The 140,000-nt window shown below is 49.2% G+C and overlaps 3 protein-coding genes across 7 annotated transcripts in view; all 3 read left to right on the forward strand.

The window, feature by feature from the left end:
- The first annotated feature begins 13,058 nt into the window (after nt 1-13,058).
- On the forward strand, nt 13,059-68,711 carry LOC144507745 (ras GTPase-activating protein nGAP-like). The gene is made up of 16 exons (XM_078235012.1): nt 13,059-13,244; nt 30,320-30,408; nt 34,441-34,514; nt 36,115-36,268; nt 38,131-38,229; nt 39,708-40,256; nt 42,010-42,154; nt 47,363-47,507; nt 49,676-49,912; nt 52,305-52,506; nt 53,364-53,464; nt 55,570-55,939; nt 60,048-60,179; nt 61,903-62,075; nt 64,270-64,354; nt 65,725-68,711. The coding sequence occupies exons 1-16, from the start codon at nt 13,205-13,207 to the stop codon at nt 65,947-65,949; spliced, it is 2,820 nt and encodes a 939-aa protein (XP_078091138.1). The 5' UTR covers nt 13,059-13,204; the 3' UTR covers nt 65,950-68,711.
- Nucleotides 68,712-74,387: 5,676 nt separating this feature from the next.
- Nucleotides 74,388-108,765, forward strand: LOC144507529 (uncharacterized). Of its 3 annotated transcripts, XM_078234660.1 has the most exons (11): nt 74,388-74,596; nt 84,126-84,251; nt 86,080-86,151; nt 87,771-87,845; nt 88,329-88,418; nt 90,192-90,248; nt 94,420-94,476; nt 96,286-96,342; nt 97,847-97,903; nt 99,078-99,134; nt 106,143-108,765. In XM_078234660.1, exons 1-11 carry the CDS (start codon nt 74,464-74,466, stop codon nt 106,166-106,168), a joined length of 807 nt encoding a protein of 268 aa, XP_078090786.1. In that variant the 5' UTR covers nt 74,388-74,463; the 3' UTR covers nt 106,169-108,765. The 3 variants fall into 3 exon arrangements, with proteins under 3 accessions (XP_078090786.1, XP_078090789.1, XP_078090788.1); XM_078234663.1 differs by lacking the exons at nt 96,286-96,342; nt 97,847-97,903 and having other exon boundaries at nt 74,422-74,596; nt 106,143-106,578; XM_078234662.1 differs by lacking the exons at nt 94,420-94,476; nt 97,847-97,903 and having other exon boundaries at nt 74,422-74,596; nt 106,143-106,578.
- A 28,572-nt stretch (nt 108,766-137,337) lies between these two features.
- Nucleotides 137,338-140,000, forward strand: part of vav1 (vav guanine nucleotide exchange factor 1) — a 134,931-nt gene continuing 132,268 nt past the window's right edge. For 2 of the 3 annotated variants that reach the window (XM_078235029.1, XM_078235030.1), the window contains exon 1: nt 137,338-137,771. In XM_078235029.1, the coding sequence (XP_078091155.1) occupies nt 137,568-137,771 (204 nt within the window). In that variant the 5' untranslated portion in view covers nt 137,338-137,567. The remainder of the gene's footprint in view (nt 137,772-140,000) is intronic. The other variant, XR_013500139.1, reaches the window with a different exon arrangement.

A 140,000-nucleotide genomic window follows, 5' to 3' on the forward strand; every position in this document is an offset into this window, starting at 1 on the left:
GAGTATTTAACTAGCATGTGACCCATCGCCCTATGGGGTGGGTGCTGTTGTATCGCATTGTTATGGTTACTGGGGAGGAGCGGCCAGCAGCCTCCATAACACAAACTTTAATAAGCGTGAAACAAAATAATGGACAGTTTGAGAACGAGGCACTCAGCATCATATTTGCCATGAAACAACTTCACCAGTTCCTGTTTGGCGGACGATTTACTTTGTTAACCGACCACGGACCATGCAAAGACCTGTTGACATTGGGTGGGATTTTCTGATCTTGGGGCGAGCGTGGTCAGAAAATCCCACCCGTGAACTCTGTATCTTACCAAACCGCAATCGACATCCACCTAAAAAGACTCTTGTATTAATTGTATATAATACAATATGTGTGCCTGTGTGTATACATGTCTGTATGTGTATCTGTTTGTCTGTGTATATGTGTCTGTATGTGTATCTGTGTGTTTTTGTATCTGTGTCTGTACGTGTGTGTGTTTTTATGTGTGTGAGTGCGTGCATGCACATGTGTGTGAGTGTGTGTGTCAGTGTGTGTGTGAGTGTGACTGTGTGAGTGTGTGTCAGTGTGTGTGCGTGTGTGAACGTGTGTGTGAGTGTGTGTCAGTGTGTGTGTGTGTGTCAGTGAGTGTGTGTCAGTGTGTGTGTGTGAGTGAGTTTGTGCATGAGTGAGTGTGTGAGTGTGTGTGAGTGAGTGTGTGTGTGTGTGAGTGTGTGTTTGTGAATGTGTGTGTTTGAGTGTGAGTGTGTGCGTGGGTGAGTGAGTGTGTGTGTGAGTGTCAGTGTGTGTGTGAGTGAGTGTGTGCGTGGGTGAGTGAGTGTGTGTGTGTGTGAGTGTGTGTGTGGGTGAGTGTCAGTGTGTGTGTGAGTGAGTGTGTGCGTGGGTGAGTGAGTGTGTGTGTATGTGTGAGAGTATGTGAGTGTGTGTGTGTGAGTGTGCGTGCGTGTGTGAGTATGTGTGTGTGAGTGTGTGCGTGTGTGTGAGTGAGTGTGTGTGTGAGTGTGTGTGTGTGCGTGTGTGTGAGTGAGTGTGAGTGTGTGTGTGAGTGTGTGTGTGTGCGTGTGTGTGTGAGTGTGTGTGTGTGTGAGTGTGTGTGTGTGTGAGTGTGTGTGAGTGTGTGTGTGTGAGTGTGTGTGAGTGAGTGTGAGTGTGTGTGTGAGTGTGTGTGTGAGTGAGTGTGAGTGTGTGTGTGTGTGTGTGTGTGAGTGTGTGTGTGTGCGTGTGTGTGAGTGAGTGTGAGTGTGTGTGTGAGTGTGTGTGTGTGTGTGAGTGAGTGTGAGTGGTGTGTGAGTGTGTGTGTGTGAGTGTGTGTGTGAGTGTGTGTGAGTGAGTGTGAGTGTGTGTGTGAGTGTGTGTGTGACTGTGTGTGTGAGTGAGTGTGATGTGTGTGTGAGTGAGTGTGAGTGTGATGTGAGTGTGTGTGTGAGTGTGTGTGTGAGTGAGTGTGAGTGTGTGTGTGAGTGTGTGTGTGTGAGTGTGTGTGTGAGTGTGTGTGAGTGAGTGTGAGTGTGTGTGTGAGTGTGTGTGTGACTGTGTGTGTGAGTGAGTGTGAGTGTGTGTGTGAGTGTGTGTGTGAGTGTGTGTGTGAGTGAGTGTGAGTGTGTGTGTGAGTGAGTGTGAGTGTGTGTGTGTGTGAAAATGCTGCTTCTAGCTTGAGTGCCTCGGGCTGGGTGTATTGTCTCTGTCTTGATGCTGGCACTCTATAATGACTTCAATCAGGCCATTGAGGTTGGCCTATTGGAATATGAGCTCCCTGATTAAGGATCCAATTGATGGGCCAATCAGGGAGTCTTTTCCTTGTATTTAACCGGGAGTGTCAGTTCCCTCTGGCGCTCCTGAAGTTAGACTGCTGACTGCGAGCACTCTGTGTACAGCTGTCGGAATTGTAAATAAAGGGATTCTGGTGAAGGGACTTCTGCCTCCGAGGACTTATTACAGGAGGTGTGGACCATTCTGTGAGCACCATTGATTTGGGTGCAATGTATTTCTCAGTTTCTTCAAAAATTAAAGGCAGATGTGAATAAATTGATGACGAAAGAGCAGAGTGTAGACTAAGCATCATTTTCAGGGCCAGAATGTTAGTCACCAACTCTTTAACACATTTGTGTAGCATTCCATCACTATTTAGCAGAAGCATTGAAGACAAGGACTGTGGTACTCATTCTTAGTTTGATTTGATCTTGCTGTGCTGTACTCTGTGTCCTGCGCTGCACTGGGACCTTTGATGACTCAAAGCAGCTTTGGTGGATTGGAAACTCTCTGTGGGTCAGAGTTCACTCATCACAACTTCTACTGGTGTCAGACTTAGCTCAGTAGACTAGGCCCCTCAGCCTTTAACCCGAAACATTGCTGCCCCGACAGTTACCGAGGGAGCAATTTTCCCACTCCACCCGAATTGTAGCGTGGCGGGACAGGAACATGCAAAGGTCCATTGACCTCGGGAGGGGTTTTCCGGTCTTGGGGTGAGCGTGGCTGGAAAATCCTGCCCTCATGAAGCTGTTATAGTCACAGCAAGGGCAAGAGGGCATCTGAGATTAACAGCAACCGACAGCGTATCTCCCTAACAAATCAGATTTTAAGGATTGGGAACAGTACGCGATTAAGGAATTAAAGGTGGGCGAATATGATGTCAGATTAGGTTCGGAACAAGGAATTAAGAGAGAGAAGGAAAGGTTGGATTTTTAAAATTCTCTTTTTATTCATTTGTGGGACATGGGTGTCGCTGGCTGGGCCAGTATTTATTGCCCATCCCTAGATGTCCTTGGAGGGCAGTTGAGAGTCAACCACATTGCTGTGACTCTGGAGTCACATGTAGGCCAGATCATAGAGACCATTCCTCTCATCAAGTCTGCACCAACCACAATTCTACCCATAACTCCATGCATTTATCCTAGCTGGTCCCCCGACACTAGGGGGCAATTTAGCATGGCCAATCCACCTAACCCACACATCTTTGGACTGTGGGAGGAAACCGGAGCAAACCCACACAGACATGGGGAGAACGTGCAAACACCACACAGACAGTGACCCAAGCCGGGAATCGAACCCAGGTCCCTGGCGCTGTGAGGCAACAGTGCTAACCACTGTGCTACCGTGCCGCCCATTGGGTAAGGACGGCAGATTTCCTTCCCTAAAGGACATTGGTGAACCAGATGGGTTTTTTTCCAACAATCAACAATGGTTTCAGGGTCATCAGTAGATTCTTAATTCCAGATATTTTTAATTGAATTCAAATTCCACCAGCTGCCATGGCGGGATTCGAACCCGGGTCCCCAGAACATTCGCTGAGTTTTCTGGATTAATAGCCTAGCGATAATACCACTAGGCCATCGCCTCCCCCATAATAGAAATAGAAAGAAATAAAAGACACAAAAAGGAAGAGTAAGAAAACTAATTAAACTTAAAATTTTCACCTCGTTAAAATCCCCCTCCTCCCCCAAGCCCAAAAAGCAAAATTCTCGGAGTTGAAGACATGAGACTCCACACTTGCATTAGTTAATTTTCAGGGCCAGAGAGGTTGCTTGGTAGGAATTAACAATCATCACGTGGTTAGAAGGTTTGCAATGAGAAGACTTAACTTTCTGTGGTGTGGTAAGTGGGCAAATTCCTCGGAGACGGGGGGGGGGGGGGGGGGGGGCGGGGGGAGGGGGGGTGACGGGAAGGATGCCATGTTCAGGAAGCTAGCGAAGATACAACTCAACGTTTGGACATTGTTGTCTGCACCGCAACCCCCCCCCCCCCCCCACCCCCCACCCCACCCCCTCCTGAGGCTGTTGTACCGTTCATGTGTGAGTAGCGGTGAACATGGTTAGCCTCATGGCTAACTTTGACACCATGTTCTTTCCCAATGTCATTAATCCCATCGGCATGAGTTTAAACAACTGAGCAGTTCTGTGAGAATAAACACTGCACTGAAGTTTTCAGTGACCTCTTTCAAGACGTCTGGCGTCGGAACTGAGTCAGGCTGGAAGTATAACAAGCATCCACTTTGAACTTTGACCTGTGTAGAGATGACAACATCATTGCCCACAATGCTATGTTTAGAGGATGTCAAGGCCCTGGAGAGGGTGCAGAGAAGCTGTTGGCCTTCATAGTGAGAGGATTTGAATACAGGGATAGGGATGCTTTGCTGCAATTGTATAGGGCGTCGGTGAGGCCACACCTGGAGTATTGTGTGCAATTTTGGTGACCTTATCCAAGAAGGAAGTCCTCAGGTCGAGAGCTTCAAGTTTTTCGGTGTTCAGATCACCAACAACCTGTCCTGATCCCCCCCATGCCGACACTATAGTTAAGAAAGGCCCCACCAACGCCTCTACTTTCTCAGATGCCAAGGAAATTTGGCATGTCAGCTACGACTCTCATCAACTTTTCCAGATGCACCATAGAAAGCATTCTTTCTGGTCGTATCACAGCTTGGTATGGGCTCCTGCTCTGCCCAAGACCGCAAGAAACTACTAAAGGTCGTGAATATAGCCCAATCCATCATGCAAACCAGCCTCCCATCCATTGACTCTGTCTACACTTCCCGCTGCCTCGGCAAAGCAGCCAGCATAATGAAGGACGCCACGCACCCCGGACATTCTCTCTCCCACCTTCTTCCATCGGGAAAAAGATACACATACCAACCGACTCAAGAACAGCTTCTTCCCTGCTGCTGTCAGACTTTTGAATGGACCTACCTCGCATTAAGTTGATCATTCCCTACACCCTAACTATGACTGTAACACTACATTCTGCACTCTCTCCTTTCCTTCTCTATGAACGGTATGCTTTGTCTGTACAGCGCGCAAGAAACAATACTTTTCACTGGAATGATTCTATGATTCTATGAACTCTGGGCTCAACCCCTGGTACAATTGCACTGAAGGCAGTTGAGTTCCTTTTTGTGATCCTAATGACCTATCAACATTCCTGTACTCGGATTGGCCTGAGGTTGACAACAACAGCAAATTCAAATCTGATAGGTTCCCATTCGCTAAGTGTCCTCTTGAAACCCATAGGCTAACCAAATGCAAAACCTGCAGAGCCAGTTACTAAGGCAACCCTGATGCTTTTGGTCTCTGAGACAAATGTTGCAATCTGTATACTCTGTGTATACCTGCAATTTAAACCTTCCAGCATTGAACACAAAACCAGCTTTTAAATGGACCACGCACTGTTTTTTTCCCCTCCAACAGTTTTTTTTTACATCTTTATAAACACCCTTTACATCCTTCTAAACTCAACTCCACAACGCTCTGCACAGTCGCCCAAGGCGGAATTGAACCCAGGCACTGTGAGGCAACAGTGCTAACCACTGTGTCACTGTTCCACCCTAAGAGGGATAGTCTGACTGTGCTACAACACTGGGATTGCAGTTAACCGGTTGCCCAGCAGGTGGTGGATTCTGTTGTGGCAATTCATGGAGCATCTGCCCCTGAGACCCAAGGCAGACACTTCCTCTGATGGAGGCGCCAAGAGATAATTCTAATTTCCCCCCACTTCACGGGGGAAACATGAGACAAGTGTGAGGGGTGGACTGATGGAGGTCTTTGAGATACTCACCGTAGGAACATGCTGCATGTAAGTGGTGTTTAAGTAATGTCTTCAAGAAGTGAGTAATTGCTTAGTGTAGCCATTTGATGCCAATTTCAGTGATTTAGACAATAATGAAATAAAACAGGAAATTCAGAGATAGTGGTTACGTGTAACTTAAATACGAATGCGTGCCAACAGATTATCTTAATGTGGTTAACTTTTGTGAGTTCCCCTCTAAGATACTCACCATCCTGACTTGGAAATGAATCACAGTTCCTTCACTGTCGCTGAGTCATAATTCTGGAAAACTCCCCTCCCTAACAGCACTGTGGGTGTACCTACACCACAGGGACTGCAGCATGTCTGCATGGGCTTCTTCTGGGTGCTCTGGTTTCCTCCCACAATCCAAAGATTTTTATTTATTTATGTTTTAAATTCATTCGTGGGACATGGGCGTCGCTGACTGGGCCAGCATTTATTGCCCATCCCTAGTTGCCCTTGGAGGGCAGTTGAGAGTCAACCACATTGCTGTGGCTCTGGAGTCACATGTAGGCCAGACCGGGTAAGGACGGCAGATTTCCTTCCCTAAAGGAACATCAGTGAACCAGATGAGCTTTTCCAACAATCGACTATGGTTTCATGGTCATCAGTAGATTCTTAATTCCAGATATTTTTTTATTGAATTCAAAATTTCACCATCTGCCGTGGCGGGATTCGAACCCGGGTCCCCAGAACATTCGCTGAGTTTCTGGATTAATCGTCTAGCGATAATACCACTAGGCCATCACCTCCCATGTATGTGCAGGTTAGATGGATTGGCCGTGCTAAATTGCCCCTTAGTGTCAGGGGGACTAGCTAGGGTAAATGATGGCGCTTGGGTGGGATTGTGATTGGTGCAGACCCGATGGGCCGAATGGCCTCCTTCTGCACTGTAGTGATTCTATGATTCTAAGAAAAGATCCAAAAAAGATCCACTTATCCCGGCTTTCTGTAGGTTAGCCAGTCCCCAATCCAAGCTAATAAATGACCCCTAATCCCATGTGAACCAACCTTGTGTATTAACCTTTTGTGCGGCACCTTATCAAATGCCTTCTGGAAGTCCAGATACATTACGTCTACAGGAACCCCATTATCCACCTTGTTTGTTGGATCTTTGAAGAACTCTAACAAATTAGTCAAACAGGATTAACCCTTTATAAAACCATGCTGACTCTGATGGGTTGCATTTTGACTTTCTAAATGTCCTATTATTGCTTCCTTAATCGTGGATTCTAACAATTCCACAATGTCAGATAAATGGCTTGTAGTTTCCAACGTTTTGCCTCCCTCCCTTTCTGAATAAGGGCATTATATTTTCAACAATTACAAGAATCTAACCAAATGAGAGGTTAATATCAACAGAAAACACTGGAAGTACACAGTCTGGAGGTTTGGGGCAGGGGTGAGAGGGTGGGGTGGGTCTACGCAGCATCATGATGACACATTCACTGCCCTTGAACCCAAATTCAACACTCCCCCCCCGCAAGAAGTATCTCAGTATCTCACAGCAGTATCTCACCTCTCCACTCCTCTCAAAAGTAACTGTGGGGGTTTGGGGGGGGGGGGGGGGCGGTAGGGGAGAGGGGGGCTTACCTCTGAGAACCACGGCAGCTGAGACTCCCTCCCCATGACTGTGGAGAGTATCTGGGAATTCTGGGATTGGCCATCTTGTCAGCTATCTATAAAAGGCAGGTAGAAACGCAACTTTCCCTTTTACTCTCGGTCGCTCAGCTAGAGAAACTATTTTGCGAATTCTCTCAAAAGCCTCTACAGACCACCCCTCTCCCCACCCCCCCCCCCCCACCCCACTCTTAGGGGTTCCCTGGAGTCTAGGTTCAGGACCATTGTGGTAAAAGGGGCGACACAGTGGCACAGTGGTTAGCACTGCGGCCTCACAGCGCCAGGGACCTGGGTTCGATTCCTGGCTTGGGTCACTATCTGTGCGGAGTTTGCACATTCTCCCCGTGTCTGTGTGGGTTTCCTCCGGGTGCTCCGGTTTCCTCCCACACTCCAAAGGTGTGCGGGTTAGGTGGATTGGCTGTGCTAAATTGACCCTAGTGCCAGGGGGATTAGCAGGGTAAATATGTGGGGTTATGGGGATAGGGCCTTGGTGGGATTGTGGTTGGTGCAGACTCGATGGGCTGAATGGCCTCCTTTTGCAGTGTAGGGATCCTATAAATAATACTTCCATTTGAAAAACATTTTTTTCTCAGAGACACAAAGACCCTAAGCACATCTCCTTGCTTACTCCAAAAACCAACTCCAATCGAATATAATTCATGGTCCCTACAAGAGATATACATACTAGCTCCAAGCTGACAAGAGCGGGCGTTACAGCGGATCTCAAGCTTGATCTTAGCCATTCTGCTGACATGACCAGAACCTGGGGGGGGCTGGGGGAGGGCCGTCAATATGAGACGGTCATTCTTAAATCCAACCGGGAGTTCAGCACAAACATTTCTAGTCAGAGAGTGGGGGGAATGCGGCACTCGCTCCCACCGAGAGTGGTTGAGGTGAGTAGTTGAAGGGGGAAATATTGAAGTGGGAAACAGGAGGGAGAAAGCGATGGTAGGGATACACTGAGAGGGAGAAAGGTTGGAGAAGGTTGGTGTGGAGCATAAAGACTGGCAGGTGGGCCGAATGGCCTGCTTCTGGACAGTAGGTGTTATGTAAAGCTTGGTAACGTTAGCTTCACGACTGATCTTATTGAAAGTAACCCGTAACCGTTGGAAGTGGTGAACAATGTCTTTGGGCAAGGCAGAATCGGAGAATGGCACCAGGGGGGGTGTTTCCTTTGCCCACACGCCATCACTATGGATGGGCTTGTGTTTGGTGCCAACGTGATCATGACTGTCGTCCGACTTCCAAACAGCCAATTAGCAAAACTGTGGCTGGCAGCCTTGGCAGGCAGGAAATGACTAATGCTTTATCGAAAAAGAGATAGGCAAGGAAGAGGTTCAAATCAATGAACAATCTCTTCATATCTGGGGCAAATCTGAGTGAACTTCAATTAGGATTGAAGTTGACAGCTCCTTCTCGATGGGCCGAATGGCCTCCTTCTGTACTGTAGGGATTCTATTCTATGATTCTCCTGCACATCCCACAGTGCAACCTAACTCATAGAATCATAGAATCCCTACAGTGCAGAAAGAGGCCATTCGGCCCATCGAGTCTGCACCGACCACAATCCAACCCAGGCCCGATTCCCCGTAACCCCACACATTTACCCTGCTAATTCCCCCTGACACTAAGGGGCAATTTAGCATGGCCAATCCACCTAACCCGCACATCTTTGGAGCGTGGGAGGAAACCGGAGCACCCGGAGGAAACCCACGCAGACACGGGGAGAAGGTGCAGACACGGTAGCACAGTGGTTAGCGCTGATGCTTCACAGCTCCAGGGACCTGGGTTCGATTCCTGGCTTGGGTCACTGTCTGTGTGGAGTTTGCACGTTCTCCTCGTGTCTGCGTGGGTTTCCTCCGGGTGCTTCAGTTTCCTCCCACAGTCCAAAGATGTGCGGGTTAGGTTGATTGGCCATGCTAAAATTGCCCCTTAATGTCCTGGAATGCTTAGGTTAGAGGGATTAGTGGGTAAATATGGGACGCTAAGGGGCAATTTAGCATGGCCAATGCACGTAACCTACACATCTTTGGACACTAAGGGACAATTTAGCATGGCCAATCCACCTAACCTGCACCTCTTTGGACACTGAGGGACAATTTAGCATGGTCAATCCACCTAGCTTTCACATCTTTGGACACTAAGGGCCAATTTAACATGGCCAATCCATAGAGGGATATGGGGGTAGGGCCTGGGTGGGATTGTGGTCGGTGCAGACTCGATGGGCCGAATGGCCTCTTTCTGTGCTGTAGGGATTCTAAGATAATCAATTCCACACAGACAGTGACCCGAGGCTGGAATTGAATCCGGGTCCCTGGCGCTGTGAGGCAGCAATGCTAACCACTGTGCCATCATGCTGCCCACTCCTCCAAAGGATCTATATATATATATATATAGTGCTTGCTGCTCTGATGTAACATTCAGCTGACATAATGACGGGTTTCGGAGATGCCTATGATTGTGCAACTTCTCAGTTACTCGATACAGGCACTGCATATTCTGGTTATGCAATCCAGAAACTACTTCAGCTCAAATCTCGCTGTATATTAGTTACACAAGTACATCTGTGAACTGGAGCGATGACAATAATCTCTCCCTCAACGTCAACAAAACGAAGGAGATTGTCATCGATTTCAGGAAGCATAACAGAGAACATGCCCCTGTCTACATCAGTGGGGACAAAGTAGAAAGGGTTGAGAGCTTCGAGGTGTCCAGATCACCAACAACCTGTCCTGGTCCCCCCCATGCCAACACTATAGTTAAAAAAGTCCACCAATGCCTCTACTTTCTCAGAAGGCTAATGAAATTTGACATGTCCATTACAATTCTCATCAACTTTTACAGATGCACCGTAGTATGTATCTGGTTGTATCACAGCTTGGTATGGCTCCTGCTCTGCCCAAGACCGCAAGGAACTACAAAAGGTCGTGAATGAAGCCCAATCCATCAGGCAAACCAGCCTCCCATCCACTGACTCTGTCTACACTTCCCGCTGTCTTGGAAAAGCAGCCAGCATAATCAAGGATCCCACGCGCTCCGGACATTCTCTCTTTCACCTTCTTCCATCGGGAGAAATATGCAAAAGTCTGCGGTCACGTACCAACTGACTCAAGAACAGCTTCTTCCCTGCTGCCGTCAGACTTCTGAATGGACTTACCTTGCATTAAGTTGATCTTTCTCTACACCCTAGCTATGACTGTAACACTACATTCTGCACTCTCTCCTTTCCTTCTCTATGAATGGTATGCTTTGTCTGTACAGCGCGCAAGAAACAATACTTTTCACTGTATACTAATATATGTGACAATAATCAAATCAAAAACATTCGTATTAGCTGCAGGAGTAGGCCATTCGGCCCCTCAAACCTGCTCCACCATTCGCTAAGATCACAGCCGATCTGATTGAAACCATCCGCCTACACCCCCTCTAACCTTTCACCCTCCCCTCTTGTTAATCAAGAATCTACCTGCCTTAAAAACATTCAAAGATTCTGCTTCCACTGTCTTTTGAGGAAGGTACTTCCAAAGACTCACAACCCTCTGAGAGAAGAGAATTCTCCCCATCTCTGTCTTAAAGGTGCAACCCCTTATTTTTAAACAGTTGGCTCTGGGCAACAGTTGGGTCTCCACAGGTGGTCACAGGCAGAGTTTAATCGGTAAGAGGTGAAGAGAGAGGTGAAATCAGACGAACTACAGTTCTCATGGAATCATAGGATTCCTACAGTGCAGAAGAGGCCATTCAGCCCATCAAGCCTGCGCTGACGCTATGAGCATCCCACCCCACCCTCACCCCCTACATATCTCAAACACAAAGGGGCAATTTAGCATGGCCAATCCCCGTAATCTGCACGTCTTTGGACACTAAGGGGCAATTTAGAATGGCCAATCCACCTAACCTACACGTCTTTGGACACTAAGGGACAATTTAGCATGGCTAATCCACCTAACCTACACATCTTTGGACACGAAGGGGCAATTTAGCACGGCCAATCCACCTAACCTACACATCTTTGGACACGAAGGGGCAATTTAGCATGGCCAATCCGCCTAATTTACACATTTTGGGACGCTAAGGGGCAATTTAGCATGGCCAATGCACGTAACCTACACATCTTTGGACACTAAGGGACAATTTAGCATGGCCAATCCACCTAACCTGCACCTCTTTGGACACTGAGGGACAATTTAGCATGGTCAATCCACCTAGCTTTCACATCTTTGGACACTAAGGGCCAATTTAACATGGCCAATCCACACAACCTACACATCTTTGGACACTAAGGGGTAACTTAGCATGGCCAATCCACCTAACCCGCACATTTTTGGAGTGTGGGAGGAAACTGGAGCACCCGGAGGAAACCCACGCAGACACGGGGAGAACGTGCAAACTCCACACAGACAGTGACCCGAGACCGGAATCGAACCTGGGTCCCTGGCGCTGTGAGGCAGCAGTGCCAACCACTGTGCTGCCCTCTGTAGGAAGACTACAGGAACTGACATTTTGTCTCCTTAGAACAGAGGGATCTTAAGGAGAGAGAAGTGTTGAAGATGATAAAGGGTTTTGATGGAGTAAGCAAAGAGAAACTGGTTTCAGTGGCAGGAGCATCGATAAGCAGAGGGCCCAGATTTAGAATAAAAATCCAGAGGGGGAGATGAGGAGTATTTTCTATGCAGTGAGTTGTTATGATCTATGATGTGAAAGGGTGGAGGAATTGAGGCCGACTCAATGGTCTCTTTCAAAAGGGAATTGGATAAACATTTGGAAATGAAAGATTTGGGTGAGAGAGTGGGGCTGAGGGGGTTGGTGGGTGGCACGGTGGCACAGTGGTTAGCACCGCGGCATCACAGTGCCAGGGACCCGGGTTCGATTCCTGGCTTGGCTCACTGTCTGTGTGGAGTCTGCACATTCTCCCCCGTGTCTGCGTGGGTTTCCTCCCGGTGCTCCGGTTTCCTCCCACAGTCCGAAAGACGTGCTGGTTAAAGTTAATTTATTAGTCATAAGTAAGGCTTACATTAACACTGCAATGAAGTTACTGGGAAGATCCCCTAGTCGCCACACTTCGGCGCCTGTTTGGGTACACTGAGGGAGAGTTTAGCGCGGCCAATGCACCCTAACCAGCACGTCTTTCAGAATGTGGGAGGAAACCGGAGCACCCGGAGGAAACCCACACAGAAACGGGGAGAATGGTGCAGACTCCACACAGACAGTGACCCAAGCCGGGAATCAAACCCGGGTCCCTGTCGCTGTGAGGCAGCAGTGCTAACCACTGTGTCACCCTGTAGGTGCATTGGCCATGCTACGTTCTCCCTCAATGTACCCAAACAGGCGCCGGAGTGTGGCGACTAGGTGATTTTCACAGTAACTTCATTGCAGTGTTAATGTAAGCCTTGTAACACTAATAAATAAACTTTATGACAAAAAAACTAATTGGAGAATCCTTTCAAAGAGGTGGCACTTGGGGCATGGGCTGAATGGCCTCCTTCTGTGCTGTTCCATTCTATCCCTTCCTGTAGCTACTGGGAAACGTTTGCAAACCTTACTGTGAATCAAGAGTACCCTGGTTGTGAATCTGAGGAAATTCGACAGACTGTGAGATATATTGTTGCAAGCAGGAAGTCAGGAAGGTAGAAAAAGGACAAGGTTTGGGGCTGAGCATTTCCTCTGAATCAGACCGATGCGGTCACGTGACCGGCAACTTGGTTTGGCAGTTGCAATCAAACCGATCTTGCTTTGCGCTGTGGGAGGCAGCGCTTTGCAGGGAAGGCTCGCAGTCCATTTGTTAACGGGCTTGAAGAGGTGGGCGGGGGGGGGCAAAGTCTTCAAGAGGAGCCCACAGTGAGGGGGTTGGAGGGTCGAAGTACGTTGGGGGCAGGTAGAGTGCTCTGCTAAAGGCAATACTGCTATTGGGAAAGGTTCTGTAAGACGGCAGGGGGCGTGACAAAGGCAGCCACAGCCTGAAGACTCTCGGAACGTAGCGCTGAACACTGAACGATAGTAGAGACCTAAGAGCCACGGGTCAAGATGGGTTTGAAGCGATGGTTGGCCTGTGGGGTACAGCAAGGTGAGTGACTACTCTGTGCTGCTGTGAGAATGTTAGCTTGCACGGTTTAGCAAGTTATCCAGTAGCCTTCTAAAGTTTATTGATTAGTCACAAGTAGGCTTACATTAACACTGCAATGAAGTTACTGTGGAAATCCCCTTGTTGCCACACTCTGGTGCCTGTTTGGGTACACTGAGGGAGAATTTAGCGCGGCCAATCCACCTAACCTGCACATCTTTGGAGCGTGGGAGGAAACCGGAGCACCCGGAGGAAACCCACACAGACACGGGGGAGAATGTGCAGACTCCACACAGACAGTGACCCAAGCCGGGAATCGAATCCGGGTCCCTGGCGCTGTGAGGCAGCAGTGCTAACCCACTGTGCCACTGTGCTGCTTCTAGGATCTCTCCTTCCCTTTGTGTTAGGTGTTTTCCCACAAATTAAGTCACATTTCAGAGAGAGGGAATGCATAAAGTGCATTTTCCTTCCCTCAAATCTGTAACTTTCTTTGACCCTCCCCCCCCACTGAAATATTTATTGAGATAAAGCCCTCATCATCCAGTAGAAAAAAACCAGCCCCTACTACTGAGAATTACTTTAGAGCTTCACGCAGAAACGTGGGGAAATTCCGCTCCTCTTAATGAGCCGCAGACGGTGCTTGTTAATGGGGACACTTTCAGTCCGTGGAACTCCTCTCCAGGGAAATATCCCAAGAAATTGAGAATCTTCCAATAGATCAAAAATCAGTCAAACACCACGGATGCTGGAGATCTGCCGACTAAAGAAAAATCAGGAGATGCTGGAAAAACTCACCTGGAGAGAGAATCTTTCGACAAGTAGAAGGAGATTTAAAAAACATCTTCTCTCTGCGGATGCTGCCTGACCTGCTGAGATTTTCCAGCATGTTCTGTTTCTATCACAGATCTCCAATGGGATTTTCCGGATGGGATGATCTGACGAACCGGATACCATTCATTTCATCCCCAGCATTCCAATTAACAGACCCAAGAAAACATCCTTCACAGAAATCATAGAAATCATAGAATCCCTCCGTTCGGCCCATCGAGTCTGCACCGACCACAATCCCACCCAGGCCCTATCCCCGTAACCCCATATATTTACCCTGTTAATCCCTCCTTTGTTGTGTCCAAGGGAGTTAGTGGATGTTCTATGAAGGGCGGCACGGTGGCACAGTGGGTTAGCACGGCTGCCTCACGGTGCCAGGGACCCGGGTTCAATTCCCGGCTTGGGTCACTGTCTGTGTGGAGTCTGCACGTTCTCCCCCGTGTCTGCGTGGGTTTCCTCCGGGTGCTCCGGATTCCCCCCACAGTCCAAAGGTTAGGTTGATTGGCCGTGCTAAATTAACCCTTAGTGTGCAAAGATGTGTAGGTTAGGTGAATTGGCCATGCCAAATTGCCCCTTAATGTCCAGGGGGGATTAGCAGGGTAAATACGTGGGGCTATGGGGATAATGCCAGGATGGGATTGTTGTCAGCGCAGACTCGATGGACCGAATGGCCTCCATCTGCATTGTCATGATCCTATATTGGTCCTATGTTGATGAAATATTTGAAGATTCCTGGATATTAATATTCTATTGTTTTCAAAGGAAGAAATACTTTTGATTTGATCGAAAGCTTCCACTAGTCTTTTCAAGCCCATTGGTGGAGTGGTAATGTCACTGGACTGGTAATCCAGAGGCTCAGGCTAATGCCCTGGGGTCATGGGTTCAAATCCCACCATGGCAGCTGATGGAATTAGAATTCAATTGCAAACTAGTCTCAGTAATTATGACCATGAATCGGCTGTCGGAAAAACCCATTTGATTCACTAATGTCCGTTCGGGAAGGAAATCTGCTGTCCTTACCCAGTCTGGCCTACACGTGACTCCAGACCCACAGCAATGTGGTTGACTCTCAACTGAAACTGCCCTCTGAAAGGGCCTAGCAATCCATTCGGTTCAAGGGCAATTGGGGATGGGCAACTAACTTTGGCTTTGGCAGCGATGTTCACATCCCACGGAATGATACTTTATAAAACATCCTTTGCCCTTGCTGTATTTTTCTGATAATTATTGACTTGTTACTCTCTCATGCACCCCACTAACCACCTGCTAAGCAAATCCACTCCTTTCTTTTGGAATAAAATGCTGCAGATGCTGGAAATGTGAAATAAAGTTAGGCGATGCCCAGTGACCGTGGCGGGGGAGGGGGGAGAAACAGAGTTAATCACCGGAATTCTACCGCCCTGCCCGCCATGGAATCGGAGCGGGAGAGGGGCGGACAACGGAAATGTCCGTTGATCTCCGGCGGGAATTTCCACTCTCCCTCGAGCCGGGGCAGCAAAATCCCGCCCAATGTTTCAGGTTGATCAGTTTCCATGAAAGAGTTTAGAGATTTAGCAGAATACGGCCAGCCAATAAATAGGAGGAGTAGGCAAACGAGAAAGTCTGCGATAGTTATTCATTTTGAGGAGTGTGGCGTCGCTGGCTGGGCCCAGCACTTAGTCCCCATCCCTCAATATCAGAGGGCAGTTGAGAGTCAACCGCATTGTGTACAGTTCTGCTCACCCTATTATAGAAAGGATATTATTGAACTAGAAAGAGTGCAGAAGAGATTTACTCGGATGCTACCGGTACTTGATGGTTTGAGTTATAAGGAGAGGCTGGATAGACTGGGACTTTTTTCCCTGGAGCGTAGGAGGCTGAGGGGTGATCTTATAGAGGTCTATAAAATAATGAGGAGCATATTTCAGCTAGATACCTTTTCCCAAAGGTAGGGGAGTCTAAAACTAGAGGGCATAGGTTTAAGGTGAGAGGGGAGAGATACAAAAGGGCCCAGAGGAGCAATTTTTTCACACAGCGGGTGGTGAGTGTCTGGAACGAGCTGCCAGAGGCAGTAGTAGAGGCGGGTACAATTTTGTCATTTAAAAAGCATTTAGACAGTTACATGGGTAAGATGGGTATAGAGGGATATGGGTCAAATGCGGGGCAATTGGGATTAGCTTAGTGGTTAAAAAAAGGGCAGCATGGACAAGTTGGGCTGAAGGGCCTGTTCCCATGTTGTAAACCTCTATGACTCTATGACATTGCTGTGGCTCTGGAGTCACATGTAGACCAGACCAGGTAAGGATGGCAGATTTCCTTCCCTAAAGGACGTTAGTGAACCAGATGGGTTTTTCCTGACAAACGACAATGTTTTCCTGGTCATCAGTAGATTCTTAATTCCAGTTGTTTATTGAATTCAAATTTGACCACCTGCAGGGATGGGATTCGAACCCAGAACATTACCATGGATCTCTGGATTACTAGTCCAGTGACAATACCACTACGCCACCGTCTCCCCAATTGCGGAGGGGAGAGTGATTAAATGATGATTACTCCACTGCTGTCATTTGGGCGTTCTCCAAGCCCATTATTGCATCTCTTCTTGTCCTACTACCATCACTTTTACCCTTGCCCCATCATCCCTTCTGTCGTTCAATCTTTCCTGCCTTCCACCTCGTTAATACATCTTCCCCTTTTACTCTTTCCTTCCCCTCTTCCGCCTTCTGCATTTTGTTAAAGGCGGATTAATCTCTAACTTTTATTTCAGTGCTGACAAAATGTCATCGACCTGAAACGTCAACTCTGTTTTTCTCTCTCTCGACGGACGCTGCCAGACCCACTGAGTACTTCCAGGACTTTCCATTTGCAGTTCAGATTTCCAGCAACTGCAGTTTTTTACTTTTAACAAAAGCCACTAGCAGCCGTTCGAGATTATTTATTTTGGCCAAGGCGAGATCTTAGCTTCCTCAATGTTTAAGGGCAGGGCATGACTCACTACCTAAGTGTGAGAGTGTTGTTTATTTTCGAGTTTCCTCATTTTCACACATATTCAGCCATCCTCTGCGATGCCCAGGACACGGCGTGAAAGAAAGACTTACATTTATATTTAGTTATTTTTTTTGTTATTCATTCATGTGGATTGGGATGGCTGGAGCAACATTTACAGCCTGTCCCTCAGAACCAAGATAGAACTTGCATTAACAAAGAGAGACCTTGGAGTGTGTTGTCCATTGATCCTTGACAGGAGGACAAGATGGTTAGAGAGCATATGGAATGACTTCCTCTTTTATTCTTTTTAAGTGTCACAAATAGGCTTACGTTAATACTGCAATGAAGTTACTGTGAAAATCCCCTAGTCGCCTGTTCGGGTTACACTGAGGGAGAATTTAGCACGGCCAATGCACCCTAACCAGCACGTCTTCTGGACTGCGGGAGGAAACCGGAGCACCCGGAGGAAACCCACGCAGACACAGGGGAGAAGGTGCACAGACATTGACCCAAGCCGGGACTCGAACTTGGGTCTCTGGCGCTGTGAGGCAGTAGTGCTAACCACTGTGCCGCCATTGGGTGCAGTGCTGAATACAAAAGGACGTAATGATGGAAATGTATAAAATGCTGGTGAGGCCACAGCTGGAATTCTGTGTACGGTTCTGGTCACCGCATTACAGGAAGGACATAATTGCTCTGGAGGGAGTGCAGGGGAGATTTACAAGAATGTTGCCAGGACTTGAAAATTGCAGCCTTGTGGAGAGATTTGATAGGTTGGGGTTGTTTTCCTTAGCGCAGAGGGGTAACCTAATTGAGGTCTACAACACCATGAGGGGCCTAGCTGGGGTACATGGGAAAGACCCTTAGCTGAGGGGTCGATTACCTGGGGGTAGATTTAAGATGATTGGCAGAAGGGTTAGAGGGGATACGGGGAAAACTGTTTTCATCCGGAGGGCGTGGAATTCACTGCCTGAGTTGGTGATTGAGACTGAAACACACAACTTATTTAAAATGTACCTGGATCCGTATCTGAAGAGCTGGACCTGCTAGGCCACAGACCAGGTGCTGGAAAATGGGATTGAAATAAAGTTAACTAGGTTTATTTTTCTCCTTTGTTTGGCCGGTGTAGACATGATGGGCTGAATGGCCTCTTTCTGCACCTTAACTTTACTCTGGCTCTGTTAAGAACATAAGGACATAAGAACTAGGAGCAGGAATAGGCCATCTGGCCCCTCGAGCCTGCTCCGCCATTCAATAAGATCATGGCTGATCTTTTCATGGACTCAGCTCCACTTACCCGCCCGCTCACCATAACCCTTTACTGTTCAAAAATTCATCTATCCTTGCCTTAAAAACTCAATGAGGTAGTCTCAACTGCTCCACTGGGCAGGGAATTCCACAGATTCACAACCCTTTGTGTGAAGAAGTTCCTCCTCAACTCAGTCCTAAATCTGCTCCCCCTTATTTTGAGGCAATGCCCCCTAGTTCTAGTTTCACCCGCCAGTGGAAACAACTTCCCTGCTTCTATCTTATTTATTCCCTTCATAATCTTATATATTTCTATGAGATATGCCTCTAAATTCCAATGAGTATAGCCCCAGTCCTCTCAGTCTCTCCTCATAAGCCTCATAAGCTCTCAGCTCCGGAATCAAAGAGATTTTTACAACCAGTGAAGTACTTTGTGTGGTCACTATTGCAATGTAGGCAACAGAGCACAGCAAGATCTCATTAACAACAACATGATAATGACCAGATAATCTGTTTTTTTTTGTGATGTTGACTGAGGGGTAAATATTGGTCAGGCCACCTAACTCTGTTGCTTTTACTTGAAATAGTGTCACGGGGGCGTCTTGTGTCAATCTGAGAGATCTGGGCTTGATATCTTTATTAGTGTTACAAGTAGGCTTACATTAACACTGCAATGAAGTTACTGTGAAAATCCCCTAGTTGCCACACTCCGGCGCCTGTTCGGGTACACTGAAGGAGAATTTAGCACGGCCAATGCACCCTAACCAGCACGTCTTTTGGACTGTGGGAGGAAACTGGAGCGCCCGGAGGAAACCCACGCAGACATGGGGAGAATGTACAAACTCCACACAGATGGTGACCCAAGCCGGGAATCGAACCCGGATCCCTGGCGCTGTGAGGCAGCAGTGCTAACCACTCTGCCACCCATGTATCTCATCCGTTACACTCACCAGCATCTCATCAGCACTCCCTCAGCACTGCATTGGAATGGCATGCAAGGGTGTGTGTGCTGAAATCTCTGGTGTCAGACTCGAACTGACTCAGAGATGAGAATGTTAGCCAGTGAGCCACAGTCGGTTGGTTAGCTCAGTGGGCTGGACGGCTGGTTAGTGATGCAGAGCGACGCCAACAGCGTGGGTTCAATTCCCGTACCGGCTGAGGCCCCACTGTAATAACTCCACGGAGGCGAAAGTCCCGTCACCAAGTTACTTTATTTACACCATACACCTGTACACAGCCAGCTCTCCAGTTGCTCCCTGCTGAAAGCAGACTGGGAGTCTGACACACCTGCTTTAAATAGGGAGCATGAGGCTCCCTGATTTAATCATCAGTTAAGATTCATCAGGTAGTTCATCCTCTAGCAAGCCAACCTCATTAGCCTGGCTGAAGTCATCACACTTGCCTTCTCAACCTTGCCCCTCACCTGAAGTTGGTGATCCTCAGGTTAAATCATCACCAGTCAGTTCTCCCCACACCCTCAAAGGGGAGAGTGGGACTATGGCGACTTTGACATTTATCCCTTGGCCAACAGAATATCTGATCCTTATCACACCGCTGTTCGTAGAACTTACTGTGCACGAATTGGCTCCCTGCAGCGACATCACTCCAAAAACACCTCATCGGCTGCAAAGCATCTTAGGGCATCTTGAGATTGTGGAAGGCACCACCTTTCTGTTATAGTCTTGATCTGTAGCTCTATCCTTTGATGTGTTTAGGGTTCCAACCTCCGACAACATTTCTTCAGTGGAGCAGCCTTCTGGGTCTGGAAGGGGGGGACGATTTATGTAGAGTTTGTCTTCAATGTCCATTATTGTTGACTGAATCCCAGAGCCCCTTGGTGGGGAGGGGGAAACCTGGAATCAGATGAAGTTCGATTCCCCCACCCCTGATTAAACAAACTTAATTTCAACATTTCAAGGGGAGGCGATGGCCTAGTGGTATTATTGCTAGACTATCAATCCAAAAATGTTCTGGAGACGTGGGTTCGAATCCCGCCACGGCAGCTGGTGGAATTTGAATTCAATTTTTTTAAAATCTGGAATTAAGAATCTACTGATGACCGTGAAACCATTGTCGGAAAAACCCATCTGGTTCACTAATGTCCTTTAGGGATGATATACAAGATGATAAAAGGTTATGGATAAAGTAGACGTGGAGCGGATGCTTCCTCTTGTGGAACATTCTAGGACGAGAGGTCATAGTCTTAGGATAAGGGGCAGCAAATTTAAAACAGAGTTGAGGAGAAACTATTTCTCCCAAAGGGTTGTGAATCTGTGGAATTCGCTGCCCCAAAGTGCGATGGATGCTGGGACAGTGAGTAAATTTAAGGAGGAGTTAGACAGATTTTTAATTGGTGATGGGTTGCAAGGTTATGGGGAGAAGGCAGGAAAATGGGGATGAGGAGCATATCAGCCATGATCGAATGGCAGAGCGGACTGGATGGGCCGAGTGGCCTAATTCTGCTCCCATGAACTTATGAAATCTGCCGTCCTTACCCGGTCTGGCCTACATGTGACTCCAGAGCCACAGCAATGTGGTTGACTCTTAACTGTCCACGGGCAACTAGGGATGGGTAAGAAATGTTGGCCCAGCCAGTGACGCCCATGTCCCACGAATGAATAATAAAAAAAATTAGTTTGTCGCTGAAACCTCTTCCTGTGGAGTAATGAGAAACTTTGCAGCTTCATTTCCGATTGAAGTTCTCCGTTTGATGAGCCTGGCTGTTGTAACATTGCCGATGAGTAATACTGTCTCAAACACATAGCGTGGGGTTTGATGAAGAATTGGCCCTATGATGACGCATGTAGGTTAGGCTGGTGGGGGTGGGGTGTTGTAGCTGAGTTAAAGAGTGTGAGACAGAGGTGGAATGCATGCTCCTGAGATGAAGGGCTTTTCAGGTTTGTCTGTGTACATCTAGGAGGTGATATGTCTGCCGTTAATCCACTTTTATTTCCAAACTGGGGAGTGTACTGCGCGATTAACGCACTACCCTCGCCATTGCAAAGTAGGCGATGACACCTTTAATCAGCCAATTAGCGGCAATCAGATAGGACTGAAGGTGGGGGGGGGGGGGGGGGACCTCCCATACACACCAGTCTTACCACAACCGAGGCACAGAGGAGATTTACCGGAGCGGTTCCAGGGGATTTCAGCTCTGAGTTGGAGAAGCTGGGGTCGCTATCCTTGGGGCAAAGGACATCGAGAGGGCGTTTGATCAATCTTGGATCAATAAGGGCATCGAGGGTTATGGGGAGGAGGTGGGAGAACGGGGATGAGAATCATATCAGCCATGATAGAATGGCGGAGCAGACTCGATGGGCCGAGTGGCCTAATTCTGCTCCTATATCTCATGGTCTTATGGTCATTTGATGGAGATGTGCATTATTGATGGTTTACAGACCGCAGATTTAAGGTTTTGGGAGGAGATCCGGAGGTGTTGTGAAGAAGGATTGTTTTCACACCTTCAAGGGGAGTGGAAGCAAAGACAATCAATGATTTCAGAAGGAAATTGGCTGGGTACTTGTGGCCCAGGAGGGAAAGAAACAGCAAAACGTGGAAATAAGAATACAGGTCCAAACTGGTCTTGTATACTTTAAAATGGAACACCAGTAAAACAGGAAAATATAGTATATTGGTCTCAACTGCACCTGTATACTTTAAAGTTTAGTTTAGTTTATTTATTAGTGCCACAACTAAGGCTTACATTAACACTGCAATGAAGTTACTGTGAAAATCCCCTCGTTGCCACACTCCGGTGCCTGTTTGGGTACATGGGCAGCACGGTGGCACAGTGGTTAGCACTGTTGCCTCACAGCGCCGATTCCTGGCTTGGGGTCACTGTCTGTGTGGAGTCTGCGCGTTCTCCCCGTGTCTGCATGGGTTTCCTCCGCGTGCTCCGGTTTCCTCCCACAGTCTGAAAGACGTGCTGGTTAGGGTGCGTTGACCCGAACAGGCACCGAAGTGTGGTGACTCGGGGAATTTCACAGTAACTTCATTGCAGTTTTAATGTAAGCCTTACTTGTGACAAATAAATAAACTTTACTTTAGAAGCTACACTCTGGCGCCTGTTCGGGTTACACTGAGGGGGAATTTAGCACGGCCAATGCACCCTAACCAGCACATCTTTTGGACTGTGGGAAGAAACCGGAGCACCCGGAGGAAACCCACGTAGACACGGGGAGAATGTGCGGACTCCACACAGACAGTGACCCAAGGCCGGGAATTGAACCCGGGTCCCTGGCGCTGTGAGGTAGCAATGGGAAAATAAGAATACTGGTCCAAACTGTTTTTTCCTTCTGGGGGCAAATAAACTTATATAGGGCTATAGCAGTTAAATAGAACTGATTGGATTTCTCTGCAGAGAGCTAGCACCAACTCAATGGGCTGCATGACCTCCTTCAATCCTGTAATTCCTCTCTGACTGTAAACAGAGTGTCTCCAAGGTACAAACTGATCTCATAATCTAAATGACAGCACAGTCTCCCGATTAAAGCAAGATTATTTCTTCAGCAAAATACAATGAGTGAAGAATAGCAACACAAACAATTTGATTTGATTTATTATTGTCACATGTATTAGTGAAAAGTATTGTTTCTTGCACGCTATACCGACAAAGCATACCGTTCATAGAGAAGGAAGGGAGAGAGTGCAGAATGTAGTTACAGTCATAGCTAGGGTATAGAGAAAGCTCAACTTAATGCAAGGTAGGTCCATTCAAAAGTCTGACGGCAGCAGGGAAGAAGCTGTTCTTGAGTCGGTTGGTACGTGACCTCAGACTTTTGTATCTTTTTCCCGATGGAAGAAGGTGGAAGAGAGAATGTCCGGGGTGCGTGGGGTCCTTAATTCTGCTGGCTGCTTTGCCGAGGCAGCGGGAAGTGTAGACAGAGTCAATGGATGGGAGGCTGGTTTGCGTGATGGATTGGGCTACATTCACGACCTTTTGTAGTTTCTTGTGGTCTTAGGCAGATATAGTGCGTAAAATCAATTTCAGTCACAAACGGCAGTGCAGACCCCAGGAGGGGAATTATCCAATCATCCACCAGCACCCGTTATGCTCTAGAAAGCCAATTATTGAAGAATGGAACTGGACGCAATCTTTACAACTTTTATAACTATTTATTGACAAGATTACACATTACAAGCATGCATCTCCTAACCCAACATCTAGCTTGTGTCTATTTATAGGTACACAATCAATCCCTCCCCCCCTCCACCCCCCAGGTCAATGTTCACCATTTGCATGCAACTAAACACAACTAATATACAATTAACAGCTCTCCTACCTTAGAACCAGAAGGTTGTGGGTTCAAGACCCGCTCTAGGCCTTGGGTACAAAAATCTAGGTTGACACGGTGGCACAGTAGTTAGCACTGCTGCCTCACAGAACCAGTGGCCTGAGTTCGATTCTGGCCTCGGGTCACTGTCTGTGCGGAGACTGCACATTCTCCCTGTGTCTGCGTGTGGGCTTCCTCCGGGTGCTCCTCCCACAGTCCGAAAGATGTGCTGATTAGGTTGATTGGCCGTGCTGAATTGCCCCTTAGTGTCAGGGGGATTAGCAGGGTAAATATGTGGGGTTATGGGAATAGGGCCTGGGTGGGATTGTTGTCGGTGCAGGCTCAATGGGCCGAATGGCCTCCTTCTGCACTGTAGGGATTCCACGATTCTATGACATTCCAGCGCACTGCTGAAGGAGTGCGGCACTGTTGGATGTGGTGTCTTTCGAATGGGAATGAAACTAAGGCCCTTTCTGTTCTCTTATAAATGATTCTATTGTGTTATCTCGAAGAAGAATGAGGAAGTTCCTCTGCTCTCCCCGCCCTGCCCAGTGCCCTGGCCAGTATTTATCTATCAACATCAATAAAATCATTCTATTTAATCACAATCGCATTGTTGTTTGTATCAGCTTGCTGTGTGTGGATTGGATTTCCAACATTACAACAGTGATTCCATTGTACTTCATTGGTTGTAAGATGCTTTGGGATGCCCTGAGCTCTTGGGAGGTGCTACAGGAATGCAAACCTTCCTGACTGGAGTTATTGGTCTGACTGTATGAACAGGGAGGGAGGGAATAGAGGGATACGGACCGAGTAAGGGCAGAAATTTTTTTTTTAGTTGAGTTAGGGCATCATGATCAGCACGGGCTTGGAGGGCCGAAGGGTCTGTTCCTGTGCTGTGCTTTTCTTGGTTCTTTGCATATGTAGCCTCACTTATATCCAAAGACCAATCATAGAATAGAACCAGAAGGTCCCTCCAGTGTAGAAGAGGCCATTCGGCCCATCATGCCTGCACTGGCTCTCTGACCCAGTATCTTAGCCAGTCCCTCTTCTCTGCCCTATCCCTGTAACCCCACACATTTAGCATGGCCAATCCACCTAACTACACATCTTTGGAGTGTGGGAGGAAACCGGAGCACCTGGAGGAAACCTGAGCACCCGGAGGAAACTCATGCAGACACGGGGAGAACGTGCAAACTCAACACAGACAGTAACCCAAGCCGGGAATCGAACCTGGGTCCCTGGCGCCGTGAGGCAGCAGTGCTGACCACTGTGCCACCGTGCCGCCCAATGGACAGCAGGAATGAGCTCCTTGCAGTTTACGGTAGTGAAAACGGCTTCTTTCTCCCAACAGTGCAAGCGCAGACTCCCCAGTTTCTGGGTTCCACAATCTTCCTTGGGATCAGTGAGCTGGGATTCTCTACACTGTATCGCACAGGAAGCATTGGTGCCCAATGACCCTCCATCAGCTACACTCACACACAGCTTTAACACTGAGTATAGTACGTATGGGAAAGGAGATTGAGGGAGAAATGCATGTTGCAAATGCCTCTTACAACCTGCAGACATAGCAAAGTGCTTTACGACTGTTAAAGTGCTTCATTTTTCTCAGTGTCGTCACTGTTATGATGGAAGGCAACTTGCAGACTCCAAGGTTCCATAAACAGCAATGAGTTCATTGAATGGTTAATCTGTCTTTTTAGGCATGTTGAATCTTTTTCATTATTCATTCATGGGACATGGGTGTCGCTGGCTGGGCCAGCATTTATTGCCCATCCCTAGTTGCCCCTTGAGAAGGTGGTGGTGAGCTGCCTTCTTGAATCGCTGTAGGCTATGTGCTGTGGGTTGACCCACAATGCCGTGAGGGAGGGAATTCCAGGATTTTGACCCAGCGACTGCGAAGGAACGGCCGATGTATTTCCAAGTCAGGATGGTGAGTGTCTTGGAGGGGAACTTGCAGGTGGTGGTGTTCCCCATGTATCTGCTGCCCTTGTCCTTCTAGATGGAAGTGGTCGTGGGTTTGGAAGGTGCTGTCTAAGGATCTCTGGTGAATTTCTGCGGTGTATCTTTGTGGGATAAATAATGGTGAGGGTGACCAGGAGAACTCTTCTTGAAATAGTGCATTTTTTCACATCCACCTTGGGGGAGCAGACAGAGTCTCAGTTTAGCGTCTTGTTTGGAAGGTGGCACCCCCCCAACGGTGTGGCATTCCTCCCCCACCGCCTCCTGGGAGTGCCAGCTCGGGTTATGAACCCGTCTCCTGGAGAGAGACACGGACCCAACCACCTCCTGAGGCAAGGAATCTTCGCACCCTAGCCAGTGCTGAGTTCTCTGGGGCGGGGATGAAGATTCTGTCAGCAATGGTTTCATGAGATGGTAATGGTGGGAGTATTTTGATTGCTTGGTGTGCGATTGGCACTGAGTTGGTGCCTCCCCCATTTCAATAGTTACTGGCAGTTCATTCTGTCAGTTAATTCACTTACTATCCCCTCAGCACTTTACCTACTCTTCAGCTGGCTCTGTGATAGTATCTACAGGACGTGACAGGCTGTATCTCAGTGATATGCAGATGCAGCATTCTCTGGTAAACATGCTGAGGTTTTTCTGCCGCTAGTTGATAAAATCTTTGCTGAGCTGTTTTCTGGTTAATCGTAGGACTGGGATGGGAAGTTCGCCCACCTCAGTGTCCAGCTCACGTTATCAATCCCAATACCTTGAATTATACCAACTCTCGAGCAGAGGAAATGGCCATTCAGCCAAGTAGACCATGCCCACTCCAACTGATCCATGCCTACTCCAACTGATCCATGCCCACTCCAACTGATCCATGCCCACTCCAACTGACCCATGCCCACTCCAACTGATCCATGCCCACTCCAACTGACCCATGCCCACTCCAACTGATCCATGCCCACTCCAACTGACCCATGCCCACTCCAACTGATCCATGCCTACTCCAACTGACCCATGCCCACTCCAACTGACCCATGCCCACTTCAACTGACCCATGCCCACTTCAACTGATCGATGCCCACTTCAACTGATCCATGCCCACTCCAACTGAACCATGCCCACTCCAACTGATCGATGCCCACTTCAACTGACCCATGCCCACTCCAACTGAACCATGCCCACTCCAACTGATCGATGCCCACTTCAACTGACCCACGCCCACTCCAACTGACCCATGCCCACTCCAACTGACCCATGCCCACTCCAACTGACCCATGCCCACTTCAACTGATTCATGCCCACTCCAACTGATCCATGCCAACTGCAGCTAACCAATATCAGCTCCAACTGACCCATGCCACTCCAACTGACCCATGCCCATTCCAACTGACCCATGCCCATTCCAACTGACCCATGCCACTCCAACTGACCCATGCCCATTCCAACTGACCCATGCCCACTCCAACTGACCCGTGCCCCCATTCCAATTGACCCATGCCTCCATTCCAATTGACCCATGCTCGTTCCAACTGACCCATGCCCATTCCAACTGACCCATGCCACTCCAACTGACCCATGCTCATTCCAACTGACCCATGCCCACTCCAACTGACCCATGCCCCCATTCCAATCGACCCATGTTCATTCCAACTGACCCATGCTACTCCAACTGACCCATGCCCACTCCAACTGACCCATGCCCATTCCAACTGACCCATGCTCATTCCAACTGACCCATGCTACTCCAACTGACCCATGCCCATTCCAACTGACCCATGCCCCCATTCCAATTGACCCATGCCCCCATTCCAATTGACCCATGCTCATTCCAACTGACCCATGCTACTCCAACTGACCCATGCCCATTCCAACTGACCCATGCCCATTCCAACTGATCCATGCCCTCATTCCAACTGACCCATGCCCACTCCAACTGACCCATGCCCCCATTCCAACTGACCCATGCCCCCATTCCAACTGACCCATGCCCACTCCAACTGACCCATGCCCCCATTCCAACTGACCCATGCCCCCATTCCAACTGGCCCATGCCCATTCCAACTGACCCAAGCCCCCATTCCAACTGGCCCATGCCCACTCCAACTCAGCCATGCCCACTCCAACTGACCACCAAGTTGAAATTTCACACGAGCCTCCACTCAGCCTACCTCACTCGAGCAAACACGTTGTAAAATAATGGGGCAATTTTTCACACCGATAGAAGGTTGCACATTGACCTTTCACCTCCCTGCTGCTGTCTACCAGTCAGTGGTCGCACCACGTGTTATTATGTTGCTGTGACCTCGCTGAGAAGCTCTGCCGGAAAGCAGATTCAACGGTAACCTTCGAGATGGGTTTGGATAAAAATATTCCGAGAAGGTGGAATTTGCAGGGCTGGGGGAGTGGGGAGAATTGGATGGCCCTTTCAAAGAGTCAACACAGGCATGATGGGCTGAATGGCCACCTTCTGTGCCATGTGGAACATTGTGCATGAGGCGTCTCTAAGGAGAACATCAGCATCAACAGCTTTCCACACATTTCTCTCCTCATGCTCGCAACCTTTCGCCCTCAGTCTCTCTGGTATCGTTGGAGAACTTGTAGGATTGGCACGTTAGTTGGCATTTGAAGCCCCAGAAGGTGGTATATTAACCAGTCCCTCAGGGTCAAAGCTGCTGTTGGCACTGGACACACTCTGGGAGGGAGGGAGGGAAAATGTTCCCGCTTTTTAGAATCTATGATATAAAGCTGCCTCAGTTCAGTTGATGATGGAACCATCAGCTATGTCAATGCTGCCACTAGCCCTGGCTGGTGTCCCAGTTTCCTCCCTCTGTAAACATCTGACATTCTGCTGCTATGTCCAACCTCGCTACCAGTCGCCTATCTCCCTGGTAGTGACAGGGATAAGCTACATTGGCTCACAGTTAAGCAATCCCTCAATTTGAAATTTCTTGTTTTCCAATCCCTTCATGCCCCCCTTCCTATCTCTGTAAACTCCTCCAGTCCCTCCATGATGTCCCCACTCCTCTAACTCTGACCTCTGCACGGTGGCACAGTGGTTAGCACTGCTGCTTTACAGCGCCAGGGACCCGAGTTCGATTCTCAGCCTCGGGTCACTGTCTGTGCGGAGTCTGCACGTTCTCCCCGTGTCCGCGTAGGTATCCTCTGGGTGCTCCGGTTTCCTCCCACAGTCTGAAAGACGTGCTGGTTAAGGTACATTGGCTATGCTAAATTCTCCCTCAGTGTATCTGAACAGGCGCCGGAGTTTGGGGACTGGGGGATTTTCACAGTAACTTCATTGCGGTGTTAATTTAAGCCTACTTGGGACACTAATAAATAAACTTTAAAACTCTTGCATATCTCTGATTTTTATCAACCTGCCATTGGATCTGCCCTTAGCTGGTATGACTCTAAGCTCTAGAATTCCCTCCCTACACTCCACCTTCTCTCCCTCTAAAACACCCTAATCAAAGAATCATGGAATCCCTACAGTGCAGAAGAGGCCATTCGACCCATTGAGTCTGCACCAACTCTCCGAAACAGCATCCTACCTAGGCTCAATCCCCCGCCCTAACCCTATAACCCCAGGCATTGTTCATGGCCAGTCCACCTAACCTGTACATCTTTGGACACTAGGGCAATTTAGCACGGCCAATCCACCTAACCCGCACAGCTTTCGTACTGTGGGAGAAAACCGGAGCACCCGGACGAAACCCATGCAGTCACGGGGAGAACGTGCAGACTCCACACAGACAGTGTCCCGAGCCGGGAGTGGAACCTGGGTCCCTGGCGCTGTGAGGCAGCAGTGCTAACCCACTGTGCCACCGTGCTGCCCCACCTAAAGTTTCCTAATGTGGCCCAGCACCTACTTTGCTATTGTAGTGCCTCTGCGAAGCGCGGCGGGATGTTTCATTACACTGGAGGCGCTATGTAAATTCAACTTGCTGCCGTTGTAGATTTGATCTGGTACAGAAAAGCATTGAAAAACATCTTTGGCTTTTACTCACCAACCCCTGCAGCACATTGGGGACAGGAAACGGGTAACCGCACCTCAGACTGCAATACTCAAAGCACTCCAGCTCCTACAGGTCCCTTGTGGCAGACAATGTACAGATCTCAAAGGGCTGTACACCTTCCATTGAATGATGAGTTCCAGATCTCCATGTTGGTGGATCTGCACCCGTTCAGCACCCTTAAGATTCCCAAACATCTTCTCAAGACCCATGTGTCTTGCCTCTCCCCATCTCTGTCATCTCCAGTCCCTGCGCTCCTCCAATCCTGGCCTCTTTAGCCCCCTCCTCCCCCACCCCCCAGATTTTACTATCCTTACGATTGGTGGCCATTCCTTCAAATGCCTTGGCCACAAAGCTCCGTAATCCCCTCCCTAAACCCCTTCCCACTCTTCTCTTTCTCCTTGAAGACGTTTCTCAAAACCTACCTCTCTGACCGAGATTTGCGGGGGGTGTGTTGGAAACCGGGGATGTGCGAGGGGCCAGAGTGTTGATGTCTCGGCCGGGCTGGAAGAGGTTACAGAGACGGGGGGGGGGGGGGGGGGGAGGCGGAGTAAGGCCACGAGCAAGGATGGAGAACAAGGAGGGAAAATATTTGGATAAGTGAGGTATCGCCGGACCGAGGGTTCAACGTGGGCAAGTGAGCGCAGCGGTGAGGGGTGAGCAGAACTTTGGTGTAAGTTTGTGTCTGCGGTCTGGAGACTTTGAAGGGATTTCAAGCCAGATAGAGTTCAAATCGGAGCACGTTATTGGCAATGGTGGCAATCTGACCTCTCTTTACCCAATCTTTCTATTTCCTCAGAGCCTGTCGCTGGTAAAAGGAGTCCCTCCAGCTTGAAAAAACTGGAAAGAAGTGGAGGAAGCGGTGAAGGTCCAGTGAACAATGTGAAGGTAAAAATTCACTACTATTCAACCATTCCACATTCTAACAGTACAATGCAGTCTTGCCTGATCTCCGCTTGTCTTGAGTCCATCTTTAGCTGATTTTGGCTGTTTATCACCATAGAAACCAACAGAGGCACTCATTTCTCTGTACTGCCTCTTTCAAAGAGTTTTCCAATTGGTCCCACTCTCCCGGTCTTTCCCCATATCCCTGCAAATGTTCTCCCTTCGAGCATTCAACCAACTTCCTTCTGAAAGTCCCCATCAACTCTGCTTCCACTGCCCTTTCATGCAATGCCTTCTAGTGACCCACTGGATAAATAAACCCTCCCCATCATCTTCAGTGGTGGCACAGTGGTTAGCACTGCTGCCTCACAGCGCCAGGGACCCGGGTTCAATTCCCGGCTTGGGTCACTGTCTGTGTGGAGTTTGCACGTTCTCCCCATGTCTGCATGGGTTTTCTCCGGGTGCTCCGGTTTCCTCCTTCAGTCCAAAACGTTTGCAGGTTAGGGGCATTGGCCATGCTAAATTGCCCCTTAGTGTCCAAAGATGTGCAGGTTAGGTGGATTGGCCATGCTAAATTGCCCTTTAGTGTCCAAAGATGTTATGTTAGGTGGATTGGCCGTGCTAAATTGCTCCTTAGTGTCCAAAGATGTTCAGGTCAGGTGGATTGCCCATGCTAAATTGCCCCTTAGAGTCCAAAGATGTTAGGTTAGATGCACTGGCCATGCTGAATTGCCCCTTAGTGTCCCAAGATGTGCAGGTTAGGGGGATTGGCCATGCTAAATTGCCCCTTAGTGTCCAAAGATGTGCAGGTTAGGGGGATTGGCCATGCTAAATTGCCCCTTAGTGCCAGGAGGACTAGCAGGATAAATACGTGGGGTTATGGGGATAAGACCTGGGTGGGATCGTTGTCGGTGCAGGCTCGATGGGCCGAATGGCCTCCTGCACTGTAGGAATTCTATGATTCTATGATAATCTCTTAGATTTACTTAATCTCTGAACATGTATACATACATTCACAATGCATTTATGTATTTCATGTGTTTCCCCTCAGATATTTAAAAACCATCATTCTAGTGTTCTCAGTTTGTGAGCTAGCCATGACTGTAATGTGTTCCCCCGCAATGAGAAGTTTTTTTGTGGTCACCAAGTGTTGTTTTCAGTTGAGTCGAGCTGTTTGTACAGGAAGCCATTGCGACACTTCCGGTTTTATTTGTCCTGAGTAATGGATTTCAGTTGAAAACCCATCATCAGACTCAGAAACCAAGGAATGGATGTGTGTGGAGTTTGTTTATTTATTAGTGTCACAAGTAGGCTTTTATTAACACTGCAATGAAGTTACTGTGAAAATCCCCTAATCGCCACACTCTGGTGGCTGTTCGGGTTACACTGAGGGAGAATTTAGCATGGCCGATGCACCTAACCAGCACGTCTTTCAGACTGGGAGGAAACCAGAGCACCCGGAGGAAACCCACGCAGACACGGGGAGAACATACAAACTCCACACAGACAGCGACCCAAGCCGGGAATCGAACCCAGGTCCTTGGTGCTGTGAGGCAGCAGTGCTAACCACCGTGCCGCCGTGCCACCCAATGACAGGAATTTAAAGGCTTTACAAGGGGAACATTAAATCCATTGCCAACTCAATGTGCCCACCTCATTCAGCCGCATTTAGTGGCTGGATGAAAGTGGGAGTGTGCAACGTGTTTCTATAAACGGGATAGAGTTCAAAAGATCATTGATGCATAGAGGAATGGTTGGGATTAACCCAGAGTGTTAGAAACGATCCTAATCTTTCCTCCACTACACCAGAAGCTTTTTAGTCGGGGGGGGGGGGGGGGGGGTGGTTTTGCCAATCACCCTGCCTCCCCTATCCCCCTCGCCCCCAGAGATTTCCTGCAAATATCTGCACCCTCCTGGGACCCCCAACAATCATCAACATACATTATCTTTCCTTCCTTTCTCTCTGTCTTTCTCACGCTTCTCCCGCTCTTCCTCTCTCCCTTTCTACTCTCACTCTTTCCCTTTCACTCTCCCCCTCTCCCTGATTCCCGATCTTTCCCTCTTGCTCTCCCCCTCTCTTTGCACACCAACGAGGAGCGCGAATAGGCCATTCGGCCCCTCTAGCCTGTTCTGTCACTGAATCAGATCGTAGCTGATCTGATTGTGGCCCCAATGCCACTGTCCTGTCTGTCCCCGATATCCTTTCACCCGCTTTGTTCATCAAATATCTATCCAACTCTGCCTTAACAATACCCAGGAATGTGTTAGGGAATGCTGCAGACTCTCAAACCTCTGCAAAAAAACTATCTCTTCGCATCTCCATATTAAATGGGAGTGTCTCACACTCTCTCTCTCACACGTACGCACGCATGCACGCACACACACACACATGCATGCACACACACACACACTCTCTCTCACATGCACACACACACACAAACATGCATACTCTCTCTCTCACACACACACTCTCTCTCTCTCTCACACACACACACACAGGCACACACACTCTCTTTCTCACACACACTCTCTCTCTCTCTCTCACACACACACACACATTCTCTCTCTCACACACTCTCTCACACACACACACACTCTCTCTCTCTCACACACATACACACAGACACACACTCTCTTTCTCACACACACACACTCTCTCTCTCTCTCTCTCTCATACACACACACACACAGACACACACATACTCTCTCAGACACACACACACACTCTCTCACACGCACACACACACACACTCTCTCTCTCTCTCACACACACACACAGACACACACACACACTCTCTCTCACAAGAACACACACACGCACACCCAGGTATGGTAGCAGGGTGGTTAGCACTGCTGCCTCTCAGCACCAGGGACCCAGGTTCAAATCCAGCCTCGGGTCACTGTCTGCGTGGAGTCTGCATGTTCTCCCCGTGTCTGTGTGGGTTTCTTCTGGGCGCTCCGCTTTCCTCCAAAGATATGCAGATGAAATCATAGAATCCTTACACTGCAGAAGCAGGCTATTCAGCCCATCGAGTCTGCACCGACTCTCTGAAGGATCTTCCCAACCAGATTCTATCCCTGTAACCCCACGTATTAACTCAGCTAATCCCCCTCATTTATACACGTTGGGACACTAAGGGGCAATTTAGCATGGCAAATCAACCTAACTAGCACGTCTTTGGATTGTGGGAAGAAACCAGAGCACCCGGAGGAAACCCACGCAGACACGGGGAGAATGTGCAAACTCCACACAGCCAGTGACCCAAGCCGGAATTGAACCCAGGTCCCTGGTGCTGTGAGGCAGCAGTGCAGGTGGATTGGCCGTGCTAAGTTGACCCTTAGGGTGGGATTTTCCAGCCGCGCTCGCTCCGAAACTGGAAAATCCCACCCAAGGTCAATGAACTTTCCATGGTCCGCCCCTCACCCGCTACAATTCCCGTGTCGGGCGGGACGGGAAAATTTGCCCTTTAGTCATAAAGTCATAGAGGTTTACAGCATGGAAACAGGCCCTTTGGCCCAACCTGTCCATGCCGCCCAGTTTTAAACCCCTAAGCTAGTCCCAATTGTCCGCGTTTGGCCCGTATCCCTCTATACCCATCTTACCCGTGTAACTGTCTAAACGCTTTTTAAAAGACAAAATTGTACCCGCCTCTACTACTATCCCTGGCAGCTCGTTCCAGACACTCACCACCCTCTGTGTGAAAAAATTGCCCCTCTGGACCCTTTTATATTTCTCCCTTCTCCTGTGTCCAAAGATGTGTAGGTTCAGGGTATTAGCCGTGGGAAATCCGCAGGGGATAGGGGGGTGGTCTGGGCAAGATACTCTTTTGGTGAACCAGTGCAGTCCTGATGGGCCGAATGGCCTCCTTCTGCACTGTAGGGACTCTATGGCTCTGAAGAAAGTCTAAACCCTGGAATTGGGCACCAAAATGTTCACCAATGCATTCCCATTGGCGCAGTTTGGCAAGCGTCAGTACCGCGGACAGCTCTAAACCTTCCGACGCCCTGCGATTAACCCTTTCTCTCCTGTTCTAGAATCTGATCTTCAAAAAGTTGAAGAGGAAGAGTCAGACAGAGGCACTACAATCCCCAAACGACAAAAGCATCAGGTAGGCAACAACCGCAGAGTTTTTGTCAATATCCAGGTTTGATCCTGTCAACTACGTCGGTGAGGTGGAGAGAAACCAGGGAGGGGAGTTAATGGTCTTTGAGCACATATAACTAAGGAACGCCATCTTAATCTTGGATTAAGGTGATTCACGGGCTGCCAGGTCGCATGCCCTTTCTGCGGACAAGGGGAGTCTGTATTCCACGATTACCTGAGGGTAAACAGCCCCCCCGTTTCGAGCGACCTGAAGGGGGCAGCTCCTCAATGTTTACACTTCAGCCCCACGCTCCAAATCTCTGGTCACCCGGTGCGGAGGGGGTGTTATAATTCAGGTCAGAAGGCTTTTTATGAAACCAAAAGAGAAAACGCTGGAAAATCTCAGCAGGTCTGGCAGCATCTGTAAGGAGAGAAAAGAGCTGACGTTTCGAGTCTAGGTGTCTCTTTTTTATGAAGTCAGCCTACTCCATAATTTTTGCACTTTTAAATTTGGCGTGGGTGAGCATTTGATGTTTCACTCCAGGTATGATTCAAGTGACCCACTAGGGAGCTTTTACCAAACAATGTTTATTTAAGTATAATTAACAAAGAAAATTAGTAATAACTTTTACCAATTAGAAACAAGAAAAAAAAAACAAGATATTGTATAAACCTTAACAGTTCAATGTACTGTTCCAACCAAACAAACCCCCTTACAAACTTACACCCATCCTCACTTTAGCAGAGAAAATAAGTATGCTCACATGAGATGCTGGATTTTGCAGCTATCCAACCACCTCTGTGGCTTCCTCCTTTGGATGTTGAGTTGAAAGTGCCTTCCAGCCCTGGAACTTTCAGCACACTTTGAGAGATGGAAGCACTCCTTGCCTCGAGCTACTAGCCAGCCACCAAGAGCTAAGTTTCCAATACCAGGAAGAGAGACACAAACGCTGTTTTCAGTCTGGATTCCAAACAGCTTCTAATCAGCCAAACTGAAAGTAAAGAGATCTGGATATTCTCCAAAGTATTACCTGACCTTGACCTGTTAATCAACCTTCCCCATACAATTCAAAAGGGTCATAAAACTCCAGGACATTGCACTAGGCCCAAATTAAAAAGTAAACAAAAGGCCCACTAAACACCTTTTAGCAGCAATAAAAGGACAGACAGCTCAGTGCCTGTTTATAACCGCAGAGAATATGCTTAAAATAAATTTATTAAAGACACAATAGTGTCACGGGGGCGTGGGTGGGAGGGCGAGGAGTGAGGAGGAACCTCCACGTGAGGCTGATCCTGAGCCAGGCCGAGGTGGCCATTAGCAGCTTCGGGCAGTGGGCGGATCAAGGGGGTGTTCCAGCCCAACCCTCTGCCCCTACATCGCGGCTACACCCGTGGCTGGGTGGCCTTGGAGAGGGAGTATGTAGTGTCCGATGGCAGGCTTCAGGCCTTCCGCGACTGGTGGGCACTGTGGGGGGGTGGGGTGGGGACGGTGGGAGGGAGGACTTGTGGGGGGGGGGAGATGGGTTCGGTTGCACTGTCGATACTGGCCAGCGATTTTCAAACTGATTGTTAACAGCATTCGACCACACTCAGATTCTAACCTGCTCCTTCTCATTGCTCTCCAGGCATGTCAGTATACACAGGTTGAGTAAAACTGTGTCCTACGAGTCCCTGACGGGCTCTTTGAACCCAATAGAAACACTGGATCTGACCAACGAGACGAATGTTATCATCAGACCACTTCACAGCAGCATTCTGGGAGAGAGATATTGCTTCGAGGTAAAGGGTGTTGATGTTTGCGTGTCTGGAAGAACAACAAGGGAATGGGGCCTGACCCCTTTTCATGGCTGAATCTGAGGAAGGTGTTCGCTGGATGGGCGGTGGGATATTTGTATTACTGCAGCAATGTAAAAGGGTTGTGTATATGCACATACTTACAGAGTGTACATCACACACACTGTATTCACTGCCCGACACTAACAGTATACATCACGCACACACTGGGGATGATCTTACCAAAACAATTCTAAGTCCTGAACGAGCGTGAAAATGGGAGAGTTTCAGATCCGTTCTTTTTCGGCAAGGCTACACAAGTCCAATCTTGTGCCACACCGTGAAAAAAAAATCTGTTTTCCGCCAGAAGGGGGCGGAGTTGGTGCCTAAGCGTGCCAGAAAGCCGGCTGCTCACAGTGGAGGGTAAAATCGCGCATGTGCAGATCTCTTTGTTCTGTGCAACTGTGTCACTGTCTCTCCCTTCCAACCCCCCCCTCCCCACCCCCCCAACCGGCTATCACTGGACTCCGTGGCTGACCAACCCCCACCTCCCCGGGGGCACTGTCCAATACAAACAGTGTACATCACACACACTGTGTTCACTGTCCAAATACCTGCATAAATACACCAAACAAACACTTTACACAAACAATGCAATAATAATCTGAGTCTTCCAGTATATAAATGGGCGGCACAGTGGTTAGCACTGCTGTCTCACAGCGCCAGGGACCCAGGTTCGATTCCTGGCCTTGGGCAACTGCCTGCTTGGAGTCTGCACGTTCTCCCCGTGTCTGCATGGGTTTCCTCCAGGTGCTCCGGTTTCCTCCCACACTCCGAAGATGTGTGGGTTAGATTGATTGGCCTTGCTAAATTGACCCTTAGTGTCAGGGGGATTGGCAGGGTAAAGACATGGGGTCGTAGGGATAGGATGGGATTGTTGTCGGTGCAGGCTTGATGGGCCGAATGGCCTGTAGGGATTCTATGATTCAATGAAATGAAGCTCAGACTGTTACTAAGAGAGTATGTTCTCAAATAGAACATCAATTCTATTGCTGAAGGAATTGATATCACAACAACAGCACTGATATCACCATTGTCCCAAGGTGGATCGGGAAGAACTGCTCAGGGAAGAGGTGCACAGAGTGACTCCCTGAGGCGGTTTTCTCCTCACGTGGTTAGAACTCATCCTTATTGTTCTTTACTGGGACTGAAACTGATTTCATAAAGGAATCCCTTCCCTGTTCCACTGTTCTTTCAGGCAGGTCCACTGTTCCACCTTTCACCTTAAGAACATAAGAACTAGGAGCAGGAATAGGCCACCTGGCCCCTCGAGCCTGCTCCGCCATTCAATAAGATCATGGCTGATCTTTTTGTGGACTCAGCTCCACTTACCCGCCCGCTCACCGTAACCCTTAATTCCTTTACTGTTCAAAAAATTACCGATCCTTGCCTTAAAAACATTCAATGAGGTAGCCTCAACCGCTTCACTGGGCAGGGAATTCCACACATTCACAATCTTTTGGGTGAAGAAGTTCCTCCTCAACTCAGTCCTAAATCTGCTCCCTCTTATTTTGAGGCCATGCCCTCTCGTTCTGGTTTCACCCGCCAGTGGAAACAACCTCCCTGCTTCTATCTTATCTATTCCCTTCATAATCTTATGTGTTTCTAAAAGACCTCCCTTCATTCTTCTGAATTCCAATGAGTATAGCCCCAGTCTACTCAGTCTCTCCTCATAAGCCAACCATCTCAAGTCCGGGATCAACCTAGTGAATCTCCTCTGCACCCCCTCCAGTGCCAGTCCATCCTTTCTCAAGTAAGGAGAACAAAGCTGCACGTGGTAACCCTTGCTCGATCTCTTTGTATTCCAGGTAATAAATTCCCGAGGAAGCCGTTGCTTTGGTTGTACATCTGCTGCAGAGAGAGACAAATGGATGGAGAACCTTCTGCGAACCGTCCAGCCAAACAAGGTGGGGGGGGCAGGGGCGAGGGAGGGCAGGATAATGGAGCAGCTCAGCATTCTGGGTATAAGATGCACAGGGTGTCAATCATAACTGTCGACATTGACCATCGCAAAATCAGCGCTAGAACTAGGGGCCATAGTTTAATAAATAAACCCCATTGAAGATGGAGATGAGGAGAATTTCTTTGTCAGATGGTTGTTAGTCTTTACAACTCTCTTCCCTGGAAAGAGGTGAAGGCACGTCCATTGAGTATTGTAGGGAGAGGTGGATAGATTCTTGACTAACAGTGGTGGGGAGTGTAGCTAAAGGACATGGAGGGTAGGTGGGAATTGTGGAGATGTAGCCAGAGTCAGATACAGTGATGAACCTAGTGAATCACAGAACAGGCTCGAAGGGCCTACTGACCTTGGCAACATAGAAACTAGAAGCAGGAGGAGGCCGTTCGGCCCTTCGAGCCTGCTCCGCCATTCATTTTGATTATGGCTGATCATCAAATGCAATATCCTTATCACGCCTTCCCCCCATATCCCTTGATCCCTTCAGCCCCAAGAACTATATCTGGGGCGGCACGGTGGCGCAGTGGTTAGCACTGCTGCCTCACAGCGCCAGGGACCCGGGTTCGATTCCCGGCCTCGGGTCACTGTCTGTGTGGAGTCTGCACGTTCTCCCCGTGTCTGCGTGGGTTTCCTCCGGGCGCTCCAGTTTCCTTCCACAGTCCGAAAGACGTGCTGGTTAGGGTGCATTGGCCGTGCTAAATTCTCCCTCAGTGTTACCCGAACAGGCGCCGGAGTGTGGCGACGAGGGGATTTTCACAGAAACTTCATTGCAGTGTTAATGTAAGCCTACTTGTGACACTCATAATAAATAAACTTTTTAACCACTCAGTTCAAGGAATGGGTGACTAGGCCCATTTAGGGTTTGGGTTCCATTAAAGAATAAAAATGTGAGATTAAGTCATGCAGCGGGAGGTTTGTGTGAAGCATGGGCGGCACGGTGGTTAGCACTGCTGCCTCACAGGGTTCTGGGTTCGAATCCCAGCTCGGGTCAATGCCCGGCTCGGGTCACTGTCTGTGTGGAGTTTGCACATTCTCCCCGTGTCTGCGTGGGTTTCCTCCGGATGCTCTGGTTTCCTCCCACAGTCCAAAGATGTGCGGGTTGGGTGAATTTGGCCATGCTAAATTGTCCCTTGGTGTCGGGGGGGGTTAGCGCGGGTAAATGCATGGGGATAGGGCCTGGTTGGGATAGTGGACGATGCAGACGCGATGGGCCGAATGGCCTCCTCCTGCACTGTAGGTTGCTATGGTCTATGTTGGGTAAGGATGGGCTGACTATTTTTTCGATGCTGTACATTCTATAAACTTCCATATAGATGGAATTTAAAAAAATTACTTCATTGGTTATGTGCTTCTGGGTATCCTGAGGAAGGTGCTATAGCGATGCGAGCTTGACTAACTTGCACGTATGGGTGTTTCATTGTTTCGCAGGATAACTGTGAGAGGGTGGAGAACATGTTAAGCCTTTGGGTCAATGAAGCCAAGGACCTGACGCCCAAGAAGAAATACTTTGGCGAACTTCACCTCGATGGTTCACTCTACGCTCGCACGACAAGCAAGGTCAGCAACGAGGAGTTGTTCTGGGGTGAGCACTTTGAGTTCAACAACCTGCCCCCTACGAGGGAGGTCACCTTGCATCTCTTCAGGGATGAAGATAAGAAGAGGAAGGAGATGAACGCCCTCGGCTCCGTCACCATCGCTCTCGCTGAGGTCACGGGTCGACAATACGTGGAGAAGTGGTACAACGTCAACAGTCAGCCCGTAACGAAGGGGAAGGCGGCTTTGCCATCCATACGGATCAGCCTGCGTTACCAGAACATCAAGGTCCTACCGATGATACACTACAAGGAGTTTGCAGAGTACCTGATCTGTAACTATACCACCCTGTGCACTGTGCTGGAGCCAGCTCTGAAAGTGAAGGATAAGGAGGAAGTGGCCTCTGCATTGGTCCATGTCCTACAGAGTGTTGGAAAAGCCAAGGTAAAGCTTCCTTCTCTGACCCTATCACCCTTTGAGAGGAGCCGAGCGGTCATTGGCTGGGGTATCTCGGCGTAACTGCACCACATTCACGGGACAAAAAGAGAAAATGCTGGAAAATCTCAACAGGTCTGACAGCATCTGTGGGGGGAGAATAGAACCAATCTTTTGAGTCTGGATGACCCTTCATCAATTCTAACGAAGCGTCATCAAGACTCGAAACATTGGCCGGAACTCTGCCACCTTGCCCGCCACAGAATCGGAGTGGGCGAGGGTCCGTCAACAGAAATCTCCATTGACCTCAGGTGGAAAGTTCCAGTCTTGCCCGAGCATGGCCGTAAAATCCCACCCATTGCCTCTGTTCTCTCTCCAAAGAGCCTAACCAGCACGTCTTTCGGAATGTGGCAGGAAACCCACGCAGACACGGGGAGAACGTGCAGACTCCACACAGACAGGGACCCAAGCCGGTTATCGAACCCAGGTCCCATTGCTATTAAATCTCCCCATAGCCATCTTTGCCCTAAGGAGAACCTTAGTGCTAACCACTGTGCCACCATGCCACCTAAGGGGCAGAATGTAGCGTTACAGTCATAGCTAAGGTGTTGAGAAAGATCAACTTAGTGCACGGTAGGTCCATTCAAAAGTCTGACAGCAGCAGGGAAGAAGCTGTTCTTGAGTCGGTTGGTACATGACCTCAGACTTTTGTATCTTTTTCCCGATGGAAGAAGGTGGGAGAGAGAATGTCCGGGGTGCGTGGGGTCCTTAATTATGCCGGCTGCTTTTCCGAGGCAGCGGGAAGTGTAGACTGAGTCAGTGGACGGGAGGCTGGTTTACGTGATGGATTGGGCTACATTCACGACCCTTTGTAGTTCCTTGTGGTCTTGGACAGAGCAGGAGCCATACCAAGCTGTGATACAACCAGAAAGAATGCTTTCTTTGGTGCATCTGTAAACGATGGTGTGAGTCATAGCGGACATGCCAAATTTCCTTAGTCTGTGAACGCCAAACCTCCCTTCCGGTATGGTACCTCGAAGAGGGGGAGGCTGTGGGAAGAGCAGGAGAACGGGATTTAATTGGATAACTCTTTTATCTGCTAGATCCTGCCAGCAGGATGTGCTTGTCTCAAATATTAAGTCATGTATGTCTAAGATCACAAGGCCTTTGCAGTGAAACTGCGAATAGCTCATTACAACAGTTACCGTTCCCCTGATTGCCCCAACCGTTACTGGGATAACTGGTAATTCTGGAGCTAGTACATTCAAACAGGCGTGACCCATGTAGGGAAGCATGCAATTATCACGGATTCCAAAGATGTGGCCAAAGATGTGCAGGTTAGGTAAGATTGGCCATGCTAAATTTCCCCTTAGAGTCTCAAGATGTGTAGGTTAGGTAAGATTGGCCATGCTGAATTGCCCCTTAGTGTCCAAAGATGTGCAGGTTAGGTTGATTGGCCATTCTAAATTGCCCCTTAGTGTCCAAAGATGTGCAGGTTAGATTGATTGGCCATGCTAAATTGCCTCTTGTTGTCCCAAGATGTGGAGGTTAGGGGGATTAGCGGGATAAATGTGTGGGGGTTATAGGAATAGGGCCTGGGTGGGATGCTTTGTCAGAGAGTCATTGCAGTCTTGATGGGCCGAATGGTCTCTTCCTGCCCTGTGGGGATTCTATGATTTTATTATCTTAACTGAATCAAATTCTATTCCTTTCTGGAATGTGCTTGTGGATAAAACTCTTCTGTTCTTCCCATCGACTCCAGGACTTTCTGATTGAATTGGGAATGGCAGAGGTGGACCGTTGTGAGGAGAATCACTCAGTGCTCTTCAGAGAAAATACCTTGGCCACCAAGGCCATTGACGAATACATGAAGCTGGTTGGTCAGAAGTATCTGATAGAAACACTGGGTAAGATTTCAGGGGGAAACGGTCCTTCACCTCCTGGAGCTGGGATTAGTGTTGCCATCTCTAGCTCAATGTATTCAAAGAACAAAAAAATTACAGCACAGGAACAGGCCCTTCGGCCCTCCAAGCCTGTACCGACCATGCTGCCCGTCTGAACTAAAACCCCCTACCCTTCCGGGGACCATATCCCTCTATTCCCATCCTATTCATGTATTTGTCAAGACGCTCCTTAAAACTCACTACCGTATCTGCTTCCACTACCTCCCCCGGCAGCGAGTTTCAGGCACCCACTGCCCTCTGTGTAAATAACTTGCCTCGTACATCTCCTTTAAACCTTGCCCCTCGCACCTTAAACCTATGCCCCCTAATAATTGACTCTTCCACCCTGGGAAAAAGCTTCTGACTATCCACTCTGTCCATGCCTCTCATAATCTTGTAGACTTCTATCAGGTCGCCCCTCAACCTCCGTCGTTCCAGTGAGAACAAACCAAGTTTCTTCAACCTCTCCTCATAGCTAATGCCCTCCATACCAGGCAACATCCTGGTAAATCTTTTCTGTACCCTCTCCAAAGCCTCTACATCCTTCTGGTAGTGTGGCGATCAGAATTGAACACTATATTCCAAGTGCGGCCTAACTAAGGTTCTGTAAAGCTGCAACATGACTTGCCAATTTTTAAACTCAATGTCCCGGCTGATGAAGGCAAGCATCCCGTATGCCTTCTTGACTACCTTCTCCACCCACTTTCAGTGACCTGTGTACCTGTACACCCAGATCCCTCTGCCTATCAATACTCTTAAGGGTTCTGCCATTTACTGTATATTTCCCATCTGTATTAGACCTTCCAAAATGCATTACCTCACATTCCTGGGAGGGTTCATCACATGACCATCACCCGTGAACCACCCAACCTCCAGCCTATTGGTCCATCCTTTGGATGCTGCACTCTGGCACCCCATTCACCTAAAATATTCATTCCCTGGCACACAGTGGCAGCCGCGTGTACCAACTACAAGATGGACTGCAGCAACTGACAAAGGTTTCTTCAAATGCACCTCCCTAAAGGCCTAATCTCTACCATCTAGAACCACTGCAGTCCATAAGGTGTAGGTACACCCACATAGAATATAGAACAGTACAGCACAGGAACAGGCCCTTTGGCCCACAATGTTGTGCCAAACATGACGCAAAATTAAACTAATCCCTAGAAGGGTAAGGACAGCAGACACATGAGAACACCACCACCTGTAAGTTCCCCTCCAAGCCACTCACCACCCTGACTTGGAAATATATCGCCGTTCCTTCACTGTCGCTGGGTCAAAATCCTGGAACTCCCTCCCTAACAGCACTGAGAAGCATAGATAGGGCCGATAGTCAGAATCTTTTTCCCCAGAGTTGAAATGTCCAACACTAGGAGGCACGCACTGAAGGTGAGATGGGGAAAGTTCAAAGGAGATGTGAGGGGCAAGTTTTTTTACACAGAGCGTGGTAGATGCCTGGAATGCACTGCTAGGGTGGCACAGTGGCGCAGTGGTTAGCACTGCTGCTTCACAGCGCCAGGGACCCGGGTTCAATGGGAAGTGTTGAAGGAAAACCCGAATCAAGCCCCCAGTTTGAGTTAATATCTTTGAATGACTTTTCACCTCAGGGCATTGTGACCTGGGGGATTGGTCTCGAATTCCTGGGGTCTGCGTGGGGTGGGGAGGGGGGGGGGGGTGGTGGTGGAGGTTTCTAGTGGGTTTGGTGATTGTCCCTTTAAGGGCAACACAGCAGAAGAGGCTCACCTGGCTTGGGGGACCAATTGGAATTGAGAGTGATCACCCCATGGGGTGGGGTCCTCTCTCGGGCAGGAGACAGTCTGAAGACATGTCAGACATGTATGGACAGGGGCAGCCTGGGAGCTGCCAGCCCCTGGACAGCTTTGACTTGTTCATAAATATCTTTTGTGTTCTGGCATGGGGACGCAAGATCGTGGCTTTGTCAGGAATACAATATTTATTAATGAGGAGGAACTGTGCAGAGGCGGGCAGCTCCCCCTCAACTAACCTCCCACACACCGCTGCCCCAGTCCCTACATGTCTTCTACATGTCTTCTAGATGTCTTCTGCCTAAGGGGTGGAGCCCCATCTTAGGCAGAAGACATCGAGAAGACATGTAGATGTCCCAAGATGGTGGCATGGTGCTTGTGTCAACTGGAACACTTGGAATGCGCACATGGAATATAGTGTTCAATTCTGGTCGCCACACTACCAGGAGGATGTGGAGGCTTTGGAGAGGGTACAGAAAAGATTTACCAGGATGTTGCCTGGTACGGAGGGCATTAGCTATGAGGAGAGGTTGGAGAAACTTGGTTTGTTCTCACTGGAACGACGGAAGTTGAAGGGAGACCTGATAGAATTCAACAAGATTATGAGAGGCATGGACAGAGTGGACAGTCAGAAGCTTTTTCCCAGGGTGGAAGACTCAATTACTAGGGGGCACAGCTTTAAGGTGCGAGGGGCAAGGTTTAAAGGAGATGTACGAGGCAGATTTTTTACACAGAGAGTAGTGGGTGCCTGTAACTCGTTGCCGGGGGAGGTAGTGGAAGCGGATACGGTAGTGACTTTTAAGGGGCGTCTTGATAAGTACATGAATAGGATGGGAATAGAGGGATATCGTCCCCGGAAGGGTAGGGGGTTTTAGTTCAGTCGGGCAGCATGGTCGGTGCAGGCTTGGAGGGCCGAAGGGCCTGTTCCTGTGCTGTAATTTTCTTTGTTCTTTTGTTCTCTTTGTTCTTTGGACTTGTCAATCCAGAAGCCTAGGCTTCGAAGGGGTAATTTAGCATGGCCAATCCACTTAACCTGCACATCTTTGGTCACTAAGGGACAATTTAGCATGGCCAATCCACCTAACCCACACATCTTTGGACACTAAGGGGTAATTTAGCATGGCCAATCCACATCTTTGGTCACTAAGGGACAATTTAGCATGGCCAATCCACTAACCTGCACATCTTTGGACACTAAGGGGCAATTTAGCATGGCCAATCCACTTAACCTGCACATCTTTGGTCACTAAGGGGTAATTTAGCATGGCCAATCCACATCTTTGGTCACTAAGGGACAATTTAGCATGGCCAATCCACTAACCTGCACATCTTTGGACACTAAGGGGCAATTTGCCATGGTTGATCCAGCTAACTTACACATCTTTCGACCCTAAAGGGTAATTTAGAATGGCCAATCCACCTAACCTACACATCTTTGGATAGCAAGGGGCAATTTAACATGGCCAATCCTTCTAACCTGCACCTCTTTGGAGTGTGGGAGGAAACCAGGGCACCCGGAGGAAACCGACGCAGACACGGGGAGAACATGCAAACCCCACACAGACAGTGACCCAAGCCAGGAATCGAACCCGGGTCCCTGATGCTGTGAGGCAGCAGTGCTAACCACTGTGCCACCGTGCCACCATCCTGTCGTGGCAGATGTTGGAGCTCAGGTTGTTCCACAGCACCAAGGTGAGAGGGTTGGGGCTCAGATGGGCTGAAACTCAGCACCAGCCTGTTTGCTGCCGTGTCTATGGTCAGGACTGGGCTTTGCGATTCTGTGAAGCTGCCTCTGGTTGGAGCCCATGGCCCAAAAAGCGAGAGAGAGAGACGAGTAGTGACAGACAGCATGGTTTTGTAAGAGGGAGGTCGTGCCTTACAAATTTGGTGGAGTTTTTTGAGGAAGTGACAAAAACGGTTGATGAAGGAAGGGCCGTGGATGTCGTCTATATGGATTTCAGTAAGGCATTTGACAAAGTCCCACATGGCAGGTTGGTTAAGAAGGTTAAGGCTCATAGGATACAAGGAGAAGTGGCTAGATGGGTGGAGAACTGGCTTGGCCATAGGAGACAGAGGGTAGTGGTCGAAGGGTCTTTTTCCGGCTGGAGGTCTGTGACCAGTGGTGTTCCGCAGGGCTCTGTACTGGGACCTCTGCTATTTGTGATATATATAAATGATTTGGAAGAAGGTGTAACTGGTGTAATCAGCAAGTTTGCGGATGACACGAAGATGGCTGGACTTGCGGATAGCGAAGAGCATTGTCGGGCAATACAGCAGGATATAAATAGGCTGGAAAATTGGGCGGAGAGGTGGCAGATGGAGTTTAATCCGGATAAATGCGAAGTGATGCATTTTGGAAGAAATAATGTAGGGAGGAGTTATATAATAAATGGCAGAGTCATCAGGAGTATAGAAACACAGAGGGACCTAGATGTGCAAGTCCACAAATCCTTGAAGGTGGCAACACAGGTGGAGAAGGTGGTGAAGAAGGCATATGGTATGCTTGCCTTTATAGGACGAGGTATAGAGTATAAAAGCTGGAGTCTGATGATGCAGCTGTATAGAACGCTGGTTAGGCCACATTTGGAGTACTGCGTCCAGTTCTGGTCGCCGCACTACCAGAAGGACGTGGAGGCATTAGAGAGAGTGCAGAGAAGGTTTACCAGGATGTTGCCTGGTATGGAGGGTCTTAGCTATGAGGAGAGATTGGGTAGACTGGGGTTGTTCTCCTTGGAAAGACGGCGAATGAGGGGAGATCTAATAGAGGTGTACAAGATTATGAAGGGTATAGATAGGGTGAACAGTGGGAAGCTTTTTCCCAGGTCGGAGGTGACGATCACGAGGGGTCACGGGCTCAAGCTGAGAGGGGCGAAGTATAACTCAGATATCAGAGGGACGTTTTTTACACAGAGGGTGGTGAGGGCCTGGAATGCGCTGCCAAGTAGGGTGGTGGAGGCAGGCACGCTGACATCGTTTAAGACTTACCTGGATAGTCACATGAGCAGCCTGGGAATGGAGGGATACAAACGATTGGTCTAGTTGGACCAAGGAGCGGCACAGGCTTGGAGGGCCGAAGGGCCTGTTTCCTGTGCTGTACTGTTCTTTGTTCTTTGAGTATGAGCAGTGCTGGACAAGAGCCTTGGTAATGGAGTGAGGTGCAGTCTGAGAGGAAGAGGGAGGCTTCACCTCCACTCACCTCAAATTGAGCCATGACCCACCATTTGGTAACCCCCGCTCTGGGGTAACAGAGCATCAAATGGGGCATTTAGAAATAGGGGAGAAAGAAATGTGACAATGGCATATTCTTCTGAACCTTCCCACCTGGGAGGAGAGTGACCATGCAGGTAGCAGACAATCCATGTTGAGAGTTACTGCGATGCTCATCTTCCCTCAATGTCATTTCCAGGAGATTTTGTGACGAAACTTTACAATCTGGAGGAAAATTACGAAGTTGACCCCAACAAATGTTCAGCCAATGATGTGTCAGAGAATCAAGCCAATATGAAGGCCAGCTGTGAAGAGGCATTTAGGCAAATCACAGAATCCCATTGGTGAGTACAACTGAACTCGCCGTATAAACACTGTGGCTACAGGGACAGGTCAGATGCTGGGAACACTGCGGTGAGTAACTCACCTCCTGACTCCCCAAAGCCTGTCCATCATCTACAAGGCACAAGTCAGGAGTGTGATGGAATACTCCCCACTTGCCTGGATGGGTGCGGCTCCAACAACACGCAAGAAGCTCGACACCATCCAGGACAAAGCAGCCCCGCTTGATTGGCACCACATCCACAAACATCCACTCCCACCACCACCGAAAAGAGGTAGGTTTGGATTCTCCAGTCTTGTTCACCCTGCCATTGCTGCCGGCGAGAATGGAGAATTTGGCGCTCAGCCAAAATTCCATTCGCTGCAGCGGGACTGGAGAATCCCAGCCGCGGGCGGGGTCGGAGAATCCCAGCCGTGGGCGAGGTTGGAGAATCCCAGCTGCGGGCGGGGTCGGAGAATCCCAGCCGTGGGCGAGGTCGGAGAATCCCAACCACAGGGGTGAGGTCGGAGAATCCCGGGTGTAGTTACGCTAGAGATTTGTACAGAGGGGATTGATGTCGATGTTAGCAGGACTGGGAATGAGCAATGTTGGGGAAGGAATGGATAGACTGGCGTTGTTCTCCTTGGAGCAGGGGGGGGCTGTGGGGAGATGTGATTGAGATGTACAAAATTGTGAGGGGGCTGGATAGAGTGGATGGGGAGGGCCTATTAACCTGAGCAGCGAGGCCAGTGACCAGGGGTGAGATTTAAAGAGTTTGGTAGAAAGGTTGGAGGGGAGATGAGGAAATACCTTTTCACCCAGAGGGGTCTGGAACTCACTGCCTGAAGCGGCAGAAAGAGGCAGAAACCCCCAACACATTGAAAAGGAATCTGGATATTCGAATGTCCTAACTGGAAGGGCGATGGACTAAATGCTGGAAAGTGCCATGAGTCTGGTTGGCTGGTTTTTCTCAGTCATGACAGACAGGGATGGGCTGATTGGCTACTTCCCGTGCCATAAGCTGTCCATTATTCTAAATCTAGTCACTCAGCGTTCCCTCTGTCTTGGTTCCATAAAGGAATGTCAGTGTGTCCACACGCCGTGAACTAGAAAACACTAATGCTCTTGTCTAACCAAAACTATTATTCCAGCCTCAGGTCACTGTCTGTGCGCAGTCTGCATGTTCTCCCCGTGTCTGCGTGGGTTTCCTCCGGGTGCTCCAGTTTCCTCCCACAGTCCAAAGATGTGCTGGTTAGGTGGATTGGCCATGCTAAATTGTCCCTTAATGTCCAAAGATGTGCTGGTTAGATGGATTGACCATGCTAAATTGTCCCTTCGTGTCCAAAGATGTGTAGATTAGGTGGATTGGCCATGCAAAATTGTCCCTGAATGTCCAAAGATATGCCGGTTAGCTGGATTGGCCATGCTAAATTGTCCCTTAGTGTCCAAAGATGTGTAGATTAGGTGGATTGGCCATGCTAAATTGCCCCTTAATGTCCAAAGATGTGCTGGTTAGATGGATTGGCAATGCTAAATTGTCCCTTAGTGTCCAAAGATATGCGGGTTAGGTGGATTGGCCATGCTAAATTGTCCCTTAATGTCCAAAGATGTGCTGGTTAGATGGATTGACCATGCTAAATTGTCCCTAGTGTCCCAAGATGTGCTGGTTAGGTGGATTTGCCATGCTAAATTGTCCCTTCGTGTCCAAAGATGTGGAGATTAGGTGGATTGGCCATGCAAAATTGTCCCTGAATGTCCAAAGATGTGCCGGTTAGGTGGATTGGCCATGATAAATTGTCCCTTAGTGTCCAAAGATGTGCAGGTTAGGTGGATTGGCCATGCTAAATTGTCCCTTAGTGTCCAAAGATGTGCAAGTTAGGTGGATTGGCCATGCTAAATTGTCCTTTAGTGTTCAAAGATGTGTAGGTTAGGGGAATTAGCACGCTAAACGAGTGGGGTTACAGCCTGTGTAAAATGCTGTGTTAGAGAGTCGATGCAGACCCAACAGGCCAAATGGCCTCCTTCTGCACTGTGGGGATTCTATGATTCTATGGTATGATTATTGAGATGTGTGAGAATGAGTGAAGTTGACCCATCGACAATTTGGACATGCCAGTTTAGGTCAGGACTCGAATCCTGATCTGTACAAAGTGCGGTTTCTCTAAGCGGCCTGCCTTGTTGTTTGGACAGTATCTTTCCGGTTGAGCTGAGGGAGGTGTTTGCGGCCTGGCAGCACCAGTGTGTCAGTCGGGGGAAGGAGGAGATTGGCAAGCGGATGATCTGTGCTTCGCTCTTTCTGCGGTTCCTCTGCCCCGCTATAATGTCACCCAGCCTCTTCAGCCTGACCCAGGAATACCCCAACGACAGCACGGCCCGGACACTCACACTCATCGCCAAGGTCATTCAGAACCTGGCCAACTTTGCCACGTACGTACATCATTACACCCGCGGAGTTTAGCTCAAGTAACTGAAGCCATGTACAATCGAAGAATGAAGACTTTGGGTTTCTGTAGCGAAGAGGGTTACAGTAAAATGTGTGAAGAGCAGTCAATCTTGCAATTTAGGAAAATTGGGCAACAATTTTTGCACAGCAAGATTCCGTAAACTACATTGTCATAATGATCAGATCATTTCGTTTTCTGATGTTGAATGAAGGACGATTATTGACCAGGGCACCAAGGGAATGTCTGCGTCCCACTCTCCTTCGAAGAACTCCTCAGAGTAAAGCAGACAGCATCTCGGTTTAACATCTCAGTGTCACCTCCAACTGTACAGCACTCCCTCAGTACCGAGCCTCTGACAGTGCGGCACTCCCTCAGTACTGACCCTCTGACAGTGCGGCACTCCCTCAGCACTGACCCTCTGACAGTGCGGCATTCCCTCAGTACTGACCCTCTGACAGTGCGGCACTCCCTCAGCACTGACCCTCTGACAGTGCGGCATTCCTTCAGTACTGACCCTCTGACAGTGCGGCACTCCCTCAGTACTGACCCTCTGACAGTGCGGCACTCCCTCAGTACTGACCCTCTGACAGTGCGGCACTCCCTCAGTACTGACCCTCTGACAGTGCGGCACTCCCTCAGTACTGACCCTCTGACAGTGCAGCACTCCCTCAGTACTGACCCTCTGACAGTGCAGCACTCCCTCAGTACTGACCCTCTGACAGTGCAGCACTCCCTCAGTACTGACCCTCTGACAGTGCGGCACTCCCTCAGTACTGACCCTCTGACAGTGCGGCACTCCCTCAGTACTGACCCTCTGACAGTGCAGCACTCCCTCAGTACTGACCCTCTGACAGTGCAGCACTCTCTCAGCACTGACCTTCTGACAGTGCGGCACTCCCTCAGTACTGACCCTCTGACAGTGCGGCATTCCCTCAGTACTGACCCTCTGACAGTGCAGCACTCCCTCAGTACTGACCCTCTGACAGTGCGGCACTCCCTCAGTACTGACCCTCTGACAGTGCAGCATTCCCTCAGCACTGACCCTCTGACAGTGCGGCACTCAATCAGCACTGACCCTCTGACAGTGCGGCACTCCCTCAGTACTGACCCTCTGACAGTGCGGCACCCCCTCAGTACTGACCCTCTGACAGTGCGGCACTCAATCAGCACTGACCCTCTGACAGTGCGGCTCTCCCTCAGTACTGACCCTCTGACAGTGCGGCACTGCCTCAGTACTGACCGTCTGACAGTGCAGCATTCCCTCAGTACTGACCTTTTGACAGTGCAGCACTCCCTCAGTACTGACACTCTGACAGTGCGACATTCCCCCAGCACTGACCTTCGGACAGTGCGCCACTCCCTCAGTACTGACCTTTTGACAGAGCAGCACTCCCTCAGTACTGACCCTCTGACAGTGCAGCACTCCCTCAGTACTGACCCTCTGACAGTGCGGCACTCCCTCAGTACTGACCCCTCATACTGCAGCACTCCCTCAGTACTGACCCTCTGACATTGCAGCACTCCCTCAGTATTGACCTTTTGACAGTGCAGCACTCTCTCAGTACTCACCCCTCACACTGCAGCACTACCTCAGTACTGACCCTCTGACCGTGCGGCACTCCCTCAGCACTGACCCCCTGACAGTGCGGCACTCTCTCAGTACTGACCCTCTGACCATGCGGCACTCCCTCAGTACTGACCCTCTGACAGTGCGGCACTCCCTCAGTACTGACCCTCTGACAGTGCAGCACTCTCTCAGTACTGACCCTCTGACAGTGCGGCACTCCCTCAGTACTGACCCTCTGACAGTGCGGCGCTCCCTCAGGACTGACCCTCTGACAGTGCGGCACTGCCTCAGTACTGACCCTCTGACAGTGCGGCACTCCCTCAGCACTGACCCTCTGGCAGTGCGGCACTCCCTCAGCACTGACCCTCTGACGGTGCGGCACTCCCTCAGCACTGACCCTCTGACGGTGTGCCACTCCCTCAGTACTCCCTCTCCTTCAGGGGGATAACTGACTGTTGCATTTGGCCACGTGGAAACAGTCATTTCACTCCAGAAGCTAACTCATTTTGTGAAGAGCGTTGCGTCATATTGTGATGCTCGGATGCTTTAGAAATGAGAGTATTGTGCATTGGTTGAAGTGTTTCTCAGTGCAAGTTCCTTTATAATCAGGATTTGAGCTGCTTCACTCACAGTACTGGAAGAATGAGCAAAGTGTTAGTGATGATGAGTCACCAGGGTTTGTTTTACATCTGTCCCGAGCATCATCCTTGCCTCAGCCATCTGGAAGCTCTGCCCCTAAGGTGTTGACATCTGTTTTGTCAGGAGCTCCCTGAACCACACCTAATCTTTTTTTTCTGCGTCGCTGCAGCTTCGAAGACAAGGAGGGCTACATGGCCTTCATGGACAATTTCTTGGAGTCAAACTGGAACAATATGAGGTCCTTCCTGACCGACATTTCCAATCCGGAGCCCAACATCAACAGCTCGGAGTTTGAAGGTTGCATTGACCTTGGTCTGGAACTTTCCATCCTGCACTCTCTGCTCTGTGACATCATGTCTCGGTTGGAGCAGGTACGGCTACTCTTCCAGCCCGTTGCGTTGATCGAGTCTGATCGAGGGGCGGCATGGTGGCACAAGGGGTGGTACAGTGGCATGAGGGGGTGGCACGGTGGTTAGCACTGCTGCCTCACAGCTCCGGGGGCCCGGGTTCGATTCCCGGCTCGGGTCACTGTCTGTGTGGAGTTTGCACGTTCTCCCCGTGTCAGCGTGGGTTTCCTCCGGGTGCTCCGGTTTCCTTCCACAGTCCAAGGATGTGCGGGTTTGGTGGATTGGCCATGCTAAATTGTCCCTTAGTGTCAGGGGACTAGCTAGGGTAAATGCATGGGGTTATGGGGAACCCGGGTCTAACATAGTGCTAACCACTGTGCCACAGTGCCATGGGGATTAGACTAGAGGGCAAGGGAGGGATTAAGCCCTAAATCCTCCTCCCTCTCCCCATATAATGTTCTTAAACTTGATGAGCAGTAAATCCATGGTGGCACAGTGGTTGACAATGCTGCCTCACAGCGCCATGGACCCAGGTTCGATTCCTGGCTTGGGTCACTGTCTGTGTGGAGTTTGCACATTCTCCCCGTGTCTGCGTGGGTTTCCTCCGGGTGCTCCGGTTTCCTCCCACAGTCCGAAAGACGTGCTGGTTAGGGTGCATTGGCCGTGCTAAGTTCTCCCTCAGTGTATCCGAACAGGCGCCGGAGTGTGGCAACTCGGGGATTTTCACAGTAACTTCATTGCAGTGTTAATGTCAGCCTACTTGTGACTAATAAATAAACTTTAAAACGGAATAACTTCCTATGAATGTTCCTGTGTCTCTAATCTCGCTTCCCCTTTTTCAAACGCACCCTCCTGACTGCTACTATTCCGACAAACAACAGCGGGAGCTGAACAGACTGCGACCTCTCCCTGCCATTCTCAACGGAATCACCCACGCGCTGAAAATCCCAAACGCACCACTGATACATCACCAGGAGTTCAGGTAAGAATCCCTACGTGCCCACGGCTGAACCTGGGTAGATAAAACCTCAGTATTCCAGCAGCCCTGGTGATTTAGGAAGAACTATTTTAACAACCAGTCAAGGGTTTCCCCATGTAAAGATGATAGGAACATAGCACCAGGGCTCCTTGAGCATGTTCCATTGTTGAGTTAGATCAGGGCTGATGTGTGGCCGATCTCCGTCTACCTGCCTTCAGCCCACATCCCCTTAGACTTTAAGTTATGACAAAAATCTATCAATACCAGCTTTACATAACAATTCAGGGGTGGGTGATGGCCTAGTGGTATTATCGCTAGACTACTAATCCAGAAACTCAGCACGTGTTCTGGGGGACCCAGGTTCGAATCCCGCCACGGTAGATGGTGGAATTCAATAAAAAATATCAGGAATTAAGAATCTACTGATGACCATGAAACCATTGTCGGAAAAACCCATCTGGTTCACTGATGTCCTTTAGGGAAGGAAATCTGCCGTCATCACCCAGTCTGGCCTACATGTGACTCCAGGGCCACAGCAATGTGGTTGACTCTCAACTGCCCTCTGAGCAAGGGCAACCAGGGATAGGCCAGCGACGCCGAAGTCCCACGAATGCACAAAGAAAACTCTATCCAAACCTTTCAGTATTCTGTAAGTTTCGATGGTGTGATATTCCTGAATGTTATCCTTTGTGTACCAGGTGAATCGAGACAAAAATGCAAGAGATCTCCATCAGTAACTGATCATGGGTAAACTGGGAGGTAATAAAAATCAGACTAAACTGGTAAAAGAGCAATATTCGCACGGAACTGATGGTACCATCAGTTGATGGTACATAATAGTTGATTCAAAACCCATTCCTTTTCAGAAGTGAAGTTTGTTGACTTCAGATAAAGATTGGGGGTGATGTCCATCCGTATCTAAGATGAAGGGGAATGGCTAGGCTTGGGCGAGGTGGCGTGGGTAGCATGAGGGAAGGCATGAGTGAGGATTCGGAGATCTTTATACAGACCCAGCCCAGAATACTGAAAGGCTTGGATAGAATTTTCTTTGTGTATTTGTGGGACATGGGTGTCGTTGGCTGGGCCAGCATTTATTGCCCATCCCTAGTTGCCCTTGGAGGGCAGTTGAGAGTGAATAACATTGCTGTGGTTTTGGAGTCACATGTAGGCCAGACCGGGTAAGGACGGCAGATTTCCTTCCCTAAAGGGCATTAGTGAACCAGATGGGTTTTTCCAACAGTGGTTTCACGGTCATCAGTAGATTCTTAATTCCAGATTTTTTTTTATTGAATTCAAATCCCACCATCTGCCGTGGCGGGATTCGAACCCGGGTCTCCAGAACATTAACTGAGTTTCTGGATTAATAGTCTAGCGATAACATCACTAGGCCATTGCCTTGCCATTACTAAGGGTCATGGGTTTAAGGTAAAAGGGGGAAAGTTTAAAGGAGATATGAGAGGTAAGTTTTTTTACAGAGGGTGGTAAGTGCCTGGAATACACGGCCAGAAGAGGTGGTAGAAGCAGATACAATAGCAACGTTTAAGAGGCATCTTGACAGATACATGAATAGGCAGGGATTTGATTTATTGTCACATGTATTAATATACAGTGAAATGTATTGTTCCTGTGCGCTATACAGAGAAAGCATACCGTTCATAGAGAAGAAAAGGAGAGGGTGCAGAATGTAGTGTTACAGTCATAACTGGGGTGTAGAGAAAGATCAACTTAATATAAGGTCGGTCCATTCAAAAGTCTGACAGCAGCAGGAAAGAAACTGTTCTTGAGTCGGTTGGTACGTGACCTCAGACTTTTATATCTTTTTCCTGATGGAAGAAGGTGGAAGAGAGAATGTCCGGGGTGCGTGGGGTCCTTAATTATGCTGGCTGCTTTTCCGAGGCAGTGGGAAGTGTAGAGAGACCCTGATGATGTCAATAGAGACAAAAGGTCATTAGTTTAGAAAGGGGTCATGTGTCGGGCCAGGCTTGGTGGGCCGAAGGGCCTGTCCCTGTGCTGGACTGTTCTTGGTCCTCTGTTCTAAACAGCCGGCTGTTACACGGTGTAGCCGCAGTGAGCTGCACAATACTTACACGGAATGCCTTTCCTTCCAGCGATTACTGTCGCGTGGACAAGCCGACCTATGTAGCGCCCAAGGATGTCGAGCAGGTCAGTGCATCACTGCTGAGTCTGCACAAAGATTCACTGGATCAGCAGCACCTGAAGTCCAATGGGATTGGAAACAAGGGCATGGCAGGAGTGAAACGCACCCAGAGCGCGCCCGCTCGCAAAAGGCCCAACATCTCCCGGCAATACTCAATTCGGGAAGCTGATTCGGAACTGGCGGAACAAAACGAGGAAGACACCATCACAAAGCTGCCTGACAGACAATACAGCACCCTAACGAAGGCGCCCCTCTCCGTCACACAGTCACTGAAACTGGCTCACACTCGCCCACAAAGCAACCCACGCCTCAGAATGCAGGTAACTGTATATTCCTTAATGCACTTTACATCAATGCTTGTGTGTGTCTGTGTGTGTGTGTGAGAGAGAGTGTGTGAGAGTGTGTGTCTGTGTGTGTGTGTGAGAGAGAGTGTGTGAGAGTGTGTGTCTGTGTGTGTGTGAGAGAGTGTGTGTCTGTGTGTGTGAGAGAGTGTGTGTCTGTGTGTGTGAGAGAGAGTGTGTGAGAGTGTGTGTCTGTGTGTGTGAGAGAGTGTGTGAGAGTGTGTGTCTGTGTGTGTGAGAGAGTGTGTGAGAGTGTGTGTGTCTGTGTGTGTGAGAGAGAGTGTGTGAGAGTGTGTGTCTGTGTGTGTGAGAGAGTGTGTGAGAGTGTGTGTGTCTGTGTGTGTGTGAGAGAGAGTGTGTGAGAGTGTGTGTGTCTGTGTGTGTGAGAGAGAGTGTGTGAGAGTGTGTGTCTGTGTGTGTGAGAGAGAGTGTGTGAGTGTGTGTGTCTGTGTGTGTGAGAGAGAGTGTGTGAGAGTGTGTGTCTGTGTGTGTGAGAGAGTGTGTGAGAGTGTGTGTGTCTGTGTGTGTGTGAGAGAGAGTGTGTGAGAGTGTGTGTGTCTGTGTGTGTGAGAGAGAGTGTGTGTGAGAGTGTGTGTCTGTGTGTGTGTGAGAGAGAGTGTGTGAGAGTGTGTGTGTCTGTGTGTGTGAGAGAGTGTGTGGCTGTGTGTGTGAGAGAGAGTGTGTGAGAGTGTGTGAGAGTGTGTGTCTGTGTGTGTGAGAGAGAGTGTGAGAGTGTGTGTGTCTGTGTGTGTGTGAGAGAGAGTGTGTGAGAGTATGTGTGTGTGAGAGAGAGTGTGTGAGAGTGTGTGTGTGAGAGAGAGTGTGTGTGAGAGTGTGTGTCTGTGTGTGTGAGAGAGTGTGTGAGAGTGTGTGTGTCTGTGTGTGTGTGAGAGAGAGTGTGTGAGAGTGTGTGTGTCTGTGTGTGTGTGAGAGAGAGTGTGTGAGAGTGTGTGTCTGTGTGTGTGAGAGAGTGTGTGAGAGTGTGTGTGTGTGAGAGAGAGTGTGTGAGAGAGTGTGTGTCTGTGTGTGTGTGAGAGAGAGTGTGTGAGAGTGTGTGTGTCTGTGTGTGTGAGAGAGAGTGTGTGTGAGAGTGTGTGTGTCTGTGTGTGTGTGAGAGAGAGTGTGTGAGAGTGTGTGTGTCTGTGTGTGTGTGAGAGAGAGTGTGTGAGAGTGTGTGTCTGTGTGTGTGAGAGAGTGTGTGAGAGTGTGTGTGTGTGAGAGAGAGTGTGTGAGAGAGTGTGTGTCTGTGTGTGTGTGAGAGAGAGTGTGTGAGAGTGTGTGTGTCTGTGTGTGTGAGAGAGAGTGTGTGTGAGAGTGTGTGTGTCTGTGTGTGTGTGAGAGAGAGTGTGTGAGAGTGTGTGTGTCTGTGTGTGTGAGAGAGAGAGTGTGTGAGAGTGTGTGTGTGTGTGTGTGTGAGAGAGAGTGTGTGAGAGTGTGTGTGTGGAGTCTGTGTGTGTGTGAGAGAGAGAATGTGTGAGAGTGTGTGTGTGTGAGAGAGAGTGTGTGAGAGTGTGTGTGTCTGGGTGTGTGTGAGAGAGAGTGAGTGTGTGAGAGTGTGTGTGTGTGTGAGAGAGAGTGTGTGTAAGTGTGTGTGTGTCTGTGTCTTTGTGTGTGAGTGTGTGTGTGTCTGTGTCTTTGTATGTGAGTGTGTGAGCGTGTGTGTGTCTGTGTCCTTGTATGTGACTGTGTGTGAGTGTGTGCATGTCCGTGCTGGCGATCTTGTATTGAAACAGTGAGAGGTTAACGTCACGCAGCAGGTCCTTAAGCATCACAAGACAGGTTTGGGATGTGGAGTTGTGAATTAAGGAGCTGGCATGTTTCGGGTTAATGTGGTTCTGAGTGTAGTTGCACCCACACAGTGATGTTGGAGAACACACGGTCCGTACCGAGGGGTCAGTGTGGTGTTGGCCAGAGCCATGAGCTGACCCAAGCACAGAGACATAACTCCTAACCCGTACCCTTCATTGGACATCAGTGAATTGTCAGAATTAATAAAAGCCTGCAGTGAACCTGTTAAAGACTTGATCAAATTCAGCAAGATGTAAACAGCACCCCGTAACAGGACCCTTCATTAAACCCCCCATGGGGGGGTAGGGGTGGGGGTTTCATTTCTAGATCAATAGAATAGAAAGGCAGAGAAATGATATTAAACTTGGGATGGGACCACATTGTGCACAGTGCCAGTCTCCACACGATGGCCATGATTTTAAGTTTCTCCACTCCAATCACGGGCCAGTTAATGGCCATTTCCTGACCAGCTTCATTTTCAGGCACGGATTGAACCTCCAATGGTGGCGTGGGGTGGGGGGGGGGGGGGGGGGGGGGGAGGGCGGAGGAGGGGGTTGGAGGTTGGGGGGAGGGGTGGGGGTGCTTCCTTCAGAATTGCCCATCTGCAGATGGGTGACCCCCCACCTTCTCCCCCTTAAAGTCCGGTGGCCTCCAGACCTCCCTCTGCCCCTGTCTCTTCCCCAAGACCCGTGTATAAGATGTTGAGGGGTATTGATAGAGTGGATTCTCAGAGGCTTTTACCCAGGGCTGAAATGGTTGCCACAAGAGGTCACAGGTTTCGGGTGCTGGGGAGTAGGTACAGAGGAGATGTTAGGGGTAAGTTTTTCACTCAGAGGGTGGTGGGTGCGTTGAATGGGCTGCCAGTAGTGGTGGTGGAGGCAGATTCGATAGGGTCTTTTAAGAGACTTTTGGATAAGTTCATGGAAGTTAGTAAGATAGAGGGTTATAGGTAAGCCTAGTAGGTAGGGACATGTTCGGCGCAACTTGTGGGCCGAAGGGCCTGTTTGTGCTGTAGCTTTTCTATGTTCTATGTTCTAAGACCTAATCACCCCCTTGGAGATCACTCCCCCTCCCCCTCCCCCCGCCTCTCTCCCCCCCACTAGGGCTTCCCCACTCTCCCCATCTGGGACCACTTGAGCCTACCTGGGCCTACAACTCCTAGACTTTGGCTCAAGCCTCCTCCTGCATTTCTTCCTCTGTCCACAGCAGAGCCGTCAAAGTGGGATGTCCCCCCCCCCCCCACCCCCCGCCGCCCCCCCCCCCCCCTGCCCCTCCCCCAAGTGAGGGACAAACCCCTGCCTGCAGCCTCTTAATGTCCATCCCAGTGTGGATTGGCAACCGTGTCAATAAAATAGTGGGGATATTGGGCTAACTGTTCCCCCATTGGCTGAGTCCAAATGTTAGTGCCCCATGGGTTGGGGCACTTTGTAGCCTCCCATTGGCTGTTTGATTTGATTTGATTTTGATTTGATTTATTATTGTCACGTGTATTGGGATACAGTGAAAAGTATTGTTTCTTGCGCGCTATACAGACAAAGCATACCGTTCATAGAGAAGGAAAGGAGAGGGTGCAGAATGTAGTGTTACAGTCATAGCTAGGGTGTAGAGAAAGATCAACTTAATGCAAGGTAAGTCCATTCAAAAGTCTGACAGCCGCAGGGAAGAAGCTGTTCTTGAGTCGGTTGGTACGTCACCTCAGACTTTTGTATCTTTTTCCCGACGGAAGAAGGTGGAAGAGAGAATGTCTGGGATGCGTGGGATCCTTGGTTATGCTGGCTGCTTTTCCCGAGGCAGCGGGAAGTGTAGACAGAGTCAATGGATGGGAGGCTGGTTTGAGTGATGGACTGGGCTTCGTTCACGGCCCTTTGTAGTTCCTTGCGGTCTTGGGCAGAGCAGGAGCCCATACCAAGCTGTGATACAACCAGAAAGAATGCTTTCTGTGGCGCATCTGTAAAAGTTGGTGAGAGTCGTAGTGGACATACCAAATTTCCTTAGTGTTCTGAGCATTGGTGGGGCTTTCTAAACGATAGTGTCGGCATGGGGGGACCAGGACAGGTTGTTGGTGATCTGGACACCTAAAACCTTGAAGCTCTCGACCCTTTCTACTTCATCCCCGTTGATGTAGACAGTTTGTCCAAGATGGCCTCATACTGTTTACACGCTCCCCTCCTCCTCCCTGCCACACCCCCACCCTCTCTCCTTGCCAATGAGTTTGATTTTGATAAGATCTCCGTGCAGTTTGGGAGAAATGTTTTATGTGCATGGATCTAATGCTCCAACTTCACTGTGTCTGTGACAGGGTCACAACCTACGTCTTGTGCCAGCTGATTCATTCCGGAAGTCCCAAGTCCCATGGGAACGCACCTCCGGACACGAGGAGTGGGCCTCTCAAACACAGCCAGGAAGACAGGACTTCAAACCTTTTGAGAAGGTAAGCAGCATTGACCCCAGCATCTCATGGATACTTACTTTCACCCTCAGTATTCGAAACTGAAAACTTTTAGGATCTTGATCAATGTGAAGTACTTTGGTGATTCCTCATGTTGTGAAAAGTGCTAGATAAATTCAGCTCTTTCTTCCTCTCCTGAATGTTCTGGGTAGATCTCATTGCCCCAAAAGTGCATTCCTGTGGGCGCGCAAAGCTTTTTAACCAGGGCTCAGGTATCACAGCTGATTCCTATCTTCCATTCACTTGACACGATGGCACAGTGGTTAGCACTGCTGCCTCGCAGCGCCAGGGACCCGGGTTCGATTCCGGCCTTGGGTGACTGTCTGTGTGGAGTTTGCACGTTCTCCCCGTGTCTGTGTGTGTTTCCCCCGGGTGCTCCGGTTTCCTGCCACAGTCCAAAGATGATCAGTTTAGGTGGATTGGCCATGCGAAATTGCCCCTTTTTGTCCCGAGATGTGCAGGTTTGGTAGATTGACCATGCTAAATTGCCCCTAAGTGTCCAAAGATGTGCAGGTTGGGTGTATTTGCCATGCTAAATTGCCCCTTAGTGTCCCAAGATGTGTAGGTTAGGGGGATTGGCCATGCTAAATTGCCCTTAGTGTCCAAAGATGTGCAGGTTAGGTGGATTGACCATGCTAAATTGCACCTTCGTGTCCACAGATGTGCAGGTTAGGTGCATTGGCCATGCTAAATTGCCCTTAGTGTCCAAAGATGTGCAGGTTAGGTGGATTGGCCGTGCTAAATTGCCCCTTAGTGTCCAAAGATATGCAGGTTAGGTGGATTGGCCATGCTAAATTGCCCCTTAGTGGCCCAAGATGTGCGAGTTAGGTGGACTGACCATGCTAAATTGCCCCTTAGTGTCCAAAGATGTGCAGGTTAGGTGTATTGGCCATGTTAAATTGCCCCTTAGTTTCCAAAGATATGCAGGTTGGGTAGATTGGCCATGCTAAATTGCCGATTAATGTCCCAGGTTAGATGGATTAGCTACAGTAAATGTGCAGGGTTATGGGGATAGGGCGAGAGAGAGGGCCTGCATAAGATGTTCTATCGGAGAGTCAGTGCAGACTCAATGTGCCAAATGGCCTTCCGCACTGTCGGGATTCTTCTCTATGACATCCATACATATCCATTTACTGGTGGGGGAGGGCGGGCCACGGACATGATGGGCCAAATGTCCTCCCTATGGGTCTTATTGAGTCTGCGACTAGCCCAGGACATTCCCCTGATTGTAAAGTCCTATCTGCCTGTAATCAGCCACAGATCCTTGAAGATCCAACGCCATCTCTCTCTCACTCTCTCTGGTCAGGGCGCCACTTCAGATCAAGCGTAGCTGACCAGGAATCTCTCCCACTCTAACCGCCCACCTGGGTGGTGTTGGAAGGATGATCCATCTGTTTGGCTGCATCAAGAATGCTCCTTCCATGGCCAGCAAGTCCTGGGGTAGGGACACGCCCTGTTCAGCTACAAACTCTCCCCTTATCTTGGCTGTAACACATTGCCCTTCGCTGCCTGCGTTGATGTGAGGTAGGGTTGAAGTTGGGACCACTTTGGTTTAGTTCCACAACATATGATCACAGTGTAAAAGGGGGAGAGCTTTCTGAAAATTTCTATTGGATAGCGAATGGTTTACATCAGGTGCAGAATACCAATAACACCTCACTGGCATCCCTCTTCTCCCACCCCCCTCACCCCACCTCCGACACAGCATGAACAAGATATCTCAAGCCTGCAGGAAAACATGCACACCATCAGTCTGGAACTGAAGGAGTTTAAAAATCACTTGGAGGACCATGTTTTGCAAGCGCTGCAGGAGAATGAGGAGAAGCAGAAACAACAACTGGAGGAAAAGGACAAGTTGATAAAGGATATTACGAGCAGGTGAGAACTCAACCATCCACTAATCAGCCTACCAAGGATAATTGTCTGAATCAGCTCAGCTAACATTTGATTCGATCCCTCTGTCTCAAACGAGGACTTGGTAGAAGGTTCTCTCAAGATGGTTGCAATGTGTCATGTGCATTTGTGTAATGTCCGAACTATGTTAGGGGTTGTGGGTTTCAACAAAAAGACAAGATGTGGTTTTCACGTGTAGATTCAGACTAACACACAGGTTTTATTGAGATCGGCACAGATTACAAATTGAAAGGAAAACAGGAGCCTGTGACAGCATCCTAATGATGTCACCATCAAATCATGTGATCAGCTCTTATTTTTCATTCATTCCTGGGACATGGGCATCGCTGGCTGAGCCAACGTTTATCGCCCATCCCGAGTTGCCCATGAGAAGATGGTGGTGAGCTGCCTTCTTGAACAACTGAGTAGCTCACTAGGCCATTTCAGAGGGCAGTTGAGAGTCACCCACATTGCTGTGGCTCTGGAGTCACATGTGGGCCACACCAGGGTAAGGACGGCAGATTTCCTTCCCTAAAGGACATTAGTGAACCAGATGGGTTTTTCCGACAATCGACAATGGGTCATCAGTAGATTCTTAATTCCAGATTTTTTAAAAATTCAATTCAAATTCCACCATCTGCCGTGGTGGGATTCGAACCCGGGTCCCCAGAACATTAGCTGAGTTTCTGGATTAATAGTCCAGCGATAATACCACTAGGCCACCACCTCCCCTTAAAGCAAAGTGCCACCCTTTTAAATATACAACAATTTGACCACCCACTCTTGTGTTTATTCTGGACTAACTTTCACGTTTAATCGTTGCCAGCAGAAGCTAGAGGTGGGAAATAGTACTGTCAACAACATCGTACATTTGTATAGCGCACTCAGTGTAGTAAAACTCCCGAGGCACCCAACATTTCAACAAAAACCTTTCTGCCATTTTTCACAATGATCCACACAAGGAAATATCACTGGGTAAGAGAGTCTGTCAGAGAGTCGGTGCAGACTCAATGGGCTGAATGGCCTCCCTCTGCGCTGTAGTGATTCTATGATTCTGTGGAAGGCCAGCTAGGAGGGCACTGGAATCAACCGGTGGTCATCAAAGGCATCGGTGAAGGTTTCAGCAACAGATGAGTTGAGCCAGGAGTCAGACTTGGACAATGCGACGGAGGTGATGGTGGTGGGGAGATGTGGCACTCCAAGGGCATTCCTTATTCAAACGGACAACCTCAGAGACACCCCGGAGCGACAAAAGCCACGGGGCGAATGGGTGAATTGGGAAGAGCTTGTCTCCTTAGGCAGTGCAACAGGTATATGGAGAAAGAGTAGAGGATGGAAATAATTGGGTAAAGAGCCAGATACAGACATGATCAGATAGGTTCTTGATGGGTAAGGGGATCAAAGGTTATGGAGAAAAGATGGGAGAATGGGGTTGAGCAGCCATGATCAAATGGCTGACTAGACCCCATGGGCCAAATGGCCTAATTCTGCTGCTATACCTTATGATGGGTTGAATGGCCTCCTCCTGTGCTAAACGATGCAACCAGACTGATCTAGATGGATATTGCTATTCCATAATATTTAAGCAATTTCTTTTGGAATATAATGCTTTTACAACCCCCTCCCAGCGGTGGAATTTTCCGGACTTTTTGAATGGCACAATTCCGGTCCCCACTGCGACAGGGCCACACAATCCCGCCCGGTACAACTGAGGGCCATTCACCTCCAAGTGGCTTCGTCCAGTGATAAATTAGCAGAAATGTTTTGGGGCAATGAATGAATCTCCCAGCATCAAGATACTGACGCACTCAGCATGGCGCTCCTTGGGCTACTCTCCCACTTTTATTTTGATGTGGAGTAGCCGGCGTTGGACTGGGATGGGCACATTAAGTACTCTCACAACACCAGGTTATAGTCCAACAGGTTTATTTGGTAGCACGAGCTTTCGGAGCACTGCCCCTTCATCAGGTGAGTCTAAGATGATGAAGGAGCTCACCTGATGAAGGGGCAACGCTCCGAAAGCTCGTGCTACCAAATAAACCTGTTGGACTTTAACCTGGTGTTGTGAGACTACTTACTTTTATTCTGACACTCTTGCTGTCCACACCACCTCATTCAATTTCCATTAACCTGCCATCTCTGTGCTAACCACAAGTTGAAATGTCCTCTGATTTTACAGACTGGAAGCGGTTGAGGAGCAGAGGAGGAAGGATATTGATAAATTAGAAGCTGCAGCCCAGAGCCAACAGAGAATTGAGTCTTTGGTAAGTAATTTTTAAAAACAAATTAACAATCGGCTGCTGGAAATGTTTTAAGGGCGGCACAGTGGCTCAATGGTTAGCACTGCTGCTTCACAGCGCCAGGGACCCAGGTTCGATTCCCAGCTTGGGTCATTGTTTGTGTGGAGTTTGCACGTTCTCCCCGTGTCTGCGTGGGTTTCCTCCGGGTGCTCCGGTTTCCTCCCACAGTCCAAAGATGTGCAGGTTAGGTGAATTGACCATGCTAAATTCTCCCTCACTGCACCCAAGCAGGCGCTGGAGTTTGGCGACTAGGGGATTTTCACAGTAACTTCATTGCAGTGTTAGTGTAAGCCTAATTGTGACTAATAAATAAACTTTAAAAACAATGTTGATTTCAATAAATCCTATAAATGTTTTGGGTGGCACGGTAGCACAGTGGTTAGCACTGCTGCTTCACAGCTCCAGCGACCTGGGTTCGATTCCTGGCTTGGGTCACTGTCTGTGTGGAGTTTGCACATTCTCCTTGTGTCTGCGTGGGTTTCCTCCGGGTGCTCTGGTTTCCTCCCACAGTCCAAAGATGTGCGGGTTAGGTTGATTGGCCATGCTAAAAAATTGCCCCTTAGTGTCCTGGGATGCGTAGATTAGAGGGATTAGCGGGTAAAATATGTGGGGGTAGGGCCTGGGTGGGATTGTGGTCGGTGCAGACTCGATGGGCCGAATGGCCTCTTTCTGTACTGTAGGGTTTCTATGATTTCTATGACCACCAATCTGCCCTCTCTAATTTAGTCCCCGACACCAGCTTTGTCCCCGTAACTCTGTAATTGAGAGTAAAGCCCGTGACAGCACCCCTAATGACATCACCATCACATCATGTGATTTGTTAAACACCATCGCTAGTTGCCCAAGGCCAGTTGAGAATCAACCACATTGCTGTGTTTGACTCTCAACTTGACATGTAGGCCAGATCAGGTAAGGACAGCAGATTTCCTTCCCTAAATGAACTGAGTGTCTCGGTGGGCCATTTCGGAGGGCAGTTGAAAGTCAACCACATTGCTGTGGCTCTGGAGTCACATGTCGGCCAGACTGGATAAGGATGGCAGATTTCCTTCCCTAAAAGACATTAGTGAACAAGATGGGTTTTTCCGACAATGGGTCATCAGTAGATTCTTAATTCCAGATTTTTAAAAATTGAATTCAAATTCCACCATCTACCGTGGCGGGATTCGAACCCGGGTCCCTAGGACATTAGCTGAGTTTCTGGATTAATAGTCTAGCGATAATACTGCTAGGCCATTGCCTCCCTTATATTCATTGCCAAACGTAGCTCACATTATTCGAAGATGCACTTGAGATCCGTGTCTTTGACCAGAGGCCTCCGTTTTTACTTAATGCAGGAAAAACGTCTCTTAGCAATGGAAGAAGAACACAAGGGATTAATGCTCTCCGTTAGAGCACTGAGGGACAATCAACAGCCAGCGATCTCCAACCACGTCCCTCCGTCAAGTACCCCAGCCGAGGCTCCACCCAGCTCTAACCCCTCCACTCAGGCCAGTTCCAAGACACCGCCCACTCCCTCTGAGGCACCACCTGTGGAAAACGGCCAATCAGAAATTAGCTAAGGATCTTTGCTCTTTGACATCCCATTAAGTGGGATCAGAAAGAACCAAAAAGACTAGAATTTTCTAACCCTTCTTCCTTTACAACAGCCTGGGCACACATTGATGTTATTGTTCATGTATTAGTCATTGTTCTTGAGGTAAGAGCCTTAACTACAGTCCATGATGTCTTTGTGGGGATGGGGAAGGGTTGTTGGGGGTGGGGGTGTGGTCGGGTATTGACGCCCTCTCAAGTGGCATTGGGAATGTTGACAGCCTGTCAACCAATCATTAGCAGCGGGAAGCAGAATTGGGATTCAACACACACAAAATTACATAGAATAAATGACACAGACCCAGGCCATTTGGCCCAACTGGTCCATACTGGTGTCTATGCATCGCATGAACCTTCTACCACCCATTTCATCCCACCCTATCAGTGTAATGATGAGCTCAGATTAATTGAATATGCAACCCAGAAGCCGGTGGATTACATTGAAAGGATTATTTTGGTGTTTGGATTTAATTCAGGGCTTTGCACAGTATTGCTTTGTGTCTTGAAGCCTCCTCTGTATTTCTAACACATTTCAACGATGTTAAAGACTCCCGCGTATCAATTACCTTTGACCAATGTTCACCCCCAGTCACCCGGTGACTGTCTTAGTTTGAAAAATCTTATAAGGTTACGGGGAAAAAGCAGGAGAATGGGATTGAGAAACGTATCGGCCACAGTTGAATGGCGGAGCAGACTCGATGGGCCGAATGGCCTAATTCTGCTCCGATATCTTATGGTCTTAAAAATAAACATACCAGTAATTCATGCATCAGACTTTGCACTAAGTTGGAACTTCTGAAAAATATTCTGGACATTGGCGCCACTGGCCAGGTCCAGCATTTATCGCCCATCCCTGATTGGCCCTTTGAGAAGATGGCAGTGAGCCACCTTCTTGAACCATTGTAGGTACACCCATAGCGCAGTTAGCTCAGGATATATCAGTGATATCGACCCAGGGACATGTCTATCCAAGGCAGGATGTGGGAAAGTGGGCAACTTGGGAGGATGTGACATTTTTGATAAGAAAAATAAAGATTTTGTAAACAATCCGATGTAACATTCCTGTATTTTTGTATAAAATGGTGAGTTTTACATGTACTGAAAGATATTGTGGAACTGTAAGCATATTTTACTTTCGAGATGGAATATTTTGTGTTTATCTGTACGGTTAAGGCAAGTGTAAGTTTATATTGCTCATTTTATAATATGCTTTGACGTTAGATTTCATTGCTGGCTTTTATCTGACAAGTAGGGAGTATTTCACAAGTAGACTTGGCTAGGAACTGTAGAAACGTAATTTCTAAATGGGGAGAGAATTCAGAAATTGGAAGAGGAATGCAACTCTAGGGAGTCCTAGTTCAGGATTCTCTTAAGGTTAACGTGCAGGTTGAGTTGGTCGTTAGGAAGGCAAATGCAATGTTAGCATTCATTTCCAGAGGACTAGAATACAAGAGCAGGGATGTACTGCTGAGGCTTTATCAGGCTCTGGTCAGACCACATTTGGAATATTGTGAGCAATTTTGGGCCCCGTATCTAAGGAAGGATGTGCCGGCCTTACAAGATAATGAACGGCTTAGATAGGATGGACGTAGGGAAGTTGTTTCCATTAGCAGGGGAGACTAGGACGCGGGGGCACAGCCTTAGAATAAAGGGGAGTCACTTTAGAACAGAGATGAGGAGAAATTTCTTCAGCCAGAGAGTGGTGGGTCTGTGGAATTCATTGCCACAGAGGGCTGTGGAGGCCGAGACGTTGAGCGTCTTCAAGACAGAAATTGATAAATTCTTGATTTCTCGAGGAATTAAGGGCTATGGGGAGAGAGCGGGTAAATGGAGTTGAAATCAACCATGATTGAATGGTGGAGTGGACTCGATGGGCCGAATGGCCTTACTTCCGCTCCTATGTCTTATGGTCTTATGGTCTTACGGCCTTGGAGAGGGTCCAGAGGAGGTTCACGAGAATGATCCCAGGAATGAAAGGCTTGATGTACAAGGAGTGTTTGAGGACTCTGGGTCTGTACTCGATGGAGTTTAAAAGGATGACGAGGGGGATCTCATTGAAACTGAAATGCTGAAAGGCCTTGATAGAGTGGACATGGGGAAGATGTCTCCATTAGTCGGAGAGACTAGGATCTGAGGGCACAGCCTCAGAGTAAAGGCACGATCCTTTAGACCCGAGATGAGGAGAAATTTCTTCAGCCAGAGAGTGGTAAATCTATGGAATTCATTCCCACAGAGGAGGCCAGGTCAATGAGTGTATTGAAGGCAGAAATGGATAGGTTCTTGATTGGGGAAAGGGTCAAAGGTTATGGGGAAAGGCAGGAGAATGGGGTTGAGAATCATATCAGCCATGATTGACTGGCGCAGCAGATTCGATGGGCTAAATGGCCTAATTCTGATTCTATATCTTATGGCCTTATACCTTAAAGAAGGTTAAGTGCCACACAACAGCAACAACTTACTTTTACTTGACATCTTTTGATGTAGCAAGGACTTCAAAGGAAGTCTACATGAGTGCTATCAGACAAAACAAACACGTATATTTACAGGTAGGTCCAAAAATCTTTTAGGAGAAGAGAGGGGTTTACCTGACATGTAGCCACCATTTTGTGAAGTGATGATGGGTGACCACCATTTTGTGAGGATACTAATTGTGCGTGTTTTTGTCTGAGAATCAAATGATGTCATGTATAACATTTCAAACCAGTAATAAAAAAAAAATCGATTGCACTGTTTCCTCAGCAAGTGTAACCTCTCGGGTTGATTGGAACTTATTACTTCAGCCTTGGCACCGTACCCTGTGATTGCCGGAACGATTAGGCTCACGGTTACACTGACACACTGTATGGTTTGCCAGAGATCAAAACACAGGTGAGCCTCAAGAGGAATGTTCTTGCTGTGCCTGGGAACATTGTTCCAACGTGTCCCTCCCAATACTGACCCAGGGGTATCTTAAAGCATCCAATGCTTGGATGTCCTCACCCCCTTCTCCACTGCAATTCCTCTCTCCTGCAATGGTCCATAATTTTCAATGGAAAAAGTGAGGGGATTGTTACGGAAATTATGGGTGGGATTTTATGGCCACACTCATCCCAAAACCTTAAAATCCCACCCGAGGTCAACAGATATTCCCATTGTCTGCTCCGATTCCCGTGGCGGTCAGGGCGGTAGAATTCCGGCCTATATCTAATACAGGGTTCTGGACTGAGGACTATACCACCCACACAGTGATATAAGGAGGCACCCAGACACAGGGAGAGTGTGATATTGAGGAGACATGTGTGTAGATCTAAGCCTGGAGATAGAACTCCAACCCTGTACCCTGCTGTATAAACAGTTTGAGTAGTTATTAAAGACTTGCAGTTAAGATCGACTGTAAAGACTACCAAGACTTCTTTAAGACCCACCATTCTATAGCCAACATCTTCCCAACATTATAGGCTGGTATAAGAACAGTAGGAGTCTATTCAGCCCTTCAAGCCTTCAATGGGGTCGTGGCAGATAGATATTATCGTCTATTTTAGTTTGGTAATCCCTAATATTCTCAATTAACCAAAACCTACCAATTTTAGTTTTGACCTAGCCTCGACAGAAGCAGCAAACATTCTAGAGTTCTACATTACCGAGCCCTCCTCCCTTCGTGTGTAGGCCTGGCTGCAGACAACTTAATCACAGACTCGTTCCTCATTGACAATGGCCGCGATTCTCCAATGCCGGACACTCCATCCCCATTGCCGGCGAGAACGGAGAATTTGGCACTCAGCCAAAACTCCACTCACTGCAGCGGGACTGGAGAATCCCAGCCGCGAGCGAGGTCGGAGAATCCCAGCCCCGGGCGAGGTCGGGGAATCCCAGCCATTGTCTCATCACTGACCTGGTGGACACTTTGACCAATGCCTTCAACTCACTGATTGGAGAAGGCCAGTGAATGCCCCTCTTGGAGAGGGGGGCGAACATTGGGACACACCCAAAGGGACATGGGAGATTTGACAGGAGCATGGGTTTGTGTCAAAGACTGATAACAATGCAAATGAGAGACATTTCAGCAAGGTGAAATCCATGTCTCTACTCAAAGGCAACTCAAAGAGTTGCAATATGTAGAGGAAAGGGTTGAATGATGGGATGCGCTTATATATGACCTAGATGTACTACTGATATCGGGCGGCATGGTGACACAATGGTTAGCACTGCTGCCTCACAGCGCCAGGGACCCGGGTTCGATTCCAGCCTCGGGTCACTGTCTGTGCGGAGTCTGCACGTTCTCCCCGTGTCTGCGTGGGTTTCCTCCGGGTGCTCCGGTTTCCCCCCACAGTCCAAAGATGTGCGGGTTAGGTGAATTGGCCATGCTAAATTGCCCCTTAGTGTCAGGGGGAATAGCAGGGTAAATGTGTGAGGTTACAGGAATAGGGCCTAGGTGGGATCGTGGTCGGTACAAACTTGATGGGCTGAATGGCCTCCTTCTGTACTATAGGGATTCTATGATTCTTTACTGCCTCACAGCACCAGGGACACGGGTTCAATTCCCGGCTTGGGTCAGTGTCTGTGCGGAGTCTGCACGTTCTCCCCGTGTCTGCGTGGGTTTCCTCCGGGTGCTCCGGTTTCCTCCCACAGTCCAAAAGATGTGTGGGTTAGGGTGCATTGGTCATGCTAAATTAACCCTTGGTGTCAGGGGAACTAGCTAGGGTAAATGTATGGGGTTATGGGGATAGGGAGTGGGTGGAATTGTGGTCGGTGCAGACTCGATGGGCTGAATGGCCTCCTTCTGCACTGTAGGGTTCTATGATATGTTAGACCCTCAAGAGAGAGAGAGGTAAGAACATAATTATCTCGGACCAACATGCTTATGCTGTGACCAGTCTAACTGTAGTAATAAATACATGTTAAACGGATACCAGAGTACACCTGCTGTCTGTCTAACAACTAAATCCCACGCCTAGCGTCCAAGATAGAAGGACAATGTAGAACGCTCATCCAGACTCGAAGCTTTAACTGTATTTCTCACCACAGATAATGTCAGACCTGCTGAGTTTATCCAACAATTTCCTTTTCTATCCCAGAGCTCCAAAAGGGTGTGGAGATGTAGAAAGATCAGATTGCTGTGGTGTTGAAAAAGTACAACTTAAAACAGGGCAGAAATAAGGGAAGGAAATATATTAAATAGGAAGAGAGAAAAAATTTAAGTTTATCTATTAGTGTCACAAGTCGGCTTACATTTTGAATTGTTATTGTCACATGTATTGGGGTACAGTGAAAAGTATTGTTTCTTGCGCACTATACAGATAAAGCATACCCTTCATAGAGTACATCGGGGAAAAGGAAAGGTGGGAGTGCAGAATGTCACAGTCATCGCTAGGGTGTAGAGAAAGTGGTTAGCTGACTGGTGTCTCTCAGTCCTCTCTCGAGCACTCAGGGAGATATCTGTACACGACTTAATGCGAGGTAGGTCCATTCAAAAGTCTGATGGCGGCAGGGAAGAAGCTGTTCTTGAGTCGGTTGGTACGTGACCTCAGATAACACTGCAATGAAGTTACTGTGAAAATCCGCTAGTCGCCACACTCCGGCGCCTGTTCGGGGACACTGAGGGTGAATTTAGCATGGCCAATCCACCTAACCAGCACGTCTTTGGGACTGTGGGAGGAAACCAGAGCACCTGGAGGAAACCCACACAGACATGGGGAGAACGTGCAGGCTCCACACAGACAGTGACCGGGAATCCAACCTGGGTCCCTGGCACTGTGAGGCAGCAGTGCTAACCACTTTGCCACCGTGCACAGGGAGAGGAAGCAGGTTTGAGGGGCCAAATGGCCTACCTCCGCTCCTAATTTGTATGCTCGTAAGAAGGAATGAGTTGAGTAAGGATAGATATTATCATTGAACCATAGAAGCCCTACTGTGCAGAAGGAGGCCATTTGGCCCCTCGAGTCTGGACCAACTCTTCGATAGAGCATCCCACCCAGGCCCTATCCCTGGGTATTTACCCCACTAATCCTCCGAACCTACACATCTTTGGGCAATTTAGCAATGGCCAATCCACGTAACCAGCACATCTTTGGACTGCGGGAGGAAACCGGAGCACCCGGAGGAAACCCACGCAGACACGGGGGAGAACATACAAACTCCACACAGACAGTGACCCAAGCCGGGAATCGAACCCGGGTCCCTGGTGCTGTGAGGCAGCAGTGCTAACCCACTGTGCCACCGTAGTGCCTTATGAAGATGGGATGTTTCTCGTCAAAGGGGAATTGTTGCGAGGTGGGGGTGGGGGGAGAGGTGGGGGTGGGTGGTGGGATGGGGGGAGAGGTGGGGTAGGGGGTGGGGATGGGGGGAAGGTGGGGGGGAGGTAGGAGTGGGGGTGTTGGGTATTGGGTGGGGGATGGGAGGGAGGTGGAAAGTGGGGGTGGGGGTGGGGGGAGAGGTGGGGGTTGGGGAGGGAGGTGGGGGAGGAGGTGGGAGTAGGGGGTGGGGGGTGGTGGTGGGGGGATGTGGGGGGGTGGGGGGGATGTGGAGGGGAGGTTGGGGCGGAGATGGTGGGGAGGTGGAGGGTGGGGGTGGAGGGGGGAGGTGGAGCGTTGCGTTGACAATTATCAAGCGTTTTGCTAGGTTAGCTGAGGAGAAAGAGCTTCTGTTGACAGGAGGGTTTTGATAACCAGAAAAAAACCACACAGATTGAAGATAACTAGCAGCAGAACCGAAGGAGAAATGAGTTGCGAGTTGTTATGATCTGGAATGTGCTCGAAGTGGATTCGGTGGTAAGTTTGACACAAAAATTGGACGAACCCTTGTTGAGGAAAGAGCAAAGGGTGTGGGACTAATTGTATGGCTCTTTCAAATAACCAGTGTGGGCACGATGGGCTGAATGGCCTGGTCCTGCACTGTGATTCTATGAAGGAAATGGTAATGACCAAGAATCTCTTAGTCGATTAGAGCCATAGAGAGTCATCGAGATATACAGCACGGAAACAGGCCCTTCAGCCCAACTCGTCCATGCTGACCAGGTTTCCTAAATTGAACTAGTCCCATTTGCCTGTGTTTGGCCCGTATCCCTCTAAACCTTTCCCTATCCATGTACCTGTCCAAAAGTCTTTTAAATGTTGGAATTGTACCCGCCTCTACCGCCTCCTCTGGCAGCTCGTTCCATACACGCGCCACCCTCTGTGTGAAAAATTCACCCCTCAGGTCCCTTTTAAACCTTTCCCCTCTCACCTTTAACCTCTGCCCTCTAGTTTTGGACTCCCCTACCCTGGGGAAAAGACCTTGGCTATTCCCCTCATCTCTGCCCCTCATGATTTCATAAACCTCCATAAGGCCACCCCTCATCCTCCCACGCCCCAGGGAAAAAAGTTTAAGTTTGTTTATTGGTGTCACAAGTCGGCTTACATTAACAATGCAATGAAGTGAAAATCCCCCAGTCGCCACCCTGTTTGGGCACACTGAGGGAGAATTTAGCCAATGCACCCTAACCAGCATGTCTTTGAACATTAAGGGGCAATTTAGCATGGCCTATCTACCTAACCAGCGCGGACTGTGGGAGGAAACCAGAGCACCCGGAGGAAACCCATGCAGACACGGGGAGAAGGTGCAAACTCCACACAGACAGTGACCCATGCGGGAATCGAACGCGGGTCCCTGGTGCTGTGAGGCAGCAGTGCTAACCACCGTGCCACCATAAAGTCCCAGCCTATCCAGCCTCTCCTTATAATCCAAACCTTTCCAGTACTGGTAACATCCTTGTAAGTCTTTATTGCACCCTTTCCAGTTTAACAACATCCTTACTATAACAGGGTGACCAGGATTGTACGCAGTACTCCAAACATGACCTGACCCAATGTCTTGTACATTGGTGATTGGGAGTTGAATCTGTGGCGTAGGTGAAATTTTGGTGCAATTGATTCATGCATGACCCACTCATGGGTAATGGATATTAAAGGTCAACCTCCCTCTTGCAGATGATCTCTGAGATACACATTGCGCGGCAGAGTAGTGGAAGTTTTGCTCTGTGAACCAACTCACAACACACCCCGGCCTGGGTGAAGCAGCAACACGTCTCTGACTGCCAACATCTCTACCGCCCCCCCCCCCCCCCTCCCACCTCCCCCCCCACCCTCCCCCCTCCCGCCGCCCCCCCCCCCCCCCCTCTCCCCCTCCACCACCACCACCACGTTAAGAAATATAAACAGGATAAGAAAGGCTGATGAAAAGTAATCATTTCTGATAACTACCATTTTCTCTTTTGGTACACCGCTGAGATAATCAACTTACAGGAAGTCCGAGAGATAACATCATCTTGCACTGAACCAATAAAGTACGTCAAGTTCATGCAAAATAAAAATAACCTGCCCACCTGTTCTCAATCCGCCCTCCCACCCCCCCCCCCCAACTCCGCCAACCCCCTCCCCCTCAGGCTGACTTCATTCCGGCAAATTGCTGAAAACGGAATCGTCCTGTCTCCCGCGTTCTGTCCGCTACAGCCTCCTCGGGATTGGACCATGTCCGGGTCCCTGCCTCATGAACCGACGTACAGCAACTTCCACATTCTCCACGGGACCAGGGAGGAGGAATCCATCTACAACAACTTCTCCAACCCGTGTCGGCGCAGCCGGTGGGACGGGGAACTCGGAGGTAAGTGGAGTAAAGGGCAGCTCCCAAAAAACCGGCACAGGACTTGCTCCCTCTGTCCACAGCCAGGGGCGGGTGGGGGGGGCGATCGGAAGTCCCACTCGCTTTGACTGAGGTGTCCGGAATCCAGAGGGCTCTCAACAGAGGAGAGAGTAAGGGAGAAACTGTTTCCTTGCGGCAGGGGGGACTCAGTGATCAGAGGATTTGATTTGATTTGATTTATTATTGTCACATGTATTAACATACAGTGAAAAGTATGTTTCTTGCGTGCTATACAGACAAAGCATACCGTTCATAGAGAAGGAAAGGAGAGAGTGCAGAATGTAGTGTTACAGTCATAGCTAGGGTGTAGAGAAAGATCAACTTAGTGCGAGGTAGGTCCATTCAAAAGTCTGACGGCAGCAGGGAAGAAGCTGCTCTTGAGTGGCTTGGTACGTGACCTCAGGCTTTTGTATCTTTTTCCCGACGGAAGAAAGTGGAAGAGAGAATGTCCGGGGTGCGTGGGGTCCTTAATTATGCTGGCTGCTTTGCCGAGGCAGCGGGAAGTGTAGACAGAGTCAATGGATGGGAGGCTGGTTTGAGTGATGGATTGGGCTACATGGACACAATGGCTAAAAATTTCCTGTCTTGTCTTGCCCACCACGTTTGGAACACTGCGCTCAATTCTGCTCACCCTGCCATAGGGGGGACGTTATTAAACTGGAAAGGGTAAAAAAAAGGTTTTCAATGATGTTACCGGGACTGGAAGTTTTGGATTATATGGAGAGGCTGGATAGGCTGGGACTTTATGGTGATGTAGCTATAGCAGGGTAGCTGTCCTGTCTGGAGACAATATACATCTCGTTAACTTGTGTTTAATGCTCCCTCCACCCACATTGTCTGTACCTTTAAGACCTGGCTGGCTGTAGGGATTCGCATTCTAATCAGTATTCTGTAACTTGATTTTGTGTCTCTGTGCCCTGTTTGAGAGCACATTTCCACTCCATCTGATGAAGGAGCAGCGCTCCGAAAGCTTATGGTATTTGCTACCAAATAAACCTGATGGACTTTAACCTGGTGTTGTGAGACTTCTTACTTTATGGTGACACAGTGGTTAGCTCTGCTGCCTCACAGCGCGAGGGACCTGGGGTGACGGAAAATTCGGCAGACCATTTCAAGGTCCGTTGAGAACCCGGGTGGGAATTTCCAGTCTCGGGGCACGCACAGCTGAAAAATTCCGCCCAATATTTTCCAAATAATTGCCAAAAATTATTTGAGGTGATTGGGTGAGATTGGGTGAGGGGGTGCGAATGAGGAGCCATTTTCTGTTAAACACGGTGAACCCTCAGGACAAAGCAGCCCCGCTTGATTGGCACCACATCCACAAACATCCACTCCCTCCACCACCGACGCTCAGTAGCAGCAGTGTGTACTATCTACAGGATGCAGCAATTCACCAAAGATCCTTAGACAGCACCTTCCAAACCCACAACCACTTCCATCTAGAAGGACAAGGGCAGCAGATACATGGGAACACCACCACCTGCAAGTTCCCCTCCAAGCCACTCACCATCCTGACTTGGAAATATATCGACCATTCCTTCGCAGTCACTGGGTCAAAATCCTGGAATTCCCTCCCTAACGGCATTGTGGGTCAACCCACAGAACATGGACTGCAGCGATTCAAGATGGTGGCTCACCACCACCTTCTCAAGGGGCAACTAGGGATGGGCAATAAATGCTGGCCCAGCCAGCGACGCCCATGTCCCATGAATGAATTTTTAAAAATCTGGAAGGCGCTGCCTGAAAGGGCGGTGGAGGCAGATTCATCAGGAACTTTCCAAAGGGAAAATTCTTGACAAGGAAACATTTGCAAGGCCCTGGGGGAAGATCGGAGGCAGTGGTACTAATAGGATGGATTGTCCAAGGGAGTCAGCATAGGAATGAAGGGCCAAACAGCCTTCTTTTGCATTTTATGAACCTTCGCAATTAAACCTACTTCCGACAGGCAACGCATTTCAGATAACAACAGCTCGCGACGCAAGAAATAAATTCTTTCATCCTCCCTCTGGGTTCCTTTTCAATTACGGCACGGTGGCACAGTGGTTAGCACTGCTGTCTCACAGCGCCAGGGATCCGGATTCGATTCCCGGCTTGGGTCACTGTCTGTGCAGAGTTTGTACATTCTCCCCGTGTCTGCGTGGGTTTCGGGTTTCCTCCCACAGTCCAAAGATGTGCGGGTTAGGTTGATTGGCCGTGCTAAATTGCCACTTATTGTCAGGGAAATTAGCTCGGGTAAATACACGCGGTTACGGGGATAGGGGCTGGGTGAGATTGTGGTCGGTGCAGACTCGATGTCTACAAGTCTACAAGATTACGAGGGGCATGGACAGAGTGGGTAGTCTGAAGCTTTTTCCCAGGGTGGGAGAGTCAATTCCTAGGGGGGCACAGGTTTAAGGTGTGATGGGGTCAGGTTTAAAGGAGATGTACGAGGCAAGTTTTTTTTACACAGAGGGTGGGGGTGGGTGCCTGGAACTCGTTGCCGGGGGGAGGTAGTGGAAGCAGATGCGATAGTGAGTTTTAAGGGGCGTTTTGACAAATGAATAGGATGGGAATAGAGGGATACGGTCCCCGGAAGGGTAGGGGGTTTTAGTTCAGACGGGCAGCGTGGTCGGTGCAGGCTTGCAGGGCCGAAGGGCCTGTTCCTGTGCTGTAATTTTCTTTGTTCTTTGATGGGCTGAATGGTCTCTTTCTGCACTGTAGGGATTCTAAGATTCTATAAGCCCCTTCTTCTTGGTTTCCAGTAGAAACAGTTCCTTCTTATTTACTCCCACAGAACCCTTCATAATTTTAAAGGCAGTTACCAAATCTCTCCTGAACATTCTTTATTTATGCCGTTCCAGGTATATCCTCAAAATAATTACCGCAAGTTTAATGATATTTATTGGTATTATTAATAGTAATAAGTCTACCCTTCTTTGAAGAATTCTCTCCTGATATTGGGAAGCTATATCCGACCATCCAACGACCACCCCCCCCTTCCCCTTTGTTGTTGGATGGTGAAAGGGTTTAGAGGGATGGTTTGAAAGTTGCCTCGCCTCGTTCTTTTCAGAGTAGACCTCCCTCGGGCGGAGAGAGTGCGAAATGGGTCGATGTTGCTCTCAACAGTGTCCACCGACATACCCTGATTGACGGCCCCAGCGTTTATCGGACAATCATCCCCACCCGTTGTTTAGACAAAGATCAGTTTCTTTGGACAAGTTTAATTTGATTTGATTTATTATTGTCACATGTGTTTGTGTACAGTGAAAAGCATTGTTTCTTGCGTCTTTTCAGACAAAGCATACCGTTCATAGAGAAGGAAAGGAGAGGGTGCAGAATGTAGTGTTACAGTCATAGATAGCCATGATGTGGAGATGCCAGCGTTGGACTGGCGTGGGCACAGTGAGAAATCTCACAACACCAGGTTAATGTCCAACAGGTTTATTTGGAATCACGAGCTTTCGGAGCGCTGCTCCTTCATCACCTGATGAAGGAGCGGCACTCCAAAAGCTCGTGCTACCAAATAAACCTGTTGGACATTAACCTGGTGTTGTGAGACTACTTACAGTCATAGCTAGGGTGTAGAGGAAGATCAACTTAATATACGATGAGTTGATAAAAGGATAAAAACAGTTCAGTATTTTCAAATATTTGAAATATGGCCTGTTGTCTGCTTTATTTCCCCACTGTGGTATTTTATTAAGTTTAAAGTTTATTTATTAGTGTCACACGTCAGCTTACATTAACACTGCAATGACGTTACTGTGAAAATCCCCTAGTTGTCCCACTCTGGCCCCAATTCGGGTTACACTGCGGGAGAATTTAGCATGGCCAATCCACCCTAACCAGCACGTCTTCCGGACTATGGGAGGAAACCGGAGCTCCCGGAAGAAACCCACGCAGACACAGGGAGAATGTGCAGACTTCACACAGACAGTGACCCAAGACGGGAATCGAACCCGGGTCTCTGGCGCTGTGAGGCAGCAGTGCTAACCACTGTGCCACCGTGCCGCCGTATTAACATTTAATTATTAACAGAAGGCAATGGATTGAAAGCCATTTCTTCAAGACAACAAACAATTTGGCAAATCAGAACAGAGGGGATTGGTGTATTGCCGAATACAGGGTGGCACGGTGGCACAGTGGTTAGCACTGCTGCCTCACAGCGCCAGGGACCCCGGTTCGATTCCTGGCTTGGGGTCACTGTCTGTGTGGAGTCTGCACGTTCTCCCCGTGTCTGCGTGGGTTTCCTCCGGGTGCTCCAGTTTCCTCCCACAGTCTGAAAGACGTGCTGGTTAGGGTGCATTGGCCGTGCTAAATTCTCCCTCAGTGTACCCGAAGAGGGGTGCCAGAGTGTGACGCCTAGGGGATTTTCACAGTAACTTAATTGCAGTGTTAATGTAAGCCTACTTGTGACACTGGTAAATAGAATCATACATCGCAGAAGGAGGCCATTTGGCCCATCGAGTCAGCACCGACCACAATCCCCATAACCCCATGCATTTACCCTAGCTAGTCCCCCTGACACTCAGGGGCAATTTTAGCGTGGCCAATCCACCTAGCCCGTATATCGTTGGACTGTGGGAGGAAACCGGAGCACCCGGAGGAAACCCACACAGACACGGGGAGAACATGCACACCCCACACAGACAGTGACCCAACCCGGGAATTGAACCCAGGTCCCTGGCGCTGTGAGGCAGCAGTGCTAACCACTGTACCGCTGTTAAAAAGAACTTTTTCCTGAAAGTTTCTTTCTGAAGTCTTTCTCTCTGATGTGAAGAACTTTAAGGAATGACAGATTGAAGGGGGTAAAACGTTGTTGTTAACCTCACTTTGTTTTCATGTCATTTGCTTCAGAGGGCAGGTGGACTGTGTAACAGGCAGGAATACTCTGCTAGGTTAGACTCAGACGGAGAAGGTGAAAATCTCAGCGAGGGATTAGCAAGGGGAAAGAAAATCTCCAGTTGGTTCAATTTGACTAATGTAACATTTATTCCTGGGGAAAGGCGATATCACCAATATTGTGGAGTGGATTCACAGGTGGACAGAGTGGTGAAGAAGACATTCGGCATGCTTGGTTTCATTGGTCAGAATATTGAACACAGGAGTTGGGACGTCTTGTTGAAGTTGTACAAGACATTGGTAAGGCCACACTTGGAATACTGTGCTCAGTTCTGGTCACCCTATTATAGAAAAGATATTATTAAACGAGAAAGAGTGCAGAAAAAAATTTCTCGGATGCTACCGGGACTTGATGGATTGAGTTATAAGGAGAGGCTGGATAGACTGGGACTTTTTTCTTTGGAGCGCAGGAGGCTGAGGGGTGATCTTATAGAGGTCTATAAAATAATGAGGGGCACAGATCGGCTAGATAGTCAATATCTTTTCTCAAAGGTAGGGGAGTCTAAAACTAGAGGGCATAGCTTTAAGGTGAGAGGGGAGAGATACAAAAGGGTCCAGAGGGGCAATTTTTTCACACAGAGGGTGGTGAGTGTCTAGAACAAGCTGCCAGAGGTAGTAGTAGAGGCAGGTACAGTTTTGTCTTTTGAAAAGCATTTTGACAGTTACATGGGTACGGTGGGTATAGAGAGATATGGGCCAAATGCGGGCAATTGGGATTAGCTTAGTGGTTAAAAAAAAAGGGGCGGCATGGACAAGTTGGGCCGAAGGGCCTGTTTCCATGCTGTAAACCTCAATGATTCTATTATTAAAATTTGTAAAATAAAGAAATGTAAATGTATCTCACACTTAACGGGAGTATACTGAGATGAAGTGAGAGATCTTGGCATAAGACCATAAGTACAAGTACACAGATTCCTAAAGGCAGCAGTAAACAAGGTTGTAAAGAAGGCAGATGGAATGCTTTCCTTCAATGGCAGAGATACAGAATATAAAAGTAAGGATATAGTCCGGAATGTTACCACCCTGTCCGCCGTGGGAACCGGAGAGGGCAAGGGGTGGACAGTGGAAATGGTTTTGGGGTGAGCGAGGCCATAAAATCCTGCCTGGTGGCACAGTGGTTAGCACTGCTGCCTCACAGCGCCAGGGACCCGGGTTCGATTCCCGGCTTGGGTCACTGTCTGTGTGGAGTCTACACGTTCTCCCCGTGTCTGCGTGGCTTTCCTCCGGGTGCTCCGGTTTCCTCCCACAGTCCCAAAGATGTGCTGGTTAGGTGGATCGGTCGTGCTAAATTGCTTGGTGTCAGGGGGGGACTAGCTAGGGTAAATGCATGGGGTTATGGGGATGGGGCCTGGGTGGGATTGTGGTCAGTGCAGACTTGATGGGCTGAATGGCCTCCTTCTGCACTGTAGGATTCCATGATTCTATAATGTTGGAGTTGTATAAAACACTGGTGTATCGTGCACAGCTCTGGTCACCACATTACAGGAACGATGTGATTGCTTAGGAGAGAGTGCATAGCATAGAAGGAGGCCATTCGGCCCATGTTGTGAGTGCTATGTCTCCAGAAGAGCTATCCAATTGGTCCCAACCACCACACCGCCCCCCCCAACCCCCACCTCGCAACCCCCCCCCCCCCATATGCCTGCTCTTTCCCCATAGGCCGACATTTTAATTGATCAAATTCCCTTTTGGATCCGCTTCCATCGCGCTTTCAGACAGCGGGTTCCAGACCATAACACCTCACCGAGTAGAAACAAAAACTCCCGCCTCCTGTGGGTTTATCTTCATTACACTTCCCCCAGTACTGGCCTTCCTACTGTGGAAACTCAACCGAAGAGTTGGCCCAAATAGCAAGTCCCAGTGGTTAAATGTCAAGGAGACATTCCTATTTCTTCTCCTTGTCTCCTGGGTTGGGGTTTTATTTTTGACTGGCGTACGGCCAGTGTGTGTCTCGTTGCTAAATCTCACGCATAAATTGGCCCTCACTTTAGGTGAGAAGTGAATGTCGGAGGCTCAGGTTTAAGGTAATTCCAAAAGCAATTAACAGGCAGCTGGGAAGAAATACCTTTGTGTAGAGTGTGGTTCGATTACAATCATCTCGATGTTTCAGGGGAGGGGGTGGCACAGTGGTATTGTCAGTGGACTATTAATCCAAAAACCCAGGACAATGTTCTCGGGATCAGGGTTCGAATCCCGCCACAGCAGAGGGTGAAATTTGAATTCATTAAATAGTATACTGATGGCCATGAAACCTTTGGAGTTGATGGCCCAGTGGTATTATCGCTCGATTTATAATCCAGAAACTCAGCTAATATTCTGGGGTTCAGGGTTCGAATCCCACCATGGTAGAAGGTGGAATTCAAATCCAATAAAAAGTATCTGGAATTAAGAATTTACTGATAACCCATTGTCGATTGTCGGAAAAACCCATCTAGGTCACTGATGTCCCTTTAGGGAAGGAAATCTGCCGTCCTTACCCGGTCTGGCCTACATGTGACTCCAGAGCCACAGCAATGTGGTTGACTCTCAACTGCCCTCCAAGGGCAACTAGGGATGGGCAATAAATGCTGACCAGCCAGAGATGCTCACATCTGTAAATTAATATAAAAAGACACTGAAGCAGTTAGAAACATAGAAACATAGAAAACTACAGCACAAAACAGGCTCTTCGGCCCCACAAGTTGTGCCGAACATATCCCTACCTTTTAGGCCTATCTATAACCCTCCATCCTGTTAAGTCCCATGTACTCATCCAGGAGTCTCTTAAAAGACCCTATTGAGTTTGCCTCCACCACCACTGACGGCAGCCGATTCCAACGCCCACCACCCTCTGGGTGAAAAACTTCCCCCTAACATTTCCCCTGTACCTACACCCCAGCACCTTAAACCTGTGTCCTCTCGTAGCAGCCATTTCCACCCTGGGAAAAAGCCTCTGAGAGTCCACCCGATCTATGCGAGGGCGGCACGGTAGCACAGTGGTTAGCACTGCTGCTTCACAGCTCCAGGGACCTGGGTTCGATTCCCGGCTTGGGTCACTGTCTGTGTGGAGTTTGCACATTCTCCTCGTGTCTGCGTGGGTTTCCTCCGGGTGCTCCGGTTTCCTCCCACAGTCCAAAGATGTGCGGGTTAGGTTGATTGGCCATGCTAAAATTGCCCCTTAGTGTCCTGGGGTGCGTAGATTAGAGGGATTAGTGGGTAAAATGTGTAGGAATATGGGGGTAGGGCCTGGGTGGGATTGTGGTCGGTGCAGACTCGATGGGCCGAATGGCCTCTTTCTGTACTGTAGGGTTTCTATGATTTCTATGATGCCTCTCAACATCTTATATAGCTCTATTAGGTCTCCTCTCATCCTACGTCTCTCCAAGGAGAAAAGACCGAGCTCCCTCAGTCTATCCTCATAAGGCATGCCACTCAATCCAGGCAACATCCTTGTAAATTTCCTCTGCACCCTTTCAATCTTTTCCACATCCTTCCTGTAATGAGGCGACCAGAACTGAGCACAGTACTCCAAGTGGGGTTTGACGAGGGTCTTATATAGCTGCATCATTATCCCCGGACTCCTAAACTCAATCCCTCGATTGATAAAGGCCAGCACATCATACGCCTTCTTAACCACCTCCTCCACCTGCGGGGCCGATTTTAGAGTCCTATGGACCCGGACCCCAAGGTCCTTCTGATCCTCTACCGTACTAAGAATCTTTCCCTTCATATTGTACTCCTTCATCCCATTCGACCTGCCAAAATGGACCACGACGCATTTATCTGGGTTGAAGTCCATCTGCCACTTCTCCGCCCAGTCTTGCATCCTATCTATGTCCCTCTGTAACTTCTGACATCCCTCCAGACTATCCACAACCCCACCAACCTTTGTGACGTCAGCAAACTTACCAACCCGTCCCTCCACTTCCTCATCCTGGTCATTTATGAAAATGACAAACAGCAAGGGTCCCAGAACAGATCCCTGGGGCACACCACTGGTGACCGACCTCCATTTAGTAAAAGACCCATCTATACCCACTCTCTGCCTCCTTTGGGCAAGCCAGTTCTGGATCCACAGGGCAGCTGCCCCTTGGATCCCATGCCCTCTCACTTTTTCAAGAAGCCTTGCATGGGGGACCTTATCGAACGCCAGTTAATTGAACATGAATTCTAAACTTCAACACCCAACATTGAACAGTGAAATAACTGGGGTCATTTAGCAGAGAGAGACCTAGAACAATAGATCCAACTCTTCAATCAGTCTCCCTCAGTTTTTAAGATTTTAAAAAAAGTTTATTTATTAGTGTCACAGGTAAGGCTGACATTAACATCGCAATGAAGTTACAGTGGAAACCCCCTAGTCGCCACATTCCGGTGCCTGTTCAGGTGCACTCAGGGAGAATTTAGCACGGCCAATGCACCCTAACCAGCACGTGTTTTGGAGTGTGGGAGGAAACTGGAACACCCGGAGGAAACCCACGCAAACACGGGGGAGAACGTGCAAACCCCACACAGACAGTGACGCAAGCCGCGAATCGAACTGATTAGGAACTGAGTAGGAACTGTAGCATTAACCCGAAACTTCACTGAGCTACAAGTAAACCGATCATCTCCATTTCGTTTTTTACAGGTTGTGGAAGAGAGATTTCATGTGGAGGATGTTCCATTCTGCGAGGAAAGGCTTGTTTCCTCTTCCTGATTCTGGGCATCTCTTTCTTTGTGACTTTCGTCCTGCTTATGGTTTGCATTTCAAGCAGTAAGTATTTCAAACTAATGAGACAGAAATTCCCTGTGAGAGAGCGAGACACACGAGGCCAGGGAATGGACATTGTCCGCGCTCTACCCTAGCTCCTGCTCTTTGGCTGGTATCATTTCCAAACTCTGGAATGTGGAATATCTGCGTTGCATCATTTCCCAATCACCTGCCAAATCCTGGCAACATCACCATTCTCCCTAATTATCCTCTAGAGTTACGGAAGAGATTCAACAAAACACCGTAGGAATTCTACTGAGAATCCCATGTTTTCAGAGAGGATGTGGGAGGGGGGAGTTGAGAGAACCAAGACGCCCGCTCCCAAATGGCACAGCTTTGATATCCAGTTACATTGAATCTCCGGAACAGAAACAGCCTCAATTGGTCTGCGCTGGTGTTTACGTTCCACCCAAGCTGCGTCTCACCCTGCTACGGCACGGTGGCACAGTGGTTAGCACTGCTACTTCACAGCGCCAGGGACCCGGGTTCGATTCCTGGCTTGGGTCACTGTCTGTGCGGAGTTTGCACGTTCTCCCCGTGTCTGCGTGGGTTTCCTCCGGGTGCTCCGGTTTCCTCCCACAGTCCGAAAGACGTGTGATTAGGTGCGTTGTCCATTCTCCCTCCGTGTACCCGAACAGGCGCCGGAGTGTGGCGACTAGGGGATTTCCACAGTAACTTCATTGCAGTGTTAATGTCAGCCTACTTGTGACAATAATAAATTTGTAAAAAGTAACTCGATAGGTGGGATCTGGTTGAGGCATCGGGAGTCTCGCTGGGCCTACTTGTCCACTAGGCCCACTGAGCCAATCAGACTGCGGCAGGTCTTCCCCCGGCATCAAGATGATGGGGGGTGGGGGCGGGAGTCCTGCCCACTGAGAGCTGCCTGCCAATCAGAGGTGGGCAGCCATTGTGCTCAGCAGCGCCACTGGGAGGCTGTGGCTGCCTCTGGAAGGACAGGCATCAGAGTCCCAAGGTCACAGAGCAACTCAGGCTGCAGGAAAGCAATGGGGGTTGGCAGGGGGGTTAGTTGGTCAATACTTGGCCAATTGTGCTTGAGGTGGGACCATTAATTGGGCAAGTTTCCTTCAGAAATAGGAAATGGATCTGTTTCATGGAATCATAGAATCCCTCCAGTGCAGAAGTAGGCCATTCAGCCCATCGAGTCTGCACTGACTCTCTGACAGATTGGCTGGAATTTTACCGCTCCGCCCGCCACGGGAATCGGAGCGGGCGAGGGACAGATCGTAGAAAGGTCCATTGAACTAGGGTGGGATTTTACGGTTTCGGGACGAGCAAGGCCGTAAAACCCGACCCAGCATCTTACTTAGCCCCTCTCCCCCACCCTATCCCCCTAACCTGCACATCATTGGACACTATGGGGCAATTTAGCACGGCCAATCCACCTAACCTGTACATCTTTGGCCTATGGGAGGAAACCTGAGCACCCGGAGGAAAACCCACGCAGACACGGGGAGAACGTGCAGACTCCGCACAGACAGTGACCCAGGCCGGGAATTGAACCCGTGTCCCTGGCGCTGTGAGGCAGCAGTGCTAACCACTGTGCCGCCGTGCCGCACATTTATTATTGAGTTATATTAATTCATGACCATTATTCACATTCCATAGAGAATATCCAAAAGATATTTAATTATTATATTCTGATTAATGTATCAGCTGAAGTATAGAATAGACACACTCTCTACAACAAATAAAAGCTCAAACTTCGATAAAAAGGCTTTTCACACTTTAACAAAACGTTTGCAGCACAGTTTCCTGTTTCTGGCGTTGGGGTGTTTCATATTTAATGCTGAAGCTCGATTGTGTTTTTCAGTCTCAACATTCCAAGGTCAAATGGAAAGGCAAATGGAATTAATGACTAACCTCAGCAAGATGCAATACCATAGTAAGTAACTCCAAACATTTTTGTCAGAGTTTTATTTGGTTTTAAGTTTGCACAGTCTCTCCACCACTCACCGGCTAGCAGGGGACCGAGTATAAACCTTTCAAACCCCCACGACCACTTCCATCTAGAAGGACAAGGGCAGCAGATACATGGGAACGCCACCACCTGCAAGTTCCCCCTCCCAGCCACTCACCATCCTGACTTGGAAATATATCGGCCGTTCCTTCGCAGTCGCTGGGTCAAAAAACCTAGAATTCCCTCCCTAACGGCATTGTGGGTCAACCCACAGAACATGGACTGCAGCGATTCAAGATGGCAGCTCACCACCACCTTCTCAAGGGGCAACTAGGGATGGGCAATAAATGCTGGGTCCAGCCAGCGATGCCCATGTCCCACGACTGAATGAAAAAATAATTCTTCCCCTAAGCCTCTGCTCTCTCTATTCCCCCATGGGTCTCTCTATAAAAAGTTCCTGGTTCCATTTCATGGGAAGAGTTTTAACAACACCAGGTTGTTACTCTTACTGTGTTCACCCCAGTCCAACGCCGGCATCTCCACTCCATTTCATGGGAGCATCCCGCCCAGGCCCTACCCTGTAGCCCCATATATTTGCCCCACTAATCCACCTCCAATTCACAATGGTCAATCCCCACAACCGACACATCTTTTGGACTGTGGGAGGAAACTGGAGCACCCGGAGAAAATCCTTGCGGACACGGGGGGAACATGCAAACTCCACACAGACAGTGACCCAAGTCGGGAATCGAACCTGCGTCCCTGGCGCTGTGAGGCAGCAGTGCTAACCACGGCGCCACCGTGTCGCCAAGTAGTGAGTTGTGAGTGATGGGTTTGTTGGAAATAAAAGATGATAAACATTAAAGAAAGGAGTTTTTATCACCACCGTGAGAAAATAGTTGCTTCAATTTCTTTCATTCTGATGTTCCGCCATTATGTAGAATATAAAAGCAGGGATGTCTTGCTGCACCTGTACAGGGCATTGGTGAGGCCGCAGCTGGAATACTGTGTGCAGTATTGGTCCCCTTATATGAGGAAGGATATATTGGCATTGGAGGGAGTGCAGAGAAGGTTCACCAGGTTGATACCGGAGATGAGGGGTTTGGATTATGAGGAGAGGCTGAGGAGATTGGGTTTGTACTCGTTGGAGTTTAGAAGGATGAGGGGGGATCTTATGGAGACTTATAAGATAATGCGGGGGCTGGATAGGGTGGAGGCGGAGAGATTCTTTCCACTTAGTAAGGAAGTTAAAACTAGAGGACACAGCCTCAAAATAAAGGGGGGTCAGTTTAAGACAGAGTTGAGGAGGAACTTCTTCTCCCAGAGGGTGGTGAATCTCTGGAATTCTCTGCCCACTGAGGTGGTGGAGGCTACCTCGCTGAATATGTTTAAAGCGCGGATGGATGGATTCCTGATCGGTAAGGGAATTAAGGGTTATGGGGATCAGGCGGGTAAGTGGTACTGATCCATGTCAGATCAGCCATGATCTTATTGAATGGCGGGGCAGGCTCGAGGGGCTAGATGGCCTACTCCTGCTCCTATTTCTTATGTTCTTATGTTCTTATGTATTGGATGTAGAAAATCGATATCTGTCTCTCTTGCAGTAGAGTCACTTAATAATGAGACAAACTGGGATCTGAGGAAAAGAATGAATGAACTCAGCAACATTCTCAATGAGAGTAAGTTATTCAAAGGATTTTCAGTAATTTCTTTGTTGTATTTAATTCTCCCCAAGGTCTCCACCATCCCCTCTCTAAAAGACGATGTAGTAAGGTGATGGCTCAGTGGTATTATCGCTAGACGATTAATCCAGAAACTCAGCTAATGTTCTAGGGACCTGTGGTTCAAATCCCGCCAAGGCAGCTGGTGGAATTTGAATTCAATACAAAATACCTGGGGTTAAGAATCTACTGGTGACCGTGAAACCATTGTCGATTGTCAGGAAAAACCCATGGGTTTTCTCCGGGTGCTCCGGTTTCCTCCCACAGTCCAAAGGATAGTAGGTTAGGTGGATTGGCCATTCTAAATTGTCCCTGAGTGTCCAAAGATGTGCAGGTTAGGTGGATTGGCCATGCTAAATTGTCCCCAGGCAGGGTAGGAACCTCATTTAAATATATTTTCATGTCATTAATGGCCTTCCCCTGTCTCGTTCCACCCTCTAGATTGGGGTCTCCAACATCACGTCAACAAGGGGTTACGACAGGATTTTAAAAACGGGCACCAGGTAAAGGGAGCCCACCGGGGATTCACAGGTAAGAATAACACCTGACGCGGGGGGGCGGGAAGGGGGCAGGGAGACTCCCTCAGCACTGACCCTCTGACAGTGCGGCACTCCCTCAGTACTGACCCTCAGACAGTGTGGCACTGCCTCAGCACTGACCCTCTGACAGTGCAGCACTCTCTCAGTATTGACCCTCTGACAGTGCGGCAATCCCTCAGTACTGACCCTCTGACAGTGCGGCACTCCCTCAGTACTGACCCTCTGACAGTGTGGCACTCCCTCCGGTTAGGTTGATTAGCCATGCTAAATTGTCCATCAGCAACAGGGGGATTAGCAGGCTAAATAGTTGGGGTTATGGTGATAGGGCTTGGGTGGGATTGTTATCAGTGCAGGCTCGATGGGCCGAACGACCTCCTTCTGCACTGTAGGGATTCTATGATGTGGAGATGCCGGCGTTGGACTGGGGTAAACACAGTAAGAAGTTTAACAACACCAGGTTAAAGTCCAACAGGTTTATTTGGTAGCAAAAGCCACACAAGCCTTCGAGGCTCTAAGCCCCTTCTTCAGGTGAGTGGGAATTCTGTTCACAAACAGAATTTATAAAGACACAGACTCAATTTACATGAATAATGGTTGGAATGCGAATACTTACAACTAATCCACAAGTCAGGAGTGTGATGGAATACTCCCCACTTGCCTGGATGAGTGCAGCTCCAACAACACTCAAGAAGCTCGACACCATCCAGGACAAAGCAGCCCCGCTTGATTGGCACCCAATCCACAAACATTAGTTGTAAGTATTCGCATTCCAACCATTATTCATGTAAATTGAGTCTGTGTCTTTATAAATTCTGTTTGTGAACAGAATTCCCACTCACCTGAAGAAGGGGCTTAGAGCCTCGAAGGCTTGTGTGGCTTTTGCTACCAAATAAACCTGTTGGACTTTAACCTGGTGTTGTTAAACTTCTTACTGGGATTCTATGATCCAGGCTTTGCCCAGCTGTGGTCTTATGTGAAAATTTATTTCCACCAATACTGCTTCTTCTTGACACTCAATGGCATTGCCATCACTGAATCCCCCACTCTCAATATCCTGGGGGTTACCATTGACCAGAAACTCAACCATGTAGATACAGTGGCTACAAGAGCAGCTCAGAGGCTAGGAACAATGTGGCGAGTAACTCACCTCCTGACTCCCCAGAGCCTGTCCACCATCTACAAGGCACAAGTCAGGAGTGTGATGGAATACTCCCCACTTACCTGGATGGGTGCAGCTCCAACAACACTCAAGAAGCTCGACACCTTTCGCCGACAAAGATCCCACCCAGTCCCTATTCTCGTAACCCCATGTATTTACTCCAATCCTCCTCAGTACTGACCCACTGACAGTGCAGCACTCCCTCAGTACTGACCCTCTGACAGTGCAGCACTCCCTCAGTACTGACCCTCTGACAGTGCGGCACTCCCTCAGCACTGACCCTCTAACAGCGCTGCACTCCCTCAGTACTGACCCTCTGACAGTGCGGCACTCCCTCAGTACTGACCCTCTGACAGTGCGGCACTCCCTCAGTACTGACCCTCTGACAGTGCGGCACTGCCTCAGCACTGACCCTCTGACAGTGCGGCACTCACTCAGTACTGACCCTCTGACAGTGCGGCACTCCCCAGTACTGACCCTCTGACAGTGCGGCACTCACTCAGTACTGACCCTCTGACAGTGCGGCACTCGCTCAGCACCTAAAATGCTAGTAGCTGCAGTGTGTTTACACAGGATAACGCTGCGTATTCCATTGTTACCTTTCAGAATTGCCAACCACACCAAACGCTGAAGAATCTATTGTGACCCGCAGTGTTGCTGCCGGTGAGTTTCTATCCGCATTACCTTTCATAATGGAGCTGTTTAATTTGATATCATTATGGAACGTGAACCTCAAAATACAGAATGATGACTTTTTACTGAAGTCATGGACCGTTCCAGCATCAGGTTTGTAAGCCGGCTGTGGTTCACACTCGATGAATCAATGTACGGGTGGCAGAGTGGCACTGTGATTAGCACTGCTGCCTCACAGCACCAGGGACCCAGGTTCGATTCCCAGCTCGTGTCACTGTCTGTGTGGAGTCTGCACGTTCTCCCCGTGTCTGCGTGGGTTTCCTCTGGGTGCTCCGGTTTCCTCCCACTGTCCAAAGGTGTGCCGGTTAGGTTGATTGGCCATGCTAAGTTGTCCATTAGCAACAGGGGGATTAGCAGGCTAAATAGTTGGGGTTATGGTGATAGGGCCTGGGTGGGATTGTTATCAGTGCAGGCTCGATGGGCCAAACAGCCTCCTTCTGCACTGTAGGGATTCTATGATCCTGGCTTTGCCCAGCTGTGGTCTTATGTGAAAATGTATTTCCATCAATACTGCTTCTTCTTGACACTCAATGGCATTGCCATCACTGAATCCCCCACTATCAATATAGAACATAGAACATAGAACATAGAAAGAATACAGCACAAACAGGCCCTTCGGCCCACAAGTTGCGCCAGTCATGTCCCTACCTACTTAGGCTTACATATAGGCTTACTTATAACCCTCAATCCTATTAAGTCCCATGTACTCATCCAGAAGTCTCTTAAAAGACCCTATTGAGTTTGCCTCCACCACTACTGACGGCAGCCGATTCCACTCACCCACCACCCTCTGAGTGAAAAACTTATCCCTGACATCTTCTCTGTACCTACTCCCCCGCACCTTAACCCTGTGTCCTCTCGTTGCAGCCATTTCAGCCCTGGGAAAAAGCCTCTGAGAATCCACCCGATCTATACCTCTCAACATCTTGTACACCTCTGTCAGGTCACCTCTCATCCTTCGTCTCTCCAAGGAGAAAAGACCGAGCTCCCTCAGCCTATCCTCATAAGGCATGCCAACCAATCCAAGCAACATCCTTGTAAATCTTCTCTGCACCCTTTCAATCATTTCCACATCGCTCCTGTAATGAGGCGACCAGAGCTGAGCACAGTATTCCAAGTGGGGTCTGACGAGGGTCTTATAAAGCTGCATCATTATCTCCCGACTCCTAAACTCAATCCCTCGATTGATGAAGGCCAGCACACCATACGCCTTCTTAACCACCTCCTCTACCTGCGAGGCCGATTTAAGAGTCCTATGGATCCGGACCCCAAGGTCCTTCTGATCCTCTACACTGCTAAGAGTCTTACCCTTGATATTTTACCCCTTCATCCCATTTAACCAAAATGGACCACTACACATTTATCCGGGTTGAAGTCCATCTGCCACTTCTCCGCCCAGTCTTGCATCCTATCTATGTCACGCTGCAGCTTCTGACATCCCACCAACCTATCCACAACCCCACCAACCTTCGTGTCATCGGCAAACTTACCAACCCATCCCTCCACTTCCTCATCCAGGTCATTTATGAAAATGACAAACAGCAAGGGTCTCAGAACAGATCCCTGGGGCACTCCACTGGTGACCGACCTCCATTCAGAAAAAGACGTCTGAATCCACAAGGCAACAGCCCCTTGGATCCCATGCCCTCTCACTTTCTCGATAAGTCTTGCATGGGGGACCTTATCGAATGCCTTGCTAAAATCCATATAAACCACATCTACCGCTTTTCCTTCGTCAATGTGTTTAGTCACATTTTCAAAGAACTCCACCAGGCTCGTAAGGCGCGATTTGCCTTTGACAAAGCCGTGCTGACTACTTTTGAGCACACTAAACTTCTCTAAATGTTCATAAATCCTGTCCCTCAGGATCTTCTCCATCAACTTACCAACCACTGAGGTTAGACTCACCGGTCGGTAATTTCCTGGGCTATCCCTATTCCCTTTCTTGAATATAGGAACCACATCCGCAATCCTCCAATCCTCCAGAACCTCTCCTGTCTCCATCAACGACGCAAAGATCATCGCCAGAGGCTCTGCAATCTCTTCCCTCGCCTCCCACAGTAACCTGGGGTACATCCCATCCGGTCCCCACGACTTATCTATCTTGACGCTATTCAAAATTTCCAACACATCCTCTTTCTTAATGTCCACATACTCAATCTTTTCAGTCCGCCTCAATCCTGTAGTACATCCACCCAGGTCTTTTTCCACCGTGAATACCGAGGTAAAATATTCATTATGCACCTCTGCTATTTCTTCCGGTTCTGTACAGACTTTCTCACCTTCACCTTTTATTGGTCCTATTCCTTCACATCTCATCCTTTTACTCTTCACATGTTTATAGAACGCCTTAGGGTTCTCCTTAATCTTACCTGCCAAGGCCTTCTCGTGACCCCTTCTGGCTCTCCTAATTTCTTTCTTAAGTCCCTTCCTGCAAGCCGTATACTCATCTAGATCCCTATCATCGCCTAGCTCTCTGAACCTTTTGCTTTCCTTTTCTTTCTCACTAGGTTCAGCGCAGCTTTCGTGCACCACGGTTCCCGTATCCTACCATAACCTCCCTGTTTCATCGGAACGTTGTCATGCAGAACTCCAGACAAACATTCCTTGAAAGTCTGCCACCTTACTTCAGTACTTTTTCTCGAGAATGCCTCCTTCCAATTTATGCCTCTAATCTCCTGCCTGGTGGTTTACTCCAGATAAACATTTTCCTAGCTTGCCTGATCCTATCTCTTTCGAATGTTAGCGTAAAGGAGATAGAGTTATGATCACTATCCCCAAGATGCTCCCCCACTGAGAGATCCGACACCTGTCCAGGCTCATTAGCCAGTACCAGATCGAGTACAGCCTCTCCTCTTGTAGGCTTATCCACAGGCTGTGTCAGGAAACCCTCCTGAACACACCTAACAAACTCCTCCCCATCCAAACCCCTTACCCTAGGGAATATCCTGGGGGTTACCATTGACCAGAAACTGAACAGGACCAACCATGTAGATACCGTGGCGACATGAGCAGCTCAGAGGCTAGGAATCCTGCGGTGAGGAACTCACCTCCTGACTCCCCAGAGCCTGTCCACCATCTACAAGGCACAAGTCAGGAGTGTGATGGAATACTCCCCACTTGCCTGGATGGGTGCGGCTCCAACAACACTCAAGAAGCTTGACACCATCCAGGACAAAGCAGCCCCAATCCACAAACATTCACTCTCTGAATGACGGTGGCGTAGTGGTGTTGTCACTGGATTATAATCCAGAGACTCCAGAACAATGCTTTGGGAACCCAAGTTCGAATCAAGGCAGATGGTGGGAATTTGAATTGAATTAAAAGTCGACTGATGACCATGAAACCATTGTCGATTGTTGGAAAAACCCATCTGGGTCACTAATGTCCTTTAGGGGAGGAAATCTATGGTCCTTACCCGGTCTGGCCTACATGTGACTCCAGAGCCACAGCAAGACGGTTAACTCTGAAATGGCCCAGCAAGCCACTCAGTTCAAGGACACTTTGGAATCACAGAATCATAAAGTCATAGAATCCCTATCGTGCTGAAGGAGGCCATTCGGCCCATCAAGCTTTCGCCGACAACAATCCCGCCCAGTCCCTATTCTCGTAACACCGTGTATTTACTCCAATTGTCCTCACTACTGATCCTCTGACAGTGTGGCACTCCCTCAGTACTGATCCTCTGACAGTGCGGCACTCCCTCAGTACTGACCCTCTGACAGTGCGGCACTCCCTCAGTACTGACCCTCTGACAGTGCGGCACTCCCTCAGTACTGACCCTCTGACAGTGCGGCACTCCCTCAGTACTGACGCTCTGACAGTGCAGCACTCCCTCAGTACTGACCCTCTGACAGTGCGGCACTCCCTCAGCACTGACCCTCTGACAGTGCGGCGCTCCCTCAGTACTGACCCTCTGACAGTGCGGCACCACCTCAGCACTGACCCTCTGACAGTGCGGCACTCCCCCAGTACTGACCCTCTGACAGTGCGGCGCTCCCTCAGTACTGACCCTCTGACAGTGCGGCACTCACTCAGTCCTGACCCTCTGACAGTGCGTCACTCGCTCAGTACCTGAAATGCTAGTAGCTGCAGTGTGTTTACACAGGATAACGCTGCGTATTCCATTGTTACCTTTCAGAATTGCCAACCACATCAAACGCAGAAGAATCTATTGTGACCCGCAGTGTTGCTGCCGGTGAGTTTCTATCCGCATTACCTTTCATAATGGAGCTGTTTAATTTAATATCGTTATGGAACGTGAGCCTCAAAATACAGAATGATGATTTTTTAGTTAAGTCATGGACCGTTCCAGCATCAGGTTTGTAAGCAGTGTTTCAGAGTCAATGAATCAATGTACGGGTGGCACGGTGGCACAGTGGTTAGCACTGCTGCCTCACAGCGCCAGGGACCCGGGTTCGATTACCAGTTTGGGTCACTGTCTGTGTGGAGTCTGCACGTTCTCCCCGTGTCTGCGTGGGTTTCCTCCGGGTGCTCCGGTTTCCTCCCACAGTCCGAAAGACGTGCTGGTTAGGGTGCATTGGCCGTGCTAAATTCTCCCTCAGTGTTACCCGAACAGGCGCCGGAGTGTGGCGACGAGGGGATTTTCACAGTAACTTGAATTGTATTAAGAATCTACTGATGACGATGAAACCATTGTCGATTGTCGGAAAAACCCATCTGGGTCACTAATGTCCTTTAGAGAAGGAAATCTGCCGTCCTTACCTGGTCTGGCCTACATGTGACTCCAGAGCCACAGCAATGTGGTTGACTCTGAAATGGCCCAGCAAGCCATTCAGTTAAAGGACTTTTTGGAATCATAGAGTAATCAAGTCATAGAATCCCTGCAGTGCAGAAGGAGGCCATTCGGCCCATCGAGGCTGCACCAAACACAATCCCACACAGCGCCTGTCCCTGTAACCCCATGTATTTAGTCCAATCCTCCTCAGTACTAACCCTCTGACAGTGCAGCACTCTCTCAGTACTGACCCTCTGATAGTGCGGCACTCCCTCAGTACTGACCCTCTGACAGTGCAACACTCCCTCAGTCCTGACCCTCTGACAGTGCGGCACTCCCTCAGCACTGACCCTCTGACAGTGCGGCACTCCCTCAGTACTGACCTTCTGACAATGTGGCACTCCCTCAGTACAGACCGTCTGACAGTGCAGCACTCCCTCAGTACTGACCCTCTGACAGTGCGGCACTCCCTCAGTACAGACCCTCTGACAGTGCGGCACTCCCTCAGTACTGACCCTCTGACAGTGCGGCACTCCCTCAGCACTGACCTTCTGACAGTGCGACACTCCCTCAGTACTGACCCTCTGACAGTGCGGCACTCCCTCAGTACTGACTCTCTGACAGTGCGGCACTCCCTCAGTACTGACCCTCTGACAGTGCAGCACTCCCTCAGTACTGACCCTCCGACAGTGCGGCACTCCTCAGCACTGACCCTATGACAGTGCGGCACTCCCTCAGCACTGACCCTCTGACAGTACGGCACTCCCTCAATACTGACCCTCTGATAGTGCGGCACTCCCTCAGTACTGACCCTCTGACAGTGCGGCATTCCCTCAATACTGACCCTCTGACAGTGAGGCACTCCCTCAATACTGACCCTCTGATAGTGCGGCACTCCCTCAGTACTGACCCTCTGACAGTGCGGCACTCCCTCAGCACTGACCCTCTGACAGTGCGGCACTCCCTCAATACTGACCCTCTGATAGTGCGGCACTCCCTCAGTACTGACCCTCTGACAGTGCGGCACTCCCTCAGTACTGACCCTCTGACAGTGCAGCACTCCCTCGGTACTGACCCTCTGACAGTGCGGCACTCGCTCAGTACTGACCCTCTAGCAGTGCGGCATTCCCCAGTACTGACCCTCTGACAGTGCGGCACTCCCTCAGTACTGACCCTCTGACAGTGCGGCACTCGCTCAGTACCTAAAATGCTAGTAGCTGCAGTGTGTTTACACAGGATAACGCTGCGTATTCCATTATTACCTTTCAGAATTGCCAACCACATCAAACGCAGAAGAATCTATTGTGACCCGCAGTGTTGCTGCCGGTGAGTTTCTATCCGCATTACCTTTCATAATGGAGCTGTTTAATTTAATATCGTTATGGAACGTGAGCCTCAAAATACAGAATGATGATTTTTTAGTTAAGTCATGGACCGTTCCAGCATCAGGTTTGTAAGCAGTGTTTCAGAGTCAATGAATCAATGTACGGGTGGCACGGTGGCACAGTGGGTTAGCACTGCTGCCTCACAGCGCCAGGGACCCGGGTTCGATTCCCAGTTTGGGTCACTGTCTGTGTGGAGTCTGCATGTTCTCCCCGTGTCTGCGTGGGTTTCCTCCGGGTGCTCCGGTTTCCTCCCACAGTCCGAAAGACGTGCTGGTTAGGGTGCATTGGCCATGCTAAATTCTCCCTCAGTGTTACCCGAACAGGCGCCGGAGTGTGGCGACGAGGGGATTTTCACAGTAACTTGAATTGTATTAAGAATCTACTGATGACGATGAAACCATTGTCGATTGTCGGAAAAACCCATTTGGTCCTTTAGGGAAGGAAATCTGCCGTCCTTACCTGGTCTGGCCTACATGTGACTCCAGAGCCACAGCAATGTGGTTGACTCTGAAATGGCCCAGCAAGCCATTCAGTTAAAGGACTTTTTGGAATCATAGAGTAATCAAGTCATAGAATCCCTACAGTGCAGAAGGAGGCCATTCGGCCCATCGAGGCTGCACCAAACACAATCCCACACAGGGCCTGTCCCTGTAACCCCATGAATTTAGTCCAATGCTCCTCAGTACTAACCCTCTGACAGTGCAGCACTCTCTCAGTACTGACCCTCTGATAGTGCGGCACTCCCTCAGTCCTGACCCTCTGACAGTGCGGCACTCCCTCAGCACTGACCCTCTGACAGTGCGGCACTCCCTCAGTACTGACCTTCTGACAATGTGGCACTCCCTCAGTACTGACCCTCTGACAGTGCGGCACTCCCTCAGTACAGACCCTCTGACAGTGCGGCACTCCCTCAGTACTGACCCTCTGACAGTGCGGCACTCCCTCAGTACTGACCTTCTGACAGTGCGACACTCCCTCAGTACTGACCCTCTGACAGTGCGGCACTCCCTCAGTACTGACTCTCTGACAGTGCGGCACTCCCTCCGTACTGACCCTCTGACAGTGCAGCACTCCCTCAGTACTGACCCTCTGACAGTGCGGCACTCCTCAGCACTGACCCTGTGACAGTGCGGCACTCCCTCAGCACTGACCCTCCGACAGTGCGGCACTCCCTCAATACTGACCCTCTGATAGTGCGGCACTCCCTCAGTACTGACCCTCTGACAGTGCGGCACTCCCTCGGTACTGACCCTCTGACAGTGCGGCACTCCCTCAATACTGACCCTCTGACAGTGTGGCACTCCCTCAATACTGACCCTCTGATAGTGCGGCACTCCCTCAGTACTGACCCTCTGACAGTGCGGCACTCGCTCAGTACCTGAAATGCTAGTAGCTGCAGTGTGTTTACACAGGATAACGCTGCGTATTCCATTGTTACCTTTCAGAATTGCCAACCACATCAAACGCAGAAGAATCTATTGTGACCCGCAGTGTTGCTGCCGGTGAGTTTCTATCCGCATTACCTTTCATAATGGAGCTGTTTAATTTAATATCGTTATGGAACGTGAGCCTCAAAATACAGAATGATGATTTTTTAGTTAAGTCATGGACCGTTCCCGCATCAGGTTTGTAAGCAGTGTTTCAGAGTCAATGAATCAATGTACGGGTGGCACGGTGGCACAGTGGGTTAGCACTGCTGCCTCACAGCGCCAGGGACCCGGGTTCGATTTCCAGCTTTCGTCACTGTCAGTGTGGAGTTTGCACTTTCTCCCTGTGTCTGCGTGGGTTTCCTCCGGGTGCTCCGGTTTCCTCCCAGTCGGAAAGACGTGCTGGTTAGGGTGCATTGGCCATGCTAAATTCTCCCTCAGTGTTACCCGAACAGGCGCCGGAGTGTGGCGACGAGGGGATTTTCACAGTAACTTGAATTGTATTAAGAATCTACTGATGACGATGAAACCATTGTCGATTGTCGGAAAAACCCATTTGGTCCTTTAGGGAAGGAAATCTGCCGTCCTTACCTGGTCTGGCCTACATGTGACTCCAGAGCCACAGCAATGTGGTTGATCCTGAAATGACCCAGCAAGCCATTCAGTTATAGGACACTTTGGAATCATAGAGAAATCAAGTTATAGAATCCCTACAGTGCAGAAGGAGGCCATTCGGCCCCTCGAGCTAGAACCGAACACAATCCCACACAGGGCCTGTACCCGTAACCCCCATATATTTAGTCCAATCCTCCTCAGTACTGACCCTCTGACAGTGCGGCTCTCCCTCAGTACTGACCCTCTGACAGTGCGGCTCTCCCTCAGTACTAACCCTCTGACAGTGCGGCACTCCTTCAGTACTGACTCTCTGACAGTGCGGCACTCCCTCAGCACTGACCCTCTGACAGTGCGGCACTCCCTCAGTACTGACTTTCTGACAGTGCAGCACTCCCTCAGTCCTGACCCTCTGACAGTGCGGCACTCCCTCAATACTGACTCTCTGACAGTGCAGCACTCCCTCAGTACAGACCCTCTGACAGTGCGGCACTCCCTCAGTACTGACCCTCTGACAGTGCGGCGCTCCCTCAGTACTGACCCTCTGACAGTGCGGCACTCACTCAGCACCTAAAATGCTAGTAGCTGCAGTGTGTTTACACAGGATAACGCTGCGTATTCCATTGTTACCTTTCAGAATTGCCAACCACATCAAACGCAGAAGAATCTATTGTGACCTCCAGTGTTGCTGCCGGTGAGTTTCTATCCGCATAACGTTTCAGAATGGAGCTGTTTAATTTGATATCATTATGGAACGTGAGCCTCAAAATACAGAATTATGATTTTTTACTGAAGTCATGGACCGTTCCAGCATCAGGCTTTTAAGCCGGCTGTGGTTCACACTCGATGATCCCTTGTTCTCGAACAAAGATGTACCTTTGCACTTTAGTTTATTTATTAGTGCCATAAGTAAGGCTTACATTAACACTGCAATGAAGTTACTGTGAAAATCCCGTAGTCACCACACTCCGGCGCCTGTTCGGGTACACTAAGGGAGAATTTAGCACGGCCAATGCACCCTAACCAGCATGTCTTTCGGTCTGTGGGAGGAAACTGGAGCACCCGGAGGAAACCCATGCAGACACGGGGAGAACGTGCAGACTGCGCCCAGACAGTGACCCAAGCACCCTAACTCTTTTCCTGAGCTTTAACTCTTAACTGAACATTAACTTCAATTCTTTAACTGCATATAGACACTACTGAGTCAGAATAAACATGGCCAGGATTATCTCTGATGCAGAATCTATCTTCGTGGTCTTCTCTGAAGAAGTTTCTGTAGGGCACACCTCTTACGATGGTTAACCTCTATATTGTTGCCACTGGCAAACAAAGCACTGCAGGGTCTTTTATCTATAAATTACTTGCTTCCAGAAGAGTCTCTGTCATCCAGCCAATCACATGGCTTGAACAGCCAATGAAATTTCTTGCAAACAACGCCATTATGCTTAGTTCAAACTTCATGTCTCACTCATTACTCGCTGCCACCAAGCCTACTCCAGAGTAAACATCTTCCGATATTTAGTCATCAAAGGAAGCCTTCGGCCACAGTTCCCAGATCAGATCCCTGACTAAGAGTAACTTTACGACCTGCATCTGGTTTTGATTATAAATTGAGCAAAAATCCCAGCATGCTTAGCTCTCAGTCAGAGTAGCCATTTTAAAGCCGTATTGCCATTATTGTTGCTAAAATCATTGTTGTAATTGTTCTTCCTCCATCTACAGTGCACCGCTGCCTCACGGCTCCAGGGACCTGGGTTCAATTCTGGCCTTGGGTGACTGTGTTGAGTTTGCACGTTCTCCCCATATCGGCGTGGGTTTCCTCCGGGTGCTCCGGTTTCTTCCCACTGTCCAAAGATGTGCAGGTTAGGTGGATTGGCCATGCTAAATTGCCCCTTAGTGTCCAAAGATGTGCGAGTTTGGTGGATTAGCCATGCTAAATTGCCCCTTAGTGTCCAAAAATGTGCAGGTTAGGGGGATTGGCCTTGTGTGAGGTTACGGGGCAGAGGGTGGGGGAGAGGGCCTGTGTAAGATACTCTGTCCGAGAGTCGATGCAGACTCGATGGGACGAATGGCCTCTTCTGCACTGTCAGGCTCCTATGTTAATCTGTCCCATAGAACCATAGAACCATAGAAAATTACAGCTCAGAAACAGGCCTTTTGGCCCTTCTTGTCTGTGTCGAACCATTTTATGCCCAGTCCCACTGACCTGCACTTGGACCATATCCCTCCACACCCCTCTCATCCATGAACCCGTCCAAGTTTTTCTTAAATGTTAAAAGTGACCCCGCATTTACCACTTTATCCGGCAGCTCATTCCACACTCCCACCACTCTCTGCGTGAAGAAGCCCCCCCTAATATTCCCTTTAAACTTTTCTCCTTTCACCCTTAACCCATGCCCTCTGGTTTTTTTCTCCCCTAGCCTCAGCAGAAAAAGCCTGCTTGCATTCACTCTATCTATACCCATCAAAATCTTATACACCTCTATCAAATCTCCCCTCAATCTTCTACGCTCCAGGGAATAAAGTCCCAACCTATTCAATCTCTCTCTGTAACTCAGCTTCTCAAGTCCCGGCAACATCCTTGTGAACCTTCTCTGCACTCTTTCAATCTTATTTACATCCTTCCTGTAACTAGGTGACCAAAACTGTACACAATACTCCAAATTCGGCCTCACCAATGCCTTATATAACCTTACCATAACACTCCAACTTTTATACTCGATACTCCGATTTATAAAGGCCAATGTACCAAAGGCACTCTTTACAACCCTATCCACCTGTGACGTCACTTTTAGGGAATTCTGTACCTGTATTCCCAGATCCCTCTGTTCAACTGCACTCTTCAGAGTCCTACCATTTACCCTGTACGTTCTTCTTTGGTTTGTCCTTCCAAAGTGCAATATCTCACACTTGTCTGCGTTAAATTCCATTTGCCATTTTTCAGCCCATTTTTCTAGTTGGTCCAAATCCCTCTGCAAGCTTTGAAAACCTTCCTCACTGTCCACTACACCTCCAATCTTTGTATCATCAGCAAACTTGCTGATCCAATTTACCACATTATCATCCAGATCATTGATATAGATGACAAACAACAATGGATCCAACACCGATCCCTGCGGCACACCACGAGTCACAGGCCTCCACTCAGAGAAGCAATCCTCCACAACCACTCTCTGGCTTCTTCCATTGAGCCAGTGTCTTATCCAATTTACTACCTCCCCATGTATACCTAGCGACTGAACCTTCCTAACTAACCTCCCATGAGGGACCTTGTCAAAGGCCTTGCTGAAATCCAGGTGGACAACATCCACTGCCTTCCCTTCATCCACTTTCCTGGTAACCTCCTCGAAAAACTCTAATAGATTGGTCAAACATGACCTACCACGCACAAAGCCATGTTGACTCTCCCTAATAAGTCCCTGTCTATCCATATATTTGTAGATCCTATCCCTTATCACACCTTCCAATAACTTGCCCACCACCGACGTCAAACTTACTGGCTGATAATTTCCCGGATTTCTTTTGGAACCTTTTTTAAACAACGGAACAACATGAGCCACCCTCCAATCATCCGGCACCTCCCCCGTGAATACTGACATTTAAAATATGTCTGCCAGGGCCCCTGCAAGTTCAACACTAGCTTCCCTCAAGGTCCGTGGGAATACCCTGTCCGGTCCTGGGGATTTATCCACTCTGATTTGCCTCAAGACAGCGAGCACCTCCTCCCCTTTAATCTGTAAATCTGTAATCCCCTGGGCTGATCGATTTGTCACGTGTTTGTAACGTTTTCTGTTTTTTTTTAAATGTTCCAAACCCTTCGGTTTACTGTTTGTACCAGACGATGTCCCTGTGAAGTGTTGATTCGAATTCTGTTAGCTCTGTCACTGATGATGTATATTCTGATCCAGTCTGGACCATTGACGGGGGCAGTGGGAGACAAGAATGCATTTGAGCCAAAGCATCACAATGTGACAGCACACTGGGAAACACAGTGTGTTGGGTTTGCAAATCAGTGCAACCCAATCGATGGTGCGACTGCACAGATTAAACATTCAAATGTCCCACAGTACAGTGTCATAGCTCGAGATTCTCTTTAGAAACATAGAAACATAGAAGATAGGAGCAAGAGGAGGCCATTCGGCCCTTCGAGCCTGCTCCGCCGCTCATCACCATCATGGTTGATTGCCCAACTCAATAGCCTAATCCTGTTTTCTCCCCATAACCTTTGATCCCGTTCGCCCCAAGTGCTATATCCAGCCGCCCCTTGAATACATTCAACGTTTTGGCATCAACTACTTCCTGTGGTAATGAATTCCACAGACTCACCACTCTTTGGGTGAAGAAATGTCTCCTCATCTCTGTCCTAAATGGTCTACCCTGAATCCTCAGACTGTGACCCCCTGGTTGTGGACTCCCCCCACCATCGGGAACATCCTCCCCACATCTACCCTGTCTGGTCCTGTTAGAATTTTACAAGTCTCTATGAGATTCCCCCCCCCTCATTCATCTGAACTTCAGTGAAAACGATCCTAACCTCGTCAATCTCTCCTCGTACATCAGTCCCGCCATCCCCGGAATCAGCCTGGTAAACCTTCGCTGCACTCCCTCGAGAGTAAGAACATCCTTCTTCAGAAAAGGAGGCCAAAACTGCATAGGTGTGGCCTCACCTATGTAATGGAAGGGAAGAATTAACTTGCATTTCGTATTGCCGGAAAGAGTGAGACATGTTGCTGAAGACTTTTTGTCTTGCACTCATCAGGACAAATGCAAGAATGCCAAATTTCAAATGATCACCGCCACTTATACCGGAGGAAAAAAGGGTGCTGATTGGTTGGCAAGTTGACTCTGATTGGTTGAGGTGTTGCTATGGGAAACTATCAGCCTCCTTTTCCTCCCGCAGTATGGATTGCTGTGACCCTCTGAAATTTGGCACTCTAGTATTTGTCCTGAGGACTTCACAGGGTGAAAGGTTTTGGTAACTCAATTCAGCAATTTTCAAATTTGTTTAATTAAACCAAACTTGCTCATTTCACAGTCAACAAGTTAAAGTTGATTTATTCGTCACAAGTCAGGCTTACATTAACAGTGCAATGAAGTTACTGTGAAATTCCCCTAGTCGCCACAGTCCAGCACCTGTTCGGGTCAATGCACCCTAACCAGCAAGTCTTTCAGACTGCGGGAGGAAATCGGAGCACCCGGAGGAAACCCACGCAGACACGGGGAGAACGTGCAGACTCCACTCACACAGTGACCCAAACCGGGAATCGAACCCGGGTCCCTGGCGCTGTGAAGCAGCAGTGCTACCCACTGCGCTACCTGGGCCAGAATTTTACCAGCACGCCCAGCCCGATTCTAGGGGCAGGCTCAGCTCGGAGAATAGCATTCTCCGCTGGCCTCAGGCGGGACCCTACGAACCTCGGGCGGACGTGCTGGTAAAATCCGCCCATGAAGTGCAGTCTCTGTTGCTTAAGCCAGTGCAGCAGAGAATTTAGGCTCATTTCTTTAGTCAAGGGAAGTCTTGAGGGTGGTCAGATGAGTTATTTGAAATTATGAAAGCATTGGGTAGGGTGAGTTGTTTGGGGTACCTGACCACAAACCCAAAGGTGTGTAACAAAGTTAGACTAGACCCAAGGGCGAGATTTTCCGCCTGCGCTCGCCCCAAGACCGGAAAATCCTGCCTGGGGTCAATGGACCTTTGCACAGCCCACCCCCCCACCCCCCCCTCCCCCCCCTCCCCCTCCCCTGCTATGATTCCCGTGGTGGGCGGGACAGGAAAATTCCCCCCCAACATTTTTTTCTATTTTTGGTATTAGTGTGAGGATGAAGTGTTTCACTCCAGGTATGATTCTATTGACACACTAGGAAGCTTTTATCAAAGCAAACTTTATTTTAGCAATATAGTTTTACTATAATGAATGAATGAGATTAACTTTTACCAGCTGAAATACTTAAACATGCCAATGTAACAATCGTTAACTGCTAATCTATCTCTATTAGTTCCAATTTAAAATTCCCCTTATAGACTTAAACTCCCCTTCAAAAGCAGTTAGCGACGCACAGGTTTACATTTTTTTGCTTGTTAACAGTCTTAGAGTCTTTGAGCACCTTTGGAGAGAGAGTCAGAGAGAGTCACCTGTCTTCTGACAGATCCAAAACAGCAGCCTCCAGAGAGAGACTCCCATTCCCGGGATTCGTAGTGGGCGAGGGGCAGACCATAAAAAGTTCCATTGACATCGGGCAGGATTTCTGGTTTTGGGACGAGTTCAGATGGAAAATTCTGCCCCTCTTGTTTTCTTTCAGAACCAAGCACAAACTGTCTCCTTTCTCCCTGTGACCTTAGCTCCGTCCATTAACACATGACTGCCTCTGTCAATCAACCTAATCAAAACCCTGCTCTGAAACCCAGGGAAAAACCAAAATGAACAAAAATGCATGAACTCAGATTGAAACAAACACCCCATTGGCTAAAATCAATCATTAGGCTGCATTCTCAGCATGAGAGCAGCCTGGTGCGGACAGGTCGGCACCGTATTAGCAGAGCTGAATTTTAGACATGCCCCTAACTTGAAACATGGTATAAATACATTTCTTAAAGGCACAGTACCATCGCACAGTGTACGCTTCCACTTGTAGGAGAAGCCAAGACATAGATACAAGGTGGTCACTAGTATATCTGACAGACAAACAAAGAGAAATGTCTTTGTTCAGAGGTTGGGTGGGAATGTGGAACTCGCTATCATGGGAAATGGATGAGGCGAATAGCTGAGATGCTTGTGAAGGAAATCTAGGTGAGCACAGAGAGGAATGGGGATGCAAAGATTTTCTGAAAGGTTTCTAATGGTAAAGTGGCCATAGTCCCAGATGACCAGAGGCTGTTCTCACCTTTGAGGGGGAGAGCTGCCTCGTGTTGATTTAACCTGAGGATCTCCACAAACTCAGGTGAGGGGCAAGGTTGAGAAGGCAAATAACCTCAGTCGGGAATTGAAACCACACTATTGGTGTCGCTCTGCAGGGCAAAGTTGAGAAGGTGAAGGGACGGCATGGTGGCACAGTGGTAGGGGTGGCACGGTGGCACAGTGGTTAGCACTGCTGCCTCACAGTGCCAGGGACCCCGGTTCGCTTCTCGGCTTGGGTCACTGTCTGTGTGGAGTCTGCACGTTCTCCCCGTGTCTGCGTGGATTTCCTCCGGGTGCTCCGGTTTCCTTCCACAATCCAAAGATGTGCGGGTTAGGTACATTGGCCATGCTAAATTGCCCCTTAGTGTCCCGGGATGCTTAGGTTAGAGGAATTAGTGGGGTAAATATGTGGGTTACGGGGCTAGGGCCTAGGTAGAATTGTGGTTGGTGCAGACTCAATGGGCCGAATGGCCTCCTTCTGCACTGTAGGGATTCTAAGTGAATTCCTAAGTGAATAATCTCAGCTGATACAGAAACTGAACCCACGTTGCTGGTGTCACAAACTAGCCGACTGAACTGGAGGAGATGGAATTGGGGAGACTGGCGTGGAGTGTAAACACCAGGACAATATAGTTGGGCTGAATGACCTGCTTCTGTACTGCACATTTTGCAATTTGTGCACTGTAAGATCCCATTGGAACAAATGAGAGTGAACAGTGATTGTCAAGACCGCACAGCGCGGTGAAGAAATAGTGCTAATGTTATTGAACCTTGTGTTTAAAAGGGTCCATTGATTCTGTTCCCAGGCCGCTGGTCTTCTGTCAACCAATGATTCTGAGCAACACATTGCTGACTGACTCAAGAGGATTTCGAATGGATCTGCAAGCTGATGCCGCTGAAGATACCAATTGTATGGAGGAAAACTGAAGTCCGCTTTTGTATATCTGTGACATGTACCGACTGGAGGAGAAAACACATCGAGAACCTATCAACCTTCCGTTGGACAGAGCATCTACTCAATGCCTAAGTTTCCAATTCTTCTGAGTCGAAGGAACCAAGCCCGGGGTTGGACCTCCTCTTGATTTAAATTGAGCCCAGCCCACCTTCCAATTCTGCCCAATGGGAGAAGGGCAGTGTAAGGGGCCACAAATCAAAGTCTTTCATGGCCTCCCAATGTTGGTCACTGACTCCTAACCAAAAAGGGGAACACTTCATATTTCCTTGGGTCGCCTCGCTATTGTTCTGGGAGTCTGGGATGGATGGGGGTAAGGGGAGTGGGGCCAGAGAGGAGGGGGCTGGTCATGGGGTCACAGTTCAGCTTGCTAAAACTCCACCGCCAATGCTTCTGCATGCACGGAAAATACGCGGGAATCTCTATCTATTTTGGGGAAGCGGCGGCCTAGTGGTATTATCGCGAGACTATTAATCCAGAAACTCAGCTAAGGTTCTAGGGACCCGGGTTCGAATCCGCGCCACGGCAGATGGTGGAATTTGAATTCAATAAAAAAAATCTGGGATTAAGAATCTACTGATGACCATGAAACCATTGTCGGAAAAACCCATCTGGTTCACTAATGTCCTTTAGGGAAGGAAATCTGCCGTCCTTACCCGGTCTGGCCTACATGTGACTCCAGAGCCGCAGCAATGTGGTCGACTCTTAAAATGTCCTCTTAAATGGGCAAGTGAGACACCCAGTTCAAGGGCAATTGACTACAGGAGTTGGGACGTCTTGTTGAAGTTGTACAAGACATTGGTAAGGCCACACTTGGAATACTGTGTACAGTTCTGCTCACTCTATTATGGAAAGGATATTATTAAACTAGAAAGAGTGCAGAAAAGATTTACTAGGATGCTACCGGGACTTGATGGTTTGAGTTATAAGGAGAGGCTGGATAGACTGGGACTTTTTTCTCTGGAGACTGAGGGGTGATCTTATAGAGGTCTATAAAATAATGAGGGGCACAGATCAGCTAGATAGTCAATATATTTTCCCAAAGATAGGGGAGTCTAAAACGAGAGGGCATAGGTTTAAGGTGAGAGGGGAGAGATACAAAAGGGTCCAGAGGAGCAATTTTTTCACACAGAGGGTGGTGAGTGTCTGGAATGAGCTGCCAGAGGTAGTAGTAGAGGCGGGTATAATTTTGTCTTTTAAAAAGCATTTAGATAGTTACAGGGTAAGATGGGTATAGAGGGATATGGGCCAAACGCGGGCAATTGGGATTAGCTTAAGGGTTTAAAATAAAAAGGGCGGCATGGACAAGTTGGGCCGAAGGGACTGTTTCCATGCTGTAAACCTCTATGACTCTAATTAGGGATGGGCAATAAATGCTGGCCCAGCCAGTGATGCCGATGTCACTTAAATGAAAACAAAATAATACATTGAAGGCAATCACCTTTCCTAATATCTCCATATGCGGCTTAGTTGTCCGATAACAGTCCTGCGAAACGACACGGGATGTTCTATCACACTAAAGGCGCTATATAAATGCAGGTTGTTGTGATGGAGAGCAGTTAAGTTTCAACAGCCCTGGCATCATCTATATCATAGAATTCCTACAGAGAGGGCCATTCAGCCCATCGAGTCTGCATCGACTCACTGACAAGCCCTCTCCCCCATCCTATTCCCGTAACCCCACACACTTAGCATGGCTAATCCACCTTACCTGTACATCTTAGGACACCAAGGGGCAATCTAGCATGGCCGATCCACCTAGAATCATACAATCCCTACAGTGCAGAAGGAGGCCATTCGGCCCATCGAGTCTGCACCGGCCACAATCCCACCCAGGCCCCATCCCCGTAACCCTCCATATTTACCCCGTTAATCCCTCCAACCTTCACACCTTGGGACACTAAGGTGCAATTGAGCATGGCCAATCCACCTAACCAGCACGTCTTTCAGACTGTGGGAGGAAACCGGAGCACCTGGAGGAAACACACGCAGACACGGGGAGGACGTGCAGACTCCGCACAGACAGTGACCCAAGCCGGGAATCGAACCCGGGTCCCTGGCGCTGTGAGGCAGCAGTGCTAACCACTGTGCCGTCCTGCCGCTCTACATTCTGGCAGTTTCCTGACAGTGTTCTCGATTCTCTCGTTAATCACGGGAAATGAAGATTGTTTTGAAGTTGATTTTTTAAAGATCTGACTTGCTGCATCGAAGGCCAGTTTTCTTCACTGTCAAGACTCTGGAAGACTTTGTGATTGACAGGGTGAAGATTGGTTTGGAGAAATGGATATTGACCTATTGGGAAGTGGATGGGGATAACGGATCTTACCGAGGGATTGGGACGTTGTTGTTGGGTTGTTTGATCTGAAGAAAACCATTTTGAATGTGCAATGAAGGGAAAGATGAAACTTAACCGCTAACGGCATTGGCAGTTTCCTGTTAACCTGTATTTATGCTTAACTCATTAAACAATTGGAATGAAATACTCGTTTCTGTTTCGAACATTACAACGCAAACATCTCGCTGATTAAGTCATTTCTTCACAGTTTATTCAGGATCTGACGCTGCACTCACATAGCCACACATTCACTCACTCTCACACACTCACACTCTCACACACACTCACTCTCACACACAGTCACTCACTCACACACACACACACTCACTCTCACACACACACACTCTCACACACACACTCACTCACACACACACTCACACTCTCACACACACTCACTCTCACACACAGTCACTCACTCTCACACACACACACTCACTCTCACACTCACACACACTCACTCACACACACACTCACACACACACTCACACTCTCACACTCTCACACACACTCACTCTCACACACAGTCACTCACTCTCACGCACACACACACTCTCACACACACACTCTCACTCACACACACTCTCACACACACACTCTCACACACACACTCTCACACACACACACACACACTCACACACAGACACACACTCACTCACTCACACACACTCACTCTCACACACAGACACACACTCACTCACTCACACACACTCACTCTCACACACACTCACTCTCACGCACTCACACTCACACTCACTCACACACACACTCTCACACACACACTCTCACTCACACACACACTCACTCTCACTCTCACACACACTCTCACACACTCACACACATTCACACACACACTCTCACACACTCTCACACACTCACACACTCACTCTCACACACACTCACTCTCACACACACTCACTCTCACGCACACTCACTCTCACGCACACTCACTCTCACGCACACTCACTCTCACGCACTCACACTCACACACACACACACGCACTCACACTCACACACACACTCACACACACACTCACACATATATACACCGTTATAATCATAGAATCCCTACAGTGCAGAAGGAGCCCCTTCAGCCCATCAAGTCTGCATCGACCAGAATCCCACCCAGGCCTATTCCCATAACCCCACATATTTACCTTGCTAACCCCACTGACAATAGGGTCAACTTAACCTGGCCAATCAACCTAACCTGTACATCTTTGGACTGCGGGAGGAAACTGGAGCACCCGGAGGAAACCCACGCAGACACGGGGAGAACATGCAGACTCCACATGGACAGTGGCCCAAGCTGGGAATTGAACTCGGATCCCTGGCGCTGTGAGGCAGCAGTGCTAACCACCGTGCCACTGTGCCGAGAAGGAGGCCGTTTGGCCCATCGAGTCTGCAGCAACCACAATCCCACCCAGGCCCTATTCCCATAACCCCACATATTTACCCTGCTAATCCCCCTGACACTAGGATCAATTTAGCATTGGCCAATCCACCTTGGGTTCATGTCACACTATCTGTAACCCTCACGACTTGCCTGGGCTTGCAAAATCTCACTAACTGTCCTGGCTGGAGACAATACACATCTCTTTAACCTGTGCTTAACCCTCTCTCCACTCACATTGTCTGCACCTGTGAAGACTTGATTACCTGTTAAAACTCGCATTCCAACCATTATCTTATAATTGAGTTTATGTCTATATATGCCGTGTTTGTGAACCCAACTCCCACTCACCTGATGAAGGAGCAGCGCTCCGAAAGCTCGTGATTCCAAATAAACCTGTTGGACTTTAACTTGGTGTTGTGAGACTTCTTACTGGAGAAACTTGGTTTGTTCTTACTGGAACAACGGAGATTGAGGGGGCGACCTGATAGAAGTCTACAAGATTATGAGGGGCATGGACAGAGTGGATAGTCAGAAGCTTTTTCCCAGGGTGGAAGAACCAATTACTAGGGGGGCACAGGTTTAAGGTGCGAGGGGCAAGGTTTAAAGGAGATGTATGAGGCAAGTTTTTACACAGAGGGTGGTGGGTGCCTGGAACTCGCTGCCAGGCGAGGTAGTGGAAGCAGATACGATAGTGAGTTTTAAGGGGCGTCTGGGCAAATACATGAAGGGTCCCTTGAAGGGCGGGGGAGGGGTTTAGTTCAGTCAGACAGCATGGCTTGGAGGGCCGAAGGGCCTGTTCCTGCGCTGTAATTTTCTTTATTCTTTGTTCTTTGTCCAAACAAAAACCTCCCATAGACAAAAAAAACCTTTGCCACAGGGTTTAACACAGCAAAGACTAATGATCATGTGATTCTGGAACTGAGTCCTTTGGTTGGAGAATTGAAACCCTGACTTCTTAACCTTGTAACTTCTAGCAGTCCTCTGGATACACCCAGAACAGTCTGAGGTAAGAACAGCTTCCCAGAAGACCAGGGAAAGAGAGACTCGAGGCAAGCCAACCACCAACAGCAAATTTTCCACTCCAGGAAGGCAAGAAACCTTGCTTTCAGCTAACCAGCAGAATTTCCAATACCCGGGAGAGAGAAACACTTCTTTTCAGCTTGACTTCCCTTCTAAAACTAAAACTGTTGCCAGCCAAACAGAAAATGAAACCTTAAATTCACTGGGAAGGGAAAAAAAACCTATCTAAAACACATGACCTTCCTCCTAACAATGCAGGGTCATAAAACAATCCCAGAAAATATCTGAGGCCCATAGTAAAATAAATAAAACCCCATTTAAGTAGCAATAAAAAGGACTTCTAGCAGCTGGCAACAATGAGAGCAAAGCTGCTTATAGCTGCAGAGAACATGATTTAAAATAAAACATTTCTTAAAGGTCCACTAACGTCACAATACACAGATACATATACACACACGTATACACATCCACATGTACACTCCCACACCTGCCCACAATCCACATATACACATACACATATACACACACACACACCTGCCCACACATCAACATATACACATACACATATACACACACACACACACCTTCCCACACATCCATATATACACACATATACATATATACACCCACACACCCGTCCACACATCCACATATACATATAGTCAGATACACATGCACACACCCACACACACCCATACATACTCAAGCACCCACACCAACCACACATATACCTACCCACATGACACACAGCCACATACCCACATGTAAATACACACACAAACCCATCCACACGCATACACACATGCAGGCACATGCATGCACACACGTACCCATTCACATGCATACCTGGTTAAACACCCACACACCCGCATATAAATACACAACCACACAAACGCATCCGCACACACATACACGCACCCACATGCACTCACGTACCTATTCACATGTGCACGCACACACGCCTGCCCACACACATAAAAACTGTCACACATACACACAATATTACATATACAAGGTGTTATATATTGTTATATTAACTGTAAAAAGGTAGGAACTATTTATCTGGAAACTATCTGGTATGTGTAGGTGTTCCGGGCAGGCCTGCACTAAAGAATCAAGTGATGTGTTATAAAACTAGCCCAAACAAGGCGGCCTGACGAGTATTGAAGATGAAGAGTTCTCATCCTTATCAGCTTAGAGTGTGATTGGGGAGACTAAAGGCAAGAACACGCATCACAAGGCCACACTTATTAGCCATTCGTGGGAGGTGCTGCCAGTGCAGTTGCCAACTCTAGACAGGCATAGTCTTGGAGGGCCCATTGCAGAATCTCTCACATTCAAACGCCTCTCCTCATCAAATCACTTTTCCCCCCAACCAATCCCCAATATTTAAATAAACAAATGCCATTTTGTTTTCAAATCGCACCCCCCGCCGCCGCCCATGGTTTTTTCTTCCCAGTTTCCTGGAGATTAGTTCCCAATGCCAGGAGGGTTGGCAACCCTAATCGGTGGACCTTCCTTCTCCTTGGACTGCTTCAGGGACCTTGGGGGGGCAATGGACTGTGCAGAGTTTGCACATTCTCCCCGTGTCTGCGTGGGTTTCCTCCGGGTGCTCTGGTTCCCCCCCACACTCCAAAGAGTGCAGGTTAGGGGCATTGGCCATGCTAAATTGCTCCTTAGTGTCCAAAGATGTGCAGGTTAGGTGGATTGGCCATGCTAAATTGCCCCTTAGTGTCCAAAGATGTGCAGGTTAGGGGCATTGGCCATGCTAAATTGCCCCTTAGTGTCCAAAGATGTGCAGAATAGGTGGATTGGCCATGCTAAATTGCCCCTTAGTGTCCAAAGATGTGCCGGTTAGGTGGATTGGCCATGCTAAATTGCTCCTTAGTGTCCAAAGATGAGCAGAATAGGTGGATTGGCCATGCTAAATTGCCCCTTAGTGTCCAAAGATGTGCAGGTTAGGTGGATTGGCCATGCTAAATTGCCCCTTTGTGTCCAAAGATGTGCAGAATAGGTGGATTGGCCATGCTAAATTGCCCCTTATTGTCCAAAGATGTGCGGATTAGACGGATTAGACATGCCAAATTGCCTCTTAGTGTCCAAAGATGTGCAGATAGGTGAATTGGCCATGCTAAATTGACCTTTAGTGTCCAAAGATGTGCGGGTTAGATGGATTGGCCTTACTAACTTGTCCCTTAGTGTCCAAAGATGTGCGCGTTAGATGGATTGGCCATGCTAAATTGTCCCTTAGTGTCCAAAGATGTGCAGGTTAGGTGGATTGGCCATGCTAAATTGCCCCTTAGTGTCCAAAGATGTGTGGGTTAGATGGATTGACCATGCTAAATTGCCCCTTAGTGTCCAAAGATGTGCAGAATAGGTGGATTGGCCATGCTAAATTGCCCCTTAGTGTCCAAAGATGTGCGGATTAGACGGATTAGCCATGCCAAATTGCCTCTTAGTGTCCAAAGATGTGCAGATAGGTGAATTGGCCATGCTAAATTGACCTTTAGTGTCCAAAGATGTGCGGGTTAGATGGATTGGCCTTACTAACTTGTCCCTTAGTGTCCAAAGATGTGCGCGTTAGATGGATTGGCCATGCTAAATTGTCCCTTAGTGTCCAAAGATGTGCAGGTTAGGTGGATTGGCCATGCTAAATTGCCCCTTAGTGTCCAAAGATGTGTGGGTTAGATGGATTGACCATGCTAAATTGCTCCTTAGTGTCCAAAGATGTGCAGAATAGGTGGATTGGCCATGCTAAATTGCCCCTTAGTGTCCAAAGATGTGCGGGTTAGATGGATTGGCCATGCTAAATTGTCCCTTAGTGTCCCAAGATGTGCAGGTTAGGGTGGATTGGCCATGCTAAATTGTCCCTTAGTGTCCAAAGATGTGCAGGTTAGGGGGATCGGCCCAGGTAAATGCAGGGATGGGGATGGGTGAAGGAGTGGGGGGAGCGGTGCAGGATGAGATGCTGTTTCAGAGCGCCACAGCAGACATGATGGGCCGAATGGCCTCCTTCTGCACTGTCGGTGTTCTATGGCGGTCCCGCAAAGGGGCTCTGTGTCGGCCTATCTGGCCTGAGGCTGTCTGTCCAAATCACAGTGTGGTGACATTAATAAAACCTTCATCAGCAGCAAGAATCACAGCGGGTCAGAGTTCACAGGGTGAACCGGGCTGACTCTACGCTTCACACGATGGGACCTAATTCCACCTCTAATCCCATTCGAAGTCTCACCCTCAGAAATGAAATAGAGTCCTTACCCAGCTGAAGGGGCAGAGAGAGAGGAACTTGGCACAGAGCGGCAACCGTGCTGTGAAGAGATGTACAAGAGAGCTTTGATTATCTCTGCATGTCGCCTCGTCACTTTGATAAGATAAGGAGCGTACGGGAGGTACAGTCGATGTTATCTCTCACACACTGCGCTTGGAAGGAGCGCGAATGCACTCACCATTAAACCACAACTGCTTTGAAAAGATAAACAGCAGATACATTCTTGGCCTACTCAGGTCTCAAGTTCTTTATATGAGGGGAATGATTTAGTGCTGCTTCCTGTAGCGATTTAGAGACATTCCGATCAATCCCAGTCCTGGGAACGGTTGAGGACTCTGGGTCTGTACTCGTTGGAGTCTAGAAGAATGAGGGGGGACCTTATTGAAACTTACAGGATACTGCGAGGCCTGGATAGACTGGACATGGAGAGAGTGTTTTCACTAGTAGGAAAAACTAGAACCAGGAGGCCAACCTCAGGCTAAAGGGACGATCCTTTAAAACAGAGATGAGGAGGAATTTCTTCAGCCAGAGAGTGGTGAATCTGTGGAACTCTTTGCCGCAGAAGGCTGTGGAGGCCAGGTCATTGAGTGTCGTTAAGACCGAGATCGATAGGTTCTTGATAAGGGGATGAGGGGTTATGGGGAAAAGGCAGGAGAATGGGGATGAGAAAAATAGCAGCCATGATTGAATGGCGGAGCAGACTCGATGGGCCGAGTGGCCTAATTCTGCTCCTAAGTCTTATAGGTTCTGCAGGATCTCAGAGAATATTCCTGGGACAAACACTTGCCTGATGGATCACCGGCCAAGTTTGATTATTTGTGTCTCTGCTCCTTAGTGACTTCGACGGTGCATTTGTTCCCAGCTGTCTTGGTGCAAAGTTCATCTCAGGAGTTGTTGCATTTGGCAACCTGGTACCATTTCTTAAATTAATTTATGGGATGTGGGCGTCGCTGGCTAGATCAGCATTTATTGCCCATCCCTAATTGCCCCTTGAGAAGGTGGTGGTGAGCTGCCTTCTTGAACCACGGTAGTCCATGTGGTACAGGTACACCCACGGCGCTGTTAGGGAGGGAGTTCCAGGATTTTGACCCAGCACCAGTGAAGGAACGGCCGATATATTTCCAAGTCAGGATGGTGAGTGACTTGGAGGGGAACTTCCAGGTAGTAGAATCATGGAATCCCTACGGTGCAGAAGGAGGCCATTCAGCCCGTTGAACCCGACCATAATCCCACCCAGACCTTATCCCCATAACCCCATACATTTACCCTAGCTAGTCCCCCTGACACTAATGGACAGTTTAGCATGGCCAATCCCCCTAACCCACACATCTTTGGAGTGTGGGAGGAAACCGGAGCACCCGGAGGAAACCCACGCAGACACGGGGAGAACGTGCAGACTCCACACAGACAGTGACCCAAGCCAGGAATCGAACCTGGATCCCTGGCGCTGTGAGGCAGCAGTGCTAACCATTGTGCCACCGTGCCGCCCCTGAAGTATGAACAGTCTAACCCTGTCAATTTCCCTAGCTGGACACTTTTTAAACTTTGCTCCTTCTGTAATTCCAAGTCTATCATGACAGCGTCAACATCAATGGCTAATGTCCGACCTCCATTTTCCTGATCTGAATCTGACCTTTCTGATCCTACTCCTGGGATCTCATTCCCTCTGCCATACTGGTTGAAATACTCCCCAACAGAACAAGCAAAAGCCCCCGCAAGAACATTGCCCCCAGCTCTGCCTGGGTGCGGCCCGTCCAGTTTGCACAGGTCCCACCTTCCCCAGAACTAGTCCCAGTGCCTCAAGAATCCGAATCCCTCCTGGTGCACCGTTTCTCCAGCCCCGTGTGAATTTAGTCTCTCCTGTCATTCCTGCTCTCGCACGCACGTGGAACTGGGAGTAATGCTGAGATCCTGCATTTTCATTTATCTCCTAAGTACCTGTACCCGGCTTGCAGTTCCTCATCCCCTAGTTTACCTGTGTTGTTGGTACCAATGTGTATCCATTGCCTCTGCCTGTTCACCTTCCCTTCCCAGAATGCCCTGCAGCCGCTCCGTGACATCCCAGAACCTGGCACCAGGGAGCGAACACACCATCCTTGATTCATGTTTGCAGTCAGAGAGGCATCTGCCTTTGCCCCCAACCATTGAATCCCCTATCCCTATATCATAGAAACCCTACAGTGCAGAAAGAGGCCATTCGGCCCATCGAGTCTGCACCGACCACAATCCCACCCAGGCCCTATCCCCACATATTTACCCGCTAATCCCTCTAACCTACGCATCCCAGGACTCTAAGGGGCAATTTTTAACCTGGCCAATCAACCTAACCCGCACATCTTTGGACTGTGGGAGGAAACCGGAGCACCTGGAGGAAACCCACGCAGACACGAGGAAAATGTGCAAACTCCACACAGACAGTGACCCGAGCCGGGAATCGAACCCGGGACCCTGGAGCTGTGAAGCAGCAGTGCTAACCACTGTGCTACCGTGCCGCCTATCCACCACAGAGTCCTCGTTCAGGATTCTCTGAAGGTTAATGTGCAAGCTGAGTTGGTGGTTAGGAAGGCAAATACAATGTTATCTTTGTATTTGCATGACTCTGTGACTCTATTTGTTTCAAGAGGGCTAGAATACAAGAGCAGGGATGTACTGCTGAGGCTTTATCAGGCTCTGGTCAGACCACATTTGGAGTATTGTGAGCAATTCTGGGCCCCGTATCTAAGGAAGGATGTGCCGGTCTTGGAACGGTTCCAGAGAAGGTTCACGAGAATGATCCCAGGAATGAAAGGCTTGACGTACGAGGAGTGTCTGAGGACTCTGGGTCTGTATTCGAAGGAGTTTAGAAGGATGAGCGGGGACGGCGGGGAGGGCGGCGGGGGGATAAATTGCAACATGCTGCAGTGCAGAGGGACCTGGGTGTCCTTGTGCAGGAATCTCAAGGAGTTGGTTTGCAGGTGCAGCAGGTAATTAAGAAGGCAAATGGAATTTTGTTCTTCATTGCGAGAGGGATGGAGTTTAAAAACAGCGAGGTTATGTTGCAGCTGTGTAAGGTGCTGGTGAGGCCACATCTGGAGTACTGTGTACTCATTACTTGAGGGGGTGCAGAGGAAGTTCACTACGTTCATTCTGGAGTTGAGAGGGTTGGCTTATGAGGAGAGACTGAGTAGACTGGGGCTATACTCATTGGAATTCAGAAGAATGAGGGGAGATTTTATAGAAACATATAAGATTATGAAGGGAATAGATAAGATAGAAGTAGGGAAGTTTGTTTCCACTGGTGGGTGAAACTAGAACTAGGGGGCATAGCCTCAAAATAAGGGGGAGCAGGTTTAGGACTGAGTTGAGGAGGAACTTCTTCACACAAAGGGTTGTGAATCTGTGGAATTCCCTGCCCAGTGAAGCAGTTGAGGCTACCTCATTGAATGTTTTTCAGACAAGGATAGATAGGTTTTTCAACTGTAAAGGAATTAAGGGTTATGGTGAGCGGGCGGGTAAGTGGAGCTGAGTCCACAAATTGATCAGCCATGATCTTATTAAATGGCGGAGCAGGCCCGAGGGGCCAGATGGCCTACTCCTGCTCCTAGTTCTTATGTTCTTATCTCATTGAAACTTACAGAATACTGCAAGGCCTGGATAGAGTGGACGTGGGGAAGATGTTTCCATTAGTTGGAAAGACAAGGATCTGAGGGCACAGCCTCAGAGTAAAGAGACGGTCCTTTAGAACCAAGATGAGGAGGAATTTCTTCAACCAGAGGATGGTGAATCTGTGAAATTTACTGTGGCCGGGTCATTGAGTGTCTTTAAGACAGAGATAGATAGGTTCTTGATTGGAAAGAGGATCAAAGACTATGGGGAGAATGGGGTTGAGAAATGTATCAGCCCTGATCGAGTAGCTGAGTAGACTCGATGGGTCGAATGGCCTAACTCTGCTCCTATATCTTATGGTCTTATCCCCCGTGGAACTTTGTAGATGCCTATCGTTCATTGAGCCAACTTCAGTGAAGGTATAACAAGGCCAGGGTAACTGAAAATAATTGACAATCTTCAGAGAGCATCTTGAAAGTTGATTGACTGACAGGGTGTAGAGTCATTCAAGCGCAGTGAGAGGCCATTTGGCCCATCGAAGATAATGATGGGTGGACAAAATCTATCAGTCACCATTTTGAAAGGATGAACGTTATGTAACATCCTGAGGTGGATCCACAGCACTCCGGAGCAGCAAGGTGGCACAGTGGTTAGCAAAGCTGCCTCGCAGCACCAGGGTCACGGGTTCAATTCCCGGCGAGGGTCACTGTCTGTGCGGAGTCTGCACGTTCTCCCCGTGTCTGCGTGGGTTTCCTCCGGGTGCTCCGGTTTCCTCCCACTGTCCGAAAGATGTACGGGTTAGGTGGATTGGCCGTGCTAAATTGACCCTTAGTGTCAGCGGGACTAGCTAAGGTAAACGCATGGGGTTACAGGGATAGGGTCTGGGTGGGATTGTGGTCAGTGCAGACTCGATGGGCCGAATGGCCTCCTTCTGCACTGGAGGGATTCTATGATTACTTCTGAATTTTGTAGTCACCGTTGTTCCCCGAGCAAAATGGGAACCTGTTTATGCACAGCAAGATCCAAAGAAACCAGCAGTGACATAAATGGGTGGCAAGCTGTTTCAAAGTTTACTTATTAGTGTCACAAGTAGGCTTACACTAACACTGCAATGAAGTTACTGTGAAATTCCCCTAGTCGCCACACTCCGGTGCCTGTTCGGGTATACTGAGGGAGAATTTAGCATGGTCAATCCACCTAACCAGCACGTATTTCGGACTGTGGGAAGAAACAGGAGCACCCGGAGGAAAACCCGCGCAGACACGGGGAGGATGTGCAAACTCCACGCAGACAGTAACCCAAGCCGGAAATCGAACCTGTGTCCCTGGCACTGTGAAGCAACAGTGCTAAGCACTGCGTGCTGAAGGAGGAAGGCTGCACAAGGGACAAGGACAGCTCCCAGATCACCTACGGGTGCTGCCATAGAATGTTCTGAAGCATCCCCCCCAACCGCCTCCACTGCTGCCCCAGGGATGTACAGGAAGAGGTGGATGGGGCCATGTGCTCGTACCTCATTACGGCAGAGAAGTTCCAGCAATGCCGCACTCCCTCGGTACTGTACTGGAGTGGCAGCACAAGCTGTGGGCTCAAGTGTGAAGTGAGGCTTGAAGGAACACTGCCGCGACAGTCTATCAAACAGCAAACCCAACTGCTGGAGAGGTCGAAATCCCACAGTGCAAACAAACAAATTCTGTGGGTGCCAATGTTTGAAGACATCTTAATCTCAAATTAATAAACTCAGTTGCAATTTCCCTGGCATTGGGGACCCGATACAAATTAGAGCATGAATTCACTCCTTGTGGATTTGCCAAGTGAACAGTCTTTCCATTCGGCTCATCACAGCCTCTTTAACAATTGTCACATCCACAGATGAAGGATTTGGCTGCAAGAAGGAAAGAAATTAGATAAAGAAGAAGATGTGAATAAAACCAATTAGTATCATTGTAACCTCCTCCAATCACTACGACCCTCCCTTTCTCTGTAACCTCCTCCAATCACTACAACCCTCCCTATCTCTGTAACCTCCTCCAATCACTACAACCCTCCATTTGTAACCTCCTCCAATCACGACAACCCTCCCTATCTCTGTAACCTCCTCCAATCACTACAACCCTCCCTTTCTCTGTAACCTCCTCCAATCACTACATCCTCCCCTTCCCTGTACCCTTCTCCAATCACTACAACCCTCCCTATCTCCCTAATCTTCTCCAGCCCCTTCACCCCCTCCCTATCTCTGTCACCTCCTCCAGCCCCTACAACGCTCCCTATCTCTGTAACCTCCTCCAGCCCTCTACACCCCTCCCTATCTCTGCAACCTCCTCCAATCCCTACGCGCCTTCCTATCCCTGCAACCTTCTCCAGTCCCCACAACCCTCTCTTTCCCTGTAACCTCCTCCAGCCCCAACAACCCTCCCTCTCTCTGTAACCTCCTCCAATCACTGCAACCCTTCCTATCTTTATAACTTTCTCCAGCCCCTACACCCCTCCCTATCTCTCTAACCTCCAGCCCCTACACCCCTCCTTATGTCTCTAAGCTCCTCCAGTCCCTACACCCCTCCCTATCTCTGTAACCTCCTCCAGCCCCCTACACCCCCTCCCTATCTCTGCAACCTCCTCCAATCCCTACACCTCTCCCTATCTCTGTAACTTCCTCCAGTCCCTACAACCCTCCCTATCTCTGCAAACTCCTCTAATCCTTACAACCGTCCCTATCTCTGCAACCTCCTCCAATCTCTACAACCTTCCCTATCTCTGTAACTGCCTCCAGCTCCTACACTCCTACCTATATCTATAACCTCCTGCAGCTCCTACACCCCTCCCTATCTCTCTAACCTCCTCCAGCCCCTACACCCCTCCTTATGTCTCTAAGCTCCTCCAGTCCCTACACCCCTCCCTATCTCTGTAACCTCCTCCAGCCCCCTACACCCCCTCCCTATCTCTGCAACCTCCTCCAATCCCTACACCTCTCCCTATCTCTGTAACTTCCTCCAGTCCCTACAACCCTCCCTATCTCTGCAAACTCCTCTAATCCTTACAACCGTCCCTATCTCTGCAACCTCCTCCAATCTCTACAACCTTCCCTATCTCTGTAACTGCCTCCAGCTCCTACACTCCTACCTATATCTATAACCTCCTGCAGCTCCTACACCCCTCCCTATCTCTCTAACCTCCTCCAGCCCCTACATTCTCCCTATCTCTGTAACCTCCTCCAGCTCCTACACCCCCTCCCTATCTTTGCAACCTCATCCAGCCCTTACACCCCTCCTTATCTCTGCAACATCCTCCAATCCCTACACCCCTCCCTATATCTGTAACCTCCTCCAGACCCTGCAGCCCTCCCTATATCTGTAACCTCCTCCAGCTCCATACCCCTCCCTATCTCTGTAACCTCCTCCAGCCCCTACACCTCTCCCTATATCTGTAACCTCCTCCAGTTCCTACAGCCCTCCCTATCTCTGTAACCTCCTCTAGCCCCCACACCCCTCCCAATATCTGTAACCTCCTCCAGCCCCTACACCCTTCTCTATCTCTGTAACCTCCTCCAGCCCCCTACATTCCTTCCCTATCTCTGTAACCTGCTCCAGCCCCTACATCCCTCCCTATCTCTAACCTCCTCCAGCCCCTACAACCCTCCCCATCTCTGCAACCTCATACAGCCCTTACACCCCTCCTTATCTCTGCAACCTCCTCTAATCCCTACAGCCCTCCCTATCTCTGTAACCTCCTCCAGCCCCTATACCCCTCCCTATCTCTGTAGCCTCCTCCAGCCCCTACAACCCTCCCTATCTCTTTAACCTCCTCCAGCCCCTACAACCCTCCCTATCTCTGTAACCCCTCCAGCCCCTACAACCCTCCCTATCTCTGTAACCTCCTCCAGCTCCTGCACCCCCTCCCTATCTTTGCAACCTCATCCAGCCCTTACACCCCTCCTTATCTCTGCAACCTCCTCCAATCCCTACACCCCTCCCTATATCTGTAACCTCCTCCAGACCCTGCAGCCCTCCCTATATCTGTAACCTCCTCCAGCTCCACACCCCTCCCTATCTCTGTAACCTCCTCCAGCCCCTATACCTCTCCCTATATCTGTAACCTCCTCCAGTTCCTACAGCCCTCCCTATCTCTGTAACCTCCTCCAGCCCCCACACCCCTCCCAATATCTGTAACCTCCTCCAGCCCCTACACCATTCTCTATCTCTGTAACCTCCTCCAGCCCCCTACATTCCTTCCCTATCTCTGTAACCTCCCCCAGCCCCTGCATCCCTCCCTATCTCTAACCTCCTCCAGCCCCTACAACCCTCCCCATCTCTGCAACCTCATACAGCCCTTACACCCCTCCTTATCTCTGCAACCTCCTCCAATCCCTACAGCCCTCCCTATCTCTGTAACCTCCTCCAGCCCCTATACCCCTCCCTATCTCTGTAGCCTCCTCCAGCCCCTACAACCCTCCCTATCTCTTTAACCTCCTCCAGCCCCTACAACCCTCCCTATCTCTGTAACCCCCTCCAGCCCCTACAACCCTCCCTATTTCCGTAACCTCCTCCAGCCCCTACATCCCCTCCCTGTCTCTGTAACCTCCTCCAGCCCCTACATCTCTCCCTATCTTTAACCTCCTCCAGCCCCTACAATCCTCCCTATCTCTATAACCTCCTCCAGCCCCTACACCCCTTCCTATTTCTGCGATGTTTGCATTCTCTCCCTGTTAAGAGCCGTGGGGTTATGCTGCAACTGTACAGGACCTTGGTGAGACCACATTTGGAATATTGTGTGCAGTTCTGGTCACCTCACTATAAGAAGGATGTGGAAGCGCTGGAAAGAGTGCAGAGCAGATTTACCAGGATGCTGCCTGGTTTGGAGGGTAGGTCTTATGAGGAAAGGTTGAGGGAGCTAGGGCTGTTCTCTCTGGAGCAGAGGAGGCTGAGAGGAGACTTAATAGAGGTTTATAAAATGATGAAGGGGAAAGATAGAGTGAACGTTCAAAGACTATTTCCTTGGGTGGATGGAGTTATTACAAGGGGGCATAACTATAGGATTCGTGGTGGGAGATACAGGAAGGATATCAGAGGTAGGTTCTTTACGCAGAGAGTGGTTGGGGTGTGGAATGGACTGCCTGCAGTGATAGTGGAGTCAGACACTTTAGGAACATTTAAGCGGTTATTGGATAGGCACATGGAGCACACCAGGATGATAGGGAGTGGGATAGCTTGATCTTGGTTTCAGATAAAGCTCGGCACAACATCGTGGGCCGAAGGGCCTGTTCTGTGCTGTACTGTTCTATGTTCTATGTTCTATTAAGGTGACATATAAATGCAAAGCGTCCGATCTTCGGGTAAGCGTTCTCCAAGGCGGCCTTCACAACACACAACGCAGAATCGCTGAGCAGAAACTGATAGCCAAGTTTCGCACACATGAGGACGGCCTCAACCGGGATCTTGGGTTCATGTCACACTATCTGCAACCCCGACCTGGGGCCTGGGCTTGCAAAATCTCAGTATCTACTGTGGGCGGCACGGTGGCACAGTGGTTAGCACTGCTACTTTACAGCGTCAGGGACCCGGGTTCGATTCCCGGTTTGGGTCACTGTCTGTGTGGAGTTTGCACGTTCTCCCCGTGTCTGCGTGGGTTTCCTCCGGGTGCTCCGGTTTCCTCCCACATTCTGAAAGACGTGCTGGTTAGGGTGCATTGACCCAAACAGGCGCCGGAGTGTGGCGACGAGGGGAATTTCATAGTAACTTCATTGCAGTGTTAATTACTTGCGACTAATAAATAAATTTTACTTTTTACTTAACTGTCCCGGCTGGAGACAATGCACATCTCTTTAACCTGTGCTTAACCCTCTCTCCACTCACATTGTCTGTACCTGTAAAGACTTGATTACCTGTAAAGACTCGCATTCCAATCATTATCTTGTAAATTCAGTCTGTGTCTATCGATGCCCTGTCATATCCCTGTCTTCATGCTGGGCTTGGCAATTTAAGAATAATCATTGAGGTCTCAACCATAGGTTTCACTGATTGGAGCCCAGTAACTACACAGGAATGGGGCCAGCCAGTTATACAGTGCGACTACCCTGGGTTTTAATGGTTAACTGTGAACCTGTACAAAAATACTGGAAAATTTGTATTGACCCGTAACCATTTACTAAATCAGACTCATAGCCAATTGACAGGGCAATGTCAGGACAGGGCCAACCCTGTACATTCCTCCTTTCAGATAATAATCCAATTCTCTCCTGAGAGCCTCGATTGAATCTGTCTCCACCACACTCTCAGACAGTGCATTCCAGATCCTAACCACTCGCTGTGTGAATCTGTCTCCACCACACTCTCAGACAGTACATTCCAGATCCTAACCACTCGCTGTGTGAATCTGCCTCCACCACACTCTCAGACAGTACATTCCAGATCCTAACCACTCGCTGTGTGAATCTGCCTCCACCACACTCTCAGACAGTGCATTCCAGATCCTAACCACTCGCTGTGTGAATCTGTCTCCACCACACTCTCAGACAGTGCATTCCAGATCCTAACCACTCGCTGTGTGAATCTGTCTCCACCACACTCTCAGACAGTACATTCCAGATCCTAACCACTCGCTGTGTGAATCTGCCTCCACCACACTCTCAGACAGTACATTCCGGATCCTAACCACTCGCTGTGTGAATCTGTCTCCACCACACTCTCAGACAGTGCATTCCAGATCCTAACCACTCACTGTGTGAATCTGCCTCCACCACACTCTCAGACAGTACATTCCAGATCCTAACCACTCGCTGTCTGAATCTGTCTCCACCACACTCTCAGACAGTACATTCCAGATCCTAACCACTCGCTGTGTGAATCTGCCTCCACCACACTCTCAGACAGTACATTCCAGATCCTAACCACTCGCTGTGTGAATCTGTCTCCACCACACTCTCAGACAGTGCATTCCAGATCCTAACCACTCGCTGTGTGAATCTGTCTCCACCACACTCTCAGACAGTGCATTCCAGATCCTAACCACTCGCTGTGTGAATCTGTCTCCACCACACTCTCAGACAGTACATTCCAGATCCTAACCACTCGCTGTGTGAATATAGCCCAGTCCATCACGCAAACCAGCCTCCCATCCATTGACTCTGTCTACACTTCCCGCTGCCTCAGAAAAGCAGCCAGCATAATCAAGGACCCCACGCACCCCGGACATTCTCTCTTCCACCTTCTTCCATTGGGAAAAAGATACAAAAGTCTGAGGTCACGTACCAACCGACTCAAGAACAGCTTCTTCCCTGCTGCCATCAGACCTTTGAATGAACCTACCTTGCACTAAGTCGATCTTTCTCTACACCCTAGCTATGATTGTAACACTACATTCTGCACTCTCTCGTTTCCTTCTCTATGAACGGTTTGCTTTGTCTGTATAGCGTGCAAGAAGCAATACTTTTCACTGTATACTAATACATGTGACAATGGTGAGAGCACTTCTGGAGTGTAATAACGTACAGTATTGGTCTCCTTGTTTAAGGAACGATGTAAGTGCTTTGGAAGATTTACTAGACTCATACCAGAGATGGCGAGTTGTCTTATGAGGAAAGGTTGGACAGGCTGGACTTGTATTTGCTGGAGTTTAGAAGAGTAAGAGGCGACTTGATTGAAACATATAAGATCTTGAGGGGTATTGACAGGGTGGATGTGGAGAGGATGTTTCCTCTTTGGGAGAATCCAGAACGAGAAGGTCACTGTCTAAAAATAAGAGGTCGCTTATTTAAGACGGAGATGAGGAGAAATGATTTCTCTCAGAGGGTGGTGAGTCTCTGGAACTCTCTTCCTCACCCAAAGCAGAGTCTTTGAATAGTTTTAAGGCAGAGGTGGTTAGATTCTTGCCAAGCAAGGGGGGTGAAAGGGGTTGCGCAGGATGCAGATTGGAGGTCACTATCAGATCAGCCATTATTGAAAGGTGGGGCAGGCTCGAGGGGCTGAATGGCCTACTCCTGCTTCTTGTTCGAATGAGAAAGAGGAGAGGGCCAATGATTGAGCCTTGGGCGACGGCAGAGGGAGTTGTGCAGGAGAAGGGGGATTAGATGGTGTATGTGATTCTCTGGTCAAGCCAGGAGAACCAGTTGAACCGGTGCGGTCTATTATGTAGACAGCCATTGACTAAAGGTGCTTAAAGAACCAGAAGGTTGGCTTGGTAACTTGATGTGGAGATACCGGCGTTGGACTGGGGTAAACACAGTAAGAAGTTTAACAACACCAGGTTAAAGTCCAACAGGTTTATTTGGTAGCAAAAGCCACACAAGCTTTCGAAGCTCTAAGCCCCTTCTTCAGGTGAGTGGGAATTCTGTTCACAAACAGAGTTTATAAAGACACAGACTCAATTTACATGAATAATGGTTGGAATGCGAATACTTACAACTAATCAAGTCTTTAAGAAACAAAACAATGGGAGTGGAGAGAGCATCAAGACAGGCTAAAAAGATGTGTATTGTCTCCAGACAAGACAGCCAGTGAAACTCTGCAGGTCCACGCAACTGTGGGCGTTACAAATAGTGTGACATGAACCCAATATCCCGGTTGAGGCCGTCCGCGTGTGTGCGGAACTTGGCTATCAGTTTCTGCTGTGTTTCTTGGCTATCAGTTTCAGCAGAAACTGATAGCCAAGTTCCGCACACACGCGGACGGCCTCAACCGGGATATTGGGTTCATGTCACACTATTTGTAACGCCCACAGTTGCGTGGACCTGCAGAGTTTCACTGGCTGTCTTGTCTGGAGACAATACACATCTTTTTAGCCTGTCTTGATGCTCTCTCCACTCCCATTGTTTTGTTTCTTAAAGACTTGATTAGTTGTAAGTATTCGCATTCCAACCATTATTCATGTAAATTGAGTCTGTGTCTTTATAAACTCTGTTTGTGAACAGAATTCCCACTCACCTGAAGAAGGGGCTTAGAGCTCCGAAAGCTTGTGTGGCTTTTGCTACCAAATAAACCTGTTGGACTTTAACCTGGTGTTGTTAAACTTCTTACTTGGTAACTTGAACACTGGGAGCTCTTTACTGTAGGTGCGCTCTGTCCCACAGTCAGATCTCACGTGGGTCCCACACTGGGAGGAGCTAATGCCGCAATGGTCACCTGACCCACACTCTTAAAGGGGCAGCACGCACCCCAAAATCCCAATAAACATGTATAGATATATCACACGGGCACATCAACTGGGAATTAGGACAACATCCAGGCCTGGGCCAGCTGACATCGGCAAACTTGGTTTGAGCTGAGGAAGCAGGAGAGAGAGAGAAGCTGGGAGGCCGTGGGAAAACATTGGAGGAGGATGGTGAGGCCAGCAGGGTCAAAGGCCGCAGGAAGGCCGAGAAGGAACAAGGGGGAAATCTCACGGGCAGTGTGATTGGGTGAAATCGTACCCAAAAATGGCTGAGTGTGGTTTCTGTCGAGGAAAATGGGGAGGTTCCTTTCCAGATCTTACCCCATTCTGCCAAAATAAAAATCAAGGTGGCGTGTTTCAGGTCGTCATACCTGGGGGGTTGGGGGTGGGTGGGGGTGGCTTAACAGGTCAGCAAAGCTCAGAGATCGGAACGCCATCTTTAAAGGACGCCCAGATCAAGACCTGTACAAATCCCCACTCCCCACGCCCCCCCGCAAACCCCCCAGCCCACCACAGAGGCCTCAGGGCCCTCCCCACCCTCCCCCACCTCCAGCCCGCCATGGAGGTCTCGGGGGCCCCTCGTTCCCTCCACCCCCAATCAGGCCCCCCCCCCCCCCCCCCAAATCATCGGTCCCTCCTCCCCCGATCGTCGGTCCCTTCTCCACCCATCCACCCACCCGCCCCCCCCACACCCTGGATCGTTGGCACCTTCCCCCACTGCGTGACCCTGCCTCTCTCTCTCCCACCCCCCCCCCCCCCCCCCCGCCGCCACGGGGGTGGCTAGACTCACCTTTGCCGTCCTGGGGAGATCACCCCCTCCCAATGACAGGTCCATGTCCAGCTGAACCTGGGTAAATAGTGCTCGGGTGACATTAGGGTGGCTTGCACAGAATATCCGATGGGCAGGAGGGTGGAGACCCGGAGAGAGAGAGAGCTAATGACACGCTAATGTATTAAAGTGAGCCTCCTGCGGGCCCCCGCCATGTTTCGCACCACTCGGCCAGGGAGGGGCCAGGGAGATCAGAGCTCCGGAACTCGCTCTTTCGGGATTTAGAGCGTGCTTCCCCATTCCCGCTGGGGGAGAGTTTGGGCTCAAAATGGCCAGGGTGCAGGAGAGCAGTGGAGTCTGCCCTGCCTGGCCACCTCTAGGGGGCGGTATGAGCACTTACCAAGATGTTTCGCAGATTGAACAGGCCCCTTAAACCTCTCCACCTCCTCAATTCCCCCTCCTCCTCCAAAGTAAAGTAGGCTTACATTAACACTGCAGTGAGGTTACTGTGAAAATCCCCCTAGTCGCCACACTCCGGCGCCTGTTCGGGTACACTGAGGGAGAATTTAGCACGGCCAATGCACCCTAACCAGCACGTCTTTCAGACTGTGGGAGGAAACCGGAGCACCCGGAGGAAACCCATGCAGACACGGGGAGAATGTGCAGACTCCACACAGACAGTGACCCAAGCCGGGAATCGAACCCGGGTCCCTGGTGCGGTGAGGCAGCAGTGCTAACCACTGTGCTACCCCATACAAAACCTCCCCTTTGACCAGTTTAGAATCATAGAATCTACAGTGCAGAAGGAGGCCATTCGGCCCACCGAATCTGCACCGACCACAATCCCACCCAGGCCCTATCCCTGTAACCCCACATATTTACCCCGCTAATCCCTCTAACCTACACATTCCAGGACACTAAGGGTCAATTTAGCACGGCGAACGCACCTAACCCACACATCTTTGGACTGTGGAGGAAACCGGAGCACCCGGAGGAAACCCACGCAGACACGGGGAGAACGCGCAAACTCCACACAGGCAGTGACCCAAGCCGGGAATCGAACCCGGGTCCCTGGTGCTGAGAGGCAGCAGTGCTGACCACTGGTGCTACCATGCACAGTGGTGAGCATTGAAAGAGACTTATAAAATTCTAACAGGACTAGACAGGGTAGACGCAGGGAGGATGTTCTCGATGGTGGGGGGAGTCCAGAACCAGGGGTCACAGTCTGAGGATTCAGGGTAGACCATTTAGGACGGAGGTGAGGAGACATTTCTTCACCCAAAGAGTGGTGAGCCTGTGGAATTCATTACCACAGGAAGTAGTTGATGCCAAAACATTGAATGTATTCAAGAGGCGGCTGGATATAGCACTTGGGGTGAATGGGATCAAAGGTTATGGGGAGAAAGCAGGATTAGGCTATTGAGTTGGACGATCAGCCATGATGGTGATGAATGGCGGAGCAGGCTCGAAGGGCCGAATGGCCTCCTCTTGCTCCTATCTGCTATGTTTCTATATGCTGCCCCAGTTTGGTTGCAGTTTGGTCATTGCTTTGCACTGTGACCAACAGGTTTGTGACATCAATTGTCCATGATGTGGGCTCTGGCTGCCTGAGTTGGTCAAAGTTCATCATTTTACAACCCCCCCCCCGCCCCCCCCGCCCCCCCCCCGCCCCCCCCCCCCCCCACCCCCCCAACCCCCCCCCCCCCCCCCCCCGCACAATATTTCCTTCTCTAACCCCAAGGAATTTTATTCTTCAACACTTCCCGGTTTACAAAACCAAGTTGGAAAATGATTAACCGCGGTGTCCAATAAATTCCCTGGGTGAGTTCACAAACACGTTAGTTTGAATCCTAACCCTAACCCTAACCCTAAAACATTGCAAAATGTTTGTGGTAGAATCACTCAGTGCAGAAGAGGCCCTTCGGCCCATCACCTCCGCACCGACACGCAAGGAAAACCTGATCTCCCATCTGGTCCCATCCACCAGCACTTGGCCCATTGCTCTGAATGTTACCATAGAATCCCTACAGCACAGAAGGAGGCCATTCAGCCCATCGAGCCTGCACCCACACCAATCCCATCCTATCCCCATAACCCCACATATTTACCCTGCTAATCCCCCCCGACAAAGGGGCAATTTAGCACGGCCAATCCACCTAACCCGCACATCTTGCAGACTGTGGGAGGAAACCGGAGCACCCGGAGGAAACCCACACAGACACGGGGAGAACATGCAAACTCCACACAGACAGTGACCCAAGCCAGGAATCAAACTCGGGTCCCTGGCGCTGTGAGGCAGCAGTGCTAACCATTGTGCCACCATGCCGCCAACTTATGATGTGCCAAGTGCTCATCCAGATATTTCTTAAAGGATGTGAGGCATCCCGCCTCCACCACCCTCCCAGACAGCGCATTCCAGACCCTCACCACCCTCTGGGTAAAGAAGTTTTTCCTCACGTCCCCCCTTAAACCTCCCACCCCTCACCTTGAACTGGATATCAGTCAGAACCCTGGCCATGCTCCAAAGAAAGGGCGGGGGTGGCTGTACAAAATCCCTGAGCAAAAAGAGGATTTTACGACGGCAGGGTGAGTGGGGGGGGGGATCGAGAGGTTTGGGGAGAGAAGTCCGAAAGCTCAGGCTGAGACTGCTGATAGCGTGGACGCCATGGCAAGAGGCCAGAATTGGAAGAGGGCACAGAGGGTTGGGGAGAGGGAGGAGAGGGGGGGGGAGCGCGGGATTGCAGACAAAGGGAAGGGACAAGGGCCAGGGATGAAATTGAGAAGACCAGGCCGATCCTCGCCAATGGAACGATTCAGACACTCTCTCGGGGAGGTTGTTTAATCTCCGGAAACAGACCTGTAGACTTCCTCACTTCCAACAATAGGAAGAGGAATGCGCTGTACCTACTGAGACCCTCAGGATGCTTGCTGGCAGCCCTTATCTTGCAGGCCCTCCCACCTTGTCAACACGCATGGCACAGCCAAGGTACATGGGTAATAATCGAATTATCGGAGTTGATTCTGTGGGAGCAGGATTTCAATGCTGGTAGACACAGCTTTGTAATGTGGAGATCCTAATATGTCGGAGCAGAAGTAGGCCATTCGGTCCATCGCGTCTGCTGTGCCATTCAATGAGATCCTGACTGATCTGATGTAACAATCCTCAACTCCACTTTCCCCCCTTATCCCCATAACCCTCGATTCCCTTACTGAAATATCTGTCTATCTGTCTATGGGTGGCACGGTGGCACAGCGGTTAACACTGCTGCCTCACAACGCCAGGGACACGGGTTCAATTCCCGGCTTGGGTCACTGTCTGCGTGGAGTTTGCACATCCTCCCCGTGTCTGCGTGGGTTTCCTCCGGGTGCTCCGGTTTCCTCCCACAGTCCAAAAATGTGTGGGTTAGGTGGATTGGCCATGCTAAAATTGCCCTTAGTGTCCTGGGATGCGTAGGTTAGAGGGATTAGCGGGGAAAATATATAGGGTTACGGAGATGGGGCCTGGGTGGGATTGTTGTTGGCGCAGACTCGATGGGCCGAGTGGCCTCCTTCTGCACTGTAGAGATTCTACATTTCTCAGCCTTGAACATACTTAATGACCCGGCCTCTACAGGCCTCTGTGGGAAAGAATTTCACAGATTCACTCCCCCCTGAGAGAAGAGATTCCTCCCCACCTCTGTCTTCAATGGGCGATCCCTTACTCCGAGATTATGGGTGAAATTTTCCACGGGAATCGTAGCGGGTGGGGGGGGGGGCAGAACATACAAAGGTCCATTGACCTCAGGCCGGATTTTCCGGTCTTGGGGCGAGCGCGGTTGGAAAATCCCGCCCAATGCCCTCTGGTCCCAGGCTCTCCCACAAGGGGAAACAACCTCTCAGCATCTACCCTGTCAATCCCCCTGAGAATCCAATATGTCTCAATAAGGTCGCCTTTCATTCTTCTAAACTCCAGTGAGTGCAGACCCCAAACCTACTCAACCTCTCCTCATAAGAAAATCCTTCCCTACCAGCGAACTTTCTCTGGACTGCCTCCAATGTCCAGTGTATCTTTCTGAAGACAAGGGGACCAAAACTGTTCACAGTATTCCAGGTGTGGTCTAACTAGTGCCTTGTATAGTTTTAGCAAGACTTCCCTATTGTTATATTCCATTCCCTTTGGAATAAAGGCCAACATTCCATTTGCCTTCCCAACCTTCCCAATAACAAGCTGAACTTGCACGCTAGCTCTTTGTGGAGGATGCTAGCTTTGGTACTGTGACGACCATCCCCCCCCCACCCACCCCCCCCCCCCCCCCCACCCCCACACACCCCAACACAACCTTCCCCCCCACCCCACCCAATTTGGTCCCTAGGTTTCGACACAAGTGCCTCTACTTTCTCAGAAGACTAAGGAAATTTGGCATGTCAGCTATGACTCTCACCAACTTTTACAGATGCACCATAGAAAGCATTCTTTCTGGTTGTATCACAGCTTGGTATGGCTCCTGCTCTGCCCAAGACTGCAAGGAACTGCAAAAGGTCGTGAATGAAGCCCAGTCCATCACGCAAACCAGCCTCCCATCCATTGACTCTGTCTACACTTCCTGCTGCCTTGGAAAAGCAGCCAGCATAATTAAGGACCCCACGTACCCCGGACATTCTCTCTTCCACCTTCTTCCGTCGGGAAAAAGATACAAAAGTCTGAGGTCACGTACCAACCGACTCAAGATCAGCTTCTTCCTTGCTGCCATCAGACTTTTGAATGGACCTACCTCGCATTAAGTTGATCTTTCTCTACACCCTAGCTATGACTGTAACACTACATTCTGCATCCTCTCCTTTCCTTCTCTATGAATGGTATGCTTTGTCTGTACAGCGTGCAAGAAACAATACTTTTCACTGTATACTAATACATGTGACAATAATAAATCAAATCAAATCAAATCAAATAGAAGCTCTCAAGGTTCTTAACATGGTGCTGATAGAGTCCAACCTTCGCTATAGTGGAGTCAGGCGGTCAACACAGCGGCCTGATAAACCAGGTCCGTTATCCGCTGCAGGGTCACTGTGTTTTTCTTTATTTATTCGTGGGACATGGGTGTCGCTGGCTGGAACGGCATTTAAAGCCCATCTCGAGTTGCCCTTGAACTGAGTGTCTCACTCGACCATTTCAGAGGGCAGTTGAGAGTCAACCACATTGCTGTGGCTCTGGGGTCACATGTAGGCCAGACTGGGTAAGGACGGCAGATTTCCTTCCCTAAAGGAACCAGATGCATTTTTCTGACAATCGACAATGGTTTCATGGTCATCAGTAGATTCTTAATTCCAGATATTTTAACGCCATCGAAACTTACCGAATACTGAAAGGCTTTGTTCGAATTTTCTTTGTGGATTCATGGGACATGGGCGTCGCTGGCTGGGCCAGTATTCATTGCCCATTCCTAGTTACCCGAGGGCAGTTGAGAGTCAACCACATTGCTGTGGCTCTGGAGTCACATGTAGGCCAGACCAGGTAAGGATGACAGATTTCCTTCCCCAAAGGAAGGAACCAGATGGGTTTTTCCAACAGTGGTTTCATGGTCATCAGTAGATTCTTAATTCCAGATTTTTTTTATTGAATTCAAATTCCACCATCTGCCGCGGCGGGATTCGAACCCGGGTCCCCAGAACATTAGCTGAGTTTCTGGATTAATAGTCTAGCGATAATACTGTGAGGCCATTGCCTCGCCAGGTGGCCGGCTTCTTGCTAGGTTCTCTTCTCATGACTCTGCATTGGCCTGTGCTCTGAGGGCAGCCAAAGGAACAGGTAGACGATATGTTCAAGGCATCAACACGGAGGCATCAACATCTCTGACTGGGAGCAGAAGGTTGCGGACCTTTCGATGTGGCTCCACTTGGTCTAGTAAGACAACAGCCGCTGCGAGGGTCAGCGATTCGATAGTAAGGCAGACGGGCTCTCTCGTTCTCAATCCTTTTACGAGTGAGAACAGCCCTCATCATGATTTTGAACATCTCCATCAAATCTCCTCTCAGCCTTCTTCTCTCCAAGGGGAACAGTCCCGACCTCTCCAATCTATCCTCGCAACTGAAGTTTCTGATCCCTGGAACCATTCTCGACTGGTTCCGCACTGTACTGAGAGTATCAGTCTGGATTCTCTTACAAAGTTTACATCAAAATTACTTTTTTATAGAGAAATAATCATAGAATCATAGAATCCCTACAGTGCAGAAAGAGGCCATTCAGCCCAATCGAACCTGCACTGACAACAATCCCACCCCAGGCCCGATCCTGTAGCCCCCATGTATTTACCCTGCTAATCTCCCTAATACTAACGGGCAATTTGGCATGGCCAATCGCACATCTTTGGACACTAAGGGACAATTTATCATGACCAATCCACCTAACCTACACATCTTTGGACACTAAAGGGCAATTTAGCATGGCCAATCCAACTTACCTGCACATCTTTGGACACTAAGGGGCAATTTAGCATGGCCAATCCATCCAACCTACACATCTTTGGACACTAAGGGGCAATTTAGCATGGCCAATCCACCTAACCTGCTCATCTTTGGACAGTGGAAGGAAACTGGAGGAAACCCAGTACAACCTCCAATAATACTGTAACCGGTGACAAAAAAAACCAAGATACAATGGGTGGAATTTTCCCGCCCCGTCCACCACGGGAATCGTAGCGGGCGGGACACGGACTATGCAAAGGTCCGTTGACCTCAGGTGGGATTTTCCGACCTTGGGGCGAGCGTGGCGGGAAAATCCTGCCCAATGTCCCTTTAAGAGCAGCTGAAGTAGTGAAATGCTATTGTTGGTAATATTTATCTTGTCTTGTTGATGCTTCAACGTACCACAAGAGGTCTGCAGAGTACACAGTTCAGGAAGGATGTTTATTGTTGGCAGAGTACGGTAGCATGGTGCTTCTGAGACTCATCTTGTAACCCAGAGACCTGGATCTAGGATCCAAGTTCCAATTCCACCTTAACAAGTGGGATTAAATATTTTAAAAAAGTACAATCAGTTAAAGTGACTGGACTGTCGCTCATGTCCAACTGGAGATATATCTTCCCTGATTATGGGCAATATCCAATGAGAGAGGTTTCTGTTGCGGGCTCTGAAGGCAACTGTGCTTTTGGGAAGGGGGAAGAAGGCATCGCCGGAAGGGGATCTGAATCCCATAAGACAGACAAACAGGGAAAAAAATAAGAAAGTGTTTCCCAATGGGATGCTTAATAGAACCATAGAATCCCTACAGTACAGAAGGAGGCCATTTGGCCCATCGAACCTGTACCAACTCTCCGAAAGAGTATCTTCCCCAGGCCCTATCCTCGTAATCCCTCACATTTACCATGGCCAATCCCCCTAACCTGCATATCTTTGGACACTAAAGGGCAATTTAGCATAGCCAATCCACCTAACCCACATATCTTTGGGACACTAAGGGGCAATTTAGCATGGCCAATCCGCCTAACCTGTACATCTTTGTACAGTAAGGGCCAATTTAGCATGGCCAATCCACCCAACCTGCACATCTTTGGACACTAAGGGCCAATTTAGCATGGCCAATCCACCCAACCTGCACATCTTTGGACACTAAGGGCCAATTTAGCATGGCCAATCCACCCAACCTGCACATCTTTGGACACTAAGGGCCAATTTAGCATGGCTAATGTATCTAACCTACATATCTTTGGACTCTAAGGGGCAATTTAGCACGGCCAATCCACCTAACCTGCACATCTTTGGACTGTGGGAGGAGACTGGAGCACCCGGAGGAAACCCACGCAGACACGGGGTGAACATGCAAACTCCACACAGACAGTCAACTGGGGAATTGAACCCGGGTCCCTGGCGCTGCGAGGCAGTGGTGCTAACCACTGTGCCACCGTGCTGCCTCAATGTGCTTTGCAGCCAATGCTTTGTAGTTCGGTCGCTGTTGCAATGCGGGAAAATGGAGCAGTCAATTTGTGCACAGCAAGATCCCACAAACAGCGGCTGGTTGTAGAATCATTGCAAGGTTACTGTACAGAGGGAGGCCATTTGACCCATCCTGCGTGTATCTGCTGTCTGCAAGTGAGTAGTCCCTAGCCGCCCACCTGTCCGGTAAGTACCCAATTCCCTTTTGGAAGTCACGACAGATCCTTTCTCCACCGCCGTTGTCCATTAAACCCCTAACCTCTCGCAGGGTAGTGTTGCCAACTGAGATTAACTGTATTCCGGGAGATTCCATCACATGACTTGCCCCCAACCATTAATTGGCCAACCCATCACAGAATCATAGAATCCCTACAGTGCAGAAGGAGGCCATTCAGCCCATCGAGTCTGCACCAACCACAATCCCACCTCGGCCCTATCCCTTTAACTCCACATATTTACCCTTGCTAATCACCCTGACACTAAGGGTCAATTTAACATGGCCAATCCAGTCTGCACCAACCTCCCTGACAGAGTGTCTTACCCAGGCCCTCTCCCCCACCCTATCCCTGTAACCCCACACTTTTCCCATAGCTGACCCATCTAACCTACACATCTTGAGACATTAAGGGGCAATTAAGCACGGCCAATCCACCTAACCAGCACGTCTTTCGAACAGTGGGAGGAAACCGGAGCACTCGGAGGAAACCCACGCAGACAGAGGGGAGAAGGTGCAAGCTCCACACAGGCAGTCACCCGAGGTCGGAATCGAACCCAGGTCCCTGGCGCTGTGAGGCAGCAGTGCTAACCACTGTGCCACTACTTTCTTAACTATAGCGTCGGTATAGAGGGACCAGGACAGGTTGTTGGTGATCTGGACACCTGGAAGTTTGAAGCCCTCGACCATTTCCACTTCGTCCCCGTTGATGCCGACAGGGGCATGTTCTCCACTGCACTTGATGACAATCTCCTTTGTTTTGTTGACATTGAGGGAGAGATTATTGTTGCCGCACCAGTTCACCAGATTCTCTATCTCTCTCCTGTACTCCGTGTCGTCATTGTTTGAGATCCGACCCACTACGGTGGTGTCATCGACAAACTTGAAAATTGAGATGGAGGGGATCCTTGGAGCAGCGCTCCGAAAGCTTATGGTATTTGCTACCAAATAAACCTGTTGGACTTTAACCTGGTGTTGTGAGACTTCTTACTGTGTAAGGAGTATGGCAGGGGGCTGAGAACACAGCCTTGCTGGGGCACCGGCGTTGTGGATAATTGTACAGGAGGTGCCGTTGCCTATCTTTACTGATTGTGGTCTGTGGCTTGCGCGATGGACTGGGCTGCATACACAACCCTTTGTAGTTTCTGTCCAAATGCCTTTTAAATGTTGTAATTGTACCCGCCTCTGTCACCTCCCCCGGCAGCTCATTCCAAAACAGGATTTTTTAAAAAACTCCAAAAGACTAGAAACGCAACAGGGGGAGCGGGGACTCTCGACAGAAATAGCCAGCCCTGACGCTGCTTGAAGACGAACCATCCTGGCTGGTTGTAAAGTTCTGGGAGGCGTGGAGCCTAGCTGGGGGTTGGACTACACCTCCCAGGGTGCCTCACCGCTCTGTCAGTGAGTTCTTTATTCTCAGTGTGAAAGAGGAAGGAGCCAGTGGCTCAGAAACAAGCTACTCTCTGGAGGAAGCAGCCAAGACGGGAAATGCACTGAACAGGTGGCAGGCTCTGGGGTTTTTCTTTCCTTCTCTCTCTCTTGTGCGTTTCAACTTAATTTGTTTTCTCTCCCGTTCTCCCTGCTCGCCCGCCCGCCCGCCCGCCACCTCCGAACTCCGCACGACTTGCGGCCGGCGGATTGCTGGGAGATGGAGCATTGGCGTCAGTGTGCCAACTGGCTGATCGACTGCAAGGTCTTGCCCCCCAATCACCGAGTGACCTGGGCCAATGCTCAGGTCTGCGACTTAGCCTGGGCTCTGCGCGATGGCGTGCTCCTCTGCCAGCTCCTCAACAACCTCCGGCCACACTCCATCAACCTCAAGGAGATAAATCTGCGACCTCAGATGTCTCAGGTAAGCTCAAACGGTTCTGCCACCTTCTCTTCCCCACCCACCCCCCCACTGGTGAACGTTATGTAAAGAACAGCGTCTGTCGGCGAAACAGAGTGTCAAAATATCCTGCCTAGATCCCACCACCCCCCCTCCCCCCCCGCGCCCCCCCCTCCCCCAGCCGCCCGTCGCAGACGTCTCTCGGAGGTCTGGTCTCGACTGTGATCGGAGCGGTTCCAATTTCAGTCCCGCTTCCGTTGAGATAACCGACGGCAGTGACAGGAGGAGGCCACTCAGCCCCTCAGGTCTGTCCCGTCGTCCAGCTAGATTACAACTGATCTATATCTTCGCTGACCTCGGTTCTTTAACCCTTCCCTTACCTCACTAAAAAGAAGGCATCCATCAAGGCAAAAATACCGCGGATGCTGGAATCTGAAACAACAACAGAAAATGCTGGAAAGTCTCAGCGGGTCTGACAGCCTCTGTGGGGAGAGACTGGAGCCAACTTTTTCGAGTCTGGATGACCCTTCGTCAGGGCGAAGGGCAAGGAAAATCAGGAAAGATGAACAAAAGTATCATTGCACAAAACTTTTCTGAATTCCTTTACCCTGAGCTCTGACGAAGGGTCATCTCGACTCGAAACGTTGGTTCTATTCTCTCTCCTCAGATGCTGTCAGACCCGCTGAGATTTTCCAGCATTTTCTGCTTCCGTGGCTGAGAAAGGCATCGATCTCGGCTTGGAAATGCTCAGCTGACCTCTGGTTTCGGCCGTTCTTTGTGGGGGGAGGGGCAGATTCTGACTCAGAAACTAGAAGCAGGAGGAGGCCATTCGGCCCTTCAAGCCTGCGCCACCATTCATTATGATCATGGCTGATCATCAAATTCAATATCCTGATTCCCCCCCATATTCCTTGATCTCTTTAGCCCCAAGAGCGACATCTAATTTCTTCTTGAAATCACACAACGTTTTGGCCTCAACTACTCTCTGTGGGAGTGAATTCCACACATTCACCATCCTCTGGGTGAAGAAATTTCTCCTCACCTCAGTCCTAAAAGGTTTACCCCTGACCCTCAAACTCTGTCCCCTAGTTCTGGGCTCCCCCACCATTGGGAACATTCTGAATCTACCCTGTCTAACCCTGTTAGAACTTTATAAGTTTCCCTTGTACAAAGAAGTACAGGGACGACGTGGTGGGCGCAGTGGTTAGCACGGCTGCCTCACAGTGCCAGGCACCCGGGTTCGATTCCCGGCTTGGGCCACTGTCTGTGTGGAATTTGCACGTTCTCCCCGTGTCTGCGTGGGTTTCCTCCGGGTGCTCCGGTTCCCTCCCACAGTCCGAAAGATGTGCGGGCTGGGTGGATTGGCCGTGCTAAATTGCCCCTTAGTGCCAGGGGGGCTAGCTAGGGTAAATGCATGGGGTTATGGGGATAGGGCCGGGGTGGGATTGTGGTCGGTGCAGACTCGATGGGCCGAATGGCCTCCTTCTGCACTGTAGGATTCTATAATTCTGTGAAGTGTTTCCTGTCTGGCTTTGCGTTAGCGCTCTGCCCCTTTACCCTGGGTTTCGCCAAACTGAGAAAATAGTGTCTCTCCGTCTATCCTATTGAATCTTTTCATCAGCTCTGCATTGCTAAGACCACCCCCTTTACCTTCTGTATCTGGGGAATAAATACTAACTCTGCAAACCATGCTGGTGATTTAACCCTTTCAGAGCCGGGCCACTGTTAGCAGTGCTCTAATTGACCTCAGTACCAATAGGCCAGCGATGCAAAGACCACACGCGATTCTCATTGGCTGACCGGTGGTCAAGAGTATCATGGTTCACTTTCCTCTCCACAGTTAACTCTACTCCTCCCCCACTCCTTTTTTAATTCATTCGTGGAACATGGGCGTCGCTGGCTGGGCCAGCATTTATTGCCCATCCCTCGTTGCCCGAGGGCAGTTGAGAGTCAACCACATTGCTGTGGCTCTGGAGTCACATGTAGGCCAGACCGGGTAAGGATGGCAGATTTCCTTCCCGAAAGGGACATTAATGAACCAGTTGGGTCTTTCCGACAATGGTTTCATGGTCATCAGTAGATTCTTAATTCCAGATATTTATTACTGAATTCAAATTCCACCAGCTGCCGTGGCGGGATTCGAACCCCGGTCCCCGGAACATTAGCTGAGTTTCTGGATTAGTAGTCTAGCGATAATACCACTAGGCCATCGCATCCCCTCCTCCTCATGAAGGCCAAGGGCTGGGGTAGGCT

The sequence above is a fragment of the Mustelus asterias genome, chromosome 19, assembly GCF_964213995.1.
Source record: "Mustelus asterias chromosome 19, sMusAst1.hap1.1, whole genome shotgun sequence".
Classification (NCBI taxonomy): domain Eukaryota; kingdom Metazoa; phylum Chordata; class Chondrichthyes; order Carcharhiniformes; family Triakidae; genus Mustelus; species Mustelus asterias.

Bases quoted from the DNA above. Each gene is read 5' to 3' on its own strand.
- LOC144507745 (XM_078235012.1), top strand. From the start codon at position 13,205: ATGGGTTTGAAGCGATGGTTGGCCTGTGGGGTACAGCAAG. The intron at 47,508-49,675 runs GTGAGTACAACT...TTGTTTGGACAG, and splicing joins CAAATCACAGAATCCCATTG to TATCTTTCCGGTTGAGCTGA. The intron at 52,507-53,363 runs GTACGGCTACTC...GACAAACAACAG, and splicing joins TCATGTCTCGGTTGGAGCAG to CGGGAGCTGAACAGACTGCG.
- LOC144507529 (XM_078234660.1), top strand. From the start codon at position 74,464: ATGTCCGGGTCCCTGCCTCATGAACCGACGTACAGCAACTTCCACATT. The intron at 74,597-84,125 runs GTAAGTGGAGTA...CGTTTTTTACAG, and splicing joins GTGGGACGGGGAACTCGGAG to GTTGTGGAAGAGAGATTTCA. The intron at 94,477-96,285 runs GTGAGTTTCTAT...ATTACCTTTCAG, and splicing joins GACCCGCAGTGTTGCTGCCG to AATTGCCAACCACATCAAAC.